The 144179-nt window shown below is 52.3% G+C and overlaps 2 protein-coding genes across 3 annotated transcripts; both read left to right on the forward strand.

Annotated features, from left to right (window-relative positions):
* The first annotated feature begins 9854 nt into the window (after positions 1-9854).
* Positions 9855-35939, forward strand: LOC143962388 (uncharacterized). The gene is given in 9 exon segments (XM_077471674.1): positions 9855-11114; positions 11300-11413; positions 18732-18827; positions 18908-18968; positions 19119-19210; positions 26940-27017; positions 32036-32187; positions 34875-34981; positions 35218-35939. Coding segments are annotated over 9 exon segments (936 nt in total). The 5' UTR covers positions 9855-11026; the 3' UTR covers positions 35366-35939.
* An 8709-nt stretch (positions 35940-44648) lies between these two features.
* LOC143962389 (C-type lectin domain family 4 member K-like) lies at positions 44649-89437 on the forward strand. 2 transcript variants are annotated; one of them, XM_077471675.1, is made up of 16 exons: positions 44649-45103; positions 45175-45265; positions 47260-47373; positions 51843-51938; positions 52020-52076; positions 52355-52426; positions 53034-53108; positions 54187-54282; positions 54683-54739; positions 56733-56828; positions 63753-63809; positions 67167-67238; positions 68827-68901; positions 82471-82622; positions 83060-83166; positions 88844-89437. In XM_077471675.1, exons 2-16 carry the CDS (start codon positions 45178-45180, stop codon positions 88989-88991), a joined length of 1362 nt encoding a protein of 453 aa, XP_077327801.1. In that variant the 5' UTR covers positions 44649-45103; positions 45175-45177; the 3' UTR covers positions 88992-89437. The 2 variants fall into 2 exon arrangements, with proteins under 2 accessions (XP_077327801.1, XP_077327802.1); XM_077471676.1 differs by lacking the exon at positions 45175-45265.
* Positions 89438-144179: the final 54742 nt, after the last annotated feature.

A 144179-nucleotide genomic window follows, 5' to 3' on the forward strand; every position in this document is an offset into this window, starting at 1 on the left:
TTCACCCCCACTAATCTCACAGCTAATCTACATACACATCCCATAATATCCAAGTCAGACAGACACAATAGAACATTGGAATACAGCCACACCCCAAACGACCCAGCAAAGTGTACACAACAAAATGAGACAATATACAATATACAATATATATATATATATATATATATATATATATATATATATATATATATATATACATTCTTCACAAAAAATTTAAATTTTATATCTTTATGTTTGAAGCCTGAAATGTGGCAAAAGGTTGACAAGTTCAAGGGGGCCGAATACTTTCGCAAGGCACTGTGTATACATACAACTTTTCAGAGTGGCTATACAGATTAGTACAGATCAGACTGGATTTCTTGGTCCTCCTGTGCCCCTATTAGAGACACAGGGGGACTTAGACATAGGAGGTGCATGGGGAGCTGAAATAAGGTTTTCCCAACCACTCCAAGGGATTCTGGTTTTCACGGGCCCCCCGCCCAAAGTGACTCCGTCACACAGCCAAATTCAGGAACTGGGAGGAGAGGGAGAAGAAAGATGGTAGGAGGGAGAGGAAATCTAGGAGGAGGGGGAAGGGTGAGCTCAGAGGAGAGCTGGAAAAAAAAGGGAAAGAGAAAGATTGAAGGAGAGACATTCGGGGGAGGGGAGGATAGAGCAGGGAGGAGAGAACTGGGAGGAGGGGGAAAAGAAAGCTACGAGGAAGGGAGGAGGGAGCTGTTAGAGGGGGAGGAGAGAGCTGAGACAAGAGGAGAAAAGAGACAGGAATGGAATGGAGGGGTAAGGGAGAGTTGGTAGGAGAAAGATGAGAAAGCAAGGAGGAGGAGACGACAACTTGGAGAAAGGGAAAGGAGAGGGAAATGAGTAGGAATGACAGAGCTAGATGAGAGGAGGGGAGAAGAGAATATGGAGAAGTGAGAATAGAGCTGGGAGGAAGAAGAGGGGAGAGGAGGAGACAGTATGGGGCAGGTTGAAGAGTGCAGCGACAAAGAGGAGGGGAGAGCTGGGAGGAAAAGGAGGAGAGAGCTGGTAGGAAGAAAAGGGGAGAGGAGGAGAGATTATGGAGGAGGGAGAAGAGAGCTGGGAGGAAGAGGAGGAAGAGAAGGAGAGGGCTGGGAGGAAGAGGAGGAGAGAGTTGCGAGGAAGAGGAGGAGGGAGCTGGGAGGACGAGGAGGAAGAGAAGGAGAGGGCTGGGTGGAAGAGGAGGAGAGAGCTGGGAGGAAGAGGAGGAGAGAGTTGGGAGGAAGAGGAGGAGAGAGTTGGGAGGAAGAGGAGGAGGGAGCTGGGAGGACGAGGAGGAAGAGAAGGAGAGGGCTGGGTGGAAGAGGAGGAGAGAGATGGGAGGAAGATGAGGAGAGAGCTGGGAGGAAGAGGAGGAGAGAGTTGGGAGGAAGAGGAGGAGGGAGCTGGGAGGATGAGGAGGAAGAGAAGGAGAGGGCTGGGTGGAAGAGGAGGAGAGAGCTGGGAGGAAGAGGAGGAGAGAGCTGGGAGGAAGAGGAGGAGGGAGCTGGGAGGATGAGGAGGAAGAGAAGGAGAGGGCTGGGAGGAAGAGGAGGAGAGAGCTGGGAGGAAGAAGAGGGGAGAGTAGAGAGAATGGAGGAGGGAGACCTTAGAGGAAGGTGGTGTAGAAAGCTTGCAGGATGGCATGAGAGAGCTGGGAGGATATGGAGGAGAGCACTGGAAGGTAGGGGAGGGAAAAGCTGGGGGAGAGTGGTGAAGAGAGTTTGGAGAATGGGAGGAGAGTGCTGGGCGGAGGGAGAGAGAGAGCTTGGAGTAGAGGGGATGAAAGAATGGTCAAGAGAGGGAGGAGAGAGGTGGCAGGAAGGGAGAGAAGAACGCATTGAGGAGGGGGCAAGAGAGGAGAAAGAAATTAGAGAGGGGAGGAAAGAATAGGGTAAGAACCCCCTTTTAAAGCCTGGTGCACCCAGAAATCCTTAGTAAAATCAGGCAGCCCTTGCCACTTGAACAGAAATGCTAATCCTGCCATCTTCTTATTCATAGCGGACCCTGACAGCCCATCCTCCATGTGCCTGAAAATAAAATACAAGACCAGCAACCTCACCTCCGGACCAACCACTCTTTCCATACCTTGTTATACGCAGCCCATGTAGCCTCACTCACCGATAGGGATGAGCTTCGTGTTCGAGTCAAACGTACGTTCGACTCGAACATTGGCTGTTCGTCCGTTCGGTGAAATCCGAACTCTTGGTCCGTTCGCGTCAAAATTCGTGTGGCGCGCACGGCCCACAATGCACTGCGATGGCGCAGTGCATTGCTGGCTCATGATTGGCCAAGCATGCACTGTGACCCCGCATGCTTGGCCAATCGCAGCGCCAGCAGCGAGGAGAGCCATGATTGGCCACAGGCATCCTGCCTGTGGCCAATCATAGCTCAGGCTGTGTAGTGCACGCCCCACACTATATAAGGCCGCCTTTGAGGCGGCCTCGTGTAGTGTGTTGGCATCTAAAGCAGTGGGTGTTCTGTGTACCTTCAACACAGTTACACACCAATCGTTTTTGGCTGATTTCCTATCTTGCTGTTGTGTAGTGGTTATTGTCTGTGCCCTGACCGCAGTATACACCGCTATATTCACCTCACCTATATAGCTAGTGGTCCATCTTTAATAATAGAGCTTGCAGTCAGTAGTGTTAGTGCGTGCTGTCTGCGTGCTCTGTACCCAGTACATACCGCTATATCCACCTACATAGCTGTTCTCTATTTGAGCCCAATTGCCATCTGCAGGAGTTATTGGAAGTTGTGTGTGCCTCCAGCACAGCACAGTATACATCTGTATATACCCCTTTATCTCTGCTGTTTTCTGGTTATTGTCTGCGTGCCCTGACCGCAGTATACACCGTGATATTCACCTCACCTATATAGCTAGTGATCTATCTTTAATAATAGAGCTTGCAGTCAGTAGTGTTAGGAGATAGTGCGTGCTGTTTGCGTGCTCTGTACCCAGTACATACCGCTATAATCCACCTACATAGCTGTTCTCTATTTGAGCCCAATTGGGGTTATTTCCTGCAAATTCCTGCAATAAAACAGGGCTAATTCCTGCAATAAAACTAGAGTATATGGCAGAGGTTGCAGTGTTGTGGCACCAGCACCAGTGCCTAAGGCCCAATTTTTCTTCCCCTGTTTAACAGGGGCATTTAATTACAATTCTTGATATAATATTTCACAGGAGGGCCCCTTCCTGTGCCCACCCAGAGTAACTGTGAGGACTTATAGTGTTGTGGCACCAGCACCACAACCACCAAAGGTCAATTTTTCTACCACTGTTCAACAATGGCATGTAATTACAATTCTTGATATAATCGTTCACAGCAGGGCGCTCCAGCGCCCACCAAGAGTCACTTTGAGGGCTTACAATGTTGTGGCAAAACCAACACCTTGTTCCGCCATTTCTGCAGAGCATATAGGGCAGGCCGCTACTTTCAAACATCCAACTTACAAACATCTCCTACTTGCAAACGCAAGGAGACAACAGCAAGTGAGATGAAAAAAGATGGACGACAAAACAAATTCTACAGGGGTGATAACCCTTCCCTATGTTTTCCAAAAAGCTTAAAAATAGATTTTTTTGACTGGAGCTACACTTTAAAAATGTACCAGTTGAAAATGACAAACAGATTCAACTTAACACAACAAACCTACACAGTCCCTGTCTTGTTTGCACCGCCTGTATACTGCTGTTCTGAGTATATAGGGCCTGGGGGCCACACGCATTTCCTTTTTTTAATATGGGTACAGGGTTCCCCTTAATATGCGTACAAGACCCAAAGGGGCTGGTAATGGGCAGGGAGGGCTACCCATGCCATTTTTCTGAATGATTTTCATCCATATTGCAGGAACCAGATATAACATTAAAACCGCAAGTAGTTTTAAATGGTGTTATTTCCGTTTAATGTCATTTTGTGCAGGGACTGTTCTAAACACGAGAAACACTTTAATCGTCATTAAAATCAGTGCTCCCGCCAAAACGGCCATTTTTAAAACTTTTTTTTGCATTGACCCATGTCCCCTGGGGCAGGAGCCGGGTCCCCAAACCCTTTTTAGGACAGTATCTTGCATATTAGCCGTTAAAATTAGCACTTTCCATTTCGAACGTTCGAGTCCCATAGACTTCAATGGGGTTCTAACGTTCGTAACGAACGTGGGGTCCGTTCGAAAGTTCTGGTGCGAACCGAACCGGGGGGTGTTCGGCTCATCCCTACTCACCGACCTCCTAAACCATCCGGCGACTTGTCCAATGCAATCCTCCACAACCAGTCGGGACAGGGTACCCTTTGTTGTTCCGCTGCCGGTGCCGACTCTCGGAACCTGTCCCACTAAAAGCGAGATAATGCATCAGCTATGACATTCTCAATTCCCGCAAGATGCATCGCATAAATAAACACATTTAATGCAACACCGAATGTTGAGCAGCATACAACCAGGGGAGATGACACAGATACTCTATTAATCACTTGCACCACCCCTAGGTTATCACCCCAAAAATGCACCTTAAGATCCCTGATCAATGTGCCCCACAATTCCAGTGCCAGCACCACCAGAAACAAATCCAGTAGCACAAATTTTTTTGTAAACCCCGCATCAATCCACGACTGCGGCCACAGACCCGCGATCCACCGGGCCCTGAAAGAAGGCCCCAAAACCTGATGCGCCAGTCGCATCCGTGAATAGCTCTAAATCAAAATTGCTCACTGGGCCGACCATCCACAGAGCCCTCCCATTGAAGGATTCCAAGAAGGAGCGCCACACCCGCAAATCCTCCCTGTGCACCTTAACCAGGCGCACAAAGTGTTTGGGCAACTTGATCCCAGCCGTACCTGCCGACAGCCATTGGCAGAATACTCTCCCCATTGGCAGTATCCGACAAGCAAAGTTGAGCTTCCCTAACAGTGATTGCAACACCCAGAGCTGAACCTTGTGCAGTCCTATCATGCCCTTAATTTCCCTTTTGAGATCCTCCGGTTTATCCTCTGGCAAACGGCACTCCATAGACCCCAAGTCCAGTACAATGCCCAGAAAAGTGATGACTGTGCTGGGTCCCTCCGTCTTCTCCGGTGCTAATGGTATGCCGAAACGATCTGCGATGTGCTCCAACATAGCCGGGAGCACCGCGCAGACCTTGGAAGATGCTGGTCCCACACAGAGGAAACCAACCAGGTAATGGATGAGAGAATTCACTCCCGACACATCCCTGACCACCCATTGTACGAATCAGCTAAACTGCTCAAACAATGCACATGATATGGAGCATCCCAAGACATTGATCAACATAGAACTCATCGTTCCAGTGACATAAATCAAAAGCTTTTTGGGTGAACCGGAAGCAACCGAAAGGCCGATTCAACATCGGCTTTTGCCATCAAAGCCCCCCGCCTATAATGGCGAACCCAGCACACCGCCGCATCAAACGAGGTGTAACTCACTGTACATTCCTCTGGGTTAATGGCATTGTTGACCGACCCCCCTTTTGGAAATGAAAGGTGGTGAATGAGCCTACATTTATTGTGTTCCTTCTTTGGCACTACCCACAATAGGGACACCACCAAATCGGCCAATGGCACGTATAAAAAAGGGGCCCCCCATGTGACCCAATGAAACTTCCTAATGCAGTTTCTCTGAAACTTCATCCCAATGTTGCATGGCCGATCTTAAATTGCGAGACAACGGTGGAACCACTTCCAACGTACATGGTATCCTAAACCCTTATGAAATTATGAAAAGCCCCTTTCTAACAATTGGGCTGCCTTTCTATCTGGACACCTACCAAGGAAAGCCCACATCCTTTCCACCATCACCGGCATCCTCCCACTTGTGCGCAGCCTCTCCGGAATGACCTTTTCCGTGCTTGAAACATCTGGACAGAGGGTGGGCCCCTCTACAACCTGAGCACTTGTAACGGTACGTTCCACCAAACTTGCAGGATCACTCTTTATACTGTCAACATGCCCCCTTTTTTTTGCTGGCCGATTATCCGGGGGAAGACGGTCCACCGCCCCCCCCCCCCCGCAAAAAATTGACTCGGGGCCCTCGCCGAGGTCATGAGGCGCATCCACAGGCTGATATCTTTGTGGTCCCATCTCAACTATGGACATATCGCCCTCCGCTGACGGAACTGCTCATCATATCTCAGCCATGCCGTGCCCCCGTAGACTCTGTATGCTTCACCCACTGAATCCAGGTAACAAAAGAGCGCTGAATAATATTCAGTGTTCTTTTCCCCAATGACACTAGCCATAATAGCGAATGCCTGCAGCCAATTAGCAAACATCCGGGGGATTAGCCTATACCTCCTTTTTTCTTCGTCCTCTTTTTTGGAATTGTCCAGCTTCACCCTATCCAAATAAAATTTTGCTAACGGCAGCAGTGAAAAAAGATCTCCACATACTCCACATACCCTTCCAGATTTTTTCCTGGACTTCAGGCTGCATGCACTTCCAGAGGCCCCTCAACACAAACATACACCTCGCATTTTGCGTAATCCGCCAAACGGATGACGTCTTGTTTGTTCACAGCATCCCCCACGGCTTTTGCAATCGCTTGTTGCCCAAGCACCATGCTCTCAACCACCACAAGCACCACCGTTGCCGTTGGGGGATTCGTCTCCCCCTCAGGCGTCAGGGACACCCCACCCCCCCCCCCAACAGAGGTACCCAAGCCGCTGCCGGCCCAGCAGAGACCCTGTCATCCTTTTCAAAGCTACTAACCAGTTCCTTGATACCCACCAGGAAACCCATCAAGCTGTTATCGGCCACCATTGCAGTACCATGACCAGTGCCTTCAACAGGGATTGAACGCTGTGCTTATATCGCAGTCAGTTTGGATACTCTTATCAGAAAATATTGTGCTACTTCCAAGGTTTCACCATGACCCGATGACCTATGAATCTGTACAACCTCCAATGATAAATACTGAGAGTGGCTGGAAAAAGGAATGTGTTTCTTCCTCCCTTATAATTGTTTGATGGAATCTCACCCATATTTAGACACTTTGAAGCTGATCAACCCTTCTGGAAATGGCCTTGGACTCATTTTATGTGAATGACTAGGGTCTCAGAGAATGACGTTACCAGACCAGGCTATGATTTTCCTTGAAAGGTAGAGGATAGGATCCAAGAGGTTAATAGATAAAAGAGGCTTGTAGATAAAAGAGGTTTATAAACAAAAGAGCATCTCAGGTGGCTCAGCAAGAAGAGATACTACCAAACATGGCAGAGGTTGCAGGTTCAGATCCATAGTTACAGTTAAAAAACCCCAGCATGCTTAGGGAGATGCTCCATCCTGGAACCAGTTTTGTGTTGTATAGACTGGGGAGTGTGACACCTGTTCTGTGCGGTGAGTTAACGCCTGTGGGGCAAACCTCTACAACAGAGACAGGGACAGGGACTGGTGCTGCACAAGGCTGCACTCAGTTGTTAGACAGGGAATCCATGTGTGTAATTAGAGGTCAAGCTGACCAGGATTTATTTCATGTTTTATTTTATTTTTTGTTTGGCTGTTATATTTTTCACTGCATGTAGCATAAATAAAACCGCACCTTTTGTTTTTTCCACCTACAACGCTGTCTGCTGTGCCTAATTTTGTATTGTGAACCCATCCAGGGGGTCACACACACCCGCTGCCGAGCTAACCCTTCACAATTCCATACTTTCAAGGCTGAGGAGTAAAGAACCTGGATCCTACTGGTGATGACCCTATTCCATTCTACCAAGGCTGAGGAATGAAGAACCAGGATCCTATGGGTGATTATGTCATTCTATTGTTCCAAGGCTGCGGAGTAAAGAACCAGGATCCTACCAGTGATGATGCCATTCCATTCTTCCAAGTCTGAGGGGTAAAAAAAAACAGAATCCTACTGGTGAATATGTTATTACATTCTTCCTGAGAAGTAAAGAACCAGGAACCTATTGATAGTGATGTAATTTCATTTTTCCAAGGCTGAGGAGTAAAGAACCAGGATCCTACTGGTGATGAACCCATTCCATTCTACCAAGGCTGAGGAATAAAGAACCAGGATCCTATGGGTGATTATGTCATTCTATTGTTCCAAGGCTGAGGAGTAAAGAGCCAGGGTCCTACAGGTGATGCTGTCATTTCATTCTTCCAAGGATGGGGGGGGGGGTAAAAAAACAGAATCCTACTGGTGATGCTTTCATTCAATTCTTCCAAGGCTGGGGAGTAAAGAACCAGGATCCTACAGGTGATTAAGTCATTCTATTGTTCCAAGGCTGAGGAGTAAAGAGCCAGGATCCTACAGGTGATGATGTCATTCCATTTTCCCAAAGCTGAGGAGTAAATAACCAGGATCCTACTGCTGCTGACTTCATTCAATTTTTCCAGGGCTGAGGGGTAAATAACCAGGATCCTACTGCTGCTGACTTCATTCAATTCTTCCAGGGCTTAGGGGTAAATAACCAGGATCCTACTGCTGCTGACTTCATTCAATTCTTCCAGGGCTGAGGGGTAAAGAACCAGGATCCTACTGGTGCTGACTTCATTCAATTCTTCCAGGGCTGAGGGGTAAAGAACCAGGATCCTACTGCTGCTGACTTCATTCAATTCTTCCAGGGTTAAGGGGTAAAGAACCAGGATACTACTGCTGCTGACTTCATTCAATTCTTCCAGGGCTGAGGGGTAAAGAACCAGGATACTACTGCTGATGACCCAGGCCCCTACCTGGTGACGTGGAGGTGACGATTCCCCAGCCAGGGATGCCACATGTACGTATGTTACTTATATGATATATGTTTATTGTTTCATACAATAATTACTTGAACTGTGTACATCCATGAAAAAGTGGACTTTGTCCCAAAGAGAGCGCTGAATGGGAATTATCATGTGCCGTTAGCAGGCTGTAATGGGTCCTTTTATAATCTCAACAAAAAATGTCAATTAAAAAAAAAAAGTAAACCTTTATGTTATGTCAGTGATGAGTAGGTGTGGAGACCATGGTGCGTGATATGTCTCCATGAAGACAGGTTTAGAGAAGTGAAACCTTCCTCAGACTTCCCCTGGATTTCCATGTCTATGGATATCGGTGATGAAAGCCACAAAAACGTGTCAACTTATAGCAAAGTGCGTAAAAAAAGATGATTAACCGTTAAGCTTCTGGACTGAAAATCTATCTCCTATTGGTCATTTCATAGATAAGGTATTCTGTCTCTACCCACTCTGGGATGTAGCTCATTACCTATGTGCTGATTTGCTTGTCTTCTAATCCCGTATATTCAATGTAAGGAGCAGAACGATTTCCTCTTTCCTCCTCATATTCATCATCATAAGAAGGAGCCCTTCATTCCGGAGAAGAGCGCGGCCCGTAGTACCAGCACCGTGTCCGGTGAGTGTATTAGGGAAGATGGGATTTATTTCTGGATTTTATTTTGTGCTTTGTTTTTTTATAGAGAGATAATTAGATAAAATGTAATTACTGAAAAAAAATCTGCCGGTCTCAATTCGGCGATAGCATTTCTAGTTCGTGTTATTTGTACTGGATGAAGTTCTGAGAATTATTGTGGAACTTCTACAATTTGCTCCGGAGTGATGAAATAGAAAGCTGTCTGGGATGTAGTGAGGTCAGGGGGTGACGGGCCTGTATGGAAGAAGAAAATGATATAAAAAAAGGAAAGTTAGCTCCAAACCACTGAGAAACGCTGAGAGGACAACACCGAGATCACAACACTGAGACTACAACACCGAGATCACAACACCGAGACTACAACACCGAGATCACAACACCACACTTACAACACAGAGACTACAACACCGACATCACAACACCACAATTACAACACCGAGACTACAACACCGACATCACAACACCACAATTACAACACCGAGACTACAACACGAAGACTACAACACAGAGATCACAACACCGAGACTACAACCCCGAGACCGCAACACTGAGACTACAACACAGAGACTACAATACCGAGACCATAACACAGAGACTACAAGGTGAGACCACAACACTGAGACCACACTGAGGCTACAACACAGAGACTACAACACAGAGATTACAACATTGAGACTACAACATTGAGACTACGGCATTGAGACTACGACACAGAGACTACGACACAGAGACTACAACACTGAGACCACAACACTGAGGCTACAACACAGAGACTACAAGCTGAGATCACAACACTGAGACTACAACACTGAGACCACAACACAGAGGCTACAACACCGAGACTACAAGCTGAGATCACAACACTGAGACTACAACCCTGAGACTATAACACTGAGCTTTAACACTGAGACCACAACACAGAGACTACAACACTGAGACTACAACACTGAGACCACAACACTGATGCTACAACACTGAGACCACAACACAGAGGCTACAACACCGAGACTACAAGCTAAGATCACAACACTGAGACTACAAACCTAAGACTAGAACACTGAGAGCACAACACAGAGTCTACAATGCTGAGACCACAACACAGAGATGACAACACTGAGGCTACAACACTGAGGCTACAACACAGAGACTACAAGCTGAGATCACAACCCTGAGACTAGAACACTAAGACTACAACACAGAGACTACAACACTGAGACTACAACACTGAGACCACAACACTGATGCTACAACACTGAGACCACAACACTAAGGCTACAACACCGAGACTACAAGCTGAGATCACAACACTGAGACCACAACACCAATACTACAACACTGAAACTACAACACCAAGACTACAAGGTGAGACCACAACACTGAGACAACAACACCAAGACCACAACACTGAGACCATAGCACCAACACTACAACATCAAGACCACAACACTGAGACTACAACACCGAGACCACAACACCAAGACCAGAACCCTGAGAATACTAGTTGAGACCACAACACCAAGACCAAAACACCGAGACTACAACATTGACACTACAACACAGACACCACAACACCACGACTATGTGAGAGAGGGAGGAATGTGATGTCTGTCCTTTTATATATGGATCTATCTGTCTATAATGGAGTCTTCTACAGATCATGTCAGTACGGTATAAGGACATAGAGCGTCTCCAGGAAGACCCAACACCCAACGAGAATCTCAAAGGAAACCATTCAACTTACCGAGGTATGAATCACCATACATAACACCACAGACACAGATAATTACACCCAGCATACAGGACAAGAGAAATAACACTGTGCAGAGTCCATCCATACAGAATAAGAGCAGATACCAAGAACTACACCTAGCTTAGAGGCATATTATCTTTTTATTCTGACACAAGAATTCAATGCAATTTTGTCTTTCAGGAGTCATCATGCACAGGTGGATCCCCCAACCCTTCCCTGGTCTGATCTGTTTTTTGTCAGCACTTTGCATTTGCCTCCTCTTCATCATCATCATCCTCATCGTCACCATCACACGTGAGTTCATTCTTGCTCTACCTTCTTACAAACACCTTCCTTATCACAGGTAATTTCCCCTCGCCTTCCACACTACATTCTCGGGAAGCTCTACACTAGGGATGAGCCAAACACCCCCCTTTTCGGTTCGCACCAGAACCTGCGAGCAGACCTAAACTTCGTGTGAACTTTAGAACCCTATTAAAGTCTATGGGACTCCAACGTTCACAATCTAAAGTGCTCATTTTAAAGGGTAATATGCAAGTTACTGTCCTAAAAAGTGTTTGGGGACCCGGGTCCTGCCCCAGGGGACATGGATCAATGCAAAAAGAAGTTTTAAAAACGGCCGTTTTTTCAGGAGCAGTTATTTTAATAATGATTAAAGTGAAACAATAAAAGTGTAATATTCCTTTAAATTTCGTAGCTGGGGGGTATCTATAGTATGCCTGTGAAGGGGCGCATGTTTCTGGTGCTTAGAACTGTCCCTGCACAAAGTGTCATTTGTGCAGGAAAAAAAGTCTTTTAAAATCACTTGCGGCTAAATTGTCGGGTCCCGTAATACAGAGAACACTCAATGAGTGTTCTCTGTATTAGCCGACAATTCATTCATTCATTGATAAAAATAAAAATAAAAAAAAAAGCGTGGGGGTTCCCCTAAATTCAATTACCAGGCCCTTCAGGTCTGACATGGATATTAAGGGGAACCCCGTGTCAAATTAAAAAAAAAATTGACGTGGGGGTCCCCCTAAATATCCATACCAGACCCTTCAGGTCTGATATGGATATTAAGGGGAACCCTGCATCAAATTTAAAAAAAATTGACGTGGGGGTCCCCCTAAAAATCCATATCAGACCCTTTATCCGAGCAGGCAACCTGGCAGGCCGCAGGAAAAGAGGGGGGGACGAGAGAGCAGCCCCCCCTCCCTCCTGAACCGTACCAGGCCACATACCCTCAACATTGGGAGGATGCTTTGGGGGTCTGTGACCCCTCAAAGCACCTTGTCCCCATGTTGATGAGGACAAGGGCCTCATCCTCACAACCCTGGCCGTTGGTTGTGCGGGTCTGCGGGCGGGGGGCTTATCAGAATCTGGAAGCCCCCTTTAACAAGGGGACCCCCAGATCCTGCCCCCCCCCGTTTGAAATGGCAAGGGGGTGCAAAAGTACCCCTACCATTTCATAAAGAAAGTGTCAAAATGGTTAAATAAGACAAACACACTTTTGAAAAATTCCTTTATTAAAAATAAAAAAATTAAAAAAAGATTCCAGCGGTGCTAATCCACTCTTGCTATCCAGCGACGGATCTCCGGGGTCCAGCGATGGATGATCATATCCAGCGACGGGGGATCTCTCAGTCCAGCGCTGTCCATACATCCTTCTTCTGTCTCCACTCCGGAGACACTGCAGAGATCCCAGCGCTGACGTTTCTTATATTAGGAGGGCGGGGCCCCCTGTCACCTGACCCCGCCCCTCTGACGCTGGAGAGGGAAGCCAGGGGTTCCCCAGTGACGTATGGGTGACCCCGCCCCTCTGATGTAACGCAGGTTTCCGTTACATCAGAGGGGGCGGGGTCACCCATACGTCACTGGGGAACCCCTGGCTCCCTTCACCAGCGTCAGAGGGGGCGGGGTCAGGTGACGGGGGGCCCCGCCCTCCTAATATAAGAAACGTCAGCGCTGGGATCTCTGCAGTGTCTCCGGAGTGGAGACAGAAGAAGGAAGGATGTATGGACAGCGCTGGACTGAGAGATCCCCCGTTGCTGGATATGATCATCCATCACTGGACCCCGGAGATTCGTCGCTGGATAGCAAGAGTGGATTAGCACCGCTGGAATCTTTTTTTTATTTTTTTTATTTTTAATAAAGGAATTTTTCAAAAGTGTGTTTGTCTTATTTAACCATTTTGACACTTTCTTTGTGAAATGGTAGGGGTACTTTTGTACCCCCTTACCATTTCAAACAGGGGGGGGCCTGGATCTGGGGGTCCCCTTGTTAAAGGGGTCTTCCAGATTCTGATAAGCCCCCCGCCCGCAGACCCTCACAACCAACGGCCAGGGTTGTGAGGATGAGGCCCTTGTCCTCATCAACATGGGGACAAGGTGCTTTGAGGGGTCACAGACCCCCAAAGCATCCTCCCAATGTTGAGGGTATGTGGCCTGGTACGGTTCAGGAGGGAGGGGGGGACGCTCTCTCGTCCCCCCCTCTTTTCCTGCGGCCTGCCAGGTTGCGTGCTCGGATAAAGGGTCTGATATGGATTTTTAGGGGGACCCCCACGTCAATTTTTTTTAAATTTGATGCGGGGTTCCCCTTAATATCCATATCAGACCTGAAGGGTCTGGTTATGGATATTTAGGGGACCCCCACGTCAATTTTTTTTTTTTTTATTTGACACGGGGTTCCCCTTAATATCCATGTCAGACCTGAAGGGCCTGGTAATTGAATTTAGGGGAACCCCCACGCTTTTTTTTTGTTAATCAATGAATGAATGAATTGTCGGCTAATACAGAGAACACTCATTGAGTGTTCTCTGTATTACGGGGAGCCGACAATTTAGCCGCAAGTGATTTTAAAAGACTTTTTTTCCTGCACAGATGACACTTTGTGCAGCGACAGTTCTAAGCACCAGAAACATGCGCCCCTTCACAGGCATACTATAGATACCCCCCAGCTACGAAATTTAAAGGAATATTACACTTTTATTGTTTCACTTTAATCATTATTAAAATCACTGCTCCCGAAAAAATGTCCGTTTTTAAAACTTTTTTTTGCATTGATCCATGTCCCCTGGGGCAGGACCCAGGTCCCCAAACACTTTTTAGGACAGTAACCTGCATATTACCCTTTAAAATGAGCACTTTAGATTTCTCCCATAGACTTGTATAGGGTGTTCCGGCTTTTCGAATTTGCTGCGAACAGCCCAAATTGTTCACTGTTCGCTGAACAGGCCAACAGGCAATGTTCGAGTAGAACATGAGTTAGACTCGAACTCGAAGCTCATCCCTACTCTACACCAACCATGAACACTATATTCTATGGCATCTATTTCTTAGTGTCCACACTATACTCTTTGGCAACTCTTTAAACCAAATTATTTGGAAGCTCCCCCCACTGTCCACACTACATTCTCTGGAAGATCTCCCCCCACTGTCCACACTACATTCTCTGGAAGATCTCCCCCCACCGTCCACACTACATTCTCTGGAAGATCTCCCCCCACTGTCCACACTACATTCTCTGGAAGATCTCCCCCCACCGTCCACACTACATTCTCTGGAAGATCCCCCCCACTGTCCACACTACATTGTCTGGAAGATCTCCCCCCACCATCCACACTACATTCTCTGGAAGATCTCCCCCCACCATCCACACTACATTCTCTGGAAGATCTCCCCCCACCGTCCACACTACATTCTCTGGAAGATCCCCCCCCACTGTCCACACTACATTCTCTGGAAGATCCCCCCCACTGTCCACACTACATTGTCTGGAAGATCTCCCCCCACCATCCACACTACATTCTCTGGAAGATCTCCCCCCCACCATCCACACTACATTCTCTGGAAGATCTCCCCCCACCATCCACACTACATTCTCTGGAAGATCTCCCCCCCACCATCCACATTACATTCTCTGGAAGATCTCCCCCCACCATCCACACTACATTCTCTGGAAGATCTCCCCCCACTGTCCACACTACATTCTCTGGAAGATCCCCCCCACTGTCCACACTACATTCTCTGGAAGATCTCCCCCCACTGTCCACACTACATTCTCTGGAAGATCTCCCCCCACCATCCACACTACATTCTCTGGAAGATCTCCCCCCACCATCCACACTACATTCTCTGGAAGATCTCCCCCCACTGTCCACACTACATTCTCTGGAAGATCTCCCCCCACTGTCCACACTACATTCTCTGGAAGATCTCCCCCCACCATCCACACTACATTCTCTGGAAGATCTCCCTCCACTGTCCACACTACATTCTCTGGAAGATCTCCCCCCACCATCCACACTACATTCTCTGGAAGATCTCCCCCCACCATCCACACTACATTCTCTGGAAGATCTCCCCCCCACTGTCCACACTACATTCTCTGGAAGATCTCCCCCCACTGTCCACACTACATTCTCTGGAAGATCTCCCCCCACTGTCCACACTACATTCTCTGGAAGATATCCCCCCACCATCCACTCTACATTCTCTGGACAATCTCCCCCCACTGACCACACTACATTCTCTGGAAGATCTCCCCCCACTGTCCACACTACATTCTCTGGAAGATCTCCCCCCACTGTCCACACTACATTCTCTGGAAGATCTCCCCCCACTGTCCACACTACATTCTCTGGAAGATCTCCCCCACTGTCCACACTACATTCTCTGGAAGATCTCCCCCCACCATCCACACTACATTCTCTGGAAGATCTCCCCCTACTGTCCACACTACATTCTCTGGAAGATCTCCCTCCACTGTCCACACTACATTCTCTGGAAGATCTCCCCCCACTGTCCACACTACATTCTCTGGAAGATCTCCCCCCCACTGTCCACACTACATTCTCTGGAAGATCTCCCCCCACTGTCCACACTACATTCTCTGGAAGATCTCCCCCACTGTCCACACTACATTCTCTAGAAGATCCCCCCCCCCCACTGTCCACACTACATTCTCTGGAAGATCCCCCCCACTGTCCACACTACATTCTCTGGAAGATCTCCCCCCACCATCCACACTACATTCTCTGGAAGATCTCCCCCTACTGTCCACACTACATTCTCTGGAAGATCTCCCTCCACTGTCCACACTACATTCTCTGGAAGATCTCCCCCACTGTCCACACTATATTCTCTGGAAGATCTCCCCCCCACTGTCCACACTACATTCTCTGGAAGATCTCCCCCCACCGTCCACACTACATTCTCTGGAAGATCTCCCTCCACTGTCCACACTACATTCTCTGGAAGATCCCCCCCACTGTCCACACTATATTCTCTGGAAGATCTCCCCCCACTGTCCACACTACATTCTCTGGAAGATCTCCCCCCACCGTCCACACTACATTCTCTGGAAGATCTCCCCCCACTGTCCACACTACATTCTCTGGAAGATCTCCCCCCACTGTCCACACTACATTCTCTGGAAGATCTCCCCCCACTGTCCACACTACATTCTCTGGAAGATCTCCCCCCACTGTCCACACTACATTCTCTGGAAGATCTCCCCCCACCATCCACACTACATTCTCTGTAAGATCTCCCACCGCTGTCCACACTACATTCCACAATCCACAGTGTTTTGTTTCCTCTTTCTCATCTCTCCTGCAGTCCATGAGCAGCTACCATTTTACCATCCCTCATCCTGTCCATGATCGGCAGTTCTTCCTTTTTTTTCCTGCTCCCTATAGACTACTTTCAGGTTCCGATCTAAGATGTTCATGTGAATTGGGGAATTTCTTCACCTGAAGTTAGCTCCCTGCCCTGCCTTTTCTACCCTACTCTTCTATGATCACCAGACACTCAGTCTCACCCCATCATCAGTTCTAGTGGGATGGCTTTGGTGTCCATATTATGACCCAGTAATATATCTATACCTATAATATTGTCTGATTGTGCACAGGGGCGGACTGGCCATTCGGGCACTCAGGCACTGCCCGAGGGCCCCATGCCACTTAGAGGCCCCATCAAGGTTGCCAGCTTCAATAAAACCAGGGACAGTATGTAAAAATCTGTGTTTTAAAAAAAAATCCCAAGATTATAGCTGCCCCACCTCTGCAGTACCTTTTCAGTGTGTGTATGTGTATTCTGTGTGTGTATACTATGTGTGTATATTGTGTGTCTGTGTGTGTATACTGTATGTGTGTGTGTGCATACTGTGTGGCCCCATAATCTATTGCCTGGGGGCCCCATAATCTCCTTTTGCCTGGGGGCCCCATAATCTCCTATTGCCCAGGGGCCCCATAATCTTCTCCTATTGCTCGGGGGCCCCATGAGTTGTCAGTCCACCCCTGATTGTGCACTAATACCTACCAGAATTATACAATTAATTTAAAGACCCAAAAAACATTACATTCATTAATTTTTCAAATTAACCCATTCATTACCAGTGTGACGAACCCTTGTCCTCAACAGGACTATGTCCGCCTTAAATGCTCTCTCTGTCCGGTACCACATGATCCAAGACCCTTTAGCCCACCCAGTCACTGCCCGTAACTCAGTGTAGGGTGAAAAACATCAAACTCGTTATTATAACACATGTGCAACACAGATATACGTCTCAGGGGACAATCACCCCTCCCTTTGGAATTCAGGGCGGGGTAAACTGTCCAATCAGTTAGGGGAGCTTTTGGAGGAACCCCCCCTCCAAACAGACATACATCCCATAATATACTTGTGACAGACCTTGGATACCCCTGCTGGGCACCTCCGCCAGACCTGTGTCTCCTGTCCTCCAAATGCACCCGCAGACTCCCCATAACCAGCCCTTAACCCCTCAATCATGAGACAAGCCACACAGCTGTTGAGGGTTTAACATGCCGAGCATAAACTGTTTATTAAATATAAAAACATACAGCTTTAAACACAGGGACACTCCCCTTAGTCTTGTCATAGAAGGGGTAGGGGACAAGGAAGAACCAATGGGAACTCATCACATGTACATTGAACCAGAAACTACAGCGGAAGCACAATAAAGGGATTATGATAAGCAGGCAGCCCCTCTTTACACATCCCCTGCTGGGAGATGTCTCCAGACCTTTAGTCTACATGCCATGACCCAACACAGTTAAACACAGCAACAAGAGGGGGGTAGGGGAGAAGGGATGTAGCATTACATTATCTTAATGGCATTTTGTCCCCAAGTCTCTTCTGGGCCATAGGCTGTGGGCATTAGGCCGGCCCACAGCCCTCTCCAAAACACACAGTGACAGTGGGTTCTGTCAAAATACTTTTCTTCCAAGGCAGACAAACCCAATAAAACAATGGAATACAACCACACCCCAAACAATCCCAGCAAAAGAGTCCAACAGCATGAGACAACACATGATATATATACATATATACAATGTTCCAGTGTGGCTGTACAGCGAGTCCGACTAGCACAGATCAGACTGGAGCTCTCGGGCACCCTACCCAAAGTGACTCCCGTCACAACCAGAAAACATTTTTTTGCGAATATAATAGCTAACCTTCCCCAAGATATCATGGGATGAAATCTTCCAGTAGAGGGACATCTTGGTAGTTGAGTGATAATTGGGGGGGTCCAGCGTGAAGGCAGTTTCATGGTCCTCCTCCGTATCACTGATTTGTGGGAATGAATTCTGGTTCTTTGTCTCCAGCAGGTCAGGGGGTGGATCAGACAGAGCAGAACATGGAGGTGAAGCTGAGGAACCTGAGTCTAGGAGTGGACTCCAGAATGGAGAAACTGTCCCAGGATGGTAAGGTGAACCTCTGAGGGGTGGCACTATGTGATGGGGGGGTCTGGTCTCCTCATTTTATGGATGTTCTCCTCCTCTAGATTCCAGGATGATGGAGAAACTGACCAACATCGAAACCTTCGTAAAGGACATGAGAGGTGAGCTGGGGCAGCATTTAAGGGTGAAGGGTACAAACTACAAAAGGTGAACAAACGTGTTAATAACATAAACCATACCGGAAATCACAGAGAGACTGTAGAATGTGATCTATCCAGGTGATCAGGATAAAAGGGATATGTGTATAGTACAGAGGTCTGTATAGTCATCAAGGTGACTGAATGTATAGTTCAAAATAAATGGGGTGGAGGCATCTGGAAACCAAATGTTAACAGATGATGTAACAGGTGATGGCACGCTCCAAGATGAGACATGAAATATGTATTTTGGGGAAGTATATTATTATTATAAAATTCTCCAAACCATTGACCCAACCTTGGACCTTCGAAAGGGGAGGGAATTACATGAGAATGGGAGTGGTTTGTTTAAATATGGGTGTGTCTTGACACTTTTGGGCTGTGCTTGGATTTCCCAGCACAGACGGTTTAACGTTTCTGTCTGGAGACAGCAGAAAATATTATTAACCACTAGGGATCTGCGCTATAGCCGAATGACGGCTACAGCGCGGACCTGCTTTGCCGGGACGACGTCTATTGACGTCGCCCCGTGCACGAGCGGCCTGCGCGCCCTGTGATCAGCAAGTCTATGAGACTCACCTGATCACAGAACGGAGCAAGGGGTTGATCCCGACCCCTTACCACGTGATCAGCTGTCAGCCAATGACAGCTGATCATGTGACACAACAGAGCCGGTAATCGGCTATTTTTCCTCCTCGCGCTGACAGCGCGGGGAGAAAAAAAAAAGCCGATCACCGGCGGCCGTGAGAGGGACTTCAGTCCCAATCATGGCAAGCTTATCAGTGCCCACCTGCCCCTTGCCAGTGCCACCTAACTAATAAAAAAGTTCCCCCCATCAGTGCCACCCATCAGTGCCCATCATCAGTGCCCGCAGTGCCACCTATCAGTGCCCAAAATCTGCCTCAACAACAGTGCTGCACCCCAGTGCCACATATCCGTGCCCATCAGTGTCATCTACCAGTGCCCATCAGTGCCCATCAGTGCTGCCCATCAGTGCCCAGCAGTGCCATCTATCAGAGCTACCTATCAGTGCCACCTATCAGTGCCCATCAGTCCCATCTATCAGTGGTACCTATCAGTGCCCCTTAGTGCCACCCATCCGTGCCACCCATCTGTGCCACCCATCTGTGCCACCCATCAGTGCCATCTTATCTGTGCCCATCTTTGCCCATCAGTGCCGCCTTATCTGTGCCCATCAGTACTGCCTTATCTGTGCCTATCGGTGCCACCTTATCTGTGCCTATTAGTGCTGCCTTAACTGTGCCTATCAGTGCCCACCAGTGCAGCCTATCAGTGCCCACCAGTGCAGCCTATCGGTGCCCAACAGTGCCGCCTCATCAGCGCATTTCAATGAAGGAGAAAAATGACCTGTGTGCAAAATGTTATAACAAACGAAGAAAAAAATTTTTTGCATCTTTTTTTGTTTGTTTAGCAAAAAATAAAACTCCCAGCTGTGATTAAATACCACCAAAAGAAAGCTCTATTTGTGGGAAAAAATGATAAAAATGTCATTTGGGTACAGTGTTGTATGACCGCGTAATTGTCATTCAAAGTGCATCAACGCTGAAAGCTGAAAATTGGTCTGGGCAGGAGGGGGGTTTAAGTGCCCAGTAAGCAAGTGGTTAAGAGGTTGAGAAGTAGCTTTTTCTGATTGATTGATTGATTGATGATTTGGTCAAATTTTGGCTTATTCACACCATATATTATCAGAACATGTTTTTTTTCTGGCTCCATTGTGTAGACCAGCCTCATGCCCAGTGTTGGTGAGGTGAACTCTGGTGATGAATGTCCATCATAACTGGGACTAAAATATAAATCCACATGTAGCGGCGGCTCCTGAAGAGCACGCGCTATGCGTTTTTCAAAGTTAAGGGCTGAAAGATCCAGGTATCCTACGTGTGTTCTTCAAGTTTAGGTTCCTACATGTTCTACAACAACGTCTGTGGCAGAGACTTTGTTCCTGATGAAGCACCTTGTTGGCTGCTAGGCCTTGTGAGAGACGGACTGTCCAACTTGAGTGACCATCCAGTTGTGAATGGCTATTCTCTGGATGCAGTCAAAGTAAGCAAGTTCTTCAACATTTTGACTTTGACACTAATGCCTCGTACACACGATCAGTCTGTCCGGTGGACTTAGCCCGGCGGACAAACCGCTGGACTTTGAGGCGGAGGTCCGCCAGACTTTCCAAACTAGCGGACCTGCCCACATACAACCAAACTTTTCCGGCGGACTAGGTCCGCTGGACTATGGCGGGTGTCTGCCATACTTTTGAAATGAACGGACTTGCAAACACACGGAGGAAAGTCCGTTCATTTTGAACGTGGCTCCATGTAGACGGGACTAGCAAAAGGAGGTCGATGTCGCCGCCTTTGGCGGCAAGAGTGACACGTCGCTGGCCCCATCACCTGGTATGGACTTAAAGAGGAAGCCCTACGCTGAAAAAATGGCGTGGTGGTCCCCCTCAAGGTCCATATAAGACCCTTATCCCCCAAGGTCCATATAAGACCCTTATCCGAGCACGCAACCCGGCCTGTTAGGAAAGGGGATGGGTACGAGCGAGCGCCCCCCCTTCTGAGCCATACCAGGCCGCATGCCCTCAACATGGGGCCCCCCCACCCCAAAGCACCTTGTTCCCATGTTGATGAGGACAAGGGCCTCTTCCCGACAACCCTGGCCGTTGGTTTCAGGGTCTGCGGGCGGGGGGCTTATCGGATTCCAGCCCCCCACCCTATGTGAATGAGTATGGGGTACAATGTACCCCTACCCATTCACCTGGAGAAAAAAATGTCCTCCTCCCAGAGGATGCTGGGACTGTGACATCGTAATGGGCGGGGACATCACCCGGTGACCCCGCCCATTGCCCCTATATAAGTCGCCGCTCAACACGTCCCTGTCGTTGCGGCCAGAGACAGGGTCGAGTCAACATCTCAAGGAAGAAGAAGAGAAGAAGAGAAGGTGACAGTGGCAACGGCGGTGACAGAAGACCGCTAGTAAAAGAGCTGGAAGAAGAAAGCGGAGGCCCGGCAAGAAGAACCAAAGAGGGGGACAAGACCCCCGAAGTAGGAAGAAGAGGTGGCAGCGTCAGAAGACCGGGCCAACACTAGTAAAAGAGCTAAAGGAAGAAAGCAGAGGCCCGGCAAGAAGAACCGAAGAGGGGGGCAAGACCCCCTGAAGTCGGAAGAAGAGGCGGCAGCGACAGAAGACTGGGCCACCACTAGTAAAAGAGCTAAAGGAAGAAAGCGGAGGCCCGGCAAGAAGAACCAAAGAGGGGGGCAAGACCCCCGAAGTTGGAAGAAGACCCCCGGGCGGCGACGAAGAAGAAAGCCGGACTCCTCCACTAGTAAAAGAGCTAGCAAAAGAGCGGAAGATAGCGGAGGAGTCCGGCGAGAAGACTCCCCAAGACGGAAGAAGACCCCCGGAGCTGTGCAATAAATTATTTTAAACCCTTGAGTGGTGTTTTTTTTCTTTCTTTTTTTTTCACCAGGTAAATGGGTAGGGGTACATGGTACCCCAATACTCATTCACATAGGGTGGGGGGCCGGTATCTGGGGGCCCCCTTATTAAAGGGGTTCCCGGATTCCGATAAGCCCCCCGCCTGCAGACCCTGACAACCAACGGCCAGAGTTGTACGGAAGAGGCCCTTGTCCTCATCAACATGGGGACAAGGTGCTTTGGGGTGGGGGGCCTCGCGGCCCCCCCTTCCCCAAAGCACCTCCCCATGTTGAGGGCACACGGCCTGGTACGGCTCAGGAGGGGGGCACTGGCTTGTCCCCACCCCCTTTCCTGACCGGCCGGGTAGCGTGCTCGGATAAGGGTCTGATATGGACCTGGGGGGGACCCCCACCCCGTTTTTTCGGCGTAGGGCTTCCCCTTTAAGTCCATACCAGGTGGCAGTGCCACCGAAGGCGACGACATTTACTTCCTTCCCTAGTCCCGGCTGCCTGAAACCACGTTCAAAATGAACGGACTTTCCTCTGTGTGTGTGGGCAAGTCTGTTCATTTCAAAAGTAGTCCGCTGGAAAAGTCCGGTGTGTGGGCAGGTCCGCTCGTTCAGAAATTTGGCGGACTTTCCGGCGGTTTGTCCGCCAGACTAAGTCCGCCGGACAGTCTGATCGTGTGTACGCGGCATAAGAGTACCTGAACTTCCTTTCCAACCCTCTGATCCCAATTTAAGAGACTGTCCATTATCTATGTTTTGCAAATAAAATCCATTGAAGTGGATCTGTTGTCGGTCTCTCCAGTTACTGGGCCATTTACCACAGGACACCCCCTAGACGTGAAACGAGGAGAACAGAAGGTAACGGTAAGCCCAAATCTAACCAGCAGCTCCCTCGGGGGTAGTGCTACACACACACTCCTCGTATTTTTATTAATGAATACAAGACTTCCTTTGATTGGCTGAGGTGGGGAGATGATGTCACAATCTGAAGCCAATCAGTGGAAGCCTTGTATTCAATAAAAGAAAAGTATTTTCCTGAATGGCAGAGGAGCACTCTTGGTTTTGTTCTGGTAGCAGATAGGAAGTCACCCATACTGCTGTAGCACACCCCCTAGGGGATCCGCATGTAGAAGGGGATACCCACCCTGCACAGCCAGGCACCCTGCATTTTCACAGCACATTTGAGTCAAGGAATAGTTCAGTGATTTGTTTTTGTATTTTTATTAGGGGGTTTAACTTGGTTGAGGAAAAGGGTAATATGAGATGCCCACTTGACTTTAGCAGAACTTTTCCAGGGACAACTTCTTCTGTACAATCTAATTATACACTCCTCAGCTCCTACAGCACAATACTTGCTTGAAGCACTACAATTACCCAAGACCAGCCTGCACTGTTGGATGATCTAACAAAAAAGGGCTCAGTCAGATCGTTAGCAGATGCCCTTTACAGGCAGGGACCGTGGGCCCCATTGTTGTGTAGCAAAGTCCTAGTGCCCAGCTGTCCTTCTGTGGCTACTGATCCCGGCACCACCTCTTCAGGCACTTCCAGCCGGCCTGGCTGCAGCTGCCCCTTTCCACAGTCCTCCTGACTTTTCCTCCACAGTCCTCCCAGACTGACTCTACATCCATCCCAGACCACTCTCACCCAGTCCTCTCAGCTTGCCACTCAGTCCCCTCTGACTGTCTCACTCACCAGACTGTCTTCCTCCCTGGAGATTTGCCCGGCAGTGTTCTCCTGCTGCTGTCCTTGTCCTGCTCCCGTGTCTCTGATCAAGACACCTCCATGAAGAGGGTCCTTTCTGCACCCGAGATCAGGCCTAAGGTTAATCTCCTAACACTCCATCTCCTGTCTTCCACCCAACTCCATTGCGCCTGCTAGGTTGACCCTGAGTATTTTTAAGGGGGCCTGCCTCTTGCCAACCCATCTGTTGGGGATTGGTCAGGGCCCTCATGAATACTCCAGTCAGCTCCTCCTTACCTCCACTCCCATTCTTCCAGAATCTCCTCCGAGTATCTAGAAGTAGGAGGAGGTATCAGAGATGCTGCCTGTGAGTCATCCAGCCTCACTGGATCACTGCCCAGACCCAGCTCAAAACACAGGCTTGGCTGCTAGCAAGCTTGAATTTACCTACACTAACAAAAACCTAACATGTTTCTACTCTAGCACACTGGAGGGTGATACACTGCTTTAGAACACAGTGCTGCCATACTGTATATAGCTATGTTCATTATGATGCAATGCACATATCAGCCCAATCACTTAGTAATGGCCACTTGGGCCCCGACAACATGGCAGGAAACCTGGGCTTGGGCTTTAAATGGACCTGAATTCAAAAAGTGAAGGTTTACTAAGGCACATGGAACATCTATATGTTTTATTTGTGGCCACAGCATTACCTTATGTCTACCGAGTGTACTTTGTCTGTAGTCTCATTGCTATATATCTGCAGTGTGAGATCATCTAAGGCACATGTGTCAAATTAATCCAGCCCCCAGACCTCTTCATGTAGCCCTCGCCCCTCTCCTGCAGCAGCGGCACCCCCATATCTCTGCCCCCACGCTGTTATAGCTGTTGGCAGCAAAGTGTATGTCACATTTCCTCTGCCAAATCCTGTGCTTCTTCGTGCAGCCGTGGAGAGGCTCGTCTCTGCCCCACTGCCTCAGCAATCGGCAGCAGAGAGGAAAACAGAACTCCTCCTACAGGTCCTGTACCTCTCTGTTCAGCCACAGCACCCCCTCATCTCCGCCTCCCCCAAGCTGATTCCAGCCCTCCTCCTACACGTCCTGTGCCTCTCTGTGCAACCACAGCACCCCCTCATCTCCGCTTCCCCTCAGCTGACTCCAGCCCTCCTCCTACAGGTCTTGTACCTCCCTGTGCAGCCACAGCACCCCCTCATCTCCGCTTCCCCTGAGCTGACTCCAGCCCTCCTCCTACACATCCTGTGCCTCTCTGTGCAGCCACAGCACCCCCTCGTCTCTGCCTCCCCCGAGCTGACTCCAACCCTCCTCCTACATGTCCTGTGCCTCTCTGTGCAGCCACAGCACCCCCTCGTCCCTGCCTCCCCCGAGCTGACTCCAGCCCTCCACCTACATGTCCTGTGCCTCTCTGTGCAGCCACAGCACCCCCTCGTCCCTGCCTCCCCCGAGCTGACTCCAGCCCTCCACCTACACATCCTGTGCCTCTCTGTGCAGCCTTAGTACCCCCTCATCTTTGCCTCCCCCTGACTGACTCCAGCCCTCCTCCTACAGCTACTTGGGCCTCTCTTTGCAACCGCAGCACCCCCTTGTCTCCACTCCCCCCCCCCCCGAGCTAACTACAGCGCTCATCTGGTATTTCTCCAGATCCTTCAGTTTTTGCATATTTTTGCTCTGCTGAGAGCTTCTTTCCAGCATCAGCACAAGGTAAGTGGGGTGCTCTGTGATGTAAGGGTGGGTGGGTGGGGGGACACTTGATTTCGGATGACAGGGGGCTCTTGACATCTGATGTAAGGAGGGGAGGGGTGCTCTGCACATCTAGTCTTACAGATACAACCGGGTCCATAATGCTGGTGCGGCCCTTGATGAAATGGAGTTTGACACCCCTGATCTAAGGCACTGCTGCCTCAGAATGCTGGTCTCACCAGATATAGAGTGAGATCTGGTGATGTCACTACTGTGCTGCTCCCTGTTGCTGGAGAGGAATGCTGGAGAGGAAGCTGTACCTGAGGAGCTGCAGTACATGAATCTCCCTGCTTCTGCTTCATCCATTCTCTGGATCTGTGCTTCTTCCACCTCTATAATTACCCTTATAGTCATCAGAGCAGTACTCTTTAAGGGGGCAGAACTAGCATGAAGTAAAGCCCTGAATCTGCCACGATAGCCACTTCAACGCAATGTTAGGAGCTCCCGGTGCGCTCTTTCTCCCTCCCCACAGCTGCCACCACTCCCCTGTTTCCCATTGCCTCCTCTTTGGTTTTTCTCCCTGAGTGTTGGTTGCCTGCCATTGGCTGGTGGAGGACCTTCCATTGGAAGACATTGTTTTTAGTGATGAAAAATACTGGTGGGATAGTCTGACTAGTAATAAATATTCCTGAAAGAAGAAAGTGATTAGAATTACAGTTTTTAGTTTAGTGTTGGGAGTAAGGGCCATTTAAGTCTAGCGGTTAAGGGTGAGGTTAGAACTTTACAGGCATGGCAAGAATTATAGTTTTCAGATGTAAAAAATGTTTGTTGGTTAAACTCGGATGTTATGTTCTGTACACACGGTCGGATTTTCCTATGGAAGATGTTCGATGGGACCTTGTTGACGGAAATTCCGAACCGTGTGTAGGCTCCATCACACATTTTCCATAGGCATTTCCGTCACGCAAAATTTGAGATCTGAATTTCAAATTTTCCGACAGCAAAATCCGTTGGCGGAAATTCTGATTGGCATCATTCCACGGAAAATGTATGCGTATAATATGGTGCGGGCGGAAGGACATGTACACACCATACTGAGATGATGTTCTTTATATTACAGGTTCTCTCAACGGCGACATCCAGAAGATTCTAGAAGCCATGGCAAGACAGACAGACGAGACCCAAAAAGAAGATATCAGTAAGTTTACTTAATTCAGGAATCAGAACATTGACTCACAAAACTTTCATTTCTCAGAACATCCTGTAGTTAGATTTGTAGTTTTTAATATTAAGGGGCTGATCACCCGGGCCCCCTGGTTACATCTCTTATCCAGCCTGGGCTTGTAGGTCTTTCAGTGTCACCATAACTCCATTTTCAGGATGTGGACACTTAGTCCGCTGGGGTTTGGATGTGTCTTTAGGGTTTGGTAATATTTCCAGGTACAGACCAGTCTGTAGTCTCTCGATGGGGTAATTGGTTTCTCCCTGGGGGTATATTTCATTCCATTCCCTGATATGTTTCTCTCTGGACTGGTTTATTATTAGGCTTGTGCAATTCGTTTCGTAACGAATCTAAATTCGGCCGAATTTTGCATCTTTCGGACATTCGGATGCATCCAAATGTCCGAATAAAAAAATAAGAAATTACAACGAATACGAAAGAAATATAACGAATGAATTCGAATGAATTCGACATGATTCGAAATGATTTCAGCTGCATTCGAAATGATTTCAGCTGCATTCGAAATTATTTCAACTGCATTCGAAATTATTTCAACTGCATTCGAAATGATTTCAACTGCATTCGACATTATTTCAAACACATTCGAAAATATTTTGTGACCCGAATTTAGGGCCATGTATCTCGGGGTTACTTGGTGCTAGACACACACTTCAAATTTGTATATGTTGTAGTGCTAGTATTATTGTGTTTGCATACCAAATTTGGGGTTTCTATCTATAAGTGACCTCGAGATATGTGGCCCCAAAATCGGGTCGCAAAATGTTATTAGTTATTAGAGCAGAGAATGACATTTTGCGACCCGAATTTGGGGCCACATATCTCGGGGTCACTTATAGCTAGAAACCCCAAATTTGGTATGCAAACACAATACTACTAGCACTACAGCATATCCAAATTTGGAGTTTCTAGCGCCAAGTGACCCCGAGATACATGGCCCTAAACTCGGGTCACAAAATATTTTCGAATGTGGTTGAAATAATGTCGAATCATGTTGAAATAATTTCGAATCCGGTAGAAATATTTTCGAATTTGGTTGAAATATTTTCGAATGTGGCCGATTTTTCGAATTCGGTAGAAAACGAAATGAAATCCGAAAACGAATTTAAGGAAGTTAACGAATATAACTAAACGAAATTAATGAATTAACGAATTAAAACGAAACGAAACTAAACAAATGTTTTGCTTTTGCACATGTCTATTTATTATTTCCTTCCTGTGAGAGTTTGTCAGGTTAGTTGTTGGGAGTGTTGGGTGGACAGAGCGCTGACAGATTGTTGGGAGTGATGGGTTGGATGGGGTAATGGTGGTGTCGGGACCTGGAACACCTGCTGGTGGCACTGTGGTTCCCAGAGTGGAAAGTTGTAGTTCCAGTTTCACCTGCAGGTGTCTTCCAGCAGATCCCAGTAATCAGTCTCCGCCTGATGCTGGCTGCTTGAATGGTATTTAGTCCCTCCTCTACTAGTGCCTCTGTGTTTTGCTCTGCTAGCTAAGATAATGCTTGCCATTTACAGGGCCTTGAAAAAGTATTCATACCCCTTGAAATTTTGCACATTTTGTCACGTTACAACCAAAAACATAAATGTATTTTATTGGGATTTTATGTGATAGACCAACACAAAGTGGCACATAATTGTGAAGTGGAAGAAAAATGATAAATGGTTTTCAAAATGTTTTACAAATAAATATATGAAAAGTGTGGGGGGTGGGGAGGGGCATTTGTATTCAGCCCCTTTTACTCTGATACCCCTAACTAAAATCTAATGGAACCAATTGCCTTCAGAAGTCACCTAATTAGTAAATAGAGTCCACCTGTGCATCATTTAATCTCAGTATAAATACAGCTGTTCCGTGATGCCCTCTGAGGTTTGTTAGAGAACCTTAGTGAACAAACAGCATCATGAAGGCCAAGGAACACACCAGACAGGTCAGGGATAAAGTTGTGGAGAAGTATAAAGCAGGGTTTGGTTATAAAAAAAAAAATCTCCCAAGCTTTGAACATCTCACGGAGCTCTGTTCAATCCATCATCAGAAAATGGAAAGAGTATGGCAATAACTGCAAACCTACCAAGACATGGCCGTCCACCTAAACTGACCGGGCAAGGAGAGCATTCATCAGAGAAGAGCCAAGACATGGCCGTCCACCTAAACTAACCGGGCCGGGTAAGGAAAGCATTAATCAGAGAAGAGCCAAGACATGGCCATCCACCTAAACTGACCGGCCGAGCAAGGAGAGCATTCATCAGAGAAGAGCCAAGAGGTCCATGGTAACTCTGGAGGAGCTGCAGAGATCCACAGCTCAGGGGGGAGAATCTGTCCACAGGTCGTCTCTCCACAAATCTGCCCTTTATGGAAGAGTGACAAGAAAGAAAGACATTGGTGAAGGAAAGCAATAAAAAGTCCAGTTTGCAAATGGAAGAACAAAAATAGGATGGCCGCACTCCCAAAGTAAATGCAATGAAAAAATATTTTATCGAGGAGTATAAAAACAAATGCAAAGGAGCAATGACATAGGCAATGGCAGGAGAAAAACGCGTTTGACACGACTAGCGCGCTTCATCAAAACCATTCAGAACACAATCACCAACGTGTTAATGTACAAAAAAAAAAATCACATTAGCATAGTAAATTCAAAACAGATGTGACGGCTTCAGTGATCGGATCCACGTGTTCTGTTCTTTGCTTCCAAATAGAGAATTTACAAACGAATGGCATTAATAATTCTGTGGGAATATCCATCATATAAGACAAAAACAATTACCACAATGAATGTATAAACACCATTTCTAGAATCACATTTACAAGAATAACAAACAAAACAAAAAATAAAAAAATAACTATAAAAGAAGATACAGCATACCTCCAAAAACCTCACACACATATATATCATATAATATGATGTAATAGGCAGAGCGATGACACCTTCACCTAAACTGATAAGCCCGTATTAATACAAAATATCTCTCAACCTTTAAGACATATAAAATAAATAGCCGAGAAACATATTGCAACTGATGGTAAAAAAAAAACAAAAAAAAAAACAGTGCATTAAACCAATAATAAAAATGGGTCAGAATTGAGGCCCCCCGGTTTCCTGGTTTGCAAAGAGAAGATCCAGAACATCTCTCGCTTACAAAGTCTTCTAAAATTATCCCCACCTCTCCTAGGTGTACACATTTGTTCTATACCTTGTATTTATAATAAAGAAGTTCCCCCCCCCCCCTCAAGTGTCTCATTAAAGTGTCTATCTACATTAGTCCCATGTTCTTTTTCAATATCATAGACATGATCATGTAAGCGATCCCGGAGTCTCCTAGTGGTTCCACCAACGTATTGTATTGTGCAAGCCTTATATGCAATTAGATAAATAATATTGCTAGTGTTGTAATTGACAAAGGTCTTTATTTTAAAGGATCTATGGTTAAAGGGTAAGTTCAGCTTCACAGGTGAACTTACACAGGTCCCCCTCCTCGCCCCCCCCCCCTCCCACCACCACCACCACGGTCCTGCTGACCTGGATCGAGGCAATCTTCGGTTCTAAGCCCCGGTATATCCGCGCCATGAGACCCCCCTGAGCTGAATGTCCAAAATGTCCCTCGTCAGGAGTTTTGGGTAGATGAGGTGCTCATGATTTGTTAGGAGTGTTGGATGGATGGATGGCGGCCTATTATGTTGATAGGAATGTTTAGCGAATGAGGTGCCTATGGGTTGTTGGAAGTGTTGAGAAGATAGACTATTGATGAGTTGTTGAGTAGACATGTCGTTGGGTGAATAGTTGTTCGTACTCTTCAGTGGATTGGGTGCTTAGGTGTTGTTACGGGGTGAACTGGACCTCACTGTTCAGAACAGGTCTTCTGGTGGGAAATGCTATAGTGCAGTGATGGCGAAACCTTGGCACCCCAGATGTTTAAGATGCAGTGTAGATGAGCAGTGTAGATGAGCATCATGGGAAATGTAGTTCCAAAACATCTGGGGTGCCAAGGTTCACCATCACTGCTATAGTGTAAGAGTGCCCAGTATGATAGCAACCTCTTCTGAAAAGCAAGCTATAGAAGGGTTTTGCAGCCCAACACTGCTTGTGGAGGAGCTTCGATGGTCGCGGAGAAGGTGCAGAATTTAAGAATTAGCATTACTGTTTGTCTGGTGTCCAATTTAGATTGGTCTGGATAAGTGAGGGGGACCCACACTTCACTTATTTAAAGAAGGATCTTGGTGGCGAGAGATTATAGGACAGACTCGTTCATGTACAGTATGTGTTTGTGACAGACCTAGCTGGGACCGAGGCTCTTGGAGGGGACTGAATGCGAGCCTCTTGCCTTGTGATTATGGGCCCTCGCACTTGGGGGAACGGTGCTCTTTGTGAGCTGTATGCCTGGGGACCCCTGAGGTGGTGTTACAGGGATTCAGGTCCGTGCCCCCCCCAAGACACACAGACTCTGGATATGTAAATGCCATGTTAGCAATAGACTTAATCACACTATTGGGACACAAACTCTTAGATGCTAATCTCATCACCTCCAGCCACCTGTCTGTCTTGTATAATGTAAATGAGTCTAGTCTGGCTTGACACAGATTCTAAAGAGTATTTCACCTATTATTGTTTTGTTGTTTGTGCTAATTAACCTGCAATTGAATTGTTAGTGAGCTAGGAGCCGAAAAGTCTTATCCCTCAATCAACTAGTCTGAGTGTTGATTTAGATAATTAGCTCATGCCAATTAGGTTAGGTTTTAGTCACCCCGCTGTATATATTTTGTGTGAGATCTCAAATAAAGGTCATTCCTGATGTCCTCCAAGACTGGTATCGTCTAGTTCTTGGGGGTTCCTATAGCCAGATCCATTGGACTTGTGTTCCAGGACTTAGGAAGCGGTATACTGATGGAAGCACTTAAGCGGAGTGTGGGATTAGTTCCGTCACAGTGTTGATGTCAGTTTCTGAGCTGAATAACTACACAGTTGTCTCTCTTTTTCCCCCCAGACTGTACTGATCCATGCTGTGAGGTGGGCTGGAAACACTATGGCCTCAACTGCTACTATTTTTCCCAGCATGTGCAACCGTGGGAGAGTGCGGAAAAAGACTGCGAGGCGAAAAAGGCTCATTTGGTGGTCGTTAACGACAAGCAAGAAAATGTGAGCATTCCAAGAGCCCCACCCATATAACCTACCTGTATCTCCTTTCTACAACTGACCCTTGGGTGTGCCATAGTGGGAGGGCTTCCTGTAGGTCTAGGGAAAGGGGTGGGGTCATATTTTTATAACCTGATCTTCATGGGCATGTACCATCGCAAGCATTGGGCTATACCATTTAGCCAAGGAAGGAATACATCAGAGCTATACTGTAGAAGTAAGACAAACTCTCACATACCTGAAGGGAGACTGAAATGACGAGGTCGGCCTCTCTTGCATCTCCAGTCCAGGTCCCGCTGACAGTGGTACAGAAGGAGCCAAAGGACAGGAGACAAACGAGTCCCTGCAGATGGAAACCTGAAGTTGCAGCTGGTCGTTGGACGGTAGTTGCGGTCACTCGGGTAGTGGTGCTGGGCTGAGCGGGGCACCAGAGCAAGTTCACAGGGATAGCCTGGCTCGTCAACAGGTGGGAAGCAGGGTACAGGAACATCAGGCAGAGACAAGTCAGATGGGAAGCCGGCTTCATTAACAGGCAGGCAGCAGGGTACCGGAACATCAGGCAGAGACAGGTCAGATGGGAAGCCGGGTTCATCAACAGGCGGGCAGCAGGGTACAGGAACATCAGGCAGAGACAGGTCAGATGGGAAGCCGGGTTCGTCAACAGGCGGGCAGCAGGGTACAGGAACATCAGGCAGAGACAGGTCAGATGGGAAGCCGGGTTCATCAACAGGCGGGCAGCAGGGTACAGGAACATCAGGCAGAGACAGGTCAGATGGGAAGCCGGGTTCGTCAACAGGCGGGCAGCAGGGTACCGGAACATCAGGCAGAGGCAGGTCAGATGGGAAGCTGGCTTCATTAACAGGCGGGCAGCAGGGTACAGGAACATCAGGCAGAGACAGGTCAGATTGGAAGCCGGGTTCGTCAACAGGCGGGCAGCAGGGTACCAGAACATCAGGCAGAGACAGGTCAGATGGGAAGCCGGCTTCATTAACAGGTGGGCAGCAGGGTACCGGAACATCAGGCAGAGACAGGTCAGATGGGAAGCCGGCTTCATTAACAGGCGGGCAGCAGGGTACAGGAACATCAGGCAGAGACAGGTCAGATGGGAAGCCGGCTTCATTAACAGGCGGGCAGCAGGGTACAGGAACATCAGGCAGAGACAGGTCAGATGGGAAGCCGGGTTCGTCAACAGGCGGGCAGCAGGGTACAGGAACATCAGGCAGAGACAGGTCAGATGGGAAGCCGGGTTCATCAACAGGCGGGCAGCAGGGTACAGGAACATCAGGCAGAGACAGGTCAGATGGGAAGCCGGGTTCGTCAACAGGCGGGCAGCAGGGTACCGGAACATCAGGCAGAGACAAGTCAGATGGGAAGCCGGCTTCATTAACAGGCAGGCAGCAGGGTACCGGAACATCAGGCAGAGACAGGTCAGATGGAAAGCCGGGTTCATCAACAGGCGGGCAGCAGGGTACAGGAACATCAGGCAGAGACAGGTCAGATGGGAAGCCGGGTTCGTCAACAGGCGGGGCACCAGAGCAAGTTCACAGGGATAGCCTGGCTCGTCAACAGGTGGGAAGCAGGGTACAGGAACATCAGGCAGAGACAAGTCAGATGGGAAGCCGGCTTCATTAACAGGCAGGCAGCAGGGTACCGGAACATCAGGCAGAGACAGGTCAGATGGGAAGCCGGGTTCATCAACAGGCGGGCAGCAGGGTACAGGAACATCAGGCAGAGACAGGTCAGATGGGAAGCCGGGTTCGTCAACAGGCGGGCAGCAGGGTACAGGAACATCAGGCAGAGACAGGTCAGATGGGAAGCCGGGTTCATCAACAGGCGGGCAGCAGGGTACAGGAACATCAGGCAGAGACAGGTCAGATGGGAAGCCGGGTTCGTCAACAGGCGGGCAGCAGGGTACCGGAACATCAGGCAGAGGCAGGTCAGATGGGAAGCTGGCTTCATTAACAGGCAGGCAGCAGGGTACAGGAACATCAGGCAGAGACAGGTCAGATGGGAAGCCGGGTTCGTCAACAGGCGGGCAGCAGGGTACCAGAACATCAGGCAGAGACAGGTCAGATGGGAAGCCGGCTTCATTAACAGGTGGGCAGCAGGGTACCGGAACATCAGGCAGAGACAGGTCAGATGGGAAGCCGGCTTCATTAACAGGCGGGCAGCAGGGTACAGGAACATCAGGCAGAGACAGGTCAGATGGGAAGCCGGCTTCATTAACAGGCGGGCAGCAGGGTACCGGAACATCAGGCAGAGACAGGTGAGACGGGAAGCCGGCTTCATTAACAGGCGGGCAGCAGGGTACTGGAACATCAGGCGGAGACAGGTCAGATGGGAAGCCGGGATCAGGAACCAGAGATCATGTATAGCAGAGTTCAGAGCAGGGTCAACAGGAGCCAAGCTCAGCAACGGGGAATCAGACAGAGCAAACATAGGTTTCAGGATAATGGGAACACAGCTGAAGACCCGTCAGCACCGGTCAGTTGCTGGGGCCCCCTTTAAGTAGGCCTTCTGGCACCAACTGGCACTAAGGCACGCTCCTGCGCATGTACGCCTGGCACTGCGCATGGGTGACCACTGATGCCCGTGCGTGCTGTGGTCACCCGTGCGCACGCGCCCAAGTGATTTCCACTGGTTTCCTTTCACAAACACTGCAACATTATCAATTTTTTGTCTTTCTAAAGAATTTCCTACATGATCTTTCACAATATTGGACCACGTGGATCGGTCTCACGGATGCGGACAGATCCTGGAAATGGGTGGACGGGACTTCTTATGATGCTACTCCAAAGTAAGACACTGACCCACCCCCCACCAGTTATTATATTCTCTCTGACTTTGCTCCATAAACTGAACGCTCTCGTTGTTTGCTGTCAGCTGTGTCTCCTCTACCTTTTTGAGATTATTCTTGGTGGTTCTCTTTAGGTTAGTTCGCCCCCTTTAAGACTTCTTTTCTATGATGGTCCTGCCATCGGTTCTCGTCCATAAAAGGCTTGGACTGATCACTATTTCCCTTGGTTCCGGCAGGTTCTGGCAGCCTGGTCAACCTGACAATTGGTTTGGTCACGGCCTCGGAGGAGGAGAAGACTGTGCTCATCTGAAAAGTCCATATGGCTGGAACGATGCTCCTTGTTCCCAAGGCTTACCATACATTTGTGAGAAGGAAATGCCTTGAGAAGCTGAAGAGAAGACCCGACATCTTCATCCCCTGATCACTTCTTCTCCTCCGCTGCAGTACAGTAATCAGTCTATCATTAAAATATCACAATGATCCTGCAGGACATGGTGGGACCCGGAGATCCTGAAGAGCATCTCAGCGTGTCCAACCACAATGCGGTGATGAGGAGCGGGATTCTTGCCATATATGATGTTCAGCAGAAGTAAATCGGTTGGACTCTCTAGACATCATTTCAGTGGAGATGAACTCCTCAGGGGCGGGGTTTTTTTTTTTTTCTTAGCTTCCCTTTCCCTCATTTATCAGTATGAAATTGTGTTCTGTGTGGATGATCAGTAGACAGTGGGGTATGAACGTAGAATTCGACCTTTACTGCTTCCTCAATGATTTTTAGAAAGAAAGTCGACACTTGACCCTCTTTTTCTTAATAGGACATTTAATAAGATTTTTTTTATAATTTTTCATATAGATCTATACATTTTTTAAGGTTTTATAATTTTATTAATGGATACCAACAATTTTTTTAAATAAGGGTGTAAAATAAGTGATTATGATAAGATCGTCTTCCATAAACGAAAATTCAGTAGTATAAGTTCCACAGTGATTCTTCCCTCCTATTTTTTTTTTTTTCATTTTTATATATTTTATTTTATACATTTTTACACATTTTTATACATTTTTATCTTCCATAAACGAAATTCAGTAGTATAAGTTCCACTGTGATTCTTCCCTCCTATTTTTTTTTTTTTTCATTTTTATATATTTTATTTTATACATTTTTACACATTTTTATCTTCCATAAACTAAATTCAGTAGTATAAGTTCCACTGTGATTCTTCCCTCCTATTTTTTTTTCATTTTTATATATTTTATTCTATAAATTTTTACACATTTTTATACATTTTTATCTTCCATAAACGAAATTCAGTAGTATAAGTTCCCTTTTTTTTTTTTTCATTTTTATATATTTTATTTTATAAATTCTTACACATTTTTATACATTTTTATCTTCCATAAACGAAATTCAGTAGTATAAGTTCCACAGTGATTCTTCCCTCCAATTTTTTTTTTTTTTTTCATTTTTATATATTTTATTTTACACATTTTTACACATTTTTTATACATTTTTATCTATTTAATGTAATTTTATGTGGTGTACATCATTGTAAGTGCCCCTTCCACCCCACTTTTAGTGTTGTAATATAAATAAAATATATATATATTTTTTTTCATTTTTATATATTTTATTTTACACATTTTTACACATTTTTATAAATTTTTATCTTCCATAAACGAAATACAGTAGTATAAGTTCCACAGTGATTCTTCCCTCCTATTTTTTTTTTTTTCATTTTTATATATTTTATTTTATACATTTTTACACATTTTTATCTTCCATAAACGAAATTCAGTAGTATAAGTTCCACTGTGATTCTTCCCTCCTATTTTTTTTTCATTTTTATATATTTTATTTTATAAATTTTTACACATTTTTATACATTTTTATCTTCCATAAACGAAATTCAGTAGCATAAGTTCCACAGTGATTCTTCCCTCCTATTTTTTTTTTAATGTTTATATTTTATTTTACACATTTTTACACATTTTTTATACATTTTTATCTATTTAATGTAATTTTATGTGGTGTACATCATTGTAAGTGCCCCTTCCACCCCACTTTTAGTGTTGTAATATAAATAAAATATAATTTTTATTCTTTTTTATATAGGGTATGAGGTTGCCGGTAAAAAAAAGTACTTAATGGATTATTAAATGTATGTTTATGTGCTGCATTGGCCACTTAAAGAGTATTTATAACCCACAAAATGGCAGCGCTCGTTTTTTTTTTGGCGACATAGAAGTAAATAGTCGTCTCTATGGTGGGAGATGACGTCGTTTCCTGTGACGCGATTGTAAGCCTCATGGGATTAGATAGTGTCGGACATTCGGGTTTCAGCGGCGCACGGTGTGCGTGTATAGCGCACGCGCGCGCCGCCGCGGGCTCTTCTTGAATATGGAGGCCGCATAGTCCTCTACTGAAAGAAAAAATGGGCGACCGAACAAAATATAAATTTAAAGACTATATATACCCATGTAGCGTGCCTTTCCGGCAACCCCCTGATGAAGTCATGTGGTGTGACGTCACGCGTAGGGACGGGAAGGACGCTTACTGTGGATGTACACAAGCGGGAAAGTGTTGGTTCGTTCGAATAAGGGCTTTTTTAAAATTGATTGCTGTGTGAGTAGTACCCCGTGTGTTAATATTTAATAAATCTGATACATTTAATTACTACACTATGGTACCCCCTCTTTATTCATTTATTGGGTCCAACGTGCATGTTCCAGCTGCCTCTGCAGGGTGTTTACTATTTACTACTGCACTTTATTAATATATATTTTTTGAGGTGCGGATCTTCAAATAGTTATTGTTTTATTTCCTTTTTTTCTTTTTTTAATTTTTAATTTTTTTTTTCAGCCCCCGGACCATTTTGCTGGCCAAAGACCAGAGCGTTTTTTGCGATTCGGCGCTGCGTCGCTTTAACTGACAATTGCGCCGGTCGTGGCGACGTGGCTCCCAAACAAAATCGATGTCCTTTTTTTTTTCCCCACAAATAGAGCTTTCTTTTGGTGGTATTTGATCACCCCTGCGGTTTTTATTTTTTGCGCTATAAACAAAAGTAGAGCGACGATTTTGAAAAAAAAAAAAAAAAAGCATTATTTTTTACTTTTTGTTATAATAAATATCCCCCAAAAATATATAAAAAAACGTTTTTTTTTCCTCAGTTTAGGCCGATACGTATTCTTCTACATATTTTTGGTAAAAAAAAAAATCGCAATAAGCGATTATTAATTGGTTTGCGCAAAAGTTATAGCGTTTACAAAATAGGGGATAGTTTTATGGCATTTTTATTAATAATTTTTTTTTTACTAGTAATAGCGGCGATCAGCGATTTTTTTTTATTGTGACTGCGACATTGCGGCGGACACATCGGACATTTTTGACACATTTTTGGGACCATTGTCATTTATACAGCAATCAGTGCTATATAAATGCAGTGATTCCTGTCTAAATGACACTGGCAGTGAAGGGGTTAACCAGTGGGTGGCAGTGTAGTGGTTAAGTGTTCCTAGGGGTGTGTTACTAACTGTGGGGGGGTTGGGCTTTCATTTAGTGAACACTGATCTCTGCTCCAATCACATGGAGCAGAGATCAGCGTCACTTGTTGCTAGGCAGAACGGGGAGATGCTGTTTACAACGGCATCTCTCCGTTCAGCCGCCCCGTGAGACGATCGCGGGTATGCCCGCGGCGATCAAGTCCGTGGGACCCCGTGACCGGACTCACGGGGGGTTCCCGAATGGCACGCTCGCGATGGCAGGGCGGCAAATGAAAAGGCACGTACATGTACGCCCATTTGCCTGCCCGTGCCATTCTGCCGACGTACATCGGCGTGCGCCGGTTCGGGAACCGGTTAATACCTCTGTAGTGTGTTTACTTATTTGCACATTTCTGCTGTGATACCATGTGATTGGAGCAGAGATCAGTGTTCACTAAATGAAATCCCAGCCCCCCCAACAGTTAGTAACACACCCCTAGGAACACTTAACCCCTACACTGCCACCCACTGGTTAACCCCTTCACTGCCAGTGTCATTTACACAGGAATCACTGCATTTATATAGCACTGATTGCTGTATAAATGACAATGGTCCCAAAAATGTGTCAAAAATGTCCGATGTGTCCACCACAATGTCGCAGTCACAATAAAAATCACTGATCACCGCCATTACTAGTAAAAAAAAAATATTAATGAAAATGCCATAAAACTATCCCCTATTTTGTAAACGCTATAACTTTTGCGCAAACCAATCAATAATCGCTTATTGCGATTTTTTTTTAACCAAAAATATGTAGAAGAATACGTATCGGCCTAAACTGAGGGAAAAAATGTTTTTTTATATATTTTTGGGGGATATTTATTATAACAAAAAGTAAAAAATAATGCATTTTTTTCAAAATTGTCGCTCTATTTTTGTTTATAGCGCAAAAAATAAAAACCAAAGAGGTGATCAAATACCACCAAAAGAAAGCTCTATTTGTGGGAAAAAAAGGACATCAATTTTGTTTGGGAGCCACGTCGCATGACCGCGCAATTGTCAGTTAAAGCGACGCAGCGCCGAATCGCAAAAAGTGGTCTGGTCTTTGGCCAGCAAAATGGCCCGGTCTGTACGTGGTTAATGAATAAAAAATAAAAAATACACATTATACATACCCCAATTATTTTGTATAATGTGAAAGATGATGTTACGCCGAGTAAATAGATACCCAACATGTCACGCTTTAAAACTGCGCGCATACCAAACTACGGTACAAACAAAAACCTCCAGTGGTGACGCTTTAACATTTTCTACAGGTTACAAGTTTAGAGTTACGGAAGAATTCTAGCATTAGAATTATTGCTCGGACGTTCATGGCGATTCCTCACACGTATGTGTTCAACATTGCACATGCGCATGCGGGGACTGGGGTGCTTTAAATGTGTTTTTTTATTATTATAATATTTTTTTAATTTTTACACTGTCCCCTTAAAAAAAATGTATCACTTTTATTGCTAAAGAATTGCTAAGGAATGTAAACATCCCTTGCAATAACAATACAGCATGCCAGGTCCTCTTTATGGAGAGATCTGGGGTCTAAAAGACCCTAAATCTCTCCTCTACATATAAAAGCCAAAGATAAAAAAAAGAAGAAAATCTTTTGCTTTAAGAAAAAACAAAAACATGTTTATATGGCTTGAGAAACGGAAGTTACATCATGACCTCGCTCTGGTCCTCCAAGGGCATAAAGATGAGCGGCGGCCATCTTGCCATCACTTATCTCTATGGCAAGACACTGGTTCGGTTCAGTGATCGGTAACGTAAGCCCGGGAACCACCATCCCTCCTGCCGCTTCTAAAAGTGATCCAGTGTGCGAATCCACCACAGGGATCACTTTTATCTGAAAGGCCGTGGATGCCATAACCGGGGGGGGTTATGGCATCCAGCTGCAACCAGCTCCCCGATATTTAACATCAAAGTCATGACAAACTTGTCTTTAAGAAATGTGAAAAGGAACCTTTGCGCTTACCCCAGAGATAACAAAAACTGTGCTATGTGTAATAAATACAAGAGATGCAAGAAAAGATGGGGAAGCTCTGCAGAGACGTTTCTGGATCAAATTGGTCTGCATGGCTGTCATCCCAGAAGGAAGCCTCTTCTAAAGATGATGCACAAGAAAGACCACAAACAGTTTGCTGAAGACAAGCAGACTAAGGAGATGGATTACTGGAACCATGTCCTGTGCTCTGATGAGACCAAGATAAAGGTATTTGGTGTCAGATGGTGACAAGCGTGTGTGGGGGCAACCAGGTGAGGAGGACAAAGACAAGTGTGTCTTGTCTACAGTCAGGCATGGTGGTGGGGGTGTCATGGTCTGGGGCTGCATGAGTGATGCCGGCACTGGGGGGCTACAGATCATTGAGGGGACCATGAATGCCAACATGTACTGTGACATACTGAAGCAGAGCATGATCCCCTCCCTTCAGAGACTGGACCGCAGGGCAGTATTCCAACATGATAACCACCCCAAACACCTCCAACACCACCACTGCCTTGCTAAAGAAGCTGAGGGTAAAGGTGATGGACTGGCCAAGCATGTCTCCAGACCTAAACCCTATTGATCATCTGTGGGGGATCCTCAGAGGGAAGGTGGAGGAGTGCAAGGTCTCCAACATCCACCAGCTCTGTGATGTCATCATGGAGGAGGGGAAGAGGACTCCAGTGGTGACCTGTGAAGCTCTGGTGACCTCCATGCCCAAGAGGGTGAAGGCAGTGCTGGAAATTAATTGACAATTTGGGCCCAATTTGGAGATTTTCACTTAGGGGTGTACTGACTTTTGTTGCCAGCGGTTTAGACATTAATGGCTGTGTGTTGAGTTATTTTGAGAGGACAGGAAATTTACACTGTTATACAAGCTGTACACTCACTACTTTACATTGTAGACAAGTGTCATTTCTTCAGTGTTGTCACATGAAAAGAGAGAAGAAATGTCACTGAGGGGGTGTACTTACTTTTGTGAGATACTGTACTTTCCTCAATCGGAGGCTAGAATAGAACACACAAATGTATACCTGTAGAGGGAATTTTGAAGGCAACTATACAGCTGAATGAAGGTAAAATCACTTTATTATTATTATTATTATTATTATTTGAAAAGATTCAGGACATTTCTTTGAGTAAAACGCTATCAAAAAGTAGTTGAAGGTATACAAAGGTGATAAAAGCAATGTACATACAGTAGGTGACGTTACATAGTTACATATCCATCAAAGCGGTATTCCCAATTGCTGGTATTCAAAAGCCCACCACAATCATAAGGCCAAAACAGTAGCCAACTTGTTTCGAGCGTCTTCAAAACCATTTCTTCTTCAGGGGGTATACTACCATTCTGTAGAATACTAAATTTGCCATACAACTGTACCCATAAAGCCGCGTACACACGTAGCGGTATGTCCGATGTACTTAATCTGGCGGACTTCCCGCCAGACTGTACGTCGGACTTTCCGAACGGGCTACTTGCCCAAACACACGGCACTTTTTGAGCGGACTAATACGGCGTACTAAGTCCGCCGTACTATCCGCCCTACTTTTGAAATGAACGGACTCGCCCACACACGCGGAGGAAAGTCCGCTCATTTCGAGCGGGTCTCCAGGTAGGCGGGGCCCACGAAGGAGACGTCGCTGGAACCTCCGCCTGGTATGGACTTAAAGGGCAACCCCAACGCCGAAAAAAATAGGCATGGGGGTCCCCCCAAAGTCCACAACAGACTCTTGTCCGAGCACGCTACCTGGCCGGCCAGGAAAGAGGGTGGGGACGAGCGAGCGCCCCCCTCCTGAGCCGTACCAGGCCACGTGCCCTCAACATGGGGGGTGCTTTGGGGAAGGGGGGGCCCCCCACCCCAAAGCACCTTGTCCCCATGTTGATGAGGACAAGGGCCTCTTCCCGACAACCCTGGCCGTTGGTTGTCGGGGTCTGCGGGCGGGGGGCTTATCGGAATCCGGGAGCCCCCTTTAATAAGGGGGCCCCCGGATACCGGCCCCCCACCCTATGTGAATGAGTATGGAGTACAATGTACCCCTACCCATTCACCTGTAAAATAAAAGTACAAAAAAAACACAACACACGAGATAAAATACTTTATTGCACAGCTCCGGGGGTCTTCCGTCTTCGGGGGTCTTCTCGCCGGACTCCTCCGCTATCTTCTTGTATCTCTTTTGCTAGCGGAGGAGTCCGGCTTTCTTCCTCGCCGCCACCCTCTTCTTCCGACTTCGGGGGTCTTGTCCCCCTCTTCGGTTCTTCTGCCGGGCCACCGCGCCTTCTTATAGCTCTTTTACAGGCGGTGGCCCGGTCACACGCGGACTTTCATTTCAAAAGTAGGGCGGATAGTATGGCGGACTTAGTACGCTGTATTAGTCCGCTCAAAAAGTGGTGTGTGTGGTCAAGTCCGTCCATTCGAAAGTATGACGGACTGTCCGTCGGATTGTATGACGGACTAAGTAGGCCATACAGTCCGCTCGTGTGTACGCGGCTTAACATGTGGAAAAAAAATAAATAAATAAAATACTGCACTAAATCGCAAGTAAACAAAATTAAAATAATATACAGCAGCTGCATACGAATGTGACAAAACTCATAAATGTCATAAAGAAAGAAAATGTAGCACTAAAAAGTGAAATCAAATAGTGTGAAAACACAAATAAAAGAGTCCACAAAAAGTCTCTCCTAAACAGCGATGGGCCACCAGGGCTCAGAAAACAATCCTGGAGAAAGGGAATGAGTGGTCAGCTTCTGCTAGATGGAATAACGACATCCACAACAATCGAGGAGGATGAAATACTCTTACCAGAGTTGGTGGACCTGTATGTCAGCGACACCAGATCTTAAAGGCATGGAGCGATAAGCGCTTGGAAGGGACGAGCTGTATAGGATCTCTTGCCGTCATAGGTCACCTGGACAGTCCACAGCTCAGGCTCCCGGTAACTTGAGATGTATGTTTCTCCGGCCACTCGAAAAAGCCCAGAGGGCAAGCAGCATATAAAAAACATAAAAAAAACAAACTCCCAATGGTGTAATTCTGAGAGTACAAAATGGCCTTTTATTTGCAAAAAATGCCAAATATACAAATAGTAATAAAATTAAAATAAAAGTAGTGATCACATAAATTTAAAAGCAATGTGGGAAGTGTACAAAGCAGCCCTACGCGTTTCGTCCGAAGTGTACTTCAACTGGGGCATCAAAAAAAAAAAAAAAAGGATACACTTACATAACCACTTCCCCCCGAATGGACATCATATGACATCCTGGACTGTAAGTGGAGATATCGGGATATCGGGGTGATGGGTGCAGCTACAGGCATACTGCCCATGTCTCGGGGTCACTTGGTGCTAGGAACCCCACAACTTGGTCACGTGGCAGGTTACATGGCACTCGTGGCCGGTCACGTGGCAATCATGGCAGGTGTTGTGGCACTTGTGGCAGGTGTGGTGGCAAGTGGACAATACACAACCCTTTAGTTGATGATGTCATTGCATTCTTCCGAGGTTGAGAAGTAAAGAATCAGGATCTCATTGGTGATTAATATGTTGTTCCTTTCTTCCAAGGCTGAGGAGTAAATAACCAGGAGGATACTACAGGTGAGGAAATCATTTCATTCTTCTGAGGCAGAGTGAAAAATCAGGATCCTACAGGTGATGATATCAGTTTATTCCTCCGAAGCTGAGAAGTAAGGAACCAGCTTCCTACTGGTGATGACCAAGACCCCTGGCTGGAGACATGGTGGTTATGGAGCCCCAGCTAGGGGGCACCACATGTGTCTGTGGTACCTTTATGATATACTGTATAGTTGTTGAGCTGGTGGTGTGTGAGGTCTCTCATCACCCATAATTCACTGCTTTTTGGATCACGTATAAGATCAGCCCGCACCCCTTACATTACGAGGCACCGGATCTTTTCCCAGCACAGCAGGTGGTTGCAGGGAATGGTCATTATTCATTCTGAAAGAGGATTGTAATTCTGAATATTACTGTTGGGATATGTGAAGTGATTTCTGGAAAGTTCTGAGGAATTATCTCAAAACTTCTCCTTTCTCATTGGGGTGATGAAATAAAGAGTTGCATGGGGGTGACAGGAAGTATGGGAGAAGAAAATAATATAAAAGGAGGAACTTCCAAACCACAGAGCTCTAAACCACTAAGAGACACTGAGAGAACAATACTGAGACTACAACACCGAGACTACAACACTGAGACTACAACGCCGAGACTACAACACCAAGACTACAACACCGAGACTGCAACACTGAGACTACAACGCCGAGACTGCAACGCCGAGACTACAACACCAAGACGACAACACCGAGACTACAACACCAAGACTACAACACCAAGACTACAACGCCGAGACTACAACACTGAGACTACAACGCCGAGACTACAACACCGAGACTACAACACCAAGACTACAACACCGAGACTACAACACCGAGACTGCAACACCGAGACTGCAACACCGAGACTGCAACACTGAGACTGCAACACTGAGACTGCAACACCGAGACTGCAACACCGAGACTACAAAACCAAGACTACAACACCTAGACTGCAACACCAAGACTACAACACCAATACCACTAGACCACAAGGTGAGACAGAGGAATGATATGTCTGTCCTGTTTTCTATGAATCTGTCTGTCTATAATGGAGTTTTCTACAGGACATGACAGTGCGGTATAAGGACCTAGAGCTTCTTCAGGAAGACCCAACACTCAGTGAGAGTCCCATGGGAACCTATTCAACTTACCGAGGTACGAATCACCATACATAACTGCACTCTCCATACATACAGAATAAGAACAGATGCTGAGAATTACACCCAACATAGTAATGGCGTCCCTTTTGTAAAATTATAATCAGAATTGGTGCCGCGCTCCTAAAAAAACAGTACTGCTGTCTCTTTAAATCTGCATTAAGGTCATACAGTTAAACAATGTCTCAATATATTGATTATAAATCAAAATAACTTGATGTGAACGGTAACCATTCAGTCCTTTAAAATGTCCTCAAGTGTATAGCTGCTTGCATACACTTCCACTTTCATCAATGTCAATACATTATGGAGATATCCAAAAGTGCATCTCCTTCAGTGGTGTCCACCTCTATGTGCTCCATAGAGTGGTGTCCTCACCTGGGGGATAAGACCAACCAATGCACTATATCCTTCTCTGGGGGTCTGAGATGATGTACTTTCTCCCTTATAGTTACCTCTGGGTTCAAATCCTTCTCTCCTTGTAGTTATCTCCTCTCATCTCCTCTCATCCAAATCACAAAAAGAGAAAGCTGGACATAGTGCTTATCCTTTTCAAAAATAAATATATTTTTTATTGAATACTTCCATATTTAAAACGTTGTACCAGAGGGACATCCGCCTGAGGAAGCCACGTGTCCCTGTGGCACTACGCGTAGGGGAGGGCCCTTACGCATTGCGCCACAGGGACATGTGGCTTCCTCAGTCATATGTCCCTGTGATGCAACGTTTTAACTATAGAAGTATTCAATAAAAAAATTGTTCTTTTTGAAAAGGATAATCACTACGTCCATCTTTCTCTTTTTTTGTGATTTGGATGGGAGGAGATAACTACAAGGAGAGGAGGATTTGATGAACCTAGAGGTAACTATAAGGGAGAAATTACATCATCTCAGATCCCCAGAGGGAAATAGTGCATATAGACCATTAGTTGGCCTTATCCCCTAGGTGAGGGCACATCGGGTGAGGGGGATAATTACCACAATTTCCAGTGTACAGTTACAGAGGAGGTCTAGCACTAGAATTATTGCTCTCACTCTAATGTTCGTGGCGATACCTCACATGTGTGGTTTGAACGTTGTTTACATATGCGGATGCGACCTTACGTATGCGTTCGCTTCTGTGTAAGGGTACACAAGGATGGGAGCACTTTGAACTTTTTTGTTTTTATTGTTTTATTTCATTTACATTTTTAATTTTTACACTTTCCCTTTAAAAAAAAAAAAAAATTTGATCACTTTTATACCTATTACAATAATAGTAATAGTAATAGGGCATGACAGGTCCTCTTTATGGAGAGATCTGGAGGGGTCTATAAGGTCCCACGTCTCTCCTCTATGCTGGAAATCAGATCAGAAAAAAAAAAAACGATCTTAGGGTCTCCAGTCGAACATACAGTGCCAGACGTGACGTCATAATGTCGCGCCAAGCCCCTGAGAGTCATAGAGATAACCGGGGGGACCATCTGGTCCTCGGTCAGCTCTGCGGTAAACTTCATATGGTAAACTTCAGACGTTCCCTCCCGCCAGCCTGTAAAAACAATCAAGAGGCTGAACTGCCCCTGGGGTTGTTCTTATGGTGCAGGGAATAGCTGGCTGAAAAAAGAAGGTATCTGAATGATGCCTGCAGCTTCACCCGTCATCCCGATATCTCCACTGAAAGCCCAGGATGTCACATGACGTACCGTGGTATGGAAGTGTTAAGGACTGAATGATCGCTGTTCACATCCAATTGTTTTGATTTATAATTAATATTAATTGTGTGAGCTTAATGCAGATTTAAAGAGACAGTAACACTCTTTTTTTTAGGAGCGCATTTCCGATTATTTCACATTGGTAGATGTTTATAAGAGTGTGTAGGTGTGAGCGATCCACATAGAAATAGACAATTTGGTAGATTGAATACACTGATTACAACATAGCAGTGCACAAGAAGACATATTGTTCTCATCCTTTTTGTTCCTAGAATGGGATTCAATGCAATTCTCTCTTTCAGGAATCACCATGAACAGGTGGATCCCCCAACCCTCCTCCGGCCTGATCTGCTCTCTGTTAGCACTTTGCACTGGTCTCCTCTTCATCATCATCATCCTCATCGTCACCATCACACGTGAGTTCAGTCTCACTGTCCTTCCACACAAACACCTCACATTCCATCCACACTTATCACAAATAACTCACCCACTATCCACACTTCATCATCTGAAAGCTCCACTACCACCATGTTTACTAAATTCTCTGCCAGATAACTCTCCATTGTCCACACTACATTCTCTGGAAGATTTCCCCCCCCCCCCCCACTGTCCACACTACATTCTCTGGAAGATCTCCTCCCCCCACCATCCACACTACATTCTCTGGAAGATCTCCTCCCCCCACCATCCACACTACATTCTCTGGAAGATCTCCTCCCCCCACCATCCACACTACATTCTCTGGAAGATCTCCCCCCACTGTCCACACTACATTCTCTGGAAGATCTCCCCCCACTGTCCACACTACATTCTCTGGAAGATCTCCCTCCACTGTCCACACTACATTCTCTGGAAGATCTCCCCCCACTGTCCACACTACATTCTCTGGAAGATCTCCCCCCACCATCCACACTACATTCTCTGGAAGATCTCCCCCACTGTCCACACTACATTCTCTGGAAGATCTCCCCCCACTGTCCACACTACATTCTCTGGAAGATCTCCCCCCACCATCCACACTACATTCTCTGGAAGATCTCCCCCCACCATCCACACTACATTCTCTGGAAGATCCCCCCACTGTCCACACTACATTCTCTGGAAGATCTCCCCCCACCATCCACACTACATTCTCTGGAAGATCTCCCCCCACTGTCCACACTACATTCTCTGGAAGATCTCCCTCCACCATCCACACTACATTCTCTGGAAGATCTCCCCCCACCATCCACACTACATTCTCTGGAAGATCTCCCCCCACCATCCACACTACATTCTCTGGAAGATCTCCCCCCACTGTCCACACTACATTCTCTGGAAGATCTCCCCCCACTGTCCACACTACATTCTCTGGAAGATCTCCCCCCACTGTCCACACTACATTCTCTGGAAGATCTCCCCCCACTGTCCACACTACATTCTCTGGAAGATCTCCCCCCACCATCCACACTACATTCTCTGGAAGATCTCCCCCCACCATCCACACTACATTCTCTGGAAGATCTCCCTTCACTATCCACACTACATTCTCTGGAAGATCTCCCCCCACCATCCACACTACATTCTCTGGAAGATCTCCCCCCACTGTCCACACTACATTCTCTGGAAGATCTCCCCCCACTGTCCACACTACATTCTCTGGAAGATCCCCCCTACTGTCCACACTACATTCTCTGGAAGATCTCCCCCCACTGTCCACACTACATTCTCTGGAAGATCTCCCCCCACCATCCACACTACATTCTCTGGAAGATCTCCCCCCACCATCCACACTACATTCTCTGGAAGATCTCCCCCCACTGTCCACACTACATTCTCTGGAAGATCTCCCCCCACCATCCACACTACATTCTCTGGAAGATCTCCCCCCACTGTCCACACTACATTCTCTGGAAGATCCCCCCTACTGTCCACACTACATTCTCTGGAAGATCTCCCCCCACTGTCCACACTACATTCTCTGGAAGATCTCCCCCCACCATCCACACTACATTCTCTGGAAGATCTCCCCCCACCATCCACACTACATTCTCTGGAAGATCTCCCCCCACTGTCCACACTACATTCTCTGGAAGATCTCCCCCCACCATCCACACTACATTCTCTGGAAGATCTCCCCCCACTGTCCACACTACATTCTCTGGAAGATCTCCCCCCACCATCCACACTACATTCTCTGGAAGATCTCCCCCCACTGTCCACACTACATTCTCTGGAAGATCTCCCCCCACCATCCACACTACATTCTCTGGAAGATCTCCCTTCACTATCCACACTACATTCTCTGGAAGATCTCCCCCCACCATCCACACTACATTCTCTGGAAGATCTCCCCCCACTGTCCACACTACATTCTCTGGAAGATCTCCCCCCACTGTCCACACTACATTCTCTGGAAGATCCCCCCTACTGTCCACACTACATTCTCTGGAAGATCTCCCCCCACTGTCCACACTACATTCTCTGGAAGATCTCCCCCCACCATCCACACTACATTCTCTGGAAGATCTCCCCCCACCATCCACACTACATTCTCTGGAAGATCTCCCCCCACCATCCACACTACATTCTCTGGAAGATCTCCCCCCACTGTCCACACTACATTCTCTGGAAGATCTCCCCCCACCATCCACACTACATTCTCTGGAAGATCCCCCCTACTGTCCACACTACATTCTCTGGAAGATCTCCCCCCACTGTCCACACTACATTCTCTGGAAGATCTCCCCCCACCATCCACACTACATTCTCTGGAAGATCTCCCCCACTGTCCACACTACATTCTCTGGAAGATCTCCCCCCACCATCCACACTACATTCTCTGGAAGATCTCCCCCCACTATTCACACTACATTCTCTGGAAGATCTCCCCCCACTGTCCACACTACATTCTCTGGAAGATCTCCCCCACTGTCCACACTACATTCTCTGGAAGATCTCCCCCACCATCCACACTACATTCTCTGGAAGATTCCCCCCACTGTCCACACTACATTCTCTGGAAGATCTCCCCCCACTGTCCACACTACATTCTCTGGAAGATCTCCCCCCACTGTCCACACTACATTCTCTGGAAGATCTCCCCCCACTGTCCACACTACATTCTCTGGAAGATCTCCCCCCACCATCCACACTACATTCTCTGGAAGATCTCCCCCCACTGTCCACACTACATTCTCTGGAAGATCTCCCCCCACTGTCCACACTACATTCTCTGGAAGATCTCCCCCCACCATCCACACTACATTCTCTGGAAGATCTCCCCCCACTGTCCACACTACATTCTCTGGAAGATCTCCCCCCACCATCCACACTACATTCTCTGGAAGATCTCCCCTACTGTCCACACTACATTCTCTGGAAGATCTCCCCCCACTGTCCACACTACATTCTCTGGAAGATCTCCCCCCACTGTCCACACTACATTCTCTGGAAGATCTCCCCCCACCATCCACACTACATTCTCTGGAAGATCTCCCCCCACTGTCCACACTACATTCTCTGGAAGATCTCCCCCACTGTCCACACTACATTCTCTGGAAGATCTCCCCCCACCATCCACACTACATTCTCTGGAAGATCTCCCCCACTGTCCACACTACATTCTCTGGAAGATCCCCCCCACTGTCCACACTACATTCTCTGGAAGATCTCCCCCCACTGTCCACACTACATTCTCTGGAAGATCTCCCCCCACTGTCCACACTACATTCTCTGGAAGATCTCCCCCCACCATCCACACTACATTCTCTGGAAGATCTCCCCCTACTGTCCACACTACATTCTCTGGAAGATCTCCCCCCACCATCCACACTACATTCTCTGGAAGATCTCCCCCACTGTCCACACTACATTCTCTGGAAGATCCCCCCCCCCCACTGTCCACACTACATTCTCTGTAAGATCCCCCCCACTGTCCACACTACATTCTCTGGAAGATCTCCCCCCACCATCCACACTACATTCTCTGGAAGATCTCCCCCCACTGTCCACACTACATTCTCTGGAAGATCTCCCCCCACTGTCCACACTACATTCTCTGGAAGATCTCCCCCCACTGTCCACACTACATTCTCTGGAATTCCATTTCCCCCCACTGTTCACACTACATTCTATCACATTCCATCCATTCATCACAAGTAACTCACCCATTGTCCACACTCCATGCTCTGAAAGTTCTGCCACCACCATGTTCACTACATTTTCCGGCTGATCCCCCCCCCCCCACCATCCACACTACGATCTATGAGAGATCTCCCCCCACCATCCACACTACGATCTATGAGAGATCTCCCCCCACCATCCACACTACGATCTATGAGAGATCTCCCCCCACCATCCACACTACGATCTATGAGAGATCTCCCCCCACCATCCACACTACGATCTATGAGAGATCTCCCCCCACCATCCACACTACGATCTATGAGAGATCTCCCCCCACCATCCACACTACGATCTATGAGAGATCTCCCCCCACCATCCACACTACGATCTATGAGAGATCGCCCCCCACCATCCACACTACGATCTATGAGAGCTCTCCCCCCCACCATCCACACTACGATCTATGACAGATCTCCCCCCACTCTCCACTCTTCATTCTCCAGTTCTAGTGAGATGACACAGGGGACCATACTACATCCTAATAATATGTCTACCACTAAAACATTGTCTGATTGGCAGTAATACTTACCAGTATATTATATTTCACTTGTAGAAAATCATTCAATGTAAATGAACCCAAGCATGAACAGGAGCATGGGATGAAATCTGCCAGTAGAGGGACATCTAGGTAGTTGAGTGATATTGGGAAATCCAGGGCAGGTTCTGGGTCATCCTCACGCATTGGTTGGGATAAATTCTGGTTCTTTGTCTCCGGCAGGTCAGGGGGTGGATCAGACAGAACAGAACATGGAGGTGAAGCTGAGGAATCTGAGTCTAGGAGTGGACTCCAGAGTGGAGAAACTGTCCCAGGATGGTAAGATGGACCTCAGAAGGTAGATACTATGTGATGGGGGGGGTCTGGTCTCCTCACCTTATCAATGTTCTTCTCCTCTAGATTCCAGGATGATGGAGAAACTGACTGACATTGGGACCTACATTAAGGACATGAGAGGTGAGTTGGGGCAGGACTGACGAGGAAAGTACAAAGATCTAAACGCCAACAAACATATTAAAAACAAAGTTTGCTGGTAAATTCTGGACATTGTTCTTCTGTACCTCAATCATTTGAATAATCAATAAATGAGAAGAAACAAAAACAAAGTTCATACATTGAGAGAATGTGATCTATCCAGGATAAAAGGGGATATGTGTATAGTACAGAGGTCTATATTGTCATATAGATGAATGCATGTACAGAATACGTTTATAATGGTTTTCCTCTCTTCATAGCTTCCAGTGTAATCACTAAAATAAATGGGGTGGAGGCTTCTGTGAACCGGATTTTATCTGATGATGTAACAGGTAATGGCGCGCTCCAAGATGAGACATGAAATGTGTATTTTTGGGGGGCAGTAGATCATTATATGAAAATCTCCAAACCATTGTCCCAACCTTGGACCATAAAAGTGGTGGGAATTACATGAGAATGGGAGTGGTTTTCATAAATATGGGTGTGTTTAGCCACGTTTGGGCTGTGCTTGAAATTCCCACTGCGGAGGTTTAAACTTTTCAGACTGGAGATGGCAAAATGCGATATTTGGCCAAACCTTTCCCTTTTCACACCATACAAAATCACATAAGGGTCTTTCCTCGATCTCCTAAAAGACGGTTCCTTCCTTGAAAAAACTGTATTTTGTTGTTTCTGGGGTTCTGGACCAATTTTTTTTTTAGACCAACGTCACCTCAAGCAATGCTAATGAGCTATGATTGTACTGAATGCCCATCTTGAATGGGACCACCTGGTGTACTTTTTCCTCAGGCTTTAAGCAGTCCTGAACTGACATTTTGTGGTGATATAACTGCCACATCCAAAGTTATTAGAAAAAGAATGTCTCCATGTATGTATATACTATGGAGGGTCTGAAGGACATGTACACAGCAGACTGATAGGATGTATTTTATATTACAGCTTCTCTTGGAAAAGACATCCAGAGGATTTTGGAAGCCATTACGGGACTGAGAGACGAGGTCAAGAAAGAAAACAGTAAGTTTACTTATTCCAGGAATCAGAACATGTATTCACCAAACTCTTATTTTCCAGAACAAGCTGAGCTCATCCTTCTGGCTCCATGATGACACCTCTGATCCAGTCTGCCCTCCCTCAATTACATTTTCAGGATGAGGGCATTTAGTCACTTGGGCTTTGGGTGTCTCTTTGGGGTCTGGTTCTGTTTTCAGGTACAGGGCCAGTCTGTAATCTCTCTGTGGAGTGATGGGTAATTGACAGCTCTCATTCCTTCTTTTTGCACTGATGTATTATTTCCTTTCTGTAAATGTTTGCCACACTAATTGTTTGCAGTGTTGGGTGGACAGGATTCTGATAGGTTGTTGGGAGTGTTGGGTGGATAGGGTGCTGACAGGTTGTTGGGAGTGTTGGGTGGACAGGGTAATGATAGGGTGTTGGGAATGTTGGGTGGACAGGGTACTGATAGGGTGTTGGGAATGTTGGGTATACAGAGTGCTGATAGATTGTTGGGAGTGTTGGGTGGACAGAGTGCTGATAGGTTGTTGAGAGTGTTGGGTGGGCAGGGTGCTGATAGATTGTTGGGAGTGTTGGGTGGACAGAGTGCTGATAGGTTGTTGAGAGTGTTGGGTGGGCAGGGTGCTGATAGATTGTTGGGAGTGTTGAGTGGACAGAGTGCTGATAGATTGTTGGGAGTGTTGAGTGGACAGAGTGCCGATAGATTGTTGGGAGCGTTGAGTGGACAGAGTGCCGATAGATTGTTGGGAGTGTTGAGTGGGCAGCAAGGTGCTGATAGATTGTTGGGAGTGTTGAGTGGACAGAGGGCTGATAGATTGTTGGGAGTGTTGAGTGGACAGAGTGCTGATAGATTGTTGGGAGTGTTGAGTGGACAGAGTGCCGATAGATTGTTGGGAGTGTTGAGTGGACAGAGTGCCGATAGATTGTTGGGAGTGTTGGGTGGACAGGGTGCTGATAGATTGTTGGGAGGGGACAGTAGAGGTATATCTGGGTAGTTGAATGATATTGGGGAATCCAGGGTGGGAGCAGTCTCAGTATGCGTCATCTGTTGGGATAAATTCAGTTTTTTTTTCTCCGGCAGGTCAGCGAGTGGATCAGATAGAGCAGAACATGGAGGTGAAGCTAAGGAATATAACTCTAGGACTGGACTCCAGAATGGAGAAACTGTCCCAGGATGGTAAGGTGGAAACAAGATATACCTGTGCTCAGATCCCAATAGTTTATCCATGCATATAATCTACCAGGTATTAAAGGGGTGTGGCCACATATTAACACTAAAAATACTGGATGAACCCTCTGCATACTGCTACACCCTTTCAAGCAAACTTTGTAATAAAAAAACAGGGATATTGAGTTCACACATATCGCAATACATGTTTAAGCTGACCAATTGCCTCAAAGTAATCCCTCTTTAGCAATATACATATCGCTATTTTATTTTTTGTGAAGTTTTCTTGAAAGGGTATAGCAGTGTGCAGAGGGTTCATCCAGTATTTTTAGGATGGTAAGATCTGAGGGGAGACACTATGTGACGGGGGGTCTGGTCTCCTCACCTCATGAATATTCTTCTTCTCTAGATTCCAGGATGATGGAGAAACTGACCGACATTGAAACCTTTATAAAGGACATGAAAGGTGAGCTGGGGCAGGACTGATGAGTGGAGGGTATAAACATCATCTAAAGGTGAACAAACATATTAACAACAAAGTTTGTTAGTCCATCATGGACATTGTTCTTTTGTACCTCAATCTTTTGAAAACTCAATAAATGAGATGAAACATAAAAACAAAGTTCATACCAGGATTCACCGAGAAAGTATAGAGTGCTGAAAGGTTGCTGGAAGTGTTCAGTTAAAAGACTGCTGATAGGTTGTTGGGGGCGTTGGGTAGGCAGGGTGCTGCGTGCTTCATTGCTTCAGCCAATCAGGGCTTCCACTGCACTGTGCAGCGTATGGAGTTGGCGGGCCGAACAAGCGGTTGAATGCCCTGGCAGTTTGGGTGTTCACCGAAGGGACAAGCAGCCAATGTTACATAGTAGGTGAGATTGAAGAAAGACACAAGTCCATCAAGTCCAACTTATGTGTGTGATTATATGTCAGTATTACATTGTATATCCTGTATGTTGTGTGATTATATGTCAGTATTACATTGTATATCCTGTATGTTGTGTGATTATATGTCAGTATTACATTGTATATCCCTGTATGTTGTGATCGTTCAGGTGCTTATCTAATAGTTTCTTGAAACTATCAATTGGGTTTTGGGTGGACAGGGTGCTAATAGGTTGTTGGGAATGTTGGGTGGACAGGGTGCTGATAGGTTGTTGGGAATGTTGGGTGGACAGGGTGCTGATAGGTTGTTGGGAATGTTGGTTGGACAGGGTGCTGATAGGTTGTTGGGAATGTTGGGTGGACAGGGTGCTGATAGGTTGTTGGGAATATTGGGTGGACAGGGTGCTGATAGGTTGTTGGGAATGTTGGGTGGACAGGGTGCTGATAGGTTGTTGGGAATGTTGGGTGGACAGGGTGCAGATAGCTTGTTGGGAATGTTGGGTGGACAGGGTGCCGATAGGTTGTTGGGAATGTTGGGTGGACAGGGTGCTGATAGGTTTTTGGGAATGTTGGTTGGACAGGGTGCTGATAGGTTGTTGGGAATATTGGGTGGACAGGGTGCTGATAGGTTTTTGGGAATGTTGGTTGGACAGGGTGCTGATAGGTTGTTGGGAATGTTGGGTGGACAGGGTGCTGATAGGTTGTTGGGAATGTTGGTTGGACAGGGTGCTGATAGGTTGTTGGGAATGTTGGGTGGACAGGGTGCTGATAGGTTGTTGGGAATATTGGGTGGACAGGGTGCTGATAGGTTGTTGGGAATGTTGGGTGGACAGGGTGCTGATAGGTTGTTGGGAATGTTGGGTGGACAGGGTGCAGATAGCTTGTTGGGAATGTTGGGTGGACAGGGTGCCGATAGGTTGTTGGGAATGTTGGGTGGACAGGGTGCTGATAGGTTTTTGGGAATGTTGGTTGGACAGGATGCTGATAGGTTGTTGGGAATATTGGGTGGACAGGGTGCTGATAGGTGTTTGGGAATGTTGGTTGGACAGGGTGCGGATAGGTTGTTGGGAATGTTGGGTGGACAGGGTGCTGATAGGTTGTTGGGAATGTTGGGTGGACAGGGTGTCGATAGGTTGTTGGGAATGTTGGGTGGACAGGGTGCTGATAGGTTGTTGGGAATGTTGGGTGGACAGGGTGCTGATAGGTTGTTGGGAATGTTGGGTGGACAGGGTGCTGATAGGTTGTTGGGAATATTGGGTGGACAGGGTGCTGATAGGTTGTTGGGAATGTTGGTTGGACAGGGTGCTGATAGGTTGTTGGGAATGTTGGGTGGACAGGGTGCTGATAGGTTGTTGGGAATGTTGGGTGGACAGGGTGCTGATAGGTTGTTGGGAATGTTGGGTGGACAGGGTGCTGATAGATTCTTGAGAATGTTGGGTGGACAGGGTGCTGATAGATTGTTGGGAGGGGACAGTAGAGGTGGGTGATATTGGAGAATCCAGGGTGGAGGCAGTTTCAAGGTCCTCCTTGGTATCACTCATCTGTTGGGATAAATGCTGGTTCTTTTTCTCTGGCAGGTCAGTGGGTGGATCAGATTGAGCAGAACATGGAGATGAAGCTAAGGAACCTAACTCTAGGACTGGACTCCAGAATGGAGAAACTGTCCCAGGATGGTAAGGTGGAAACAAGATATACCTGTGCTCAGATCCCAATAGTTTGACCATGCATATAATCTACCAGGTGTTAAAGGGGTGTGACCACATATTAACACTAAAAATGCTGGATGAACCCTCTGCACACTGATATACCCTTGACTAGTGTAGTCTGAATGTTCCCCTTATACTATTCCTTATCTATTAGAAACGAGACCACACCATAGGTTGGAGTAAACTGGCCACAACAGCCTTTATTAAACATAACTCAAAATTACTCCAATAACTTGTAAATATGAAAATATATAAATATATAAATATATAAATATATAAATAACTTTATTAACATTAAACCACATTTCAATTAACATTAACTGCCCATTCTGGTGATCTCTGACGGTGACCACACTTAAACCAATACCCAATCACTGCGGTACACCTGACCAACTTCCCAAAGGCCTCCACCTGTGACCGGTCGGAGACAACTTCCGCCAGTGAACATAACCGTATTCCCTCCAACGTTCAGGAATACCCAGAGGGGCCGATCGTTAGATGAGCCCCCCACACCCTCAGATCCCTTCTGAGTACCTGTCTACCGTCAGAAACCACCAGAAGACACACCGCCAACACGAAAAACTTTCAGCTGCCGTGACAACCGACGAAACCTGCAAAAGAAGAAAAAGACCAGCAACAAAAACGCCACAAGACAAACACATAACAATAGGGCGGGAGGGTGGGAAAAACTGCCTCCTCTGTGTCACACTGTGCTCCGAATGATTCCTTAAAGCCACACCTCTCCCTTTTATGTGACCCCTCCCCTACACTGAACTTGTTTCCTGCAAACCTTTTCCTGAACTCCACCCATAAAGCTTAACCCTCTGTGTCCCTCATCCACACTGTCATGTCCAGCACTCCTTATATCATTGCATTCTTAATCCGTGCTTCTCTGGACTAGTGTAGTCTGAATGTTCCCCTTATACTATTCCTTATCTATTAGAAACGAGACCACACCATAGGTTGGAGTAAACTGGCCACAACAGCCTTTATTAAACATAACTCAAAATTACTCCAATAACTTGTAAATATGAAAATATATAAATATATAAATATATATAAATATATAAATATAAATAACTTTATTAACATTAAACCACATTTCAATTAACATTAACTGCCCATTCTGGTGATCTCTGACGGTGACCCCACTTAAACCAATACCCAATCACTGCGGTACACCTGACCAACTTCCCAAAGGCCTCCACCTGTGACCGGTCGGAGACAACTTCCGCCAGTGAACATAACCGTATTCCCTCCAACGTTCAGGAATACCCAGAGGGGCCGATCGTTAGATGAGCCCCCCACACCCTCAGATCCCTTCTGAGTACCTGTCTACCGTCAGAAACCACCAGAAGACACACCGCCACAGCCCGAAAGGGTGACCCCCTCAACCTTGAGGGCCGCCCCACACCCGAAGAGCTTTCTGTATGCCCTCCTGTAAGCCAAAGGACCAGAGGTCAATCCCCACATCCGATAGATGAACGCCATCCCGCCTAAGATAAAGCCCAACATTCACCTCCAATTCCCTGTGTCTCACCACAATGCCCCCGTTCTGCACTACAAACCGCCCAACAACCTTATTAACCCTAATCCTAGTTTTCTCAAGGCTGGCTAAAGACCTGGCCCCCCGCCACACCGTTCTGGCCACAATGTCCGACCACACCAAAATGGTGCCCGGGAAAAGGACTCGCATGCGCAACACATCAGCCTTGATATCCGCCAAAATGTCCTTCACTTTCCGAACTCCCAGGTCATTGCCCCCCGCATGAACAACCAGCACATCCGGGGGCCTATCCCTCAAAGCGAAGCGCTCCACCTCCCTCATGACACGCTCCCACCTCATGCCCGGGAAACCCAACCACATCACCCTGGCCACCTCCCTGGGGATACCCAATTGCCTGCCTGCCTGCTGGTAGAGAATCACCTCTCCTGGCCCCCCAGCACACGTACGAATGCCCCAGGATCCAAACGAGGCGTTGAGAACCTCCATCTGGAATGAAAACAAGGGAAATAACACAACAACCAAAGGAATGTAAACAAGCACAGTCCTCCCCCTCATAAATCCCACAGCAAACAACCCCCAGCCGCACCCTCCTTACCCCAGTAGCAACTGCGGCCGGACATAGGACCGGAACCTCCGGGACTCCCATCTACCAATCCGGCGAACCACCGCCTCCTCCAGCCCACATCGAGCCGCTTCCGTGGCCGCCCCAATCCGAAAAGAGTGGGACGCGTAGTCCCGCTCATCCAAACCCACCGCCCTCAGGCATTGCCGAAAGACCGACACAAACTGAAAACGGGATAGAAAAGAGCCCTCCTCGTGCACCAAAAAGGGGCCCGCCCCCACAGGCCGTACTGCCCGGAAAGCCCGTACTGCCGCCACCGGGCACACCACCGAGCCCGGCAGGGCGAGCAGCGTAATCGCTACTCCCTTGCCCCGTTGATCAGTCTTAGACCTACGCAACCGTATACTCACCCGATCCGCAACCACCTGCACATCCTGATCCAACAGACCCCCAGCCACCCGTTTTGAGCGACACACCAACTCCCCAATCCTAAAAGCCCCATAAAACGCCAACGAAAACGCCGCCGTAAACAGAACGGTCTCGTAAGCAGACGAGCAAACGTCCACCAGCCGAGAACAAATTGCCACCAAATTGTCAAATGACACCGGCCGGCGCGCATCCCTACCCGTCCAACCCCTCCTGTACCCCTTCAACGTTTGCCTAACCCAAAAATCCTTCGTCCCGTCCGGCTCCCCCCACAGTTTAAACAAAAAGGCCAACCCCGCCAGCTTCCGCTCAATAGACGCGGGAGACAGGCCCGTCTCAATGTTCCGGGCAACCCAGTACAATACCACCCAGCGCCGGTCGGAGCCCCGACCGGCCACTCCAACCTCCCGCAGGAACGCCCACCATTCCGCCCACACTCTAGAATAGGCGGACCATGTAGCCTCACTCAACGACCTTTTTAACCAACCTGCGGCGATTCCAAGGGAAGTTCCCACATCCACCCGGGGCATGGCGCCCCCGACTCCTCCGCTCCCGGCGCCAGCTGCCGGAACTTGTCCCACTGAAAACGAGAGAGCGAGTCAGCCAAAGAATTCTCCACCCCAGGTATGTGCACAGCATAAGCGTAAACATTGAGCCGCAAACAGCGAAAGACCAGGTGTCGCAGCAGCCGGATGACCGGGGGGGAGGAAGCAGTCATCCGATTGAGGACCTGGACCACCCCCATGTTATCGCAATTGATGCGCAACTTCAAATTACGAAACTCCGCCCCCCACAGCTCCAATGCCACCACTATCGGGAACAATTCTAGCAAAACCAAATTGCCCAACAACCCCGCAACATCCCAGGAGCGTGGCCAAGGTTCCGCACTCCACCGACCCCGGAAAAATGCCCCATAACCCGTTGAGCCAGCCGCGTCAGTAACCAACTCCACATCGAAGTTGCTCACTGGCCCCGCCATCCACATAGCCCGCCCATTATACGACTCCAAAAATTCATGCCAAGCCCGCAGGTCCTCCCGGTGTTCCCTTCGCAAACGCACAAAGTGGGTAGGGGCGGTCACCCCGGCAGTGGCCCCCGACAGCCGTCGGCAGAACACACGGCCCATAGGGATGATCCGGCAAGCGAAATTCAGCTTGCCCAACAGGGACTGCAGGGCCCGAAGCTGAACCTTCGGCCGGCCCAGCATGCCTGCCACCTCCGCCTGTAGATCCCGTAATTTATTCTCTGGCAAGCGACACTCCATTGCCATAGAATCAATCACTATTCCCAAAAAACTCAATTCCGTCACCGGGCCTTCCGTCTTATCCCCCGCCAACGGCACCCCGAACCTGCCCGCAATGTGCTGCAACGTGGACAGAAGAATCGCACACACATTGGAGGCAGGCGGGCCCACGCACAGAAAGTCATCCAAATAGTGGATGACCGACTCCAGGCCCGAAACATCTCTCACCACCCATTCCAAAAACGAACTAAAAGCTTCAAAATAGGCGCATGAAATGGAACAACCCATGGGCAGGCACAAGTCCACATAAAACTTGCCCCGCCAATGGCATCCCAACAACCGGAAGCTGTCCGGGTGGACCGGCAGAAGGCGAAACGCCGATTCCACATCCGCCTTGGCCATGAGAGCCCCACGACCATACCGCCTGACCCACCGTACCGCCGCGTCAAAAGACGTGTAGGAAACCGTACACGCCTCCGGATCAATGAAATCATTGACCGACCCCCCTTTCGGGAAAGACAGGTGATGAATCAAGCGAAACTTCCCCGGCTCCTTCTTAGGAACTACACCCAACGGGGAGACCACCAGGTCCCCCCACGGCTGCACTTCGAAAGGCCCACCCATCCGGCCCAGCGCCACCTCTTTACCCAATTTTTCATCCACAACCCCCGGGTGATCTAAAGCCGATCGCAAATTCCTGGCCAACGGCGGCACCTCTCCCAAAGAACAGGGAATCCTAAAACCGTCCCGAAAACCCAGAATCAACCCACGCGCCGCAGCCCCATCCGGATACCTATTTAGGAAAGGAAGCATCCTTCCCAGGTTCACCGGCGTCATCCCTTTTGTGACCGGCGGCACTGGCACGCTGACCTTTTTTGAAACAGCGAGACAGGGGGTGGGTGCCGCCGCACCCGGAGCACTCATGCTTGAAACGGCACGCGCCTCCGAATTTACAAGCCCCTTCATTAAAGGGCCAGCACACCCCCCACTTCTTTCCGGCCGGCAGTCCCGAGGAAGACGCACTCCCGGCCCCCCCCTGAAGAAACGGAGTGGGCGCCCGCGGAGCAGACATAAGCCTCATCCAGAGGCTTATGTCCTTGTGATCCCACCGCAGGTCAGCCCGCACCGCCTTACGCTGACGAAACTGCTCATCATAGCGCAGCCAAGCCAGCCCTCCATATACACGGTGAGCCTCCCCAATCGCGTCCAGGTAACAAAATAACGCCGAGCAATGCTCGGGGTTCTTTTCCCCTATCACGCTAGCCAAGATAGCGAACGCCTGAAGCCAATTCGCAAATGTGCGCGGGATCAGCCGATACCTACGCTTTTCCTCGTCGTCCTTCTTGGAACTGTCCGGCTTAACCCTGTCCAAATTAAATTTCTCGAGGGGGAGCAAGGAGAAAATCTCTACATACTCACCCTTGCCGATCTTGTCCCGCACCTCCTGCTTCAAATGCGCCCCCAACGGGCCTTCGAAACAAACATAGACTTCGCACCGGGCAGCATCCGCGATCCTAACCAGGTCAGAACGCGCCCCCGGGTCCGCGGGCACCGGGGGGACCCCCGAGCCCACAGCCCCCGCATCCATGCTCCCCGACACCGCAGCAGGCGGTGCATCCCGCGCAGGAATGACCTCCGCCCCCCCGGCCCCCCCCACAGTACCCATCCAGGGGGCCACCTGAGGCGACCCGGAGCCCCCAGCAAACCTACCAACCAGGGCCTGCAGCCCCCCCAATAGCTCCTGCAACTGACCTGACGGCCCCCCCGGGGCCACAGGCCCCGCCCCCTGCGCTGAACCTGCCGCAACCCCCACCAAGACGTCCCGGGATCCCGTGGGCACCGCACCCCCCTGCGCCGCCCCCATCAGATCCCGCAAGGCATCCGCCAGCAACGTAGACTCCCGCAACTTACCCGGGCCCCCAGGGGCCTTGGCGACCGGTACCGGTCCGGGTGCAGAAAAGGACCCCTCCTCCTCCTGGGACAGCTCGCTCTCCGAACCGACCTCTCCCGTGCGCACCGGGGACGCAGCAATCCCCCTGTGCTCCGCGCGGTCCATCCGGTCCCTGCGATCCGGGACTGCAGGCAATGTCCTCCTCCCCCCGCCGCCCCCGGCATGCCGGCGTCTAAAACCAGCCCTGCCAGGCACCTTGGCAGCCTTCTGCGACCCCCCCTCCCCCCCCTCCAGCACGCGACCCCCCCGGAGCGCCCCCCTCCCCCCCACCGCGCGGATGCTGGCCCCAGACCCAGCATGCCGCAGATCCCCCGCCACGTGCTCCCCCCCTTGGCCAGCCGACCCAGAGCCATCCACACTCCCCCCCACCTCCACCGGGCCCCGTGCGGTCCCGGCGCCATCTCCATGCGGCCGCGAAGCCCCGCCCCCCTCCGTTCGGCGGCGCAACGACCGCCCGGACCAGGGGGATCCGACAACCTGTCGTTTCGCCGGGGGACCGATCGGTCCACCCCCGGGCTCCGGGAGTCACGAGGCGGCCGAGGAGTAGGCCCAGGAGAAAAACGCGCCGGAGGCCGAGACCTCCGCGCGCGCAGTGGAACCTCACCTGTCCCGCCGCCGTCCACATCGCCATCCGTCAGGTCACCCACACGTTCCCGCAGCCAGTCCGCACCGTGCACCTCCGCCGCCCGTCGAAGCCGCGCGAAGAGTCCCTCGAGGTCCGCCATAGCAGAGGAGCAGCGAAAAAAAACTGCCTCCTCTGTGTCACACTGTGCTCCGAATGATTCCTTAAAGCCACACCTCTCCCTTTTATGTGACCCCTCCCCTACACTGAACTTGTTTCCTGCAAACCTTTTCCTGAACTCCACCCATAAAGCTTAACCCTCTGTGTCCCTCATCCACACTGTCATGTCCAGCACTCCTTATATCATTGCATTCTTAATCCGTGCTTCTCTTTCAAGCAAACTTTGCAATAAAAAACAGGGATGTTTAGTTCACACATATCGCAATACATGTTTAAGCTGACCAACTGCATGAAAGTAATTTAGCAACATGTGTGAAATGTTTTAGCAAAGTTTTCTTGAAAGGTTATAGCAGTGTGCAGATGGTTCATCCAGTATTTTTAGGATGGTAAGATCTGAGGGGAGACACTATGTGACGGGGGGGTCTGGTCTCCTCACCTCATGAATGTTCTTCTTCTCTAGATTCGAGGATGATGGAGAAACTGACCGACATTGAAACCTTCATAAAGGACATGAAAGGTGAGCTGGGGCAGGACTGATGAGTGGAGGGAACACACATCCAAGGGTGAACAAACATATTAACAACAAAGTTCAATGGTTCGTCATGGACACTGTTTTTTTGAAAACTCAATAAACAACATACCAGGATCATACCAGGATTCACTGAGAAAGAATCTAATGTAATCTCTCCTGGTGGTCAGGATAAACAGATATGTGTATAATACATGTAGCACTGACCCCCGAAGGAGCTTCGCTCTCCTCCTACGACACACTCACGCGGTGCTTCATGTAGGAAGACGAAACAGGCGTAGACTCCTCTGGTTGCGCAATTTTGCAGGCTTTTCTGCAGGGCTCCTCCCACACTTACGCACCACAGTGAAAGTCTTTTGCTTTAGTCAAAATGGTGCAGTCCAAAAAAAACTTCACCATCTATTCCAATAAACTCACATGTATGTCTTCTCCGTTGTGAGAGGTAACGGCAAATCCTGGACGAGCCCCCATGTGTAGCACTGACCCCCGAAGGAGCGGCTGTTTTTTTCTGGGCTTACCGATTCCCACCTCCAGCTCATAACTCGTCGTTCTTGTCTAGGGGTTCCCGAGGTTGATGGCCCAGTAACTGCAGAGACCAACACTTGACTTCCTTTTTAGGATTTTTATTTGCATAAAACAGTTGAACAAAACTCAGTCTTTCAGTTGGGAAAGAGGGTATAAGGATGAAGTATAACTCGGGTACTTTGGAACTGCTGACTTCAACAAAAGTCTCTCTTTAGATAATCCAGGGAATAGCCACTCGCAACTGGATTCTTTAACTGTTGGATAAATCCTTGCTTGTGGATCTAGCAGCCAACAAGTGATTTTAGCTTAACAAAATCTCTGCCACAGACTTGGTTGTAAAACTTTAGATGCTCATAGAAACTTAGTTGCAAACGGAAGGATAGAAGTAGGAACTTTCTTACTGTACCAGTATCTTGCAGCCGGTCTGGCGATACTGTAAGAAATGTGGATTAAATTAGTGTCCATCACAGCTCAGCTTCCAGGCTCTTACCGAGCAGCCAGCCTCGTGCGTGGCCCTCTTACTGAAGAGTCCTCCCCTGGTTGCATGTAGAGTTGCTGGGCCTCTCCAAACCCGAGATGGCACCGGAACACTTTAGAATCCTCCTTTCAGTTACTGTGCCTCGGACTAGCCAGTTTCGAGGCTCCAAAACAGATGGATCCGCACCCCAGGCCATGAGGGCCTCTGGGGGCTGGTCAGGAGGACCAGGACCACGGAGTCAGCAACAACTTCTGGACCGGAACCCAGAACCACATGACTTCAGCACCTTAAAGTGGAAGTAAACCCATCGATTTAAACAGTTAAAAAAAAGGCATGCCGGGAATGCTAACTGCACATTGGCTGTGCTCTCAGCCAAACTATCAAACCATCCAATGGCTGGTGTCATAACGAATCACATGTGCAGCACCATAGCAGTTGCAGATTAAACAGAGGCAAAGATGGCAGCTTCCTTGGCTGAAAACGATAGGGGAGTTTACTTCCACTTTAAGTACCCTCTCCCGGAACACACAGTGAGACAAACGCACCCACTGATTGGCTCAGAGAGAGAGAGATTGATACCCAATGCATCCAACCAGACTGCGTTCTAATGCCTCTCAGAGGTGCAAACCGCAACTATGACCAGGTAGAACCTTAGCGCAGCCCAGCCAAACTGATGCCAAAATACAATTTCGCATAATTAACCCCAAGACTCAACTACAGTCCAGAGAAAAAAACGAAATTTACAGACATAGCGTGTACTCATCAGGAATACCGGCGCTACATACACAATTATCAAACAAATAAAAAACAGGCACTAGTTGTCCACTTATGTAAATAAGCCAGTATTTTAATTGCAATATTCAAAACCTCATTAAGTACCGTATTTATCGGCATATAACACACACTTTTTTCCCCTTAAAAGCAGGGGAAAATCATGGGTGTTATACGCCGATCCCCCGAAATTCTGAGCCTCTGGGCGGCTTTCAGCCGCCTTCGGCCATCATCTGTGGCTTTCGGCCGCCTTCGGCCATTCTCGACAGCTTCCGGCTGCCTTCGGCTCTTCTCAGCGGCCGAAAGCTGCCGAGAATGGCCGAAGGCGGCCGAAAGCTGACGAGAAGAGCCAAAGGTGCCGGAGGTCCACCGAAAACTACCGCATGCTGCCAATATACACATCCGGCTCTGTATCTCGGCGGCGCATTTAAAAAAAATAAAAAACAAATAGCAAATAAAATAGACAAGGCTGCAATGGGGGACAAGACTGCAATGGTGGACAAGGCTGCATAAGGCTGCAATGGTGGACAAGGCTGCATAAGGCTGCAATGGTGGACAAGGCTGCATAAGGCTGCAATGGGGGACAAGACTGCATAAGGCTGCAATGGGGGACAAGACTGCAATGGTGGACAAGGCTGCATAAGGCTGCAATGGTGGACAAGGCTGCATAAGGCTGCAATGGTGGACAAGGCTGCAGATGACACTGATGGGCATATAAATGTAAGTTTTTTTTTTCCCCCTTAAACTTCCCTCCTAAAAGTTTTTTTCCTTAAAATTCCCTCCTAAACTTGGGGTGCGTGTTATACGCCGGCGCGTGTTATACGCCCATAAATACGGTAATCCTTTAAAGTCCCCATCACATTACATAATCAAAGAGACACAAAAACAGTCCCAATCCACCATCCTCCTGTGGAAACACGTATAGTGACTTATTCTTCATAAAAGGTGAATGAGTGATATGTCCACGTGCTCGGGTGAAATTCACACTCACCAGATATATATGTGGCTGACGAAGCTCTTAAGAATTTTCAGAAGCTTTTAAGAATGATCTCTATGGAGAATTAACATTCGTGACCTGGCAATCTGGAAATGCAGTGCACAATTCTCTTCTTCTTTAATGGGATAATAATGAAGCTGCTTTGGTGGTGATGGAGTTATTGCAAACAAATATTCAAAGGCTTTTTTTTTTCAAGTGATATCAAGAATAATAATAATAATAGTGCTAAATGAAAAACGCAAAAAGAAAAGCGTGAATCAACACTCACTAAAATCCTACTAACACAAAATTAGCAGAAGGAACCCGAAGGGTGGCGCTAAAGAGCTGAAAAACCTAGTACATCACTACGTTCGTAATTGTTGGCCAACATTTGTGTGACCGTGTGTATGCAAGACAGGTTGGAGCCAACACCCTTCAAACAAAATTCCATGGTTTTGTCTTCGGAAAGTCCGATCGTGTGTACGGGGCATAGGACTAAAACTAAATCAAAATTTGCTGCCAATACTAACACTGATAGTCATGTAGGTTAGTAAATGTACAGAATACGTTTCTAATGGTTTTCCTCTCTTCACAGATGCCGGAGTAATTACTAAAATAAAAGGGATGGAGGCATCTGTGAACCGAATTTTATCTGATGATGTAACAGGTAATGGCACGCTCCAAGATGAGACATGAGATATGTATTTGAGGGGCAAGAGATCTTTATATGAAAATCTCCAAACCATTGACCCAACCTTGGATCATAAAAGAGGCAGGAATTATATGGGAATGGGAGTGGTTTTTCCAAACATGGGTGTTGTTTAGACACGTTTGGGCTGTGCTTGGAATTCTCAGTGCAGTGGGCTAAACTTTTCAGAACGGAGATAGCAAAATTTGATATTTGGCCAAACCTTATCTTATTTACACCATGCAAAATCAACTGAGGGTCTTTCCTTGACCACGAAGTGGTGGTTCCTTCCTTGAAAAAATTTTATTTTCTTGTTTCTGTAAGTCCTGGCTCCTTTTTGTAGACCAAATTCACCTCAACCAATTCTGATGAGCTACGATTGTACTGAATGCCCATCATGACTGGGACTGTGCCCAAGATGATGAGGGTGGCCTCTTGTACAATTCCTTTCCAAGCACCCCTGGTAGTGGAGACAGGCACTGCTAGGGCAGTGGAAGGGCGCAGGTGCCTGGAAGCTGTAGAAGTGAGCTGTAGCTTGGAGACACAGGACTCCTTCCAGTGGTGGCGTGGAGTCCGGTTACACGCCTTGTTCAGCGGGAGCCAGGCAGACAGGTGCAGAATCAGGATTGGTTTCATGGTTGGGAACAGGCAGATGCCGGTAACGTGCTGGCAGTGCTGTACCAAAATCAGGAGGTGGAAACGTAGTCAAAAATCCAAGCCGGAGTTGGTAACATAAACAAGAAGCACATATAGCAGGCAGGACTGATCCAAGAGAGGTGTGAGACGTAGCCGGGTCAGGAACAAGGTTAGCAGACATGGATAAGAGTCAGGGCCGGTTCACACTGCAGGCGATGCGAGGCGACACCGACTTGCGTCGCCGCGACCTGCCGTGACCTCAGCGGCAACTTGCAGATGACTTCTGTATAGAAGTCAATGCAAGTCGCCCCGAGGTCGCCCAGAAGTAGTACAGGAACCTTTTTTCTGAGTCGGAGCGACTCGAGTCGCTCCTCTCAGAACGGTTCCATTGTACAGAACGGGGGAGACTTGCCAGAGCGATGCGAGGCGAGTCGTGTCGCCTCGCATTGCCCGCAGTGTGAACCGGCTCTCAGGAACACAGGAAACAAAGCCAAAGACAACCCAGCACTGAAGGCACTGAAGGCAGGCAGACTCTCAGTTTAAATAGTCTGCTGGGCGCCAATATCTGTGGATGCTTGTGCACACTCATATGTACGTGCACGTGCTCCAGTGCTCCAGTGCTCATTCTAGTCCTCTGCTTGTGACTCTGCACATGCACATTAGAATTAGCACTTGCTGCACAGGAATTATCAGCTGCTGATGCGTAAGAATGAGCACCTGCAGCACTAGATCACTGACAGACTGAAAGAAAAAATACTCCACCTGGTATTCTTTCTTCTCAGGCTTTAAGCAGTCCTGAACTGAAATTTAGTGGTGGTGTAACTGCCACATCCAAAGCTCAGAAAATGAATGTTCCTGTTTTGGTGCATACTATAGAGAGGTCTGAAGGACATGTACACAGCAGACTGAGAAGATGTTCTTTATATTACAGGTTCTCTCGGAAATGACATCCAGAGGATTCTGGGAGCTATTGCGGGACTGAGAGATGAGATCCGGAAAGAGAACAGTAAGTTTATTTAATTTCAGGAATCAGAACATTGACTCACTAAACTGTCATTTCCCAGCAAGCTGAGCCCATCCTTCTGTCTCCATGATGAAACCTCTGATCCAGTTTGTTCTCCCTGGGCTTACGTGCCACCTCAATTACATTTTCAGAATGAGGGCATTTAGTCATTTGGGCTTTGGGTGTCTCTTTGGAGTCTGGTTCTGTTTTCAGGTACAGGGCCAGTCTGTAATATCTCTATGGATTGATGGGTAATTGACAGCTCTCATTCCTTTTTTTTTGCACTGATGTATTATTTCTTTTCTGTAAGAGTTTGCCACATTAATTGTCTGCAGTGTTGGGGGACAGATTGCTGATAGGTTGGAAGTGTTGGGTGGACAGGGTGCTGTTAGGTTGTTGGGAGTGTTGGGTGGACAGGGTGCTGATAGGGGGTTGGCAGTGTTGGGTGTACAGAGTGCTGATAGGTTGTTGGGAGTGTTGGGTGGACAGGGTGCTGATAGGATAGTGCTGATAGATTGTTGGGCGTGTTGGATGGACAGAGGGCTGATAGGCTGTTGGGAGTGTTGGGTGGACAGGGTGCTGATAGGTTGTTGGGAGTGTTGGGTGGACAGGGTGCTGATAGGATAGTGCTGATAGATTGTTGGGCGTGTTGGATGGACAGAGGGCTGATAAGCTGTTGGGAGTGTTGGGTGGATGCTGATAGGTTGTAGAGAGTGTTGGGTGGACAGAGTGCTGATAGGCTGTTGGGGGTGTTGGGTGGATGCTGATAGGTTGTAGAGAGTGTTGGGAGGACAGAGTGCTGATAGGTTGTTGGGAGTGTTGGGTGGATAGAGTGCTGTTAGTCTGTTGGGAGTGTTGGGTGGACAGAGTGCTGATAGGTTGTTGTGAGTGTTGGATGGACAGAGTGCTGAGAAGTTGGGAGTGTTGGGTAGACAGGGTGCTGATAGATTGTTGGGAGTGTTGGATGGACAGAGTGCTGATAGGTTGGGTGGACAGGGTGCTGATTGATTGTTGGGAGTGTTGGGTGGTCAGAGGGCTGATAGATTGTTGGGAGTGTTGGATGGACAGAGTGCTGATAGGTTGGGAGTGTTGGGTGGACAGGGTGCTGATTGATTGTTGGGAGTGTTGGGTGGACAGAGGGCTGATAGATTGTTGGGAGTGTTGGGTGGACAGAGTGCTGACAGGTTGGGTGGACAGGGTGCTTATAGGTTGTAGAGAGTTTTGACTGGGCAGGATGCTGATAGATTGTTTCGCGTGTTGGGTGGACAGAGTGCTGACAGGTTGTAGAGAGTGTTGACTGGGCTGAGTGCTGACAGATTGTTGGGTGTGCTGGGTGGTGAGAGGGCTGATAGATTGTTGGGAGTGTTGGGTGGACAGAGGGCTGATAGATTGTTGGGAGTGTTGGGTGGTGAGAGGGCTGATAGATTGTTGGGAGTGTTGGGTGGTGAGAGGGCTGATAGATTGTTGGGTGGTGAGAGGGCTAATAGATTGTTGGGTGTATTGGGTGGACAGTGTGCTGACAGGTTGTAGAGAGTGTTGACTGGGCTGAGTGCTGATAGATTGTTGGCAGTGTTGGGTGGTGAGAAGGCTGATAGATTGTTGGGAGTGTTGGGTGGACAGAGGGCTGATAGATTGTTGGGAGTGTTGGGTGGACAGAGGGCTGATAGATTGTTGAGAGTGTTGGGTGGACAGAGTGCTGATTGATTGTTGGGAGTGTTGGGTGGACAGAGGGCTGATAGATTGTTGGGAGTGTTGGGTGGACAGGGCTGATAGATTGTTGAGAGTGTTGGGTGGACAGGGTGCTGATTGATTGTTGGGAGTGTTGGGTGGACAGAGGGCTGATAGATTGTTGGGAGTGTTGGGTGGACAGAGTGCTGACAGGTTGGGTGGACAGGGTGCTTATAGGTTGTAGAGAGTTTTGACTGGGCAGGATGCTGATAGATTGTTTCGCGTGTTGGGTGGACAGAGTGCTGACAGGTTGTAGAGAGTGTTGACTGGGCTGAGTGCTGATAGATTGTTGGGAGTGTTGGGTGGACAGAGGGCTGATAGATTGTTGGGAGTGTTGGGTGGACAGAGGGCTGATAGATTGTTGGGAGTGTTGGGTGGTGAGAGGGCTGATAGATTGTTGGGTGGTGAGAGGGCTGATAGATTGTTGGGTGTATTGGGTGGACAGTGTGCTGACAGGTTGTAGAGAGTGTTGACTGGGCTGAGTGCTGATAGATTGTTGGCAGTGTTGGGTGGTGAGAAGGCTGATAGATTGTTGGGAGTGTTGGGTGGACAGAGGGCTGATAGATTGTTGGGAGTGTTGGGTGGACAGAGGGCTGATAGATTGTTGGGAGTGTTGGGTGGACAGAGGGCTGATAGATTGTTGGGAGTGTTGGGTGGACAGGGCTAATAGATTGTTGAGAGTGTTGGGTGGATAGAGTGCTGACAGGTTGGGTGGACAGGGTGCTTATAGGTTGTAGAGAGTTTTGACTGGGCAGGATGCTGATAGATTGTTGGGCGTGTTGGGTGGTGAGAGGGCTGATAGATTGTTGGCAGTGTTGGGTGGTGAGAGGGCTGATAGATTGTTGGCAGTGTTGGGTGGTGAGAGGGCTGATAGATTGTTGGGAGTGTTGGGTGGTGAGAGGGCTGATAGATTGTTGGGAGTGTTGGGTGGACAGAGTGCTGACAGGTTGTAGAGAGTGTTGACTGGGCTGAGTGCTGACAGATTGTTGGGCGTGCTGGGTGGTGAGAGGGCTGATAGATTGTTGGGAGTGTTGGGTGGTGAGAGGGCTGATAGATTGTTGGGAGTGTTGGGTGGTGAGAGGGCTGATAGATTGTTGGGTGGTGAGAGGGCTGATAGATTGTTGGGTGTATTGGGTGGACAGTGTGCTGACAGGTTGTAGAGAGTGTTGACTGGGCTGAGTGCTGATAGATTGTTGGCAGTGTTGGGTGGTGAGAAGGCTGATAGATTGTTGGGAGTGTTGGGTGGACAGAGGGCTGATAGATTGTTGGGAGTGTTGGGTGGACAGAGGGCTGATAGATTGTTGGGAGTGTTGGGTGGACAGGGCTAATAGATTGTTGAGAGTGTTGGGTGGATAGAGTGCTGATAGATTGTTGGGAGTGTTGGATGGACAGAGTGCTGACAGGTTGGGTGGACAGGGTGCTTATAGGTTGTAGAGAGTTTTGACTGGGCAGGATGCTGATAGATTGTTGGGCGTGTTGGGTGGTGAGAGGGCTGATAGATTGTTGGCAGTGTTGGGTGGTGAGAGGGCTGATAGATTGTTGGGTGGTGAGAGGGCTGATAGATTGTTGGGAGTGTTGGGTGGTGAGAGGGCTGATAGATTGTTGGGAGTGTTGGGTGGACAGAGTGCTGACAGGTTGTAGAAAGTGTTGACTGGGCTGAGTGCTGATAGATTGTTGGGAGTGTTGGGTGGACAGAGGGCTGATAGATTGTTGGGATTGTTGGGTGGACAGGGCTGATAGATTGTTGGGAGTGTTGGGTGGACAGGGTGCTGATAGATTGTTGGGAGTGTTGGGTGGACCGAGTGCTGATAGGTTGGGAGTGTTGGGTGGACAGAGTGCTGATAGGTTGGGAGTGTTGGGTGGACAGAGTGCTGATAGGTTGTAGAGAGTGTTGACTGGGCTGAGTGCTGATAGATTGTTGGGAGTGTTGGGTGGACAGAGGGCTGATAGATTGTTGGGAGTGTTGGGTGGACAAGGTGCTGATAGATTGTTGGGAGTGTTGGGTGGACCGAGTGCTGATAGGTTGGGAGTGTTGGGTGGACAGAGTGCTCATAGATTGTTGGGAGTGTTGGATGGACAGAGTGCTGATAGGTTGGGAGTGTTGGGTGGACAGAGTGCTGATAGGTTGGGAGTGTTGGGTGGACAGAGTGCTGATAGGTTGTAGAGAGTGTTGACTGGGCTGAGTGCTGATAGATTGTTGGAAGTGTTGGGTGGACAAGGTGCTGATAGATTGTTGGGAGTGTTGGGTGGACAGGGTGCTGATAGATTGTTGGGAGTGTTGGGTGGACAGGGTGCTGATAGATTGTTGGGAGTGTTGGGTGGACAGGGCTGATAGATTGTTGGGAGTGTTGGGTGGACCGAGTTCTGATAGGTTGGGAGTGTTGGGTGGACAGAGTGCTGATAGGTTGGGAGTGTTGGGTGGACAGAGTGCTGATAGGTTGTTGGGAATGTTGGATGGACAGAGTGCTGTTTAATGTTGAAAAATGTAAAGTAATGCATTTGGAGGACAAAAACATGAGCGCAGGTTACCAGGGAGAGAAGCTCTGGAGGAATCCAGAACGGAGAAGGATCTAGAGGTCCTAGTTGATGATAGACTCAGCAGTGACTTGCAATGCTAAGCCATAGCAAGAAAAGCCAACAATATTAGCATGTAAAAAAAAGGGAATTCGCTCTGGAGATAAAATGATAATCCTGACACTTTAGAAAACCCTGGTTTCAGCCACATCTGCAGTGTCTTCTGTCCAGTTCTGGTCTCCAGTCCTCACAAAAGATGTGCTGGAACTGGAGAGAGTCCAGAGAAGGACGAAAAAGTGGACTGGAGGAGCTCAGTTATGAGGAACGACTAAAAACATTAAACATATTCTCTGAGGAGAAGAGACACCTGAGAGGAGATATACCAGCTTAGGGATAAAACTGTTCAGTCTCAAGTTGCTTAAACAGTTAAGGAACTTTCTATTGTAGATTTACTGTTATGCCCCGTACACACGAGCGGACTTTTCGACATCCAAACTCCGACGGACTGAGTCCGGCGGACTATCCGATCGTGTGTGGGCTGCAACGGACTTTAGCGAAGCTAAAGTCTGACGGACTTTAGAAATGAAGCATGCTTTAAATTTTCCCGACGGAACTCCGCCGGACCCGGTCCCCTTTGAAAAATCCGCTCGTGTGTGTGCTACTCCGACGGACTAAAACCGACGCTAGGGCAGCTATTGGCTACTGTCTAGGAACTTCCTACGTCGAATCCAGTCGTACGTCATCACGTTCGACTCCGTCGGAGTTTGGTGTGATGGTGTGTGGTCAAGTCCGTTCGGTCGAAAAGTCCGCCAGAACTCCGTCGGAACTCCGGCGGAACTCCGGCGGAACTCCTTTGGAGGTCTGTCAGACTTAATCCCTCTCGTGTGTACGGGGCATTACAGGGCAGCCTCCTGTGCAGAACCATGTATATATATGTGTTTCTGTACTTTCGCCTAGGGGGGCAGGTGCTCATGCTGGCTGGCCGCTTCTGCTGTGATTACTCACAGCAGAAACGGATCTGCGGGTGTCGGGCACTGGATGTCCACCGGCACCTGCCGATCATCAGGCAGAGACACAGAATGGAGCTCTGCCTATGAAAACAAGGCAGATCTTCATTCTGACAGGGGGGAAGGGATGGATTTTGTGTCCCTGCAAAGCAGGGAATAAAATCCACCACTACCCTGAGTAAAAGCAGCTCACATAGTACAGAAAAACACTGGTTAGGCACACTGGAAATGTTTGGTGGATGGGGTGCTGATGGGGTGTGTTGGGAGAATTGGATGGTTTGGATGCTGATGAGTTGTTGGTAGTGTTACCCCCTTACCCTGGGCCTCCAGAACTGCCACAGATGTGGGTCAGACTTCTTGGACCCTCTGTCCGGTTGCCAGCGCTTCAGCTGGGTTGGTGTCATCATTCTGGGGCGTCTTCTGCTGCTGAAATGCCTTTTTTTCTGGTACTGTCTCCCAGGTGCACAAATCCTTGTTGGGGAGGGGGAATGGCTGCTTCCCTTCCCTGCATCTCTGAACTCCACTTGAGTGCTTCAATCAGTACACTGCTTCCTCCAGTCTGGACCTTCAGATAGCAGATATTACAGCCAAATATACATCACTAGCTGACACTAGCTTGTAGGAAAATGTAATGTTTATTTAAACAAGAATACAGACTTTTATACACTTTAGAAGGAGGTCCCCCCCCCTCCTGATCATATTACCCTAACAATACAAACTGGAACCAGAAACATAAATTAACATGAGCTAATTATGATGCTGATAGGTTGCTGGGAATGTTAGGTGGATGGGGTGTTGATGGGTTGTTGGGAGTATTGGATGCTGATGGGTTGTTGGTAATGTTAGGTGGATGGAGTGCTGATGGGTTGATTAAAATGTTTGGATGGGTTGTTGGGATTTGTCATGGAACCCTGTCACACTCCGGTAGAGTGCTTCCATCAGTACACTTCTTCTTCCAGTCTGGACCTTCAGATATCAGACATTACAGCCAAATGTACAACACTAGCATGGAGGAACATGGAATGTTTATTTAAACAAGAATACAGACTTTTATACACTTTAGAAGGTGGTCCCCCCCCCCTCCTGATCATATTACCCTAACAGTACAAACTGTAACCAGAAACATAAATTAACATGAGCTAATTAAGTAATCATTTAACCAGCCTAGGTGGCTCAGAGGTATGACCTTTCAGGTCAGCCTTGCTGTCTTCTGCCAACACAATCCTCATTATCATAAGTATAAACACAGAACACCTTCACACAATAGCTGGAGTCCCCAGTAGCAGATGGACCATCTCCTACATTGTACAGTGGCCAATGTGATCAGCTCTTTCAATTAACATGTTGAGTTCAGAATCAACCAAACCAGGAAAAGTCTTTGTAGATTTCCTGGGAGATATTGTAGATAAATATTACTTTTCCATTTTAAGTAATCCAGGCTACATTTTCTCAATCACAGGGTGACTTAGACATAGGAGGTGCATGGGGAGCTGAAACAAGGGTTTACAAACCTCTCTAAGGCCGCGTACACACGGGCGGACTGTTCGCCCAACCTTGTCCGCTGAACAGTGTTTGGGCGGACAGTCCGCTCGTGTGTGGGCTTTCAGCGGACAGTTTCAGCGGACAGTTGGACGGACAAAGTCTTTCGGAAATTCCGAAAAACTGTCCGCTGAAACTGTGTTTGAGCGAACAGTCCGCCCGTGTGTGGGCCTGTCCGCTGTACTTTCGAAATGAGCGGACTGTTCCCGCTCGGAAAGTCCGCCCATTTCGAGCGCGTGTACAGGTAGGCGGGGCCCGCGAAGGAGACGTCGCGGGCTCCGCCGCCTGGAATGGGCTTAAAGGGGAACCCCAACGCCGAAAAAAATCGGCGTGGGGGTTCCCCCAAAGTCCACACCAGACCCTTGTCCGAGCACGCTACCCGGCCGGCCAGGAAAGGGGGGCGAGCGAGTGCGCCCCCCCTCCTGAGCCGTACCAGGCCGCGTGCCCTCAACATGGGGGGTGCCTTGGGGAAGGGGGGGGCCGCGCGGCCCCCCCACCCCAAAGCACCTTGTCCCCATGTTGATGAGGACAAGGGCCTCTTCCCGACAACCCTGGCCGTTGGTTGTCGGGGTCTGCGGGCGGGGGGCTTATCGGAATCCGGGAGCCCCCTTTAAGAAGGGGGCCCCCTGATACCGGCCCCCCACCCTATGTGAATGAGTATGGGGTACAATGTACCCCTACCCATTCACCTGTGAAATAAAGTACAAAAAAAAACACAACACAGGGAAAAAATATTTTATTGCACAGCTCCGGGGATCTTCCGTCTTCGGGGGTCTTCTCGCCGGACTCCTCCGCTATCTGTGTGTAGCTCTTTTACTAGCGGAGGAGTCCGGCTTTCTTCCTCCCCGCCGCCGGCCTCTTCTCCCGACTTCGGGGGTCTTGTCCCCCTCTTCGGTTCTTCTGCCGGGCCACCGCGCCTTCTTGTAGCTCTTTTACAGGCGGTGGCCCGGTCTTCTGTCGCCGCTGTCGTAGTCGTCGCCGCCGCCGCCGCCTTCTGTTCTTGTTCTTCTTCTTGTTCTTCTTCTTCTTCTCCTGGAGATGTTGACTCGACGATCTCTCCGGCCGGAATGCCAGAGCCGCGCTGTGCGGTCACTTATATAGTGACAATGGGGCGGTGTCACATGGTATATGTCACATGGGTTGGTCACATGGGTTGATGTCACATGGGGACTATGACATCGTAAGGGGGCGGGGTCACCATGTGACCAACCCATGTGACATATACCATGTGACACCGCCCCATTGTCACTATATAAGTGACCGCACAGCGCGGCTCTGGCATTCCGGCCGGAGAGATCGTCGAGTCAACATCTCCAGGAGAAGAAGAAGAAGAACAAGAAGAAGAACAAGAACGGAAGGCGGCGGCGGCGGTGACGACGACGACAGCGGCGACAGAAGACCGGGCCACCGCCTGTAAAAGAGCTACAAGAAGGCGCGGTGGCCCGGCAGAAGAACCGAAGAGGGGGACAAGACCCCCGAAGTCGGGAGAAGAGGCCGGCGGCGGGGAGGAAAAAAGCCGGACTCCTCCGCTAGTAAAAGAGCTACACACAGATAGCGGAGGAGTCCGGCGAGAAGACCCCCGAAGACGGAAGACCCCCGGAGCTGTGCAATAAAATATTTTTTCCCTGTGTTGTGTTTTTTTTGTACTTTATTTCACAGGTGAATGGGTAGGGGTACATTGTACCCCATACTCATTCACATAGGGTGGGGGGCCGGTATCCGGGGGCCCCCTTCTTAAAGGGGGCTCCCGGATTCCGATAAGCCCCCCGCCCGCAGACCCCGACAACCAACGGCCAGGGTTGTCGGGAAGAGGCCCTTGTCCTCATCAACATGGGGACAAGGTGCTTTGGGGTGGGGGGGCCGCGCGGCCCCCCCTTCCCCAAGGCACCCCCCATGTTGAGGGCACGCGGCCTGGTACGGCTCAGGAGGGGGGGCGCGCTCGCTCGCCCCCCTTTCCTGGCCGGCCGTGTAGCGTGCTCGGACAAGGGTCTGGTGTGGACTTTGGGGGAACCCCCACGCCGATTTTTTTCGGCGTTGGGGTTCCCCTTTAAGCCCATTCCAGGCGGCGGAGCCCGCGACGTCTCCTTCGCGGGCCCCGCCTACCTGTACACGCGCTCGAAATGGGCGGATTTGCCTCCTCCTTACGTGGGCGAGTCCGTTCATTTCAAAAGTTGAGCGAACTGTTTGCCCAACCTTGTTCGTCAAACAGTCCGCTCGTGTGTGGGCAAGTCCGCTCATGCAAATTTTGAGCGGACTGTTTGCCGAAACTGTTTGACGAACAAGGTTGGGCAAACAGTCCGCGCGTGTGTACGCGGCCCAAGTCATTCTGGGTTCCACCAGCCCCCCGCCCAAATTGAGTCCCGTCACATGTCTCCCCTTTCGGCAGTAGACTAACACAAGAGGAAACCCCAGATGGGTTGACTCTGAAGTTTGTCCATTCAGTCCCCCAATGCCTGTACACACACAGTACCCCAAACACATTGTCACAAACAGAGCACTACTCACCCAGCCAACCTTTGCCTCTCTCATAGAACATACCCACTGCTGGGGGGAAGTGCGGACTGGTCCTTCAGTCACTGGAGAGAAGACAGGGTGACTGGGCTTACTTCATTATGCTGTTGGGGATCTGGGCTGACTGCCCACCATCCCTGGGGTATACAAGTGGAGACCACAGACCCATCCACTTTCACAAGAAATCCAGGCCAGCAGCACTTTGTCCTGTTGCCAGCTGTTCAGCTGGCCATAGGTGCTTCACTACATAAGCTTGTCGCTGGGGAGGGAGGCTGACTGCCCCATCTCCCTGGAACTCTGCAGGTGTTTCCAGTGCTGGGCAGAGGTTGTTAGCACTCTGCCCTGTTGCCAGCACTTCTGCTGGGTTTCTGTTAGTGGAGACCGCAGGCCCATCCACTGACAACAGCTCAAGCTGCCATTGTGAGGTGCCAACTGAATTCTCTCTCTGGAGCTCTTGCAGAGTGGATTGTTGTGTGCAGAGGCCAGTAGTGTTCTGCCCTGTTAGACTTTCAGCACTCACATCATCCATTCCAGCTAACTGTTGGGGAGGGAAGACAATTTCCTTCACTCTGGCTGACTGTTGTGGAGGGAAGACAACAACTTCCTCTCCCTTCTCCCCCTGGATCCTGATCTGCTGCCCAGGAGTGACTGCCACCTCCTTACCCTGTGCCTCCAGAACTGTCACAGGTGTGGGGCAGACTTCTTGGACCCTCTGTCCGGTTGCCAGCGCTTCAGCTGGGTTGGTGTCATCATTCTCGGGCGGCGTCTGCTGCTGGGATGCCTTTTTTCTGGTACTGTCTCCCAGGTGCACAAATCCTTGTTAGGGAGGGGCAATGGCTGCTTCCCTTCCCTGCATCTCTGAACTCCACTTGAGTGCTTCAATCAGTACACTGCTTCCTCCAGTCTGGACTTTAAGATAGCAGATATTACAGCCAAACATACATCACTAGCTTACACTAGCTGACACTAACTTGTAGGAACATAGAATGTTTATTTAAATAAGAATACAGACTTTTATACACTTTGGAAGGAGGTTCCCCCCTCCTTATCATATTACCCTAACAATACAAACTGTAACCAGAAACATAAATTAACATGAGCTAATTATGATGCTGATGGGTTGCTGGGAATGTTAGGTGGATGGGGTGTTGATGGGTTGTTGGGAGCATTGGATGGATTGGATGCTGATGGGTTGCTGGGAATGTCAGGTGGTTGAGGTATGGAGGGGTAGTTGGGAGTATTGGATGGATTGGATACTGATAGGTTGCTGGGAATGTTAGGGAGATGGGGTGCTGATGGGTTTCTGAGAATGTTAGGTGGATTGGATGCTGATGGGTTTCTGTGAATGTTTGGTGGATGGGGTGCTGATGGGTTTCTGGGAATGTTAGGTGGATGGGGTGCTGATGGGTTGCTGGGAATGTTTGGTGGATGGGATGTTGATGGGTTGTTGAGAGTATTGGATGGATTGGATACTGATAGGTTGCTGGGAATGTTTGGTGGATGGGGTGCTGATGGGTTGTTGGAAGTATTGGATGGATTGGTTGCTGATAGATTGCTGGGAATGTTAGGTGGATGGGGTGCTGATGGGTTTCTGGGAATGTTAGGTGGATGGGGTGCTGATGGGTTGTTGGGAGTATTGGATGGATTGGATACTGATAGATTGCTGGGAATGTTAGGTGGATGGGGTGCTGATGGGTTTCTGGGAATGTTAGGTGGATGGGGTGCTGATGGGTTGCTGGGAATGTTCGGTGGATGGGGTGTTGATGGGTTGTTGGGAGTATTGGATGGATTGGATACTGATAGGTTGCTGGGAATGTTAGGGAGATGGGGTGCTGATGGGTTTCTGAGAATGTTAGGTGGATGGGGTGCTGATGGGTTTCTGGGAATGTTAGGTGGATGGGGTGCTGATGGGTTGCTGGGAATGTTTGGTGGATGGGATGTTGATGGGTTGTTGAGAGTATTGGATGGATTGGATACTGATAGGTTGCTGGCAATGTTTGGTGGATGGGGTGCTGATGGGTTGTTGGGAGTATTGGATGGATTGGTTGCTTACAGATTGCTGGGAATGTTAGGTGGATGGGGTGCTGATGGGTTTCTGGGAATGTTAGGTGGATGGGGTGCTGATGGGTTGCTGGGAATGTTCAGTGGATGGGGTGTTGATGGGTTGTTGGGAGTATTGGATGGATTGGATACTGATAGGTTGCTGGGAATGTTAGGGAGATGGGGTGCTGATGGGTTTCTGAGAATGTTAGGTGGATTGGATGCTGATGGGTTTCTGGGAATGTTTGGTGGATGGGGTGCTGATGGGTTTCTGGGAATGTTAGGTGGATGGGGTGCTGATGGGTTTCTGGGAATGTTAGGTGGATGGGGTGCTGATGGGTTTCTGGGAATGTTAGGTGGATGGGGTGCTGATGGGTTGCTGGGAATGTTTGGTGGATGGGATGTTGATGGGTTGTTGGGAGTATTGGATGGATTGGATACTGATAGGTTGCTGGGAATGTTTGGTGGATGGGGTGTTGATGGGTTGTTGGGAGTATTGGATGGATTGGTTGCTGATAGATTGCTGGGAATGTTAGGTGGATGGGGTGCTGATGGGTTTCTGGGAATGTTAGGTGGATGGGGTGCTGATGGGTTGCTGGGAATGTTCGGTGGATGGGGTGTTGATGGGTTGTTGGGAGTATTGGATGGATTGGATACTGATAGGTTGCTGGTAATGTTAGGGAGATGGGGTGCTGATGGGTTTCTGAGAATGTTAGGTGGATGGGGTGCTGATGGGTTTCTGGGAATGTTAGGTGGATGGGGTGCTGATGGGTTGCTGGGAATGTTTGGTGGATGGGATGTTGATGGGTTGTTGAGAGTATTGGATGGATTGGATACTGATAGGTTGCTGGCAATGTTTGGTGGATGGGGTGCTGATGGGTTGTTGGGAGTATTGGATGGATTGGTTGCTTACAGATTGCTGGGAATGTTAGGTGGATGGGGTGCTGATGGGTTTCTGGGAATGTTAGGTGGATGGGGTGCTGATGGGTTGCTGGGAATGTTCGGTGGATGGGGTGTTGATGGGTTGTTGGGAGTATTGGATGGATTGGATACTGATAGGTTGCTGGGAATGTTAGGGAGATGGGGTGCTGATGGGTTTCTGAGAATGTTAGGTGGATTGGATGCTGATGGGTTTCTTGGAATGTTTGGTGGATGGGGTGCTGATGGGTTTCTGGGAATGTTAGGTGGATGGGGTGCTGATGGGTTTCTGGGAATGTTAGGTGGATGGGGTGCTGATGGGTTTCTGGGAATGTTAGGTGGATGGGGTGCTGATGGGTTGCTGGGAATGTTTGGTGGATGGGATGTTGATGGGTTGTTGGGAGTATTGGATGGATTGGATACTGATAGGTTGCTGGGAATGTTTGGTGGATGGGGTGCTGATGGGTTGTTGGGAGTATTGGATGGATTGGTTGCTGATAGATTGCTGGGAATGTTAGGTGGATGGGGTGCTGATGGGTTTCTGGGAATGTTAAGTGGATGGGGTGCTGATGGGTTGTTGGGAGTATTGGATGGATTGGATACTGATAGATTGCTGGGAATGTTAGGTGGATGGGGTGCTGATGGGTTGCTGATGGGTTGCTGGGAATGTTTGGTGGATGGGGTGTTGATGGGTTGTTGGGAGTATTGGATGGATTGGATACTGATAGGTTTCTGGAAATGTTTGGTGGATGGGGTGCTGATGGGTTGCTGGGAATGTTGGGTAGATGGGGTGCTGAAGGGTTGTTGGGAGTATTGGATGGATTGGTTGCTTATAGATTGCTGGGAATGTTAGGTGGATGGGGTGCTGATGGGTTGCTGGGAATGTTTGGTGGATGGGGTGCTGAAGGGTTGTTGGGAGTATTGGATGGATTGGTTGCTTATAGATTGCTGGGAATGTTAGGTGGATGGGGTGCTGATGGGTTTCTGGGAATGTTGGGTGGATGGGGTGCTGATGGGTTTCTGGGCATGTTACTTGGATGGGGTGCTGTTGGGTTGTGGTTCAGCTTTGATCAATCTAGGTACTGTAGGTGACAGGGTCCCTTACTTCACTGCTCTAAAGGAGTATCTTGGTGATGGCACTGTCAGATATTAGAAAACAGACTTGATGTAAGGTAAAATAGCGGTCTCCTGATTGCACACAGGTCTCTGTTTGCCTCATCTTTCAGAGTCTTTGCGCTTTCTAGGTTGAGCTATGTGTTGCTGTCAATTTCATTGCCCAATATCTATACAGTTGTCTCTCTTCTCCTTTCCTCAGGCTCCACTGATCCAATGTGTGAGGTGGGCTGGAAACACTATACCTTCAACTGCTACTATTTTTCCCAGATTGCGCATTCGTGGGAAAGTGCGAAAAAAGACTGCGAGACGAAGAAGGCTCATTTGGTGGTCATTAATGGCCAGGAAGAAAATGTGAGAATTCCAGGAACTTTATATGATCTGCCTGTATCTCCTTCCCACAACTGACCCTTGGGTGTCCATGGTGGGAGGGTTTCCTGCAGATCTGGGGACAGGGGCTGATCTCGGAAGGCATGTACCATGGTTAGCAAAAGGTTGGACCATATCGCAAAGAAGTATTATTTTTTTTAGATTTAGATGCTCTCGGCATGTGCGTGTCTGCAGAATGTTGTAATTGGCTCTTTGTTCTCTGTACAGCACTGCCGTATATGTCAGAGCTATATAAATGTATAATAATAATAGCGTGTGACTGTGGGGGAGGGGACATTGGAGCGTAAGCTCCTCTGGTACAGAGACTGGTGTGAATGTCTAAGTGCGGTATATATTAGAGTTATAATATAGAGGTAAAACCTAAACACTGTATCATTATGTATTTTTTTGTCTTTTTAAAGACTTTCCTTTATGAATTTTCTCAATATCGGACCACGTGGATCGGTCTCACAGATGTGGATGGATCCTGGAAATGGGTGGACGGGACTTCTTATGATGCTACTCCAAAGTAAGACTCTGACCCTCCCCCACCAGTTATTATATTCCCTCTGACTATGTTCTATGAACTGAATGCTCTCGCTGTTTGTCAGAATGTTTGGGAAGTATCCACCTGGTGGCACCATGGACTCAACTGGTAATGATAAGTGCCACGTCCCAGAAATCAGTATAGCATATGATTTGGATATATAATATGGACTTTCTAAACACATAAACTATAACACAATTTGTAAAATAAAACAATACTCTTTATTCATTAACAATATCATAAAATCAGTGCAATCATTTAAGTTCTTAAAAAATATGCACATAGTCTGGAATGCGGTACATCCCTTGGAATCCGATATAATAAGGGGCTGTATGGATGCTGTACAACATAAGCCAATGTAAGTGTCACCTTAGCCACATGGTGTATGCTCTACATCAGGGGTGTCAAACTCAATTTAATCTCGGGCCACATCAGCAGTATAGTTACCCTCAAAGGTTGTACCGAGTGCAGGGTTCAGGGGCGAGCCTACGTACAGAGTGCATGGTTCAGGGGTGTGCCTACATACAGAGTGCATGGTTCAGGGGTGTGCCTACGTACAGAGTTCAAGGTTCTGGGGTGTGCCTACGTACAGGGTGCAGGATCCAGGGGTGTGCCTACATACAGAGTACATGGTTCAGAGGTGTGCCTATGTACAGAGTTCATGGTTCAGGGGCAAGTCTACATACAGAGTGCAGTGTTCAGGGGTGCATTAACGTACAGAGTGCAAGGTTCAGGGGTGCGCCTACATACAGAGTGCAGTGTTCACGAGTGCATCAACGTACAGAGTGCAAGGTTCAGGGGTGCGCCTACATACAGAGTGCAGTGTTCACGAGTGCATCAACGTACAGAGTGCAAGGTTCAGGGGTGTGCCTACATACAGAGTGCAGTGTTCAGGAGTGCACCAACGTACAGAGTGCAAGGTTCAGGGGTGTGCCTACATACAGAGTGCAGTGTTTAGGAGTGCACCAACGTACAGAGTGCAAAGTTCAGGGGTGCGTCTACATAGAGAGTGCAGTGTTCAGGGGTGCGCCAACGTACAGAGTGCAGGGTTCAGGGGTGCACCAACGTACAGAGTGCAAGGTTCAGGGGTGTGCCTACATACAGAGTGCAGTGTTCAGGAGTGCACCAACGTACAGAGTGCAAGGTTCAGGGGTGCGCCTACATACAGAGTGCAGTGTTCAGGAGTGCACCAACGTACAGAGTGCAAGGTTCAGGGGTGCGCCTACATACAGAGTGCAGTGTTCAGGAGTGCACCAACGTACAGAGTGAAAGGTTCAGGGGTGTGCCTACATACAGAGTGCAGTGTTCAGGAGTGCACCAACGTACAGAGTGCAAGGTTCAGGGGTGCGCCTACATACAGAGTGCAGTGTTCAGGGGTGCTCCAACATACAGAGTGCAGGGTTCAGGGGTGCGCCTACATACAGAGTGCAGTGTTCAGTGGTGCACCTACATACAGAATGCAGAGTTCAGGGGTGTGCAGTGTACAGAATTCAGGGTTTAGGGGTGTTCTGTACATAGTGCCCAACCCAACCCTCCCAAAGTTACCTCATTTTTTTAAATTTTTCTCTCCTATCTGGCCTTTCTCTAGTAGTGCCCTGTGTAGGTGGCTCTGCCTTGCAGGGAGATTGTTCTCTCTCAGATTCTAGAGATCTTTCCTGGCCGTGAGTGAGTGCAGCAGTGGCAGCTACTCCATTAAGGGCGCAGGTGCCCCACTCCCTAATCCAAGCGCCCGGCCCCTAATCTACATGCGGAGCACCAGACACATGGATATCATTTTATTTTTTATTTTTTTTTAAGCACATGATGAGAGCCTGAGGCTCTAATTGGTTTAAAAAGGGTGGGCTTGGGACGCAGAGCACTGCGCCCTGAGCCCACCCAGTTGCGTGACATTAGGGAATTAATATTCACTAATGTCTTCCTGCTTCTCCTCCTGGCCAATCAGGAAGTGGATCCTGAGAGTCTAAGCCCTTGTACACACGGTCAGAGATTCCGACGGAATGTGTCCTATTGGACCGTTTTTTCGGATATTCCGACTGTGTGTGGTATGCATTGGACTGTTTCCGGCAGAATATCTGATGGACCAAGTTTTCCAACAAAATGCTCCTATCGGACATACTCCGATCATGTGTAGCCTACTCCAACGGACAAAGTGCCACGCATGCTCAGATCAAATTCCTAGACCAAAGCTATTGGCTACTAGCCTGAACGTAGTCCCGTCTAACGAAATAACGTCACCACGTTATGTACAATCGGATTTTCCGACAACTTAGTCCGACCGTGTGTATGCAGCATCACTTCCGGACCTCTTCCGGAATGAATCTGTTGGAATTACTCCGACGGATTTGGTAGTCAGAATCTCCGACCGTGTGTACAAGGGCTTAGGACTCCAGGCCAATCAGGTCTCAGGACCCACTTCCGGTTTGGCCGGGAGGAGAAGCAACACCTGTTCGGCAGCCTCCTAAGGTAAGGTTGGACTGATCACCGCCTTCCCGTCTGCCTATTGCGTGGCGGTTGTGCGAGTGAGGGGGCAGGTTTGTTTGTTGCCCTCTCTACCCCCCAATAAAATATTGAGAGCCAGCTATCACAGTTGTGCAGTGATCTGTGAGTTCCCGGGAGCCGCTGAGAGCATAGCTGTCCCTTGTAAACACAGAAGTCTTCTACATTTACAAGTGACAGTGGGGAGCAGGGAGTGGGAGTGGAGGGTGAGAGCCGGAGGTGGTGGAATGGAGTTGACACATTCTGACTGCAAAACTGGGTAAGCCCTTGTACACACGGGTCGGACATTCCAACAACTAAATCCGTCGGATTTTGTCCGACGGATTTTGTCCGAAATTGTTGCATACACACGGTCGGACAAAGTTGTCGGAAAATCCGATCGTTCAGAACGTGATGATGTAATTTCGTTATGACGGGACTACGTTCAGGCTAGTAGCCAATAGCTTTGATGTAGGAATTTTATCTGAGCATGCGTGGCACTTTGTCCGTTCGGAATTCTCTACACATGATCGGAGTACAGGGGCGGACTGACAACTCATGGGGCCCCCGGGCAATAGGAGATTATGGGGCCCCCGGGCAATAGGAGATTATGGGGCCCCCGGGCAATCAGACATTATGGGGCCACACAGTATACACAAACACACACACGCACACAGTATACAAATCACACAGAATACACAGACATGTTTTTATTGGCTGAGAAGGTACTGGAGAGGTGGGGTAGCTATAATCTAAGGATTTTTAGACCAAAAGGATGTTGGTAAGGGACATTTCAGGGACAGATGAAAAAAACCACAGATTTTTACATACTTTCCCTGGTTTTACTGAGGGTGGCAACCCTGATGGGGCCCCCTAGTGGCACGGGGCCCTCGGTAGTGCCCGAGTGGCCCAATGGTCAGTCCGCCCCTGTCGGAGTATGTCTGATCGGAGCATTTTGTCGTAAAATTTTACCAACAAGTTGGAAAACTTGGTCCGTCGGATACTCCGTCAGAAACGGTCCGATGGAGACCACACACAGTCGGAATGTCCGACAAAACGGTCCGATCGGACACATTCCGTCGGAATATCCGACCGTGTGTACAAGGGCTTAGAGGGTAACATGTTGTAAGGTTAGCCTCGGGTCTCCTACGCGTTACGTCACTCCCAGTCGAAGTCACGTGTGGTGACGTAACGCGTAGGAGACCCGAGGCTAATCAGATACCGGAACAGACGCTCAGACACGAGCTCGGCACTCGTTTTTACATCACTTTATTGATCCTACAAAATGTGAGTGTTTTATGACCTATATAAATAAAACTTTATACTCTCGTTTAAAAATACTACACCATGGTGGGCCTCTTTTATCTTTTCTAATACACATTGAGAACCTTATGATCTGAATGACCCAAGACATCTAAAACGCCCAGTGGAAAGAGAGGAAGAAAAGGATCATCCCTCCCTCCTCCTCCTCCCCCCCCCCCCCCCCCCCCCGGCTCCACTTTATAGTGGATGAATGCCTAGGAAAGGATTGAGCTGAAGGGACCCCCTCCTCTTATAATTATTCTGCTACATGCTGTTTACCTTACAGCAGTAAGGTAATTATTCATTTTAACCACAGGTGTCAGTGACACTGAAGATCTATCTTATCTTTTTTGCACTTAAAGGCACAGTATCACCTTAACGTCAAGACAGCTGCACACAGTGTTCCAGTGAAACACTTTGCACATTTGCACTAATATTGCACATTGGACTAAGGAACAACGTCCAATATTGCACTAAATACTTGTTATAGTCAAATTGTTTAAAATATCTTTATTATACGTTATTCATTTATTTTATTTTTTAACTTTTATGCTCAAACCAGTCACTGTATGAACTATTCACTTTTTTATACATATTGCACAGTTGTAGAATCACTTGGAGCTACACTTTATATTATAAATTATTATATTATTTGCAGTATTGCACATGTTTGATAGATATTGTTTATTTCTTTTTTGCACAATGAAAAAACTACTATGTCCTATTTTAATATATATGCCAATCAATTCAGGTTATTAATTAATTTACACCTATGCACTTTACTGATGTATGACCTTGATAAATGTTAGTTTGAAACACAGTTAAATATTTTGGCAATATTTTGGAAACTTATTATAAGAAAAATATATTTTAAGGAGCGCAACACCACTCCCCTCTTTTTAGAGGGCCACATGACAAGGCCTGGTGGGCCGCATTCCACCCCCGGGCCTTGTGTTTGACATATGTGCTCTACAGGTTTCACAAAAGGAATCGCTTGTCCGGGAGTTTTATAGTGCGTTTACGTAAAGAAAAAATATACTGTACATGATACAACCACTTACAAAAAAATGCTAAACATTGGTAGAAAAAGTGCAAAAGCACTTATTACATTCGGTAAAAAGAGGCATATCTAGTTCATGGGCTTTTCCTGGGCGAGGAAAACTGGGCCCAGCTCTGGAACAGTTAGACCTAGACCAGTCCCGTCATTGATGCAGGGGCAATACCTAGACTGGGAAAGGAAGATGCACCAATAAATACAGGCTTTAAAGTGCACTACCATTATATTGGTCAAGAATCATTTGCAAAAAAGTTTTACATAAAAAGGGGTCGCTGGATATCAGGCAGTTATACGCAGATAAATTCCAGGGGATGCACCGCATTCCACACTTTATGTGCATATTGTATACGAACCTCGATGATTGTACTGATTTTATGATATTTTTAAAGATTAAAGAGATGGGTTTCTGGAAGAATGATCAAACATTCCCATAGACACACTCCTAAACCTTGGGGACAGCTTTCCCAGAAGAGTTGAAGCTGTTATAGCTGCAAATGGTGGGCCAATTCAATACTCAACCTTACGGACTAAGACTGGGATGCTATTAAAGTTCATGTGTGTGTGTAAAGGCAGACGTCCCAATACTTTTGGTAATATAGTGTAGTTTATGTGCCTAGAAAGTCCATATTATGTATCCAAATCATAAGCTATACTCATTGTTTGTCAGCTGTGTCTTGTCTACCTTTTTGGCATTATTTTTGGTGGTTCTCTTGAGGTTAATCAGCTCTTTTACACTGTAGGCCATCTTTTCTTACTTTGTTTCTGCTATTGGTTCTAGTCAGTAAAAGGTTTGGCCCAATCACTTATTTCCCTTGGTTCCTGCAGGTTCTGGAGCCCTGGTCAGCCCGATAATTGGTTCGGTCATGGTCTCGGAGGAGGAGAAGATTGCGCTCATCTGAAAAGCCCAAAAGTTTGGAATGATGATCATTGTACCCGGAGCTTTCCGTACATTTGTGAGAGGAAAATGTCTTGACCTGCAGACAGGAGAACAGCCGTCATCTTCATCCCCTAATCAATTCTTCTTCTCTGTTGCACTATAGTGATAAAAAATCTACCAATAAAATACAAAAATTCACCTGCAAGACATGCTGGGAGCCATAGTTCCTGAGAAGCATCTCAGAGTGTCCAATAACAACACAGTAATGAGTAGAGATGGGCTGATACACTCCCTGTTCAGTTCGCAGGAGAACCTACGAACATTGAAACGTTCGGAACTGGATAACGAACCCCATTGAAGTCTATGGGACCCGAACTGGAAAAATCTAAAGTGCCCATTTTGAAGGCTTATATGCAAGTAATTGGACATACAGTGTTTATGGGGGTCTAAAATTTTGGTTTTTAAATGAGCAGTGATTTACTGATGCTTAAAGTGAAAGCATAAAAATGAGACATAACAATACAAATAAAAATATATAGTGCCTGGGGTGTCCTCTTTGTCTGCATGTAAAGTGGTAAATCTGTACCATGTATAGAACCTGCTGCAGCAGTAATGACATTTGTAAAGACGAAAAACAAGATATTACCGCGCTGTCAAACATTGCAATGATATAATTGTTGGTTAATTGTGCCCATGAAATCTACACCAAAAATTCCTTCCAGATTAAATCAACACCCACAAAGCTAGGCAACCTAGACAGTCTTTCAGAGATTCCAGATCCAGAAAACACTTTATCGACGACATTGGCATCAGGGGCTTGATAGCTGCTGCTAATCAAGGGCTGATTCATTTTTATAAATGTCAGGCAGTCCACAGAGTCTGTGGACAGATGTGCTCTCATATCTGTCACCAGGGCAGCCATCAGAAATTTTTGGGCCTCTTACACAGCTTAGGCCTGGGTCCCCAGGACCTGACCACCAACATTCCTCAGGGCCCGCCCACTGGCCATCCCACCGTATCCGCCCACTAGCACTCCCCTGAGTCCATTGGTGCACCCACTTTTATTTTAACACTATTTTAATGCTGGACCTAGATGGCGATGCATCGTGGAGATGTATGGATGGTGCTGGGCATGGATAGGGATGCATGGTGGAGAGGGATGGATGGTGCTGGGCGTGGATACATTGTGGGGAGGGATGGATGGATGGATGGTGCTGGACGTGCGTGAATGGGGATGCGTGTGCAGAGGAATGGATGGATGGATGGTGCTGGGTGGGGATGGAGATGCATTGTGGAGAGGGATGGATGGTGCAGGTTGAAGATGGGGATGCATGGTGGAGAGGCATGGATGGTGCTGGACGTGGATGGGGATGGATGTTGCTGGGTGGGGATGGGGGTGCATGGTGGAGAGGGATGGATGGATGGTGCTGGACATGGATGGGGATGCATGGTGGAGAGGGATGGATGGATGGTGATGCATGGTGGAGAGGGATGGATGGATGATGCTGGGGATGGGGGTGCATGGTGGAGAAGGATGGATGGTGCATGGTGGGGATGGGGGTGCATGGTGGAGAGGGATGGCTTCATGGTGCTGGACGTGGGTGGGGATGCATGGTGGAGAGGGATGGATGGTGCTGGGTGGGGATGGGGGTGCATGGTGGAGAGGGATGGATGGATGGTGCTGGGTGGGGGGGATGGGGGTGCATGGTGGAGAGGGATGGATGGATGGGTGGGGATGGGGGTGCATGGTGGAGAGGGATGGATGGATGGTGCTGGGTGGGTATGGGGGTGCATGGTGGAGAGGGTTGGATGGATGGATGGATGGATGGTGCTGGGTGGAGATGGGGGTGCATGGTGGAGAGGGTTGGATGGATGGATGGTGCTGGGTGGGGATGGGGGTGCATGGTGCATAGGGATGGATGGTTCTGGGTGGGGTGCATGGTGGAGAGGGATGGATGGATGGTGCTGGACGTGGATGCATAGTGGAGAGGGATGGATGAATGGTGCTGGGGATGGGTTTGCATGGTGGAGAGGGATGGATGGTGCTGGGTGAGGATGGGGGTGCATGGTGGAGAGGCATGGATGGTGCTGGGTGGAAATGGGGGTGCATGGTGGATAGGGATGGATGGTGCTGGGTGGAGATGGGGGTGCATGGTGGATAGGGATGGATGGTGCTGGGTGGGGATGGGGGTGCATGGTGGAGAGGGATGGATGGTGCTGGGTAGGGATGGGGGTGCATGGTGGAGAGGGGTGGATGGTGCTGGGTGGAGATGAGGGTGCATGGTGGATAGGGATGGATGGTGCTGGGTGGGGATGGGGGTGCATGGTGGAGAGGCATGGATGGTGCTGGGTGGAAATGGGGGTGCATGGTGGATAGGGATGGATGGTGCTGGGTGGAGATGGGGGTGCATGGTGGATAGGGATGGATGGTGCTGGGTGGGGATGGGGGTGCATGGTGGAGAGGGTTGGATGGATGGTGCTGGGTGGGGATGGGGGTGCATGGTGGATAGGGATAGATGGTGCTGGGTGGAGATGGGGGTGCATGATGGAGAGGGATGGTTGGTGCTGGGTGGAGATGGGGGTGCATGGTGGAGAGGGATGGATGGATGGATGGATGGTGCTGGGTAGGGATGGGGGTGCATGGTGGATAGGGATGGATGGTGCTGGGTGGGGATGGGGTGCATGGTGGAGAGGGATGGATGGTGCTGGGTGGGAATGGGGGTGCATGGTGGATAGGGATGGATGGTGCTGGGTGGAGATGGGGGTGCATGGTGGATAGGGATGGATGGTGCTGGGTGGGGATGGGGGTGCATGGTGGAGAGGGTTGGATGGATGGTGCTGGGTGGGGATGGGGGTGCATGGTGGATAGGGATAGATGGTGCTGGGTGGAGATGGGGGTGCATGATGGAGAGGGATAGATGGTGCTGGGTGGAGATGGGGGTGCATGGTGGAGAGGGATGGATGGATGGATGGTGCTGGGTAGGGATGGGGGTGCATGGTGGAGAGGGATGGATGGATGGATGGTGCTGGGTAGGGATGGGGGTGCATGGTGGATAGGGATGGATGGTGCTGGGTAGGGATGGGGGTGCATGGTGGATAGGGATGGATGGTGCTGGGTGGGGATGGGGTGCAAGGTGGAGAGGGATGGATGGTGCTGGGTGGGAATGGGGGTGCATGGTGGAGAGGGATGGATGGATGGATGGTGCTGGGTGGGGATGGGGGTGCATGGTGGAGAGGGATGGATGGATAGATGGTGCTGGGTGGAGATGGTGGTGCATGGTGGAGAGGGTGGATGGTGCTGGGTAGGGATGGGGGTGCATGGTGGAGAGGGATGGATGGTGCTGGGTAGGAATGGGGGTGCATGGTGGAGAGGGATGGATGGATGGATTGTGCTGGGTAGGGATGGGGGTGCATGGTGGAGAGGGTTGGATGGTGCTGGGTGGAGATGGGGGTGCATGATGGAGAGGGATGGATGGTGCTGGGTGGAAATGGGGGTGCATGATGGATAGGGATGGATGGTGCTGGGTGGAGATGAGGGTGCATGGTGGAGAGGGATGGATGGATGGTGCTGGGTGGAGATGGGGGTGCATGGTGGAGAGAGATGGATGGTGCTGGGTGGGGATGGGGGTGCATGGTGGAGAGGGTTGGATGGATGGTGCTGGGTGGGGATGGGGGTGCATGGTGGAGAGGGATAGATGGTGCTGGGTGGAGATGGGGGTGCATGATGGAGAGGGATAGATGGTGCTGGGTGGAGATGGGGGTGCATGGTGGAGAGGGATGGATGGATGGATGGTGCTGGGTAGGGATGGGGGTGCATGGTGGAGAGGGATGGATGGATGGATGGTGCTGGGTAGGGATGGGGGTGCATGGTGGATAGGGATGGATGGTGCTGGGTAGGGATGGGGGTGCATGGTGGATAGGGATGGATGGTGCTGGGTGGGGATGGGGTGCAAGGTGGAGAGGGATGGATGGTGCTGGGTGGGAATGGGGGTGCATGGTGGAGAGGGATGGATGGATGGATGGTGCTGGGTGGGGATGGGGGTGCATGGTGGAGAGGGATGGATGGATAGATGGTGCTGGGTGGAGATGGTGGTGCATGGTGGAGAGGGTGGATGGTGCTGGATGGTGCTGGGTAGGAATGGGGGTGCATGGTGGAGAGGGATGGATGGATGGATGGTGGTGGGTAGGGATGGGGGTGCATGGTGGAGAGGGTTGGATAGGTGGTGCATGGTGGAGAGGGATGGATGGTGCTGGGTAGGGATGGGGGTGCATGATGGAGAGGGATGGATGGTGCTGGGTGGAAATGGGGGTGCATGATGGATAGGGATGGATGGTGCTGGGTGGAGATGAGGGTGCATGGTGGAGAGGGATGGATGGATGGTGCTGGGTGGAGATGGGGGTGCATGGTGGAGAGGGGTGGATGGATGGTGCTGGGTGGAGATGGGGGTGCATGGTGGAGAGGGATGGATGGTGCTGGGTAGGGATGGGGGTGCATGATGGAGAGGGATGGATGTTGCTGTATAGGGATGGGGGTGCATGGTGGAGAGGGTTGGATGGATGGATGGTGCTGGGTGGAGATGGGGGTGCATGGTGGAGAGGGATGGATGGTGCTGGGTGGGGATGGGGGTGCATGGTGGAGAGGGTTGGATGGGTGGTGCTGGGTAGGGATGCGGGTGCATGGTGGAGAGGGATGGATGGTGCTGGGTGGCGATGGGGGTGCATGGTGGAGAGGGATGGATGGTGCTGGGTGGGGATGGGGGTGCATGGTGGAGAGGGATGGATGGATGGATGGTGCTGGGTAGGGATGGGGGTGCATGGTGGATAGGGATAGATGGTGCTGGGTGGAGATGGGGGTGCATGGTGGAGAGGGATGGATGGTGCTGGGTAGGGATGGGGGTGCATGATGGAGAGGGATGGATGGTGCTGGGTGGAGATGGGGGTGCATGGTGGATAGGGATGGATGGTGCTGGGTGGAGATGGGGGTGCATGGTGGATAGGGATGGATGGTGCTGGGTGGGGATGGGGGTGCATGGTGGAGAGGGATGGATGGATGGTGCTGGGTGGAGATGTGGGTGCATGGTGGAGAGGGATGGATGGATGGATGGTGCTGGGTGGAGATGGGGGTGCATGGTGGAGAGGGTGGATGGATGGTGCTGGGTGGGGATGGGGGTGCATGGTGGAGAGGGTTGGATGGATGGATGGTGCTGGGTGGAGATGAGGGTGCATGGTGGAGAGGGATGGATGGTGCTGGGTAGGGATGGGGGTGCATGGTGGAGAGGGATGGATGGTGCTGGGTAGGGATGGGGGTGCATGGTGGAGAGGGATGGATGGTGCTGGGTAGAGATGGGGGTGCATGGTGGAGAGGGATGGATGGTGCTGGGTGGGGATGGGGGTGCATGGTGGAGAGGGTTGGATGGATGGATGGTGCTGGGTGGAGATGAGGGTGCATGGTGGAGAGGGATGGATGGTGCTGGGTAGGGATGGGGGTGCATGGTGGAGAGGGATGGATGGTGCTGGGTAGGGATGGGGGTGCATGGTGGAGAGGGATGGATGGTGCTGGGTAGGGATGGGGGTGCATGATGGAGAGGGATGGATGGTGCTGGGTGGAGATGGGGGTGCATGGTGGATAGGGATGGATGGTGCTGGGTGGGGATGGGGGTGCATGGTGGAGAGGGATGGATGGTGCTGGGTGGGGATGGGGGTGCATGGTGGATAGGGATAGATGGTGCTGGGTGGAGATGGGGGTGCATGATGGAGAGGGATAGATGGTGCTGGGTGGAGATGGGGGTGCATGGTGGAGAGGGATGGATGGATGGATGGTGCTGGGTAGGGATGGGGGTGCATGGTGGAGAGGGATGGATGGATGGATGGTGCTGGGTAGGGATGGGGGTGCATGGTGGATAGGGATGGATGGTGCTGGGTAGGGATGGGGGTGCATGGTGGATAGGGATGGATGGTGCTGGGTGGGGATGGGGTGCAAGGTGGAGAGGGATGGATGGTGCTGGGTGGGAATGGGGGTGCATGGTGGAGAGGGATGGATGGATGGATGGTGCTGGGTGGGGATGGGGGTGCATGGTGGAGAGGGATGGATGGATAGATGGTGCTGGGTGGAGATGGTGGTGCATGGTGGAGAGGGTGGATGGTGCTGGGTAGGGATGGGGGTGCATGGTGGAGAGGGATGGATGGTGCTGGGTAGGAATGGGGGTGCATGGTGGAGAGGGATGGATGGATGGATGGTGCTGGGTAGGGATGGGGGTGCATGGTGGAGAGGGTTGGATAGGTGGTGCATGGTGGAGAGGGATGGATGGTGCTGGGTAGGGATGGGGGTGCATGATGGAGAGGGATGGATGGTGCTGGGTGGAAATGGGGGTGCATGATGGATAGGGATGGATGGTGCTGGGTGGAGATGAGGGTGCATGGTGGAGAGGGATGGATGGATGGTGCTGGGTGGAGATGGGGGTGCATGGTGGAGAGGGGTGGATGGATGGTGCTGGGTGGAGATGGGGGTGCATGGTGGAGAGGGATGGATGGTGCTGGGTAGGGATGGGGGTGCATGATGGAGAGGGATGGATGTTGCTGTATAGGGATGGGGGTGCATGGTGGAGAGGGTTGGATGGATGGATGGTGCTGGGTGGAGATGGGGGTGCATGGTGGAGAGGGATGGATGGTGCTGGGTGGGGATGGGGGTGAATGGTGGAGAGGGTTGGATGGATGGTGCTGGGTAGGGATGCGGGTGCATGGTGGAGAGGGATGGATGGTGCTGGGTGGCGATGGGGGTGCATGGTGGAGAGGGATGGATGGTGCTGGGTGGGGATGGGGGTGCATGGTGGAGAGGGATGGATGGATGGATGGTGCTGGGTAGGGATGGGGGTGCATGGTGGATAGGGATAGATGGTGCTGGGTGGAGATGGGGGTGCATGGTGGAGAGGGATGGATGGTGCTGGGTAGGGATGGGGGTGCATGATGGAGAGGGATGGATGGTGCTGGGTGGAGATGGGGGTGCATGGTGGATAGGGATGGATGGTGCTGGGTGGAGATGGGGGTGCATGGTGGATAGGGATGGATGGTGCTGGGTGGAGATGGGGGTGCATGGTGGAGAGGGATGGATGGATGGTGCTGGGTAGGGATGGGGGTGCATGGTGGATAGGGATGGATGGTGCTGGGTGGGGATGGGGGTGCATGGTGGAGAGGGATGGATGGATGGTGCTGGGTGGAGATGTGGGTGCATGGTGGAGAGGGATGGATGGATGGATGGTGCTGGGTGGAGATGGGGGTGCATGGTGGAGAGGGTGGATGGATGGTGCTGGGTAGAGATGGGGGTGCATGGTGGAGAGGGATGGATGGTGCTGGGTGGGGATGGGGGTGCATGGTGGAGAGGGTTGGATGGATGGATGGATGGTGCTGGGTGGAGATGAGGGTGCATGGTGGAGAGGGATGGATGGTGCTGGGTAGGGATGGGGGTGCATGGTGGAGAGGGATGGATGGTGCTGGGTAGGGATGGGGGTGCATGGTGGAGAGGGATGGATGGTGCTGGGTAGGGATGGGGGTGCATGATGGAGAGGGATGGATGGTGCTGGGTGGAGATGGGGGTGCATGGTGGATAGGGATGGATGGTGCTGGGTGGAGATGAGGGTGCATGGTGGAGAGGGATGGATGGATGGTGCTGGGTGGAGATGGGGGTGCATGGAGGAGAGGGGTGGATGGATAGTGCTGGGTGGAGATGGGGGTGCATGGTGGAGAGGGATGGATGGTGCTGGGTAGGGATGGGGGTGCATGATGGAGAGGGATGGATGTTGCTGGGTGGGGATGGGGGTGCATGGTGGAAAGGGTTGGATGGATGGTGCTGGGTGGGGATGGGGGTGCATGGTGGAGAGGGATGGATGGTGCTGGGTAGGGATGGGGGTGCATGGTGGACAGGGTTGGATGGATGGTGCTGGGTGGGGATGGGGGTGCATGGTGGAGAGGGATGGATGGTGCTGGGTAGGGATGGGGGTGCATGGTGAAGAGGGATGGATGGATGGATGGTGCTGGGTGGAGATGGGGGTGCATGGTGGAGAGGGATGGATGGTGCTGGGTAGGGATGGGGGTGCATGATGGAGAGGGATGGATGGTGCTGGGTGGGGATGGGGGTGCATGGTGGAGAGGGATGGATGGTGCTGGGTAGGGATGGGGGTGCATGGTGGAGAGGGTTGGATGGATGGTGCTGGGTGGGGATGGGGGTGCATGGTGGAGAGGGATGGATGGTGCTGGGTAGGGATGGGGGTGCATGATGGAGAGGGATGGATGGTGCTGGGTGGAGATGGGGGTGCATGGTGGATAGGGATGGATGGTGCTGGGTGGAGATGAGGGTGCATGGTGGAGAGGGATGGATGGATGGTGCTGGGTGGAGATGGGGGTGCATGGAGGAGAGGGGTGGATGGATAGTGCTGGGTGGAGATGGGGGTGCATGGTGGAGAGGGATGGATGGTGCTGGGTAGGGATGGGGGTGCATGATGGAGAGGGATGGATGTTGCTGGGTGGGGATGGGGGTGCATGGTGGAAAGGGTTGGATGGATGGTGCTGGGTGGGGATGGGGGTGCATGGTGGAGAGGGATGGATGGTGCTGGGTAGGGATGGGGGTGCATGGTGGACAGGGTTGGATGGATGGTGCTGGGTGGGGATGGGGGTGCATGGTGGAGAGGGATGGATGGTGCTGGGTAGGGATGGGGGTGCATGGTGAAGAGGGATGGATGGATGGATGGTGCTGGGAAGGGATGGGGTGCATGGTGGATAGGGATAGATGGTGCTGGGTGGAGATGGGGGTGCATGGTGGAGAGGGATGGATGGTGCTGGGTAGGGATGGGGGTGCATGATGGAGAGGGATGGATGGTGCTGGGTGGAGATGGGGGTGCATGGTGGAGAGGGATGGATGGATGGATGGTGCTGGGTGGAGATGGGGGTGCATGGTGGAGAGGGATGGATGGTGCTGGGTGGGGATGGAGGTGCATGGTGAGGAGGGTTGGATGGATGGTGCATGGTGGAGAGGGATGGATGGTGCTGGGTGGGGATGGGGGTGCATGGTGGAGAGGGATGGATGGTGCTGGGTGGGGATGGGGGTGCATGGTGGAGAGGGATGGATGGATGGTGCTGGGTAGGGATGGGGGTGCATGGTGGAGAGGAATGGATGGTGCTGGGTGGGGATGGGGGTGCATGGTGGAGAGGGATGGATGGTGCTGGGTAGGGATGGGGGTGCATGGTGGAGAGGGATGGATGGTGCTGGGAAGGGATGGGGGTGCATGATGGAGAGGGATGGATGGTGCTGAGTAGGGATGGGGGTGCATGGTGGAGAGGGATGGATGGATGGATGGTGCAGGGTAGGGATGGGGGTGCATGGTGGATAGGGATAGATGGTGCTGGGTGGAGATGGGGGTGCATGGTGGAGAGGGATGGATGGTGCTGGGTAGGGATGGGGGTGCATGATGGAGAGGGATGGATGGTGCTGGGTGGGGATGGGGGTGCATGGTGGAGAGGGATGGATGGTGCAGGGTAGGGATGGGGGTGCATGGTGGATAGGGATAGATGGTGCTGGGTGGAGATGGGGGTGCATGGTGGAGAGGGATGGATGGTGCTGGGTAGGGATGGGGGTGCATGATGGAGAGGGATGGATGGTGCTGGGTGGAGATGGGGGTGCATGGTGGAGAGGGATGGATGGTGCTGGGTGGGGGTGGGGGTGCATGGTGGAGAGGGATGGATGGTGCTGGGTGGGGATGGGGGTGCATGGTGGATAGGGATGGATGGTGCTGGGTGGGGATGGGGGTGCATGGTGGAGAGGGATGGATAGATGGTGCTGGGTGGAAATGGGGGTGCATGGTGGATAGGGATGGATGGTGCTGGGTGGAGATGGGGGTGCATGGTGGAGAGGGATGGATGGTGCTGGGTGGAGATGGGGGTGCATGGTGGAGAGGGGTGGATGGATGGATGGTGCTGGGTGGAGATGAGGGTGCATGGTGGAGAGGGATGGATGGTGCTGGGTAGGGATGGGGTTGCATGGTGGAGAGGGATGGATGGTGCTGGGTAGGGATGGGGGTGCATGGTGGAGAGGGATGGATGGTGCTGGGTAGGGATGAGGGTGCATGATGGAGAGGGATGGATGGTGCTGGGTGGAGATGGGGGTGCATGGTGGATAGGGATGGATGGTGCTGGGTGGAGATGAGGGTGCATGGTGGAGAGGGATGGATGGATGGTGCTGGGTGGAGATGGGGGTGCATGGAGGAGAGGGGTGGATGGATGGTGCTGGGTGGAGATGGGGGTGCATGGTGGAGAGGGATGGATGGTGCTGGGTAGGGATGGGGGTGCATGATGGAGAGGGATGGATGTTGCTGGGTGGGGATGGGGGTGCATGGTGGAAAGGGTTGGATGGATGGATGGTGCTGGGTGGAGATGGGGGTGCATGGTGGAAAGGGTTGGATGGATGGATGGTGCTGGGTGGAGATGGGGGTGCATGGTGGAGAGGGATGGATGGTGCTGGGTGGGGATGGGGGTGCATGGTGGAGAGGGATGGATGGTGCTGGGTGGGGATGGGGGTGCATGGTGGAGAGGGATGGATGGTGCTGGGTGGGGATGGGGTGCATGGTGGAGAGGGATGGATGGTGCTGGGTAGGGATGGGGGTGCATGATGGAGAGGGATGGATGGTGCTGGGTGGAGATGGGGGTGCATGGTGGAGAGGGATGGATGGATGGATGGTGCTGGGTGGAGATGGGGGTGCATGGTGGAGAGGGGTGGATGGATGGTGCTGGGTGGAGATGGTTGTGCATGGTGGAGAGGGATGTATGGTGCTGGGTAGGGATGGGGGTGCATGATGGAGAGGGATGGATGGTGCTGGGTGGAGATGGGGGTGCATGGTGGAGAGGGATGGATGGATGGATGGTGCTGGGTGGAGATGGGGGTGCATGGTGGAGAGGGATGGATGGTGCTGGGTGGGGATGGGGGTGCATGGTGAGGAGGGTTGGATGGATGGTGCTGGGTAGGGATGGGGGTGCATGGTGGAGAGGGATGGATGGTGCTGGGTGGGGATGGGGGTGCATGGTGGAGAGGAATGGATGGTGCTGGGTGGGGATGGGGGTGCATGGTGGAGAGGGATGGATGGTGCTGGGTAGGGATGGGGGTGCATGGTGGAGAGGGATGGATGGTGCTGGGTAGGGATGGGGGTGCATGGTGGATAGGGATAGATGGTGCTGGGTGGAGATGGGGGTGCATGGTGGAGAGGGATGGATGGTGCTGGGTAGGGATGGGGGTGCATGATGGAGAGGGATGGATGGTGCTGGGTGGGGATGGGGGTGCATGGTGGAGAGGGATGGATGGATGGATGGTGCTGGGTAGGGATGGGGGTGCATGGTGGATAGGAATAGATGGTGCTGGGTGGAGATGGGGGTGCATGGTGGAGAGGGATGGATGGTGCTGGGTAGGGATGGGGGTGCATGATGGAGAGGGATGGATGGTGCTGGGTGGAGATTGGGGTGCATGGTGGAGAGGGATGGATGGTGCTGGGTGGGGATGGGGGTGCATGGTGGATAGGGATGAATGGTGTTGGGTGGGGATGGGGGTGCATGGTGGAGAGGGATGGATAGATGGTGCTGGGTGGAAATGGGGGTTCATGGTGGATAGGGATGGATGGTGCTGGGTGGGGATGGGGGTGCATGGTGGAGAGGGGTGGATGGATGGTGCTGGGTGGAGATGGGGGTGCATGGTGGAGAGGGATGGATGGATGGTGCTGGGTGGAGATGGGGGTGCATGGTGGAGAGGGACGGATGGATGGTGCTGGGTGGAGATGGGGGTGCATGGTGGAGAGGGGTGGATGGATGGATGGTGCTGGGTGGGGATGGGGGTGCATGGTGGAGAGGGGTGGATGGATGGATGGTGCTGGGTGGAGATGAGGGTGCATGGTGGAGAGGGATGGATGGTGCTGGGTAGGGATGGGGGTGCATGGTGGAGAGGGATGGATGGTGCTGGGTAGGGATGGGGGTGCATGGTGGATAGGGATGGATGGTGCTGGGTAGGGATGGGGGTGCATGGTGGACAGGGATGGATGGTGCTGGGTGGAGATGGGGGTGCATGGTGGATAGGGATGGATGGATGGATGGTGCTGGGTGGAGATGGGGGTGCATGGTGGAGAGGGGTGGATGGATGGTGCTGGGTGGAGATGGGGGTGCATGGTGGAGATGGGGGTGCATGGTGGAGAGGGATGGATGGATGGTGCTGGCTAGGGATGGGGGTGCATGATGGAGAGGGATGGATGTTGCTGGGTGGGGATGGGGGTGCATGGTGGAGAGGGTTGGATGGATGGATGTTGCTGGGTGGAGATGGGGGTGCATGGTGGAGAGGGATGGATGGTGCTGGGTAGGGATGGGGGTGCATGGTGGAGAGGGGTGGATGGTGCTGGGTGGGGATGGGGGTGAATGGTGGAGAGGGATGGATGGATGGTGCTGGGTAGGGATGGGGGTGCATGGTGGAGAGGGATGGATGGTGCTGGGTGGGGATGGGGGTGCATGGTGGAGAGGGATGGATGGATGGTGCTGGGAGGAGATGGGGGTGCATGGTGGAGAGGGATGGATGGTGCTGGGTGGAGATGGGGGTGCATGGTGGATAGGGATGGATGGTGCTGGGTGGGGATGGGGGTGCATGGTGGAGAGGGGTGGATGGATGGTGCTGGGTGGAGATGGGGGTGCATGGTGGAGAGGGATGGATGGATGGTGCTGGGTAGGGATGGGGGTGCATGGTGGAGAGGGATGGATGGTGCTGGGTGGGGATGGGGGTGCATGGTGGAGAGGGATGGATGGATGGTGCTGGGAGGAGATGGGGGTGCATGGTGGAGAGGGATGGATGGTGCTGGGTGGAGATGGGGGTGCATGGTGGATAGGGATGGATGGTGCTGGGTGGAGATGAGGGTGCATGGTGGAGAGGGATGGATGGATGGATGGTGCTGGGTAGGGATGGGGGTGCATGGTGGAGAGGGACGGATGGATGGTGCTGGGTGGAGATGGGGGTGCATGGTGGAGAGGGGTGGATGGATGGATGGTGCTGGGTGGGGATGGGGGTGCATGGTGGAGAGGGGTGGATGGATGGATGGTGCTGGGTGGAGATGAGGGTGCATGGTGGAGAGGGATGGATGGTGCTGGGTAGGGATGGGGGTGCATGGTGGAGAGGGATGGATGGTGCTGGGTAGGGATGGGGGTGCATGGTGGATAGGGATGGATGGTGCTGGGTAGGGATGGGGGTGCATGGTGGACAGGGATGGATGGTGCTGGGTGGAGATGGGGGTGCATGGTGGATAGGGATGGATGGATGGATGGTGCTGGGTGGAGATGGGGGTGCATGGTGGAGAGGGGTGGATGGATGGTGCTGGGTGGAGATGGGGGTGCATGGTGGAGATGGGGGTGCATGGTGGAGAGGGATGGATGGATGGTGCTGGCTAGGGATGGGGGTGCATGATGGAGAGGGATGGATGTTGCTGGGTGGGGATGGGGGTGCATGGTGGAGAGGGTTGGATGGATGGATGTTGCTGGGTGGAGATGGGGGTGCATGGTGGAGAGGGATGGATGGTGCTGGGTAGGGATGGGGGTGCATGGTGGAGAGGGGTGGATGGTGCTGGGTGGGGATGGGGGTGAATGGTGGAGAGGGATGGATGGATGGTGCTGGGTAGGGATGGGGGTGCATGGTGGAGAGGGATGGATGGTGCTGGGTGGGGATGGGGGTGCATGGTGGAGAGGGATGGATGGATGGTGCTGGGAGGAGATGGGGGTGCATGGTGGAGAGGGATGGATGGTGCTGGGTGGAGATGGGGGTGCATGGTGGATAGGGATGGATGGTGCTGGGTGGGGATGGGGGTGCATGGTGGAGAGGGGTGGATGGATGGTGCTGGGTGGAGATGGGGGTGCATGGTGGAGAGGGATGGATGGATGGTGCTGGGTAGGGATGGGGGTGCATGGTGGAGAGGGATGGATGGTGCTGGGTGGGGATGGGGGTGCATGGTGGAGAGGGATGGATGGATGGTGCTGGGAGGAGATGGGGGTGCATGGTGGAGAGGGATGGATGGTGCTGGGTGGAGATGGGGGTGCATGGTGGATAGGGATGGATGGTGCTGGGTGGAGATGAGGGTGCATGGTGGAGAGGGATGGATGGATGGATGGTGCTGGGTAGGGATGGGGGTGCATGGTGGAGAGGGATGGATGGTGCTGGGTAGGGATGGGGGTGCATGGTGGAGAGGGATGGATGGTGCTGGGTAGGAATGGGGGTGCATGGTGGAGAGGGATGGATGGATGGATGGTGCTGGGTAGGGATGGGGGTGCATGGTGGAGAGGGTTGGATAGGTGGTGCTGGGTGGAGATGGGGGTGCATGGTGGAGAGGGATGGATGGTGCTGGGTAGGGATGGGGGTGTATGATGGAGAGGGATGGATGGTGCTGGGTGGAAATGGGGGTGCATGATGGATAGGGATGGATGGTGCTGGGTGGAGATGAGGGTGCATGGTGGAGAGGGATGGATGGATGGTGCTGGGTGGAGATGGGGGTGCATGGTGGAGAGGGATGGATGGATGGATGGTGCTGGGTGGAGATGGGGGTGCATGGTGGAGAGGGGTGGATGGATGGTGCTGGGTGGAGATGGGGGTGGATGGTGGAGAGGGATGGATGGTGCTGGGTAGGGATGGGGGTGCATGGTGGAGAGGGATGGATGGTGCTGGGTAGGGATGGGGGTGCATGATGGAGAGGGATGGATGTTGCTGTATAGGGATGGGGGTGCATGGTGGAGAGGGTTGGATGGATGGATGGTGCTGGGTGGAGATGGGGGTGCATGGTGGAGAGGGTTGGATGGATGGATGGTGCTGGGTGGGGATGGGGGTGCATGGTGGAGAGGGTTGGATGGATGGTGCTGGGTAGGGATGCGGGTGCATGGTGGAGAGGGATGGATGGTGCTGGGTGGCGATGGGGGTGCATGGTGGAGAGGGATGGATGGTGCTGGGTGGGGATGGGGGTGCATGGTGGAGAGGGATGGATGGATGGATGGATGGTGCTGGGTAGGGATGGGGGTGCATGGTGGATAGGGATAGATGGTGCTGGGTGGAGATGGGGGTGCATGGTGGAGAGGGATGGATGGTGCTGGGTAGGGATGGGGGTGCATGATGGAGAGGGATGGATGGTGCTGGTTGGAGATGGGGGTGCATGGTGGATAGGGATGGATGGTGCTGGGTGGAGATGGGGGTGCATGGTGGAGAGGGATGGATGGATGGTGCTGGGTGGAGATGTGGGTGCATGGTGGAGAGGGATGGATGGATGGATGGTGCTGGGTGGAGATGGGGGTGCATGGTGGAGAGGGTGGATGGATGGTGCTGGGTGGAGATGGGGGTGCATGGTGGAGAGGGATGGATGGTGCTGGGTGGGGATGGGGGTGCATGGTGGAGAGGGTTGGATGGATGGATGGTGCTGGGTGGAGATGAGGGTGCATGGTGGAGAGGGATGGATGGTGCTGGGTAGGGATGGGGGTGCATGGTGGAGAGGGATGGATGGTGCTGGGTAGGGATGGGGGTGCATGGTGGAGAGGGATGGATGGTGCTGGGTAGGGATGGGGGTGCATGATGGAGAGGGATGGATGGTGCTGGGTGGAGATGGGGGTGCATGGTGGATAGGGATGCATGGTGCTGGGTGGAGATGAGGGTGCATGGTGGAGAGGGATGGATGGTGCTGGGTGGGGATGGGGGTGCATGGTGGAGAGGGGTGGATGGATGGTGCTGGGTGGAGATGGGGGTGCATGGTGGAGAGGGATGGATGGATGGTGCTGGGTAGGGATGGGGGTGCATGGTGGAGTGGGATGGATGGTGCTGGGTGGGGATGGGGGTGCATGGTGGAGAGGGATGGATGGATGGTGCTGGGTAGGGATGGGGGTGCATGGTGGAGTGGGATGGATGGTGCTGGGTGGGGATGGGGGTGCATGGTGGAGAGGGATGGATGGATGGTGCTGGGAGGAGATGGGGGTGCATGGTGGAGAGGGATGGATGGTGCTGGGTGGAGATGGGGGTGCATGGTGGATAGGGATGGATGGTGCTGGGTGGAGATGAGGGTGCATGTTGGAGAGGGATGGATGGATGGATGATGCTGGGTGGAGATGGGGGTGCATGGTGGAGAGGGATGGATGGTGCTGGGTAGGGATGGGGGTGCATGGTGGAGAGGGATGGATGGTGCTGGGTAGGAATGGGGGTGCATGGTGGAGAGGGATGGATGGATGGATGGTGCTGGGTAGGGATGGGGGTGCATGGTGGAGAGGGTTGGATAGGTGGTGCTGGGTGGAGATGGGGGTGCATGGTGGAGAGGGATGGATGGTGCTGGGTAGGGATGGGGGTGCATGATTGCGAGGGATGGATGGTGCTGGGTGGAAATGGGGGTGCATGATGGATAGGGATGGATGGTGCTGGGTGGAGATGAGGGTGCATGGTGGAGAGGGATGGATGGATGGTGCTGGGTGGAGATGGGGGTGCATGGTGGAGAGGGATGGATGGATGGATGGTGCTGGGTGGAGATGGGGGTGCATGGTGGAGAGGGGTGGATGGATGGTGCTGGGTGGAGATGGGGGTGCATGGTGGAGAGGGATGGATGGTGCTGGGTAGGGATGGGGGTGCATGGTGGAGAGGGATGGATGGTGCTGGGTAGGGATGGGGGTGCATGGTGGAGAGGGATGGATGGTGCTGGGTAGGGATGGGGGTGCATGATGGAGAGGGATGGATGTTGCTGTATAGGGATGGGGGTGCATGGTGGAGAGGGTTGGATGGATGGATGGTGCTGGGTGGAGATGGGGGTGCATGGTGGAGAGGGATGGATGGTGCTGGGTGGGGATGGGGGTGCATGGTGGAGAGGGTTGGATGGATGGTGCTGGGTAGGGATGCGGGTGCATGGTGGAGAGGGATGGATGGTGCTGGGTAGGGATGGGGGTGCATGGTGGAGAGGGATGGATGGTGCTGGGTAGGGATGGGGGTGCATGGTGGAGAGGGATGGATGGTGCTGGGTAGGGATGGGGGTGCATGGTGGAGAGGGATGGATGGTGCTGGGTAGGGATGGGGGTGCATGGTGGAGAGGGATGGATGGTGCTGGGTAGGGATGGGGGTGCATGGTGGAGAGGGATGGATGGTGCTGGGTAGGGATGGGGGTGCATGGTGGAGAGGGATGGATGGTGCTGGGTAGGGATGGGGGTGCATGATGGAGAGGGATGGATGTTGCTGTATAGGGATGGGGGTGCATGGTGGAGAGGGTTGGATGGATGGATGGTGCTGGGTGGAGATGGGGGTGCATGGTGGAGAGGGATGGATGGTGCTGGGTGGGGATGGGGGTGCATGGTGGAGAGGGTTGGATGGATGGTGCTGGGTGGAGATGGGGGTGCATGGTGGAGAGGGATGGATGGATGGATGGTGCTGGGTGGAGATGGGGGTGCATGGTGGAGAGGGGTGGATGGATGGTGCTGGGTGGAGATGGGGGTGCATGGTGGACAGGGATGGATGGTGCTGGGTAGGGATGGGGGTGCATGGTGGAGAGGGATGGATGGTGCTGGGTAGGGATGGGGGTGCATGGTGGAGAGGGATGGATGGTGCTGGGTAGGGATGGGGGTGCATGTTGGAGAGGGATGGATGGTGCTGGGTAGGGATGGGGGTGCATGGTGGAGAGGGATGGATGGTGCTGGGTAGGGATGGGGGTGCATGATGGAGAGGGATGGATGTTGCTGTATAGGGATGGGGGTGCATGGTGGAGAGGGTTGGATGGATGGATGGTGCTGGGTGGAGATGGGGGTACATGGTGGAGAGGGATGGATGGTGCTGGGTGGGGATGGGGGTGCATGGTGGAGAGGGTTGGATGGATGGTGCTGGGTAGGGATGCGGGTGCATGGTGGAGAGGGATGGATGGTGCTGGGTGGTGATGGGGGTTCATGGTGGAGAGGGATGGATGGTGCTGGGTGGGGATGGGGGTGCATGGTGGAGAGGGATGGATGGATGGATGGTGCTGGGTAGGGATGGGGGTGCATGGTGGATAGGGATAGATGGTGCTGGGTGGAGATGGGGGTGCATGGTGGAGAGGGATGGATGGTGCTGGGTAGGGATGGGGGTGCATGATGAAGAGGGATGGATGGTGCTGGGTGGAGATGGGGGTGCATGGTGGATAGGGATGGATGGTGCTGGGTGGAGATGGGGGTGCATGGCGGATAGGGATGGATGGTGCTGGGTGGGGATGGGGGTACATGGTGGAGAGGGATGGATGGATGGTGCTGGGTGGAGATGTGGGTGCATGGTGGAGAGGGATGGATGGATGGATGGTGCTGGGTGGAGATGGGGGTGCATGGTGGAGAGGGTGGATGGATGGTGCTGAGTGGAGATGGGGGTGCATGGTGGAGAGGGATGGATGGTGCTGGGTGGGGATGGGGGTGCATGGTGGAGAGGGTTGGATGGATGGATGGTGCTGGGTGGAGATGAGGGTGCATGGTGGAGAGGGATGGATGGTGCTGGGTAGGGATGGGGGTGCATGGTGGAGAGGGATGGATGGTGCTGGGTAGGGATGGGGGTGCATGGTGGAGAGGGATGGATGGTGCTGGGTAGGGATGGGGGTGCATGATGGAGAGGGATGGATGGTGCTGGGTGGAGATGGGGGTGCATGGTGGATAGGGAGGCATGGTGCTGGGTGGAGATGAGGGTGCATGGTGGAGAGGGATGGATGGTGCTGGGTGGAGATGAGGGTGCATGGTGGAGAGGGATGGATGGTGCTGGGTGGGGATGGGGGTGCATGGTGGAGAGGGGTGGATGGATGGTGCTGGGTGGAGATGGGGGTGCATGGTGGAGAGGGATGGATGGATGGTGCTGGGTAGGGATGGGGGTGCATGGTGGAGTGGGATGGATGGTGCTGGTTGGGGATGGGGGTGCATGGTGGAGAGGGATGGATGGATGGTGCTGGGAGGAGATGGGGGTGCATGGTGGAGAGGGATGGATGGTGCTGGGTGGAGATGGGGGTGCATGGTGGATAGGGATGGATGGTGCTGGGTGGAGATGAGGGTGCATGGTGGAGAGGGATGGATGGATGGATGATGCTGGGTGGAGATGGGGGTGCTGGGTGGAGAGGGATGGATGGTGCTGGGTAGGGATGGGGGTGCATGGTGGAGAGGGATGGATGGTGCTGGGTAGGAATGGGGGTGCATGGTGGAGAGGGATGGATGGATGGATGGTGCTGGGTAGGGATGGGGGTGCATGGTGGAGAGGGTTGGATAGGTGGTGCTGGGTGGAGATGGGGGTGCATGGTGGAGAGGGATGGATGGTGCTGGGTAGGGATGGGGGTGCATGATGGAGAGGGATGGATGGTGCTGGGTGGAAATGGGGGTGCATGATGGATAGGGATGGATGGTGCTGGGTGGAGATGAGGGTGCATGGTGGAGAGGGATGGATGGATGGTGCTGGGTGGAGATGAGGGTGCATGGTGGAGAGGGGTGGATGGATGGTGCTGGGTGAAGATGGGGGTGCATGGTGGAGAGGGATGGATGGTGCTGGGTAGGGATGGGGGTGCATGATGGAGAGGGATGGATGGATGGTGCTGGGTGGAGATGGGGGTGCATGGTGGAGAGGGTTGGATGGATGGTGCTGGGTGGAGATGGGGGTGCATGGTGGAGAGGGATGGATGGTGCTGGGTGGCGATGGGGGTGCATGGTGGAGAGGGATGGATGGTGCTGGGTGGGGATGGGGGTGCATGGTGGAGAGGGATGGATGGATGGATGGTGCTGGGTAGGGATGGGGGTGCATGGTGGATAGGGATAGATGGATGGTGCTGGGTGGAGATGGGGGTGCATGGTGGAGAGGGATGGATGGATGGTGCTGGGTGGAGATGGGGGTGCATGGTGGAGAGGGATGGATGGTGCTGGGTAGGGATGGGGGTGCATGATGGAAAGGGATGGATGGTGCTGGGTGGAGATGGGGGTGCATGGTGGATAGGGATGGATGGTGCTGGGTGGAGATGGGGGTGCATGGTGGATAGGGATGGATGGTGCTGGGTGGGGATGGGGGTGCATGGTGGAGAGGGATGGATGGATGGTGCTGGGTGGAGATGTGGGTGCATGGTGGAGAGGGATGGATGGTGCTGGGTGGAGATGGGGGTGCATGGTGGAGAGGGATGGATGGTGCTGGGTAGGGATGGGGGTGCATGGTGGAGAGGGTGGATGGATGGTGCTGGGTGGAGATGGGGGTGCATGGTGGAGAGGGATGGATGGTGCTGGGTGGGGATGGGGGTGCATGGTGGAGAGGGTTGGATGGATGGATGGTGCTGGGTGGAGATGAGGGTGCATGGTGGAGAGGGATGGATGGTGCTGGGTAGGGATGGGGGTGCATGGTGGAGAGGGATGGATGGTGCTGGGTAGGGATGGGGGTGCATGGTGGAGAGGGATGGATGGTGCTGGGTAGGGATGGGGGTGCATGGTGGAGAGGGATGGATGGATGGATGGTGCTGGGTAGGGATGGGGGTGCATGGTGGATAGGGATAGATGGTGCTGGGTGGAGATGGGGGTGCATGGTGGAGAGGGATGGATGGTGCTGGGTAGGGATGGGGGTGCATGATGGAGAGGGATGGGTGGTGCTGGGTGGAGATGGGGGTGCATGGTGGATAGGGATGGATGGTGCTGGGTGGGGATGGGGGTGCATGGTGGAGAGGGATGGATGGTGCTGGGTAGGAATGGGGGTGCATGGTGGAGAGGGATGGATGGATGGTGCTGGGTAGGGATGGGGGTGCATGGTGGAGAGGGTTGGATAGGTGGTGCTGGGTGGAGATGGGGGTGCATGGTGGAGAGGGATGGATGGTGCTGGGTGGAAATGGGGGTGCATGATGGATAGGGATGGATGGTGCTGGGTGGAGATGAGGGTGCATGGTGGAGAGGGATGGATGGATGGATGGTGCTGGGTGGAGATGGGGGTGCATGGTGGAGAGGGGTGGATGGATGGTGCTGGGTGGAGATGGGGGTGCATGGTGGAGAGGGATGGATGGTGCTGGGTAGGGATGGGGGTGCATGGTGGAGAGGGATGGATGGTGCTGGGTAGGGATGGGGGTGCATGATGGAGAGGGATGGATGTTGCTGTATAGGGATGGGGGTGCATGGTGGAGAGGGTTGGATGGATGGATGGTGCTGGGTGGAGATGGGGGTGCATGGTGGAGAGGGATGGATGGTGCTGGGTGGGGATGGGGGTGCATGGTGGAGAGGGTTGGATGGACGGTGCTGGGTAGGGATGCGGGTGCATGGTGGAGAGGGATGGATGGTGCTGGGTGGCGATGGGGGTGCATGGTGGAGAGGGATGGATGGTGCTGGGTGGGGATGGGGGTGCATGGTGGAGAGGGATGGATGGATGGATGGATGGTGCTGGGTAGGGATGGGGGTGCATGGTGGATAGCGATAGATGGTGCTGGGTGGAGATTGGGGTGCATGGTGGAGAGGGATGGATGGTGCTGGGTAGGGATGGGGGTGCATGATGGAGAGGGATGGATGGTGCTGGGTGGAGATGGGGGTGCATGGTGGATAGGGATGGATGGTGCTGGGTAGGGATGGGGGTGCATGGTGGATAGCGATAGATGGTGCTGGGTGGAGATTGGGGTGCATGGTGGAGAGGGATGGATGGTGCTGGGTAGGGATGGGGGTGCATGATGGAGAGGGATGGATGGTGCTGGGTGGAGATGGGGGTGCATGGTGGAGAGGGATGGATGGATGGTGCTGGGTGGAGATGTGGGTGCATGGTGGAGAGGGATGGATGGATGGATGGTGCTGGGTGGAGATGGGGGTGCATGGTGGAGAGGGTGGATGGATGGTGCTGGGTGGAGATGGGGGTGCATGGTGGAGAGGGATGGATGGTGCTGGGTGGGGATGGGGGTGCATGGTGGAGAGGGTTGGATGGATGGATGGTGCTGGGTGGAGATGGGGGTGCATGGTGGAGAGGGATGGATGGTGCTGGGTAGGGATGGGGGTGCATGGTGGAGAGGGATGGATGGTGCCGGGTAGGGATGGGGGTGCATGATGGAGAGGGATGGATGGTGCTGGGTGGAGATGAGGGTGCATGGTGGAGAGGGATGGATGGTGCTGGGTGGGGATGGGGGTGCATGGTGGAGAGGGGTGGATGGATGGTGCTGGGTGGAGATGGGGGTGCATGGTGGAGAGGGATGGATGGATGGTGCTGGGTAGGGATGGGGGTGCATGGTGGAGTGGGATGGATGGTGCTGGGTGGGGATGGGGGTGCATGGTGGAGAGGGATGGATGGATGGTGCTGGGTAGGGATGGGGGTGCATGGTGGAGTGGGATGGATGGTGCTGGGTGGAGATGGGGGTGCATGGTGGAGAGGGGTGGATGGGTGGTGCTGGGTGGAGATGGGGGTGCATGGTGGAGAGGGATGGATGGATGGATGGTGCTGGGTGGAGATGGGGGTGCATGGTGGAGAGGGATGGATGGTGCTTGGTAGGGATGGGGGTGCATGGTGGAGAGGGATGGATGGTGCTGGGTAGGGATGGGGGTGCATGGTGGATAGGGATGGATGGTGCTGGGTAGGGATGGGGGTGCATGGTGGATAGGGATGGATGGTGCTGGGTGGAGATGGGGGTGCATGGTGGATAGGGATGGATGGATGGATGGTGCTGGGTGGAGATGGGGGTGCATGGTGGAGAGGGGTGGATGGATGGTGCTGGGTGGAGATGGGGGTGCATGGTGGAGATGGGGGTGCATGGTGGAGAGGGATGGATGGATGGTGCTGGCTAGGGATGGGGGTGCATGATGGAGAGGGATGGATGTTGCTGGGTGGGGATGGGGGTGCATGGTGGAGAGGGTTGGATGGATGGATGTTGCTGGGTGGAGATGGGGGTGCATGGTGGAGAGGGATGGATGGTGCTGGGTGGAGATGGGGGTGCATGGTGGATAGGGATGGATGGTGCTGGGTGGAGATGAGGGTGCATGGTGGAGAGGGATGGATGGTGCTGGGTGGGGATGGGGGTGCATGGTGGAGAGGGGTGGATGGATGGTGCAGGGTGGAGATGGGGGTGCATGGTGGAGAGGGATGGATGGATGGTGCTGGGTAGGGATGGGGGTGCATGGTGGAGAGGGGTGGATGGTGCTGGGTGGGGATGGGGGTGCATGGTGGAGAGGGATGGATGGATGGTGCTGGGAGGAGATGGGGGTGCATGGTGGAGAGGGATGGATGGTGCTGGGTGGAGATGGGGGTGCATGGTGGATAGGGATGGATGGTGCTGGGTGGAGATGAGGGTGCATGTTGGAGAGGGATGGATGGATGGATGATGCTGGGTGGAGATGGGGGTGCATGGTGGAGAGGGATGGATGGTGCTGGGTAGGGATGGGGGTGCATGGTGGAGAGGGATGGATGGTGCTGGGTAGGAATGGGGGTGCATGGTGGAGAGGGATGGATGGATGGATGGTGCTGGGTAGGGATGGGGGTGCATGGTGGAGAGGGTTGGATAGGTGGTGCTGGGTGGAGATGGGGGTGCATGGTGGAGAGGGATGGATGGTGCTGGGTAGGGATGGGGGTACATGATGGATAGGGATGGATGGTGCTGGGTGGAGATGAGGGTGCATGGTGGAGAGGGATGGATGGATGGTGCTGGGTGGAGATGGGGGTGCATGGTGGAGAGGGATGGATGGATGGATGGTGCTGGGTGGAGATGGGGGTGCATGGTGGAGAGGGGTGGATGGATGGTGCTGGGTGGGGATGGGGGTGCATGGTGGAGAGGGATGGATGGTGCTGGGTAGGGATGGGGGTGCATGGTGGAGAGGGATGGATGGTGCTGGGTAGGGATGGGGGTGCATGATGGAGAGGGATGGATGTTGCTGTATAGGGATGGGCGTGCATGGTGGAGAGGGTTGGATGGATGGATGGTGCTGGGTGGAGATGGGGGTGCATGGTGGAGAGGGATGGATGGTGCTGGGTGGGGATGGGGGTGCATGGTGGAGAGGGTTGGATGGATGGTGCTGGGTAGGGATGCGGGTGCATGGTGGAGAGGGATGGATGGTGCTGGGTGGGGATGGGGGTGCATGGTGGAGAGGGTTGGATGGATGGTGCTGGGTAGGGATGCGGGTGCATGGTGGAGAGGGATGGATGGTGCTGGGTGGTGATGGGGGTTCATGGTGGAGAGGGATGGATGGTGCTGGGTGGGGATGGGGGTGCATGGTGGAGAGGGATGGATGGATGGATGGTGCTGGGTAGGGATGGGGGTGCATGGTGGATAGGGATAGATGGTGCTGGGTGGAGATGGGGGTGCATGGTGGAGAGGGATGGATGGTGCTGGGTGGAGATGGGGGTGCATGGTGGATAGGGATGGATGGTGCTGGGTGGAGATGGGGGTGCATGGCGGATAGGGATGGATGGTGCTGGGTGGGGATGGGGGTACATGGTGGAGAGGGATGGATGGATGGTGCTGGGTGGAGATATGGGTGCATGGTGGAGAGGGTGGATGGATGGTGCTGGGTGGAGATGGGGGTGCATGGTGGAGAGGAATGGATGGTGCTGGGTGGGGATGGGGGTGCATGGTGGAGAGGGTTGGATGGATGGATGGTGCTGGGTGGAGATGAGGGTGCATGGTGGAGAGGGATGGATGGTGCTGCGTAGGGATGGGGGTGCATGGTGGAGAGGGATGGATGGATGGATGGTGCTGGGTGGAGATGGGGGTGCATGGTGGAGAGGGTGGATGGATGGTGCTGGGTGGAGATGGGGGTGCATGGTGGAGAGGAATGGATGGTGCTGGGTGGGGATGGGGGTGCATGGTGGAGAGGGTTGGATGGATGGATGGTGCTGGGTGGAGATGAGGGTGCATGGTGGAGAGGGATGGATGGTGCTGGGTAGGGATGGGGGTGCATGGTGGAGAGGGATGGATGGTGCTGGGTAGGGATGGGGGTGCATGGTGGAGAGGGATGGATGGTGCTGGGTAGGGATGGGGGTGCATGGTGGAGAGGGATGGATGGTGCTGGGTAGGGATGGGGGTGCATGGTGGAGAGGGATGGATGGTGCTGGGTGGAGATGGGGGTGCATGGTGGATAGGGAGGCATGGTGCTGGGTGGAAATGAGGGTGCATGGTGGAGAGGGATGGATGGTGCTGGGTGGAGATGAGGGTGCATGGTGGAGAGGGATGGATGGTGCTGGGTGGGGATGGGGGTGCATGGTGGAGAGGGGTGGATGGATGGTGCTGGGTGGAGATGGGGGTGCATGGTGGAGAGGGATGGATGGATGGTGCTGGGTAGGGATGGGGGTGCATGGTGGAGTGGGATGGATGGTGCTGGGTGGGGATGGGGGTGCATGGTGGAGAGGGATGGATGGATGGTGCTGGGAGGAGATGGGGGTGCATGGTGGAGAGGGATGGATGGTGCTGGGTGGAGATGAGGGTGCATGGTGGATAGGGATGGATGGATGGATGATGCTGGGTGGAGATGGGGTTGCTGGGTGGAGAGGGATGGATGGTGCTGGGTAGGGATGGGGGTGCATGGTGGAGAGGGATGGATGGTGCTGGGTAGGAATGGGGGTGCATGGTGGAGAGGGATGGATGGATGGATGGTGCTGGGTAGGGATGGGGGTGCATGGTGGAGAGGGTTGGATAGGTGGTGCTGGGTGGAGATGGGGGTGCATGGTGGAGAGGGATGGATGGTGCTGGGTAGGGATGGGGGTGCATGATGGAGAGGGATGGATGGTGCTGGGTGGAAATGGGGGTGCATGATGGATAGGGATGGATGGTGCTGGGTGGAGATGAGGGTGCATGGTGGAGAGGGATGGATGGATGGTGCTGGGTGGAGATGAGGGTGCATGGTGGAGAGGGGTGGATGGATGGTGCTGGGTGGAGATGGGGGTGCATGGTGGAGAGGGATGGATGGTGCTGGGTAGGGATGGGGGTGCATGATGGAGAGGGATGGATGGATGGTGCTGGGTGGAGATGGGGGTGCATGGTGGAGAGGGTTGGATGGATGGTGCTGGGTGGAGATGGGGGTGCATGGTGGATAGGGATGGATGGTTTTGGGTGGAGATGGGGGTGCATGGTGGAGATGGGGGTGCATGGTGGAGAGGGATGGATGGTTTTGGGTGGAGATGGGGGTGCATGGTGGAGATGGGGGTGCATGGTGGAGAGGGATGGATGGATGGATGGTGCTGGGTAGGGATGGGGGTGCATGGTGGAGAGGGATGGATGGTGCTGGGTGGCGATGGGGGTGCATGGTGGAGAGGGATGGATGGTGCTGGGTGGGGATGGGGGTGCATGGTGGAGAGGGATGGATGGATGGATGGTGCTGGGTAGGGATGGGGGTGCATGGTGGATAGGGATAGATGGTGCTGGGTGGAGATGGGGGTGCATGGTGGAGAGGGATGGATGGTGCTGGGTAGGGATGGGGGTGCATGATGGAAAGGGATGGATGGTGCTGGGTGGAGATGGGGGTGCATGGTGGATAGGGATGGATGGTGCTGGGTGGAGATGGGGGTGCATGGTGGATAGGGATGGATGGTGCTGGGTGGGGATGGGGGTGCATGGTGGAGAGGGATGGATGGATGGTGCTGGGTGGAGATGTGGGTGCATGGTGGAGAGGGATGGATGGATGGATGGTGCTGGGTGGAGATGGGGGTGCATGGTGGAGAGGGTGGATGGATGGTGCTGGGTGGAGATGGGGGTGCATGGTGGAGAGGGATGGATGGTGCTGGGTGGGGATGGGGGTGCATGGTGGAGAGGGTTGGATGGATGGATGGTGCTGGGTGGAGATGAGGGTGCATGGTGGAGAGGGATGGATGGTGCTGGGTAGGGATGGGGGTGCATGGTGGAGAGGGATGGATGGTGCTGGGTAGGGATGGGGGTGCATGGTGGAGAGGGATGGATGGTGCTGGGCAGGGATGGGGGTGCATGGTGGAGAGGGATGGATGGATGGATGGTGCTGGGTAGGGATGGGGGTGCATGGTGGATAGGGATAGATGGTGCTGGGTGGAGATGGGGGTGCATGGTGGAGAGGGATGGATGGTGCTGGGTAGGGATGGGGGTGCATGATGGAGAGGGATGGATGGTGCTGGGTGGAGATGGGGGTGCATGGTGGAGAGGGATGGATGGATGGATGGTGCTGGGTGGAGATGGGGGTGCATGGCGGAGAGGGATGGATGGATGGTGCTGGGTGGAGATGGGGGTGCATGGTGGAGAGGGATGGATGGTGCTGGGTAGGGATGGGGGTGCATGATGGAGAGGGATGGATGGTGCATGGTGGAGAGGGATGGATGGATGGATGGTGCTGGGTGGAGATGGGGGTGCATGGTGGAGAGGGATGGATGGTGCTGGGTGGGGACGGGGGTGCATGGTGAGGAGGGTTGGATGGATGGTGCTGGGTAGGGATGGGGGTGCATGGTGGAGAGGGATGGATGGATGGATGGTGCTGGGTGGAGATGGGGGTGCATGGTGGAGAGGGATGGATGGTGCTGGGTGGGGATGGGGGTGCATGGAGAGGAGGGTTGGATGGATGGTGCTGGGTGGAAATGGGGGTGCATGGTGGAGAGGGATGGATGGTGCTGGGTGGGGATGGGGGTGCATGGTGGAGAGGAATGGATGGTGCTGGGTGGGGATGGGGGTGCATGGTGGAGAGGGATGGATGGTGCTGGGTAGGGGATGGGGGTGCATGGTGGAGAGGGATGGATGGTGCTAGGTAGGGATGGGGGTGCATGGTGGATAGGGATAGATGGTGCTGGGTGGAGATGGGGGTGCATGGTGGAGAGGGATGGATGGTGCTGGGTAGGGATGGGGGTGCATGGTGGATAGGGATAGATGGTGCTGGGTGGAGATGGGGGTGCATGGTGGAGAGGGATGGATGGTGCTGGGTAGGGATGGGGGTGCATGATGGAGAGGGATGGATGGTGCTGGGTGGAGATGGGGGTGCATGGTGGATAGGGATGGATGGTGCTGGGTGGAGATGGGGGTGCATGGTGGAGAGGGGTGGATGGATGGTGCTGGGAGGAGATGGGGGTGCATGGTGGAGAGGGATGGATGGTGCTGGGTAGGGATGGGGGTGCATGGTGGAGAGGGATGGATGGTGCTGGGTAGGGATGGGGTGCATGGTGGAGAGGGATGGATGGTGCTGGGTAGGGATGGGGGTGCATGGTGGAGAGGGATGGATGGATGGTGCTGGGTAGGGATGGGGGTGCATGGTGGATAGGGATATATGGTGCTGGGTGGAGATGGGGGTGCATGGTGGAGAGGGATGGATGGTGCTGGGTAGGGATGGGGGTGCATGATGGAGAGGGATGGATGGTGCTGGGTGGAGATGGGGGTGCATGGTGGAGAGGGATGGATGGATGGATGGTGCTGGGTGGAGATGGGGGTGCATGGCGGAGAGGGATGGATGGATGGTGCTGGGTGGAGATGGGGGTGCATGGTGGAGAGGGATGGATGGTGCTGGGTAGGGATGGGGGTGCATGATGGAGAGGGATGGATGGTGCATGGTGGAGAGGGATGGATGGATGGATGGTGCTGGGTGGAGATGGGGGTGCATGGTGGAGAGGGATGGATGGTGCTGGGTGGGGATGGGGGTGCATGGTGAGGAGGGTTGGATGGATGGTGCTGGGTGGAGATGGGGGGTGCATGGTGGAGAGGGATGGATGGATGGATGGTGCTGGGTGGAGATGGGGGTGCATGGTGGAGAGGGATGGATGGATGGATGGTGCTGGGTGGAGATGGGGGTGCATGGTGGAGAGGGATGGATGGTGCTGGGTGGGGATGGGGGTGCATGGTGAGGAGGGTTGGATGGATGGTGCTGGGTGGAGATGGGGGTGCATGGTGGAGAGGGATGGATGGTGCTGGGTGGGGATGGGGGTGCATGGTGGAGAGGAATGGATGGTGCTGGGTGGGGATGGGGGTGCATGGTGGAGAGGGATGGATGGTGCTGGGTAGGGGATGGGGGTGCATGGTGGAGAGGGATGGATGGTGCTAGGTAGGGATGGGGGTGCATGGTGGATAGGGATTAGATGGTGCTGGGTGGAGATGGGGGTGCATGGTGGAGAGGGATGGATGGTGCTGGGTAGGGATGGGGGTGCATGGTGGATAGGGATAAATGGTGCTGGGTGGAGATGGGGGTGCATGGTGGAGAGGGATGGATGGTGCTGGGTAGGGATGGGGGTGCATGATGGAGAGGGATGGATGGTGCTGGGTGGAGATGGGGGTGCATGGTGGATAGGGATGGATGGTGCTGGGTGGAGATGGGGGTGCATGGTGGATAGGGATGGATGGTGCTGGGTGGGGATGGGGGTGCATGGTGGAGAGGGATGGATGGTGCTGGGTGGGGATGGGGGTGCATGGTGGAGAGGGATGGATGGATGGATGGTGCTGGGTGGAGATGGGGGTGCATGGTGGAGAGGGGTGGATGGATGGTGCTGGGTGGAGATGGGGGTGCATGGTGGAGAGGGATGGATGGTGCTGGGTAGGGATGGGGGTGCATGATGGAGAGGGATGGATGGTGCTGGGTGGAGATGGGGGTGCATGGTGGAGAGGGATGGATGGATGGATGGTGCTGGGTGGAGATGGGGGTGGATGGTGGAGAGGGATGGATGGTGCTGGGTGGGGATGGGGGTGCATGGTGAGGAGGGTTGGATGGATGGTGCTGGGTAGGGATGGGGGTGCATGGTGGAGAGGGATGGATGGATGGATGGTGCTGGGTGGAGGTGGGGGTGCATGGTGGAGAGGGATGGATGGTGCTGGGTGGGGATGGGGGTGCATGGTGGAGAGGAATGGATGGTGCTGGGTGGGGATGGGGGTGCATGGTGGAGAGGGATGGATGGTGCTGGGTAGGGATGGGGGTGCATGGTGGAGAGGGATGGATGGATGGTGCTGGGTAGGGATGGGGGTGCATGGTGGAGAGGGATGGATGGTGCTGGGTAGGGATGGGGGTGCATGGTGGAGAGGGATGGATGGTGCTGGGTGGAGATGGGGGTGCATGGTGAAGAGGGATGGATGGTGCTGGGTAGGGATGGGGGTGCATGATGGAGAGGGATGGATGGTGCTGGGTGGGGATGGGGGTGCATGGTGGAGAGGGATGGATGGTGCTGGGTAGGGATGGGGGTGCATGGTGGAGAGGGATGGATGGTGCTGGGTAGGGATGGGGTGCATGGTGGAGAGGGATGGATGGTGCTGGGTAGGGATGGGGGTGCATGGTGGAGAGGGATGGATGGATGGATGGTGCTGGGTAGGGATGGGGGTGCATGGTGGATAGGGATATATGGTGCTGGGTGGAGATGGGGGTGCATGGTGGAGAGGGATGGATGGTGCTGGGTAGGGATGGGGGTGCATGATGGAGAGGGATGGATGGTGCTGGGTGGAGATGGGGGTGCATGGTGGAGAGGGATGGATGGATGGATGGTGCTGGGTGGAGATGGGGGTGCATGGCGGAGAGGGATGGATGGATGGTGCTGGGTGGAGATGGGGGTGCATGGTGGAGAGGGATGGATGGTGCTGGGTAGGGATGGGGGTGCATGATGGAGAGGGATGGATGGTGCATGGTGGAGAGGGATGGATGGATGGATGGTGCTGGGTGGAGATGGGGGTGCATGGTGGAGAGGGATGGATGGTGCTGGGTGGGGATGGGGGTGCATGGTGAGGAGGGTTGGATGGATGGTGCTGGGTGGAGATGGGGGGTGCATGGTGGAGAGGGATGGATGGATGGATGGTGCTGGGTGGAGATGGGGGTGCATGGTGGAGAGGGATGGATGGATGGATGGTGCTGGGTGGAGATGGGGGTGCATGGTGGAGAGGGATGGATGGTGCTGGGTGGGGATGGGGGTGCATGGTGAGGAGGGTTGGATGGATGGTGCTGGGTGGAGATGGGGGTGCATGGTGGAGAGGGATGGATGGTGCTGGGTGGGGATGGGGGTGCATGGTGGAGAGGAATGGATGGTGCTGGGTGGGGATGGGGGTGCATGGTGGAGAGGGATGGATGGTGCTGGGTAGGGGATGGGGGTGCATGGTGGAGAGGGATGGATGGTGCTAGGTAGGGATGGGGGTGCATGGTGGATAGGGATTAGATGGTGCTGGGTGGAGATGGGGGTGCATGGTGGAGAGGGATGGATGGTGCTGGGTAGGGATGGGGGTGCATGGTGGATAGGGATAAATGGTGCTGGGTGGAGATGGGGGTGCATGGTGGAGAGGGATGGATGGTGCTGGGTAGGGATGGGGGTGCATGATGGAGAGGGATGGATGGTGCTGGGTGGAGATGGGGGTGCATGGTGGATAGGGATGGATGGTGCTGGGTGGAGATGGGGGTGCATGGTGGATAGGGATGGATGGTGCTGGGTGGGGATGGGGGTGCATGGTGGAGAGGGATGGATGGTGCTGGGTGGGGATGGGGGTGCATGGTGGAGAGGGATGGATGGATGGATGGTGCTGGGTGGAGATGGGGGTGCATGGTGGAGAGGGGTGGATGGATGGTGCTGGGTGGAGATGGGGGTGCATGGTGGAGAGGGATGGATGGTGCTGGGTAGGGATGGGGGTGCATGATGGAGAGGGATGGATGGTGCTGGGTGGAGATGGGGGTGCATGGTGGAGAGGGATGGATGGATGGATGGTGCTGGGTGGAGATGGGGGTGGATGGTGGAGAGGGATGGATGGTGCTGGGTGGGGATGGGGGTGCATGGTGAGGAGGGTTGGATGGATGGTGCTGGGTAGGGATGGGGGTGCATGGTGGAGAGGGATGGATGGATGGATGGTGCTGGGTGGAGGTGGGGGTGCATGGTGGAGAGGGATGGATGGTGCTGGGTGGGGATGGGGGTGCATGGTGGAGAGGAATGGATGGTGCTGGGTGGGGATGGGGGTGCATGGTGGAGAGGGATGGATGGTGCTGGGTAGGGATGGGGGTGCATGGTGGAGAGGGATGGATGGATGGTGCTGGGTAGGGATGGGGGTGCATGGTGGAGAGGGATGGATGGTGCTGGGTAGGGATGGGGGTGCATGGTGGAGAGGGATGGATGGTGCTGGGTGGAGATGGGGGTGCATGGTGAAGAGGGATGGATGGTGCTGGGTAGGGATGGGGGTGCATGATGGAGAGGGATGGATGGTGCTGGGTGGGGATGGGGGTGCATGGTGGAGAGGGATGGATGGATGGATGGTGCTGGGTAGGGATGGGGGTGCATGGTGGATAGGGATAGATGGTGCTGGGTGGAGATGGGGGTGCATGGTGGAGAGGGATGGATGGTGCTGGGTAGGGATGGGGGTGCATGTTGGATAGGGATGGATGGTGCTGGGTGGAGATTGGGGTGCATGGTGGAGAGGGATGGATGGTGCTGGGTGGGGATGGGGGTGCATGGTGGAGAGGGATGGATAGATGGTGCTGGGTGGAGATGGGGGTGCATGGTGGAGAGGGATGGATAGATGGTGCTGGGTGGAGATGGGGGTGCATGGTGGAGAGGGATGGATGGTGCTGGGTGGAGATGAGGGTGCATGGTGGAGAGGGTTGGATGGATTGATGTTGCTGGGTGGAGATGGTGTTGCATGGTGGAGAGGGATGGATGGATGGATGGTGCTGGGTAGGGATGGGGGTGCATGGTGGAGAGGGATGGATGGTGCTGGGTGGGGATGGGGGTGCATGGTGGAGAGGGATGGATGGTGCTGGGTGGAGATGGGGGTGCATGGTGGAGAGGGATGGATGGATGGTGCTGGGTGGAGATGGGGGTGCATGATGGAGAGGGATGGATGGTGCTGGGTGGAGATGGGGGTGCATGTTGGAGAGGGATGGATGTTGCTGGGTAGGGATGGGGGTGCATGGTGGAGAGGGATGGATGTTGCTGGGTAGGGATGGGGGTGCATGGTGGAGAGGGATGGATGGTGCTGGGTGGAGATTGGGGTGCATGGTGGAGAGGGATGGATGGTGCTGGGTGGGGATGGGGGTGCATGGTGGATAGGGATGGATAGATGGTGCTGGGTGGAGATGGGGGTGCATGGTGGAGAGGGATGGATAGATGGTGCTGGGTGGAGATGGGGGTGCATGGTGGAGAGGGATGGATGGTGCTGGGTGGAGATGAGGGTGCATGGTGGAGAGGGTTGGATGGATTGATGTTGCTGGGTGGAGATGGTGTTGCATGGTGGAGAGGGATGGATGGATGGATGGTGCTGGGTAGGGATGGGGGTGCATGGTGGAGAGGGATGGATGGTGCTGGGTGGGGATGGGGGTGCATGGTGGAGAGGGATGGATGGTGCTGGGTGGGGATGGGGGTGCATGGTGGAGAGGGATGGATGGATGGTGCTGGGTGGGGATGGGGGTGCATGGTGGAGAGGGATGGATGGATGGTGCTAGGAGGAGATGGGGGTGCATGGTGGAGAGGGATGGATGGTGCTGGGTGGAGATGGGGGTGCATGGTGGAGAGGGATGGATGGTGCTGGGTGGAGATGGGGGTGCACGGTGGAGAGGGATGGATGGATGGTGCTGGGTGGAGATGGGGGTGCATGATGGAGAGGGATGGATGGTGCTGGGTGGAGATGGGGGTGCATGCTGGAGAGGGATGGATGGATGTTGCTGGGTAGGGATGGGGGTGCATGGTGGAGAGGGATGGATGTTGCTGGGTAGGGATGGGGGTGCATGGTGGAGAGGGATGGATGGTGCTGGGTAGGGATGGGGGTGCATGGTGGAGAGGGATGGATGGTGCTGGGTAGGGATGGGGGTGCATGGTGGAGAGGGATGGATGGATGGATGTTGCTGGGTGGGGGTGCATGGTGGAGAGGGATGGATGGTGCTGGGTAGGGATGGGGGTGCATGGTGGAGAGGGATGGATGGATGGATGTTGCTGGGTGGGGGTGCATGGTGGAGAGGGATGGATGGTGCTGGGTAGGGATGGGGGTGCATGGTGGAGAGGGATGGATGGATGGTGCTGGGTAGGGATGGGGGTGCATGGTGGAGAGGGATGGATGGATGGTGCTGGGTAGGGATGGGGGTGCATGGTGGAGAGGGATGGATGGATGGTGCTGTGTAGGGATGGGGGTGCATGGTGGAGAGGGTTGGATGGATGGATGGTGCTGGGTAGGGATGGGGGTGCATGGTGGAGAGGGTTGGATGGATGGATGGTGCTGGATAGGGATGGGGGTGCATGGTGGAGAGGGATGAATGGATGGTGCTGGGTAGGGATGGGGGTGCATGGTGGAGAGGGATGGATGGATGGTGCTGTGTAGGGATGGGGGTGCATGGTGGAGAGGGTTGGATGGATGGATGGTGCTGGGTAGGGATGGGGGTGCATGGTGGAGAGGGATGGATGGATGGTGCTGGGTAGGGATGGGGGTGCATGGTGGAGAGGGGTGGATGGTGCTGGGTGGGGATGGGGGTGCATGGTGGAGAGGGATGGATGGATGGTGCTGGGAGGAGATGGGGGTGCATGGTGGAGAGGGATGGATGGTGCTGGGTGGAGATGGGGGTGCATGGTGGATAGGGATGGATGGTGCTGGGTGGAGATGAGGGTGCATGTTGGAGAGGGATGGATGGATGGATGATGCTGGGTGGAGATGGGGGTGCATGGTGGAGAGGGATGGATGGTGCTGGGTAGGGATGGGGGTGCATGGTGGAGAGGGATGGATGGTGCTGGGTAGGAATGGGGGTGCATGGTGGAGAGGGATGGATGGATGGATGGTGCTGGGTAGGGATGGGGGTGCATGGTGGAGAGGGTTGGATAGGTGGTGCTGGGTGGAGATGGGGGTGCATGGTGGAGAGGGATGGATGGTGCTGGGTAGGGATGGGGGTACATGATGGAGAGGGATGGATGGTGCTGGGTGGAAATGGGGGTGCATGATGGATAGGGATGGATGGTGCTGGGTGGAGATGAGGGTGCATGGTGGAGAGGGATGGATGGATGGTGCTGGGTGGAGATGGGGGTGCATGGTGGAGAGGGATGGATGGATGGATGGTGCTGGGTGGAGATGGGGGTGCATGGTGGAGAGGGGTGGATGGATGGTGCGGGGTGGAGATGGGGGTGCATGGTGGAGAGGGATGGATGGTGCTGGGTAGGGATGGGGGTGCATGGTGGAGAGGGATGGATGGTGCTGGGTAGGGATGGGGGTGCATGATGGAGAGGGATGGATGTTGCTGTATAGGGATGGGCGTGCATGGTGGAGAGGGTTGGATGGATGGATGGTGCTGGGTGGAGATGGGGGTGCATGGTGGAGAGGGATGGATGGTGCTGGGTGGGGATGGGGGTGCATGGTGGAGAGGGTTGGATGGATGGTGCTGGGTAGGGATGCGGGTGCATGGTGGAGAGGGATGGATGGTGCTGGGTGGGGATGGGGGTGCATGGTGGAGAGGGTTGGATGGATGGTGCTGGGTAGGGATGCGGGTGCATGGTGGAGAGGGATGGATGGTGCTGGGTGGTGATGGGGGTTCATGGTGGAGAGGGATGGATGGTGCTGGGTGGGGATGGGGGTGCATGGTGGAGAGGGATGGATGGATGGATGGTGCTGGGTAGGGATGGGGGTGCATGGTGGATAGGGATAGATGGTGCTGGGTGGAGATGGGGGTGCATGGTGGAGAGGGATGGATGGTGCTGGGTAGGGATGGGGGTGCATGATGGAGAGGGATGGATGGTGCTGGGTGGAGATGGGGGTGCATGGTGGATAGGGATGGATGGTGCTGGGTGGAGATGGGGGTGCATGGCGGATAGGGATGGATGGTGCTGGGTGGGGATGGGGGTACATGGTGGAGAGGGATGGATGGATGGTGCTGGGTGGAGATGTGGGTGCATGGTGGAGAGGGTGGATGGATGGTGCTGGGTGGAGATGGGGGTGCATGGTGGAGAGGAATGGATGGTGCTGGGTGGGGATGGGGGTGCATGGTGGAGAGGGTTGGATGGATGGATGGTGCTGGGTGGAGATGAGGGTGCATGGTGGAGAGGGATGGATGGTGCTGCGTAGGGATGGGGGTGCATGGTGGAGAGGGATGGATGGATGGATGGTGCTGGGTGGAGATGGGGGTGCATGGTGGAGAGGGTGGATGGATGGTGCTGGGTGGAGATGGGGGTGCATGGTGGAGAGGAATGGATGGTGCTGGGTGGGGATGGGGGTGCATGGTGGAGAGGGTTGGATGGATGGATGGTGCTGGGTGGAGATGAGGGTGCATGGTGGAGAGGGATGGATGGTGCTGGGTAGGGATGGGGGTGCATGGTGGAGAGGGATGGATGGTGCTGGGTAGGGATGGGGGTGCATGGTGGAGAGGGATGGATGGTGCTGGGTAGGGATGGGGGTGCATGGTGGAGAGGGATGGATGGTGCTGGGTAGGGATGGGGGTGCATGGTGGAGAGGGATGGATGGTGCTGGGTGGAGATGGGGGTGCATGGTGGATAGGGAGGCATGGTGCTGGGTGGAAATGAGGGTGCATGGTGGAGAGGGATGGATGGTGCTGGGTGGAGATAAGGGTGCATGGTGGAGAGGGATGGATGGTGCTGGGTGGGGATGGGGGTGCATGGTGGAGAGGGGTGGATGGATGGTGCTGGGTGGAGATGGGGGTGCATGGTGGAGAGGGATGGATGGATGGTGCTGGGTAGGGATGGGGGTGCATGGTGGAGTGGGATGGATGGTGCTGGGTGGGGATGGGGGTGCATGGTGGAGAGGGATGGATGGATGGTGCTGGGAGGAGATGGGGGTGCATGGTGGAGAGGGATGGATGGTGCTGGGTGGAGATGAGGGTGCATGGTGGATAGGGATGGATGGATGGATGATGCTGGGTGGAGATGGGGTTGCTGGGTGGAGAGGGATGGATGGTGCTGGGTAGGGATGGGGGTGCATGGTGGAGAGGGATGGATGGTGCTGGGTAGGAATGGGGGTGCATGGTGGAGAGGGTTGGATAGGTGGTGCTGGGTGGAGATGGGGGTGCATGGTGGAGAGGGATGGATGGTGCTGGGTAGGGATGGGGGTGCATGATGGAGAGGGATGGATGGTGCTGGGTGGAAATGGGGGTGCATGATGGATAGGGATGGATGGTGCTGGGTGGAGATGAGGGTGCATGGTGGAGAGGGATGGATGGATGGTGCTGGGTGGAGATGAGGGTGCATGGTGGAGAGGGGTGGATGGATGGTGCTGGGTGGAGATGGGGGTGCATGGTGGAGAGGGATGGATGGTGCTGGGTAGGGATGGGGGTGCATGATGGAGAGGGATGGATGGATGGTGCTGGGTGGAGATGGGGGTGCATGGTGGAGAGGGTTGGATGGATGGTGCTGGGTGGAGATGGGGGTGCATGGTGGAGAGGGATGGATGGTTTTGGGTGGAGATGGGGGTGCATGGTGGAGATGGGGGTGCATGGTGGTGAGGGTTGGATGGATGGTGCTGGGTAGGGATGGGGGTGCATGGTGGAGAGGGATGGATGGTGCTGGGTGGCGATGGGGGTGCATGGTGGAGAGGGATGGATGGTGCTGGGTGGGGATGGGGGTGCATGGTGGAGAGGGATGGATGGATGGATGGTGCTGGGTAGGGATGGGGGTGCATGGTGGATAGGGATAGATGGTGCTGGGTGGAGATGGGGGTGCATGGTGGAGAGGGATGGATGGTGCTGGGTAGGGATGGGGGTGCATGATGGAAAGGGATGGATGGTGCTGGGTGGAGATGGGGGTGCATGGTGGATAGGGATGGATGGTGCTGGGTGGAGATGGGGGTGCATGGTGGATAGGGATGGATGGTGCTGGGTGGGGATGGGGGTGCATGGTGGAGAGGGATGGATGGATGGTGCTGGGTGGAGATGTGGGTGCATGGTGGAGAGGGATGGATGGATGGATGGTGCTGGGTGGAGATGGGGGTGCATGGTGGAGAGGGTGGATGGATGGTGCTGGGTGGAGATGGGGGTGCATGGTGGAGAGGGATGGATGGTGCTGGGTGGGGATGGGGGTGCATGGTGGAGAGGGTTGGATGGATGGATGGTGCTGGGTGGAGATGAGGGTGCATGGTGGAGAGGGATGGATGGTGCTGGGTAGGGATGGGGGTGCATGGTGGAGAGGGATGGATGGTGCTGGGTAGGGATGGGGGTGCATGGTGGAGAGGGATGGATGGTGCTGGGTAGGGATGGGGGTGCATGGTGGAGAGGGATGGATGGATGGATGGTGCTGGGTAGGGATGGGGGTGCATGGTGGATAGGGATAGATGGTGCTGGGTGGAGATGGGGGTGCATGGTGGAGAGGGATGGATGGATGGATGGTGCTGGGTGGAGATGGGGGTGCATGGTGGAGAGGGATGGATGGTGCTGGGTGGGGATGGGGGTGCATGGAGAGGAGGGTTGGATGGATGGTGCTGGGTGGAAATGGGGGTGCATGGTGGAGAGGGATGGATGGTGCTGGGTGGGGATGGGGGTGCATGGTGGAGAGGAATGGATGGTGCTGGGTGGGGATGGGGGTGCATGGTGGAGAGGGATGGATGGTGCTGGGTAGGGGATGGGGGTGCATGGTGGAGAGGGATGGATGGTGCTAGGTAGGGATGGGGGTGCATGGTGGATAGGGATAGATGGTGCTGGGTGGAGATGGGGGTGCATGGTGGAGAGGGATGGATGGTGCTGGGTAGGGATGGGGGTGCATGGTGGATAGGGATAGATGGTGCTGGGTGGAGATGGGGGTGCATGGTGGATAGGGATGGATGGTGCTGGGTAGGGATGGGGGTGCATGATGGAGAGGGATGGATGGTGCTGGGTGGAGATGGGGGTGCATGGTGGATAGGGATGGATGGTGCTGGGTGGAGATGGGGGTGCATGGTGGATAGGGATGGATGGTGCTGGGTGGAGATGAGGGTGCATGGTGGAGAGGGATGGATGGTGCTGGGTAGGGATGGGGGTGCATGGTGGAGAGGGATGGATGGTGCTGGGTAGGGATGGGGTGCATGGTGGAGAGGGATGGATGGTGCTGGGTAGGGATGGGGGTGCATGGTGGAGAGGGATGGATGGATGGATGGTGCTGGGTAGGGATGGGTGTGCATGGTGGATAGGGATATATGGTGCTGGGTGGAGATGGGGGTGCATGGTGGAGAGGGATGGATGGTGCTGGGTAGGGATGGGGGTGCATGATGGAGAGGGATGGATGGTGCTGGGTGGAGATGGGGGTGCATGGTGGAGAGGGATGGATGGATGGATGGTGCTGGGTGGAGATGGGGGTGCATGGCGGAGAGGGATGGATGGATGGTGCTGGGTGGAGATGGGGGTGCATGGTGGAGAGGGATGGATGGTGCTGGGTAGGGATGGGGGTGCATGATGGAGAGGGATGGATGGTGCATGGTGGAGAGGGATGGATGGATGGATGGTGCTGGGTGGAGATGGGGGTGCATGGTGGAGAGGGATGGATGGTGCTGGGTGGGGATGGGGGTGCATGGTGAGGAGGGTTGGATGGATGGTGCTGGGTGGAGATGGGGGTGCATGGTGGAGAGGGATGGATGGATGGATGGTGCTGGGTGGAGATGGGGGTGCATGGTGGAGAGGGATGGATGGATGGATGGTGCTGGGTGGAGATGGGGGTGCATGGTGGAGAGGGATGGATGGTGCTGGGTGGGGATGGGGGTGCATGGTGAGGAGGGTTGGATGGATGGTGCTGGGTGGAGATGGGGGTGCATGGTGGAGAGGGATGGATGGTGCTGGGTGGGGATGGGGGTGCATGGTGGAGAGGAATGGATGGTGCTGGGTGGGGATGGGGGTGCATGGTGGAGAGGGATGGATGGTGCTGGGTAGGGGATGGGGGTGCATGGTGGAGAGGGATGGATGGTGCTAGGTAGGGATGGGGGTGCATGGTGGATAGGGATTAGATGGTGCTGGGTGGAGATGGGGGTGCATGGTGGAGAGGGATGGATGGTGCTGGGTAGGGATGGGGGTGCATGGTGGATAGGGATAAATGGTGCTGGGTGGAGATGGGGGTGCATGGTGGAGAGGGATGGATGGTGCTGGGTAGGGATGGGGGTGCATGATGGAGAGGGATGGATGGTGCTGGGTGGAGATGGGGGTGCATGGTGGATAGGGATGGATGGTGCTGGGTGGAGATGGGGGTGCATGGTGGATAGGGATGGATGGTGCTGGGTGGGGATGGGGGTGCATGGTGGAGAGGGATGGATGGTGCTGGGTGGGGATGGGGGTGCATGGTGGAGAGGGATGGATGGATGGATGGTGCTGGGTGGAGATGGGGGTGCATGGTGGAGAGGGGTGGATGGATGGTGCTGGGTGGAGATGGGGGTGCATGGTGGAGAGGGATGGATGGTGCTGGGTAGGGATGGGGGTGCATGATGGAGAGGGATGGATGGTGCTGGGTGGAGATGGGGGTGCATGGTGGAGAGGGATGGATGGATGGATGGTGCTGGGTGGAGATGGGGGTGGATGGTGGAGAGGGATGGATGGTGCTGGGTGGGGATGGGGGTGCATGGTGAGGAGGGTTGGATGGATGGTGCTGGGTAGGGATGGGGGTGCATGGTGGAGAGGGATGGATGGATGGATGGTGCTGGGTGGAGGTGGGGGTGCATGGTGGAGAGGGATGGATGGTGCTGGGTGGGGATGGGGGTGCATGGTGGAGAGGAATGGATGGTGCTGGGTGGGGATGGGGGTGCATGGTGGAGAGGGATGGATGGTGCTGGGTAGGGATGGGGGTGCATGGTGGAGAGGGATGGATGGTGCTGGGTGGAGATGGGGGTGCATGGTGAAGAGGGATGGATGGTGCTGGGTAGGGATGGGGGTGCATGATGGAGAGGGATGGATGGTGCTGGGTGGGGATGGGGGTGCATGGTGGAGAGGGATGGATGGATGGATGGTGCTGGGTAGGGATGGGGGTGCATGGTGGATAGGGATAGATGGTGCTGGGTGGAGATGGGGGTGCATGGTGGAGAGGGATGGATGGTGCTGGGTAGGGATGGGGGTGCATGTTGGATAGGGATGGATGGTGCTGGGTGGAGATTGGGGTGCATGGTGGAGAGGGATGGATGGTGCTGGGTGGGGATGGGGGTGCATGGTGGAGAGGGATGGATAGATGGTGCTGGGTGGAGATGGGGGTGCATGGTGGAGAGGGATGGATAGATGGTGCTGGGTGGAGATGGGGGTGCATGGTGGAGAGGGATGGATAGATGGTGCTGGGTGGAGATGGGGGTGCATGGTGGAGAGGGATGGATGGTGCTGGGTGGAGATGAGGGTGCATGGTGGAGAGGGTTGGATGGATTGATGTTGCTGGGTGGAGATGGTGTTGCATGGTGGAGAGGGATGGATGGATGGATGGTGCTGGGTAGGGATGGGGGTGCATGGTGGAGAGGGATGGATGGTGCTGGGTGGGGATGGGGGTGCATGGTGGAGAGGGATGGATGGTGCTGGGTGGAGATGGGGGTGCATGGTGGAGAGGGATGGATGGATGGTGCTGGGTGGAGATGGGGGTGCATGATGGAGAGGGATGGATGGTGCTGGGTGGAGATGGGGGTGCATGCTGGAGAGGGATGGATGTTGCTGGGTAGGGATGGGGGTGCATGGTGGAGAGGGATGGATGTTGCTGGGTAGGGATGGGGGTGCATGGTGGAGAGGGATGGATGGTGCTGGGTGGAGATTGGGGTGCATGGTGGAGAGGGATGGATGGTGCTGGGTGGGGATGGGGGTGCATGGTGGATAGGGATGGATAGATGGTGCTGGGTGGAGATGGGGGTGCATGGTGGAGAGGGATGGATAGATGGTGCTGGGTGGAGATGGGGGTGCATGGTGGAGAGGGATGGATGGTGCTGGGTGGAGATGAGGGTGCATGGTGGAGAGGGTTGGATGGATTGATGTTGCTGGGTGGAGATGGTGTTGCATGGTGGAGAGGGATGGATGGATGGATGGTGCTGGGTAGGGATGGGGGTGCATGGTGGAGAGGGATGGATGGTGCTGGGTGGGGATGGGGGTGCATGGTGGAGAGGGATGGATGGTGCTGGGTGGGGATGGGGGTGCATGGTGGAGAGGGATGGATGGATGGTGCTGGGTGGGGATGGGGGTGCATGGTGGAGAGGGATGGATGGATGGTGCTAGGAGGAGATGGGGGTGCATGGTGGAGAGGGATGGATGGTGCTGGGTGGAGATGGGGGTGCATGGTGGAGAGGGATGGATGGTGCTGGGTGGAGATGGGGGTGCATGGTGGAGAGGGATGGATGGATGGTGCTGGGTGGAGATGGGGGTGCATGCTGGAGAGGGATGGATGGATGTTGCTGGGTAGGGATGGGGGTGCATGGTGGAGAGGGATGGATGTTGCTGGGTAGGGATGGGGGTGCATGGTGGAGAGGGATGGATGGTGCTGGGTAGGGATGGGGGTGCATGGTGGAGAGGGATGGATGGTGCTGGGTAGGGATGGGGGTGCATGGTGGAGAGGGATGGATGGATGGATGTTGCTGGGTGGGGGTGCATGGTGGAGAGGGATGGATGGTGCTGGGTAGGGATGGGGGTGCATGGTGGAGAGGGATGGATGGATGGATGTTGCTGGGTGGGGGTGCATGGTGGAGAGGGATGGATGGTGCTGGGTAGGGATGGGGGTGCATGGTGGAGAGGGATGGATGGATGGTGCTGGGTAGGGATGGGGGTGCATGGTGGAGAGGGATGGATGGATGGTGCTGGGTAGGGATGGGGGTGCATGGTGGAGAGGGATGAATGGATGGTGCTGGGTAGGGATGGGGGTGCATGGTGGAGAGGGATGGATGGATGGTGCTGTGTAGGGATGGGGGTGCATGGTGGAGAGGGTTGGATGGATGGATGGTGCTGGGTAGGGATGGGGGTGCATGGTGGAGAGGGTTGGATGGATGGATGGTGCTGGATAGGGATGGGGGTGCATGGTGGAGAGGGATGAATGGATGGTGCTGGGTAGGGATGGGGGTGCATGGTGGAGAGGGATGGATGGATGGTGCTGGGTAGGGATGGGGGTGCATGGTGGAGAGGGATGGATGGATGGTGCTGGGTGGGGATGGGGGTGCATGGTGGAGAGGGATGGATGGATGGTGCTGTGTAGGGATGGGGGTGCATGGTGGAGAGGGTTGGATGGATGGATGGTGCTGGGTAGGGATGGGGGTGCATGGTGGAGAGGGTTGGATGGATGGATGGTGCTGGGTAGGGATGGGGGTGCATGGTGGAGAGGGTTGGATGGATGGATGGTGCTGGGTGGAGATTGGGGTGCATGGTGGAGAGGGATGAATGGATGGTGCTGGGTAGGGATGGGGGTGCATGGTGGAGAGGGATGGATGGATGGTGCTGTGTAGGGATGGGGGTGCATGGTGGAGAGGGATGGATGGATGGTGCTGGGTGGGGATGGGGGTGCATGGTGGAGAGGGATGGATGGATGGTGCTGGGTGGGGATGGGGGTGCATGGTGGAGAGGGATGGATGGATGGTGCTAGGAGGAGATGGGGGTGCATGGTGGAGAGGGATGGATGGTGCTGGGTGGAGATGGGGGTGCATGGTGGAGAGGGATGGATGGTGCTGGGTGGAGATGGGGGTGCATGGTGGAGAGGGATGGATGGATGGTGCTGGGTGGAGATGGGGGTGCATGCTGGAGAGGGATGGATGGATGTTGCTGGGTAGGGATGGGGGTGCATGGTGGAGAGGGATGGATGTTGCTGGGTAGGGATGGGGGTGCATGGTGGAGAGGGATGGATGGTGCTGGGTAGGGATGGGGGTGCATGGTGGAGAGGGATGGATGGTGCTGGGTAGGGATGGGGGTGCATGGTGGAGAGGGATGGATGGATGGATGTTGCTGGGTGGGGGTGCATGGTGGAGAGGGATGGATGGTGCTGGGTAGGGATGGGGGTGCATGGTGGAGAGGGATGGATGGATGGATGTTGCTGGGTGGGGGTGCATGGTGGAGAGGGATGGATGGTGCTGGGTAGGGATGGGGGTGCATGGTGGAGAGGGATGGATGGATGGTGCTGGGTAGGGATGGGGGTGCATGGTGGAGAGGGATGGATGGATGGTGCTGGGTAGGGATGGGGGTGCATGGTGGAGAGGGATGAATGGATGGTGCTGGGTAGGGATGGGGGTGCATGGTGGAGAGGGATGGATGGATGGTGCTGTGTAGGGATGGGGGTGCATGGTGGAGAGGGTTGGATGGATGGATGGTGCTGGGTAGGGATGGGGGTGCATGGTGGAGAGGGTTGGATGGATGGATGGTGCTGGATAGGGATGGGGGTGCATGGTGGAGAGGGATGAATGGATGGTGCTGGGTAGGGATGGGGGTGCATGGTGGAGAGGGATGGATGGATGGTGCTGGGTAGGGATGGGGGTGCATGGTGGAGAGGGATGGATGGATGGTGCTGGGTGGGGATGGGGGTGCATGGTGGAGAGGGATGGATGGATGGTGCTGGGTAGGGATGGGGGTGCATGGTGGAGAGGGATGGGTGGTGCTGGGTAGGGATGGGGGTGCATGGTGGAGAGGGATGGATGGATGGTGCTGTGTAGGGATGGGGGTGCATGGTGGAGAGGGATGGATGGATGGTGCTGGGTAGGGATGGGGGTGCATGGTGGAGAGGGATGGATGGATGGTGCTGGGTAGGGATGGGGGTGCATGGTGGAGAGGGATGAATGGATGGTGCTGGGTAGGGATGGGGGTGCATGGTGGAGAGGGATGGATGGATGGTGCTGTGTAGGGATGGGGGTGCATGGTGGAGAGGGTTGGATGGATGGATGGTGCTGGGTAGGGATGGGGGTGCATGGTGGAGAGGGTTGGATGGATGGATGGTGCTGGATAGGGATGGGGGTGCATGGTGGAGAGGGATGAATGGATGGTGCTGGGTAGGGATGGGGGTGCATGGTGGAGAGGGATGGATGGATGGTGCTGGGTAGGGATGGGGGTGCATGGTGGAGAGGGATGGATGGATGGTGCTGGGTGGGGATGGGGGTGCATGGTGGAGAGGGATGGATGGATGGTGCTGGGTAGGGATGGGGGTGCATGGTGGAGAGGGATGGGTGGTGCTGGGTAGGGATGGGGGTGCATGGTGGAGAGGGATGGATGGATGGTGCTGTGTAGGGATGGGGGTGCATGGTGGAGAGGGATGGATGGATGGTGCTGGGTAGGGATGGGGGTGCATGGTGGAGAGGGATGGATGGATGGTGCTGGGTAGGGATGGGGGTGCATGGTGGAGAGGGATGGATGGATGGTGCTGGGTGGAAATGAAGATGATGGAGTTGAATTGTGGATGGATGAGGATGAGTTACATAATGAAGAGGCTCTAAACAATGGAACTCTTTTCCCAGAGTCATCCTCATCCATTTTCCACAATGCCATCTTGTTAGCACATGGGGCACAGCAGCACACACACAGCTTTTGTACCTCACCCTCCATGCTGCTCTCAATGCATGCACCAGATAGGGCTAGTGCCAACGTGCTGACGAGCTGACCACACCCCCTGACCTTCTCCCGGCCAATCAATGTGTAAACGAGCCCAGCAGCAGCCAGCCGGCTTCGCCTCAGCAGGGAAGGAAGGGCTGCCAAGGGGCTAGTTAGAAAGTGAAAGGAGGCTTCTTTATAGTGGCCGGGTGCCGCAGTTGATTGTAGGTAGAGAGGGGCCCCTTGGGACGCTCGGGCCCCTTACTTCAGTACTGCCTGTACCCCCCTGATGGCGACCCCCCCCCCCCCCCAAATGACCCCATTTTGGAAAGTAGACACCCCAAGGAAATTGCTGAGGGGCATGTTGAGCCCATTGAATATTTTTTTTTTGTCCTAAGTGATTGAATAATGACACAAAAAAAAAAAAGTTTACAAAAAGTTGTCACTAAATGACATATTGCTCACACATGCCATAGTTATATGTGGAATTGCACCCCAAAATATATTCTGCTGCTTCTCCTGAGTACGGGGATACCACATATGTGGGACTTTTTTGGAGCCTAGTCGCGCACGGCACCCCGAAAACCAATCACTGCCTTCAGGATTTCTAAGGGTGCAAATTTTTGATTTGACTCCTCACTACCTATCACAGTTTCGAAGGCCATAAAATGCCAAAATAGCACAAAACCCCCACAAATGACCCCATTTTGGAAAGTAGACACCCCAAGCTATTTACTGAGAGGCATGTTGAGCCCATTGAATATTTTATATTTTGCCACAAGTTGCAGGAATATTACAAACTTTATTTTGTTGCACAAAGTTGTCACTAAATGATATATTGCTCACACATGCTATGGGCAGAAGTCAAATTACACCCCAAAATAAATTCTGCTGCTTCTCCCGAGTACGGGGATACCACATGTGTGGGACTTTTTGGGAGTCTAGCCACGTACGGGACCCCGAAAACCAAGCACTGCCTTCCGGATTTAAATATAAAACGCTACCAAAAAAACCTGTTAGCGATGGCAGGGATCCGGCCTGACTCTGCGATCGCTGCAGTTATGTGTTTAGTGTTTTGTAAGTGACAGTGATCGATCGATACTGCACTTGGGTGGGCTGGGCGGAGGGGCAAAACGCAGGTGCCAGCAGGTATCTGGGCTGATCCCGCTAACAATCCTTTTTTTGGAACCCTAAACTGCTGGGGACGCTAGTATAGATCTGATCAGATCAGGTATTGCTCTGTTCAGATTCTATACCACTACGGGAGGTTTATGCTTTGCGTGTGGGTGTTAGCGGTACTGGCACTAACCTAGCGCTGCCTGGGGCGACGCAGACCCTGACCCTAAAACCTAATTGATATCACCCGCCGGGTGATCAGGGGGTTAAACCTTTATTGGGTAATAAATGGTGGGTGCCCTGATGCTATAAAAAGCAAACTAACCAGAGTCACCCGTAACACTTATACGGTGATCAGTGGTGAAAGGGTTAACTAGGGGAAATCAGGGGGTTCAAATTTTTATTAGGTAGTATATGGGGGTCCCTGGCGCTATATAAAAACCTGACGGGGAACCTAAATAACGAACTGGCTAACCAGCGTCACCAGTGACACTTATACTGTGATCGCTGGTGAAAGGGTTAACTAGGGGCAATCAGGGGGTTAAAACCATTATTGGGTAGTATATGGGGGTACCTAGTGCTATAAAAACCTGGCGGTGAACCTAAAAAATTAACTAGCTACCTAGCGACAGTAGCGACACTAATGCAGCGATCAGAAAAACGATCGCTTAGTGACACTGGCAAAAGGGGGTGAAAGGGTTAACTAGGGGCAATCAGGGGGTTAAACCTTTATTGGGGGGTAGTAGGGGGCTACCCTGGACCTAACACTAACTGCTCTGACAGTTTTTACTGTCACAACTGACACTGAATGCAGTGATCAGAAAACAAATGATCACTGCAATCAGTGACACTGTGACTGGGGGGATCGGGGGGGTGATTTGTGTGCATGTGTGTACTAGAGGTGCGCATCTTCACTGGCCTTATTTCAAAAAAATACAACACTCCGTGCATGCAGAAAAGTGTAATCACAGCAGACAACTTAGAGGAGTTCCAGGCCCCCCCTCCCCCAAAAAAAAAAATACTACAGGAGATGATCAGAGACTGCAGGCATGATACAGGAGATGATCAGAGACTGCAGACATGATACAGGAGATGATCAGAGACTGCAGACATGATACAGGAGATGATCAGAGACTGCAGGCATAGTACAGGAGATGATCAGAGACTGCAGACATAGTACAGGAGATGATCAGAGACTGCACACATAGTACAGGAGATGATCAGAGACTGCAGACATAATACAGAAGATGATCAGAGACTGCAGACATAGTACAGGAGATGATCAGAGACTGCAGATATGATACATGAGATGATCAGAGGCTGCAGACATAGTACAGGAGATGATCAGAGACTGCAGACATGATACAGGAGATGATCAGAGACTGCAGACATGATACAGGAGATGATCATAGACTGCAGACATGATACAGGAGATGATCAGAGACTGCAGACATGATACAGGAGATGGTCAGAGACTGCAGACATAGTACAGGAGATGATCAGAGACTGCAGGCATGATACAGGAGATGATCATAGACTGCAGACATGATACAGGAGATGATCAGAGACTGCAGACATGATACAGGAGATGGTCAGAGACTGCAGACATAGTACAGGAGATGATCAGAGACTGCAGACATAATACAGGAGATGATCAGAGACTGCAGACATGATACAGGAGATGATCAGAGACTGCAGACATAGTACAGGAGATGATCAGAGACTGCAGACATAATACAGGAGATGATCAGAGACTGCAGACATGATACAGGAGATGATCAGAGACTGCAGACATAGTACAGGAGATGATCAGAGACTGCAGACATAGTACAGGAGATGATCAGAGACTGCAGACATAATACAGAAGATGATCAGAGACTGCAGACATAGTACAGGAGATGATCAGAGACTGCAGACATGATACATGAGATGATCAGAGACTGCAGACATAGTACAGGAGATGATCAGAGACTGCAGACACAGTACAGGAGATGATCAGAGACTGCAGACATAGTACAGGAGATGATCAGAGACTGCAGACATAGTACAGGAGATGATCAGAGACTGCACACATAGTACAGGAGATGATCAGAGACTGCACACATAGTACAGGAGATGATCAGAGACTGCAGACATAATACAGAAGATGATCAGAGACTGCAGACATAGTACAGGAGATGATCAGAGACTGCAGATATGATACATGAGATGATCAGAGGCTGCAGACATAGTACAGGAGATGATCAGAGACTGCAGACATGATACAGGAGATGATCAGAGACTGCAGACATGATACAGGAGATGATCATAGACTGCAGACATGATACAGGAGATGATCAGAGACTGCAGACATGATACAGGAGATGGTCAGAGACTGCAGACATAGTACAGGAGATGATCAGAGACTGCAGGCATGATACAGGAGATGATCATAGACTGCAGACATGATACAGGAGATGATCAGAGACTGCAGACATGATACAGGAGATGGTCAGAGACTGCAGACATAGTACAGGAGATGATCAGAGACTGCAGACATAATACAGGAGATGATCAGAGACTGCAGACATGATACAGGAGATGATCAGAGACTGCAGACATAGTACAGGAGATGATCAGAGACTGCAGACATAATACAGGAGATGATCAGAGACTGCAGACATTATACAGGAGATGATCAGAGACTGCAGACATAGTACAGGAGATGATCAGAGACTGCAGACATAATACAGGAGATGATCAGAGACTGCAGACACAGTACAGGAGATGATCAGAGACTGCAGACATAGTACAGGAGATGATCAGAGACTGCAGACATAATACAGGAGATGATCAGAGACTGCAGACATGATACAGGAGATGATCAGAGACTGCAGACATAGTACAGGAGATGATCAGAGACTGCAGACATAATACAGAAGATGATCAGAGACTGCAGACATAGTAAAGGAGATGATCAGAGACTGCAGACATGATACAGGAGATGATCAGAGACTGCAGACATGATACAGGAGATGATCAGAGACTGCAGACATAGTACAGGAGATGATCAGAGACTGCAGACATAGTACAGGAGATGATCAGAGACTGCAGACATAGTACAGGAGATGATCAGAGACTGCAGACATGGTACAGGAGATGATCAGAGACTGCAGACATAGTACAGGAGATGATCAGAGACTGCAGACATAGTACAGGAGATGATCAGAGACTGCAGACATGATACATGAGATGATCAGAGACTGCAGACATAATACAGGAGATGATCAGAGACTGCAGACATAGTACAGGAGATGATCAGAGACTGCAGACATGGTACAGGAGATGATCAGAGACTGCAGACATAGTACAGGAGATGATCAGAGACTGCAGACATAGTACAGGAGATGATCAGAGACTGCAGACATGGTACAGGAGATGATCAGAGACTGCAGACATGATGCGCCAAGTAGCCAGCGCTAGGTCCTAATGCGCTGTTGCCATGGAGACAGAGACCAGTGCTATCAAATTTCGGTGCCAGGAAAGCACCCCTGGTTGTTGGCCCCACTGGTCCGCTGTCGGAGGATTCCCCCATCCACCTGGAATGTGTAGATGGGGGAATTGGATGATATTTTTTCCAGTGTAATGGCAAAAAAAGCGATCAATAAATGAACTGTATAAGTGGCTTAGTGGTAAGTGGATGTTGGGAGAACAGAGCGGGGGAGGGAGACAGATAGGGGAGAGAAAGGGACCGATCAGTGATCAATGTGTAATGAGAAATGATCACCGATCAGGGAGGGGGATGGGAGGTCTCACAGCTTGGAATGTGTGGCTGCTGCTGTTCATATCTCCCGCGCACATCTCCTCCTCTCCTCTCCTCTCTCCTCTCCTCTCCTCTTCATATCTCCCGTGCACATCTCCTCCTCTCCTCTCCTCTCTCCTCTCCTCTCCTCTTCATATCTCCCGTGCACATCTCCTCCTCTCCTCTCCTCTCTCCTCTCCTCTTCATATCTCCCGTGCACACCCCTCATCTCTCCTCTCCTCTCTCCTCTCCTCTCCTCTTCATATCTCCCGTGCACATCTCCTCCTCTCCTCTCCTCTCTCCTCTCCTCTCCTCTTCATATCTCCCGTGCACATCTCCTCCTCTCCTCTCCTCTCTCCTCTCCTCTCCTCTTCATATCTCCCGTGCACATCCCTCATCTCTCCTCTCCTCTCTCCTCTCCTCTCCTCTTCATATCTCCCGTGCACATCTCCTCCTCTCCTCTCCTCTCTCCTCTCCTCTCCTCTCCTCTTCATATCTCCCGTGCACACCCCTCATCTCTCCTCTCCTCTCTCCTCTCCTCTCCTCTTCATATCTCCCGTGCACATCTCCTCCTCTCCTCTCCTCTCTCCTCTCCTCTTCATATCTCCCGTGCACATCTCCTCCTCTCCTCTCCTCTCTCCTCTCCTCTCCTCTTCATATCTCCCGTGCACACCCCTCATCTCTCCTCTCCTCTCTCCTCTCCTCTCCTCTTCATATCTCCCGTGCACATCTCCTCCTCTCCTCTCCTCTCCTCTCCTCTTCATATCTCCCGTGCACACCCCTCCTCTCTCCTCTCCTCCTCTTCATATCTCCTGTGCACACCCCTTCTCTCTCCTCTCCTCTTCATATCTTCCGTGCACACCCCTCCTCTCTCCTCTCCTCTCCTCTTCATATCTCCCGTGCACACCCCTCCTCTCTCCTCTTCATATCTCCTGTGCACACCCCTCCTCTCTCCTCTCCTCTTCATATCTCACGTGCACACCCCTCCTCTCTCCTCTCCTCTTCATATCTCACGTGCACACCCCTCCTCTCTCCTCTCCTCTCCTCTTCATATCTCCCGTGCACACCCCTCCTCTCTCCTCTCCTCTCCTCTTCATATCTCCCGTGCACACCCCTCCTCTCTCCTCTCCTCCTCTTCATATCTCCTGTGCACACCCCTCCTCTCTCCTCTCCTCTCCTCTTCATATCTCCCGCGCACACCCTCATCTCTCCTCTCCTCTTCATATCTCCCGTGCACATCTCCTCCTCTCTTCTCCTCTCTCCTCTCCTCTCCTCTCCTCTCCTCTTCATATCTCCCGTGCACACCCCTCCTCTCTCCTCTCCTCCTCTTCATATCTCCCGTGCACACCCCTCCTCTCTCCTCTCCTCTCCTCAGCATATCTTCCGTGCACACCCCTCCTCTCTCCTCTCCTCTCCTCTTCATATCTCCCGTGCACACCCCTCCTCTCTCCTCTCCTCCTCTTCATATCTCCCGTGCACACCCTCATCTCTCCTCTCCTCTCCTCTTCATATCTCCCGTGCACACCCCTCCTCTCTCCTCTCCTCTTCATATCTCCCGTGCACACCCCTCATCTCTCCTCTCCTCTTCATATCTCCCATGCACACCCCTCCTCTCTCCTCTCCTCTTCATATCTCCCGTGCACACCCCTCCTCTCTCCTCTCCTCTTCTTATCTCCCGTGCACACCCCTCCTCTCTCCTCTCCTCTTCATATCTCCCGTGCACACCCCTCCTCTCTCCTCTCCTCCTCTTCATATCTCCCGTGCACACCCCTCCTCCCTCCTCTCCTCTTCATATCTCCCGTGCACACCCCTCATCTCTCCTCCTCTTCATACCTCCCGTGCACACCCCTCCTCCCTCCTCTCCTCTTCATATCTCCCGTGCACACCCCTCCTCTCTCCTCTCCTCTTCTTATCTCCCGTGCACACCCCTCCTCTCTCCTCTCCTCTCCTCTTCATATCTCCCGTGCACACCCCTCCTCTCTCCTCTCCTCTTCATATCTCCCGTTCACACCCCTCCTCCTCTCCTCTCCTCCTCTTCATATCTCCCGTGCACAACCCTCCTCCTCTCCTCCTCTTCATATCTCCCGTGCACACCCCTCCTCTCTCCTCTCCTCTTCATATCTCCCGTGCACACCCCTCCTCCTCTCCTCTCCTCCTCTTCATATCTCCCATGCACAACCCTCCTCCTCTCCTCTCCTCCTCTTCATATCTCCCGTGCACACCCCTCCTCTCTCCTCTCCTCTTCATATCTCCCGTGCACACCCCTCCTCTCCTCTTCATATCTCCCGTGCACACCCCTCCTCTCTCCTCTCCTCCTCTTCATATCTCCCGTGCACACCCCTCCTCTCTCCTCTCCTCCTCTTCATATCTCCCATGCACACACCTCCTCTCCTCCTCTTCATATCTCCCGTGCACACCCCTCCTCCCCTCCTCTCTCCTCTTCATATCTCCCGTGCACACACCCTCCTCTCTCCTCTCCTCTTCATATCTCCCATGTACACCCCTCCTCTCTCCTCTCCTCTTCATATCTCCCGTGCACACCCCTCCTCCCTTCTCTCCTCTTCATATCTCCCGTGCACACCCCTCCTCTCTCCTCTCCTCTTCTTATCTCCCGTGCACACCCCTCCTCTCTCCTCTCCTCTCCTCTTCATATCTCCCGTGCACACCCCTCCTCTCTCCTCTCCTCTTCATATCTCCCGTTCACACCCCTCCTCCTCTCCTCTCCTCCTCTTCATATCTCCCGTGCACAACCCTCCTCCTCTTCATATCTCCCGTGCACACCCCTCCTCTCTCCTCTCCTCTTCATATCTCCCGTGCACACCCCTCCTCTCTCCTCTCCTCTTCATATCTCCCGTGCACACCCCTCCTCCTCTCCTCTCCTCCTCTTCATATCTCCCATGCACAACCCTCCTCCTCTCCTCTCCTCCTCTTCATATCTCCCGTGCACACCCCTCCTCTCTCCTCTCCTCTTCATATCTCCCGTGCACACCCCTCCTCTCCTCTTCATATCTCCCGTGCACACCCCTCCTCTCTCCTCTCCTCCTCTTCATATCTCCCGTGCACACCCCTCCTCTCTCCTCTCCTCCTCTTCATATCTCCCATGCACACCCCTCCTCTCTCCTCTCCTCCTCTTCATATCTCCCGTGCACACCCCTCCTCCTCTCCTCTCCTCCTCTTCGTATCTCCCGTGCACACCCCTCCTCTCTCCTCTTCATATCTCCCGTGCACACACCCTCCTCTCTCCTCTCCTCTTCATATCTCCCATGTACACCCCTCCTCTCTCCTCTCCTCTTCATATCTCCCGTGCACAACCCTCCTCCTCTCCTCTCCTCCTCTTCATATCTCCCATGCACACCCCTCCTCTCTCCTCTCCTCTTCATATCTCCCGTGCACACCCCTCCTCCTCTCCTCCTCTTCATATCTCCCGTGCACACCCCCCTCTCTCCTCTCCTCTTCATATCTCCCGTGCAGACCCCTCCTCTCTCCTCTTCTCTCCTCTCCTCTTCATATCTCCCGTGCACACCCCTGCTCCTCTCCTCTCCTCCTCTTCATATCTCCCGTGCACACCCCCCCCCTCTCCTCTCCTCTTCATATCTCCCATGCACACCCCTCCTCTCTCCTCTCCTCTTCATATCTCCCATGCACACCCCTCCTCTCTCCTCTCCTCTTCATATCTCCCATGCAGACCCCTCCTCCTCTCCTCCTCTTCATATCTTCCGTGCACACCCCTCCTCTCTCCTCTCCTCTTCATATCTCCCGTGCACACCCCTCCTCTCTCCTCTCCTCTTCATATCTCCCATGCACACCCCTCCTCCTCTCCTCTCCTCCTCTTCATATCTTCCGTGCACACCCCTCCTCTTTCCTCTCCTCTCCTCTTCATATCTCCCATGTACACCCCTCCTCTCTCCTCTCCTCTCCTCTTCATATCTCCCGTGCACCCTCCTCTCTCCTTACCTCTTCATATCTCCCATGCACACCCCTCCTCCTCTCCTCTCCTCCTCTTCATATCTCCCGTGCACACCCCTCCTCTCTCCTCTCCTCTTCATATCTCCCGTGCACACCCCTCCTCTCTCCTCTCCTCTTCATATCTCCCGTGCACACCCCTCCTCTCTCCTTTCCTCTTCATATCTCCCGTGCACACCCCTCCTCTCTCCTCTCCTCTTCATATCTCCGTGCACACCCCTCCTCTCTCCTCTCCTTTCCTCTTCATATCTCCCGTGCACACCCCTCCTCTCTCCTCTCCTCCTCTTCATATCTCCTGTGCACACCCCTCCTCTCTCCTCTCCTCCTCTTCGTATCTCCCGTGCACACCCCTCCTCTCTCCTCTTCATATCTCCCGTGCACACACCCTCCTCTCCTCTTCATATCTCCCATGTACACCCCTCCTCTCTCCTCTCCTCTTCATATCTCCCGTGCACACCCCTCCTCTCTCCTCTCCTCTTCATATCTCCCGTGCACAACCCTCCTCCTCTCCTCTCCTCCTCTTCATATCTCCCATGCACACCCCTCCTCTCTCCTCTCCTCTTCATATCTCCCGTGCAGACCCCTCCTCTCTCCTCTCCTCTCCTCTTCATATCTCCCGTGCACACCCCTGCTCCTCTCCTCCTCTTCATATCTCCCGTGCACACCCCCCCCTCTCTCCTCTCCTCTTCATATCTCCCATGCACACCCCTCCTCTCTCCTCTCCTCTTCATATCTCCCATGCACACCCCTCCTCTCTCCTCTCCTCTTCATATCTCCCGTGCAGACCCCTCCTCCTCTCCTCCTCTTCATATATTCCGTGCACACCCCTCCTCTCTCCTCTCCTCTTCATATCTCCCGTGCACACCCCTCCCCTCTCCTCTCCTCTTCATATCTCCCATGCACACCCCTCCTCCTCTCCTCTCCTCCTCTTCATATCTTCCGTGCACACCCCTCCTCTTTCCTCTCCTCTCCTCTTCATATCTCCCATGTACACCCCTCCTCTCTCCTCTCCTCTCCTCTTCATATCTCCCGTGCACCCTCCTCTCTCCTTACCTCTTCATATCTCCCATGCACACCCCTCCTCCTCTCCTCTCCTCCTCTTCATATCTCCCATGCACACCCCTCCTCTCTCCTCTCCTCTTCATATCTCCCGTGCACACCCCTCCTCTCTCCTC

Source organism: Lithobates pipiens, unplaced genomic scaffold (assembly GCF_037356315.1).
Source record: "Lithobates pipiens isolate NorthernLeopardFrog02 unplaced genomic scaffold, aLitPip1_a1.2 Scaffold_8, whole genome shotgun sequence".
NCBI lineage: Eukaryota > Metazoa > Chordata > Amphibia > Anura > Ranidae > Lithobates > Lithobates pipiens.

Coding starts and splice junctions, on each gene's coding strand:
- LOC143962389 (XM_077471675.1), top strand. CDS start 45,178: ATGACAGTGCGGTATAAGGACCTAGAGCTTCTTCAGGAAGACCCAACA. Junction 47,374..51,842: donor CCTCATCGTCACCATCACAC/GTGAGTTCAGTC, acceptor TGTCTCCGGCAG/GTCAGGGGGTGGATCAGACA. Junction 56,829..63,752: donor GGAGAAACTGTCCCAGGATG/GTAAGGTGGAAA, acceptor CTTCTTCTCTAG/ATTCGAGGATGATGGAGAAA.